Genomic DNA, 142,850 nt, shown 5'->3' with positions numbered 1-142,850 from the left:
CAAAATTCAGCCCCTCGTTCCCAAATATTTTCTTTTCAATCATCTGCTTCCCTTGTTTTGGGGGGGGGTCCTGCTGAAAACTTTGATCAAAACAGTGTAATTGAAAAATATCAAGGAAAAAGTGCATCTTTTGCTATTTTTTTTACCTCCACGACCAATGTGAAACGGGATTTATAGATCCCAAAAGATCCCCACCATAATTTCACGGGAACAAAAAGAACTTATTGTGATTTTTTTCCATGGAAAATGAATGCAAGCAGGGTCCAATAACATAAACTGTGCTTAATTTGGGAGGCACATAGACAAATCAAAGGATAAGCCGCAAGTAGTAACATGGCAATTCAAAAGTCAAGCAGCCCCTAGCTCCTTCGTTACCCACAAAAATAATTTCCTTGTAAATAAAAGTCTCTTCTAAGTCAAAGACGTGTGTAGCACATTCTCACGTTTTTTTGCCTCACAATAAATGGAAATAACTATGGTGTCGGGAAGTAATTTTTCTCTGTTTCCATGTGATTTTTAACCTTCATTCAATTGAAACCAAAAGTCCAAATTTGATTTTCAATTAAATGACATTCCTTTGTTTTTTACACGTGAACTAAAGGCACATATCTACATTCAACTCCCCCTTTCCCTGCTTAACGACTAGCAGGAGTCAAGGAATTTTTTCCTCTGATTTTTGTCTGTTGACAGTGGTTTCCATATGATTCACAGGGATATGGCTTTTGGCCATTCAAATGTGCATCATAGATGCACATGCACTAATAGGGACTTGAATCAATTGCATTCAAAGTCCTGAGTTGAATTTAAACGTGGTGACATCCCTATCTCTTCGTGTTTTAAGGGTTTCGATCCCACCTCACACTATCACTCTATCAAGCATTATTATAAGGCGAAAAGGGTTTGGTTATGACAAAGACCTAAAGAATGCATCTTATAATAATTTATTAAAACACAGGATAGAGTGGTAGTCTTGTTTTTGTTTTACAGGGGAAGAAAAAGAATACCCACAGCTTCTGTTATTTTGCAAGTCAAAACACCTGTTAAATAGTAATTACTAATATACTAACCTTTATAATCACGATCCTCAAAAGTGTTTATCCAGCCAAAATAAATTAAATAATGGCAAGCACACAAACATTATTTTATACTCAAATTTGTACTCGGTTAAATTTTCTTTGCTTCTTTCCATTAAGAGAATATTTTTTATACATAATACACAACTCAGTACACTATATGCATATCCCCCGCTATATTACATTGAATTGACAAAACATTCAAAGAGAAGGAAATCAATATACTGCTAATTTTTCATTTTTCTGCTGAACCAATATTTCCTACTCTTTGTTGCAACATCTAATTTGATGACATTGCAAGATTACATGACTTCTCCCAAGGAAAAACACTTTCTTCTCCCTGCAGGACAATGCCAAGATGAATAAATCAGTAGCCTGGAAAAGCAAAGGGTGGATCCATCAGTCTCCATAAAATTTACGATCCTTTGGAGATGTTATCTTCCCTCCAATTCCGGCCTGACGCATCATCTCTGAAACATACTTTACTACTGTCATGTTTCTAAAAAATATTCATATTTTAAAATTCATATAACTAACAAAAATATATAGGGGCATATCTAGACCAAAACAAAAGCAATAAAGGGAATAAATTAAGAAAAGATTTAAATTCAGAAATAGTTTAAAATTAATTTTACCCAGCATAAAATTCAAGGTAAAACGTCATGTCATCAAACTTTAATGTACAAACATTTTCCTTGCATGTTGCGTTTCAAATAGAATATCTGGATTTGATTTTCTAGCAAATCTAAGGAAAGAAAATCAGCCCAGACGATTCTTTTCTAGCAATAAATAAGGTACCTACTTTAACCTTTAGACTTTTGGCAAATTACCTGCTAAAGTTTTAATTTTGGCAATTTACTTGCGTCAACTTTTATCATTTATTCATCGAAACTCTTTCCCAACTTTTGGCAAATTACCAAGACTCATACAAGGGAAGCATTTTTTTAGAAGAAAAACTAAAGATAATGACATGTTTTGCTAAGATTGATGAAAATAGTATACAGCTAAAGTGCTTAAAGTTCAGATGGGTAATTTACAAAAGTAAAACTTTATGAGTAATTTGCTAAAAGAGTAAAATTGAAGTGAATAATTTGTAACATGACATAAAAAGGATAAATGCTGAAAAACTGCTGTATTAGCAATTAGAGATCCATTCATGATGATAATAGTTACAGCTAAATGCTTAAGGTTCAGATGGGTAATTTAAAAACGTAAAACTTTAGGAGTAATTGCTAAAAGTGTAAAATTGAAGTGAATAATAGCTAGTAACTAGGCAAAAAAAGATAAATGCTGAACAAATGTTGTATTAATAATTAGAGATCCATTTAAGACCTATTTGAGTAAGTTAATCCATAAACACTTTTAGTAAAAGAAAATAAGAAGAAAAAAATGAAATGAACTTCTCCATAAACTCAAATTAGTTTATGCATAAGTTAATTTGTAAAAACTCTCTCATAACAAGTTGGAAGGCTCGGGCAAGTGACCACCTCCAATTGGTGTTATGCACATCTAGGAGAACTATATACCTAAAATGTAATCAGTTCCAAACTGCAACCTGCACTCCTGCAGATGGGTTGGTTACTAAGGAACATGAATATTTCTATTTATGTCCTCTAATATTTTCCATCAAGTTTAATTGTACAAAATTTTCTAAACTTTGTACTCTAGGCGTCTCTTGCTAATTTAAACTGAAACTGTGTTTGGACCAACCTTTAGGCTAGAAGATAAAGGTCCTTAAACTCTCAATGAGAGATCTATGGGGCCAAGTCCAAGTCCATCTTGTTATGGACGTTTCCAAGTTCTGTGGCAATGTCTGCCCGTTCTCTTTGCTAAGAGATAGAGTGCAGGGTTTACTAGCTCATCTTGCAGCTGACCAAATAGCAGGAAAGGAATCTATACTCTTTCAAAATGACTTTAGTATATCCATACCATAAACATTTTATAATCATGGGGACCTGGTATCTGTTAACCCCTAAGACTATATTCTAAAATGGAAAAATACACCAGTTCTCATCCTTCAAAAGAGAGAGAAAAAAAAAAGTAAACTGCATTTTATAATTGCCAGAGAAAAGAGAAAACTTGCCTCGCTTCCATTCAAGCTCTTCAACCAATTCTTCCTTCCATTTCCTTTGCCTCTCAGAGAAGCTTGAGCTGCAAATGAAAATATTTTTAGTCTTCAATTTCTGTACACCGGTAGAATAAATAAAATTGCAGCCATTATCAAGCACCAGATACATACCTTACACTAGATGATTCCAGCTCAGCATTATGAAGAGTCTCCTTTGATTGATTAAGATCAGATGGTTGAATTTCCTGCAAAGGTCGACAGTGAGCACCACTAAGCTTTGATCGGTATTTGGTATGACTCCCACCAGGGCTTGCAACATTAGCACTGCCAACCATTGAGAATCGTCTCCAAGCCTGACTAGCTGACCTGCCTATTGATGATGTTACATTTGAGACATCTGACATAACTTTACTCTTGGCAACTTTGATGGGAGCTGGAGCAATGGCTGCATTTGATATGCTACGGAATTCTTCATAAAGAGGTGTTTGGAGCTTCTTCAGTTCAAGGGCCTAACGTAATTCATTAAAAAAATGTTTCTAATTTTAACGGTGCTAGATTTAAACAAAAAGGTAAACAAAAATAAAAAGGTAACAGCCATTGAATAATGCTATATTGAAAGTCAACAGACATATGGTCTCATATTAAAATATAACCTTAGCATCCAGGAAGTCTCTAATTTTAGACTCAGTAACTTCATCATCATCTTCAGTTCCTAGAGCCTCACTTGAAAATGGCAAGTTTGGTCTGTTTTTCTCCAAATATTGGGTTTCATCAAAATTGCAAGGCCGGTCATCCAAAGGTTTGCACATAGGATTGAAACTCTATTCCAGCAAATATATCAGCTCAGTGTTAAAAAATTACTAATCATGAAATGAAACATCGGAAACAGTGGACAAACAGAAAACAAACTTGGCACCTTCATATCATCAGAAGCCAATAGAGATTTCGATTTTACTGATGAATCAATGAAAAAGTCATCTTCATCCATCTCACACATGTCATCATCATTGTTGCTTGCTCTCTGGTAGGAATCTGCTTTATGATACACAGTTGAGAATTGTATGCTATCTATCTGACAAACATCCTTTAAGCCCGTGCAAGTTGATCCCTGGACAGAATCCAAGCTGCACAACCAATATGGTATTCCTAGTTGATGCTCCATACCCATGAGAAGTTTCACAAACAACAGAAGATATACTTACAAGTTTCTAGAGTTCATTCCATATGTTGCCATCTTATTGCAAGAGTCCTGACTTAGGAAAAATAAATAGTTCATAAAAAGCAAGAGAAGTTATGCTTGCATCATATATACTCGCAATGTGGATACTAACCCTGATTGAACTGCGTAATATTGAATAAGATCCATGATAGTTGCAGGTGATGAATGGATGCTGCAGATAATAAATAAGGCAGAATCACTACAAAGGAAAAACTAAGTCAAACAAATTCAAATGTATGTTTCACAGTTAGTTGTTAGCTTAGTTGTAATTTATAACTGTTCTACCTTTCTGTTAACTTCAGTTGTTGGTGGTTTGATGTATATTTAAATCAAAACCAGTTCATTTTTACTGAAGTCTATTAACAAGAGCTTCACTTTCTCTCTAAGTTCATGAGTTTTCTCTTGATTGCAAACCTTGATATGGTATTTAGAGCATATGAAGGAGAAAATAGGTTATCGATGAATACTCAACACTAAGTTTAAGGCAGATGGAAGTATTGATAGGCATAAGGCCCATTTAGTAGCTAAAGGCTACACACAGCAAGCAGGTATTGGACTTTTTGGAAATCTTCTCACCAGTGAGTTAACCACTGCTAGAATTTCACTCTCCATTGCAGCTCAGAAAAATTGGTCCAAGTTGCAACTTGACATCATCAATGGGTTTCTAAATGGTGTTCTCTTTGAAGAGGTGCATATGGAACTCCCTCTTGGGTAGCATACTAAGGGGGAGAACCTAGCTTGCAAGCTCAACAAATTTGTTTATGGTCTCCAACAAGCATCAAAACAATGGTTCCAAAAGTTCTCCCATGCCATCGCCAGCTCAGGTTTCATTCAATCTAGTGCAGATCACTCATTCACTACAAGATCAAGTTAGAACATAGTAATTCTACTATATGTAGATGGAATCATCATTGCCAACCCCAATGCTTTACTAATCTCCCAAACCACCACCATGCTCCAAAACACTTTTAAGTGGAAGATGTTGGGTGATCTCAAATTCTTCCATGGTTTAGAAATTGCCAACAAAAATGCACCATTCAGCTACTAGAAGAAACTGATTTTACATCTGCTAGCCTGCAAGCCTACCCATGGATCCCAACCTTAAACTCAAGGGGGTGCACAGGTAGGCTACTTAATCAACTATTGTATCTCACAGTTGACAGTCCTAACGCCAGATATCATCTTTTTGCTGTGAACAAACTTAGCCAATTTATGTCAGCACCTCAAACACCACATTTGCAAGCACTGCTTCATATTTCACAGTATCTTACAGCCTCTCCTGGTCAATGCATTCTATTTCCTTCTCAGTCCGCCACCAAGCTCACTGCTTATGTACATGCTGATTGGGGTAGCTTCCAAGTGACAAGGAAGTTGACCACATGGTTCTGTGTGTCCCTGAGAGGTCCTTTTATTTCTTGGAAATCAAAGAAGCAGGCCACAGTAGCCAAATCTTCTGCAGTGGCTGAGTACAGGTCTCTTGCATGCTTACCAGTGAGCTACTTTGGATTAACAACCACCGTTCATTTGAGATTTCCATACCATCCATTATGGTGTTATGAGAGAATAAATCTGCAATACAGCTTGCCACTAATCCCACTGCCAACAAAAGAACCAAACATGTAGACATTGATTGTCATTTTATCAAGCACCATATCATTTCTGGATTTCTGAATCTTGTATACTTACCTTCTCAACAACAGCTAGCAGATGTCCTCACAAAAGCCCTCCCTAGTGCCTGATTTCATGAACTCATATCCAAGTTGGGTATTCTGAACCTTTACCTTCCAACTTGAGGGGGAGTTTCACAGTTAGTTAGTTGTTAGCTTAACTATTAGTTATAATTGTTCTTCCTTTCAGTTAACTTCAGTTATTGATGGCTTGATAGATATTTGAACTAAAACTATATGTAATCACTCATTCAGTTCAATTGTTACCGAAATCAGGAGAGCTTTACTTTCTCTCTGAGTTCACAAGTTCTCTCTCAGTTACAAATCTTGTTAGTATGGGATCATAATTGACTATCGTATAAGTTGGGAAAAGAGGGGGGGAATTTGCAAAATACCTGTAACAATTCTGATGCAGAAGGCCTTAAATTTGGTTCCCTGTCACCATAAATTGATGCATAGTGATTAAAACTCAAATTATCTCATTCATTAACACTCTCAAGTCTCAACCTAAAAGTACTGTACACTGGCCTTTTCAAAAACAAATGTAGTCAGAAATCAGAATAAAATAGTCATTGTAAAGAAATGATAAAAGCATTGTATGTATTTACTTGTGGAAGCATTTCAGCAAAAAGTCCTTTGCCTCAGCAGACAGATGTTCAGGTATGGGTGGATGAGATTTAGTTGTCCCGATATAGAAAAGAGCTGAAACCTAAGAAAAAGAGAAGTTTAAGTGAAACTGAAAACATGCCAAAGAACCAATTACATGATCATGCGCTCACACACACAGATATCAACTGATGAAAATCAACGGTAAAATTAGATTACTATGTTAGGTGAGGCTTTCATGTACCTCCTGGGGATACTGTTGACTCCATGGAGGCTTTCCTGTGGCCATCTCTATCACAGTGCATGCAACACTCCATATATCAGTGGAGCTAAAAAATCACGAGTTAGATTCTGTCCCAAGAATGGCTTATATCTCTAATCAAATCTAATGACTGAAATGAAGAAAATAGGCTCATGCTAAAGTTTATGACAAATCATCAAACATTATTCCCTTTGTTTCTTAGTTCAGATTTTTCCATAATTTAAACAAGCTTAATGAAACTCACATAATTTAAACAAGCTTAAATAGGCATACAAGTTGAATCTTATCTGTTTACCAGGTTTTCACTGGACCTTTTGAATGCCTTGGCAATGGCTGAAATTTACATGCTTCTTAAAGAAAGAAAGACATAATTGACTCTCTTAATTTAAAACTCCAATGATTTTTTCTCTCAAATTCATTTCCAACAAAATGAAAAAAAAAAAAAAACCCCTTCAAAACAATACTTCATGAGTCAAACAATTTAAAAAAACTCAAACCATTACATATAGAAGCTTAATCCAGAATGCAGATCCTTAAATAGGTTATGTGGTGATTAGGGGAGGGTAGTGGAGTCGGATGTTCGTAGTGAAGAGTGAATGGAACATTAAGAAGCAAGTTAAGGCCTGTATGGCTGTATCTACCTTCTGGAACAGGAAATATTCCATTGGACATCAGAGTATAGCAAATCTCAAAGGAAGAAGTAATGTGAAATATCAGTTAAGATAATTAGAAATTAATAAATGAATGTCTTATTAATATGAAAACAAAGATAGGTGTAACAATATGGCTACTTAATATAGTACACATCAAAGTTCTCAAAACATGCCTTCGTTGTTCATCCTAAGTTATGTTATTCTATTAATTTTAATATGTAAATAAAGGTCACTTAAATATCACTACTATATCTTTTATTTTATTGTTCAATTATTATGTATGATCTGTAAATTATTTTGATGTTTCTGGTAGGCCTATAAATGAAAATCTTTCATGTGTTATGTTAATAAGAAAAAGGAAGCCAGATGTGGTCCACACATTATTGATTGTACCAAACCAGGAAAATAAATCCATAATAGACTAACTTTTGAAAATATATTTGTGGCTTTACAAGGAGGACTATACAGGTTTCAGCAAATAATTCAATGAAGTAAAAAATGACAAGCTTATCTCTTAAAAAATGATAACCTTTCTAGTTTCCTGATAACTGAATTAAAGTTTGTAATTCCTGTGACAAAACAGTGCACCTCAATATGAATTGTACAATATGAGAATTTCCCTATAACTCCATGTCACAACAGATAAATCTTTCCTTTCTCTCCATATCATACAAAAATATTTTTATAGAAACATTTATTATGACAAATAAACCTTCAAAAATACTTGATTGTGCCATTATGATCAATTTTTATTACTGTTAGTCACATACTTACATTGTATGTCCTGTCTGTAAAATAACTTCAGGAGACATCCAATGTGGTGTGCCCTTCATTGACTTTGCACCGTTGATGGTAGCCTATATAAATCCATGGCCCAAAACAAGTTACACAAAAAGCTTGTAAGATCATAATGAACTAATAACATCAATCATACCAGTTCAACAACTTTCTTGGATGCCCCAAAGTCTGTGAGTTTAATGCACCCTTTGTTATCAACTAGAATGTTGGCACCCTATATCCAGCAAAGCATTGATCAACATGATATAGAGACGAACACCAAGGCAGAAAATCTTATAAAAGTAAATGCACAATACCTTTATATCCCTGTGAATAATCCCGTTATCGTGAAGATATTCAAGGCCCAGTAAAAGCTGTTTTGTATACATTTTTATAACCTGATAAAGAAAATGAACATTGAGCAACAAAAGAATCAGAACGTGTTAAAGTTTCTATGTGCTTCATAAAGAAATAAACGAAACAACCACTTACGGATTCAGGGAAGGATCCAAATTTCCCCAAGAGCGATGAGATAGATCCACCAGGTACAAATTCCAGCAGAATATTTAAGGAGTCCTCCTCTCTAGCGGTTCCCAAGTATCTCTATGAAAAATAAATAACAAAGCAAACATGGGGAAAATGACTTACTATATCATTAAACACCAAACAATTAAAATACTCTGACTCTCATACTCACAACAATATTTGGATGCTTAAGATTCTTGAGAAGCTTGATTTCTTCTTCGAGCTCCCGAATATTAGCCTAACTCAACGAGGCAGAAAGAGATTTTTTCCACATCGTCAATCATCACGTTGAAGTACATCAACCAGCTTACACAAAACAAGAGTAATATTGTTTTACACATAACACATAGGATGGAAAGTGATACACAAATAGCATTATCACTTACTCCACACAATGAACTGGACTCTAATATCACTTCCACGAAGCTAAACTATGCAAAGCTATAGCACAATAATAGTACTAAAATTAATCACGTAGAAGCGAAACCACGTTTTTACCTGTGTATTCTCCTTGAATACGCTACCAGGTGCAATTAAAACCTAACAGAAAGCAAGAAATCAAACAATTATAATGCAATCGAAGAGAATTAAAGGGATGAAATGGAAATAGAAATAGAAATGGACCTGTTTGATGGCAATAAGCTCCCCGGAGTCGAGGTTCATTCCCATGTAGACGTGACCGAAGCCGCCGGAACCGATCAACTCGCCCTTGCGCCACCGTATCGGAGGAGGAGGTTCGAGGGCGATTCGCGATTTGCGAATGGCGGAGCCGAGCTTGTTGGCGATTCCGGCAAAAGGTGAATCGTCACCGCCGGGGCGGAAAACCAAGGAGCGGCGAAGGGAGCCCAAAAAGTCTTGCATGATTGTGGTTAGGGTTTGGTGAGGAGGATGTTGTTAGTGTGTGTGGAATGCAGAATTTGAAGGAAGGAGATGATGAGTTTTTCAAATGATGTTCGCTCGCTGGACACTGTATCCCTAACGGTTATCTTCTTTTGACTTTTGTTTTGAATGGCCACATCACATAAAATAAATGATTTGTCCGTAATTTCAATGCTTTTTAGTGTAAAGTTTCATTTTATTTTATTTTAAGATAAATAGTTATTTTTATATTTGGACATACATCTAATTTATTGATAAATTAGTTTTAAAAGATTAAAATTTAAAATTTAATTTTTAAAAGTATAAAAAATATCAATCGTTAACTTTATTTTCGTTTGTTATCATTAATAAAATATCTTACGTGACACATAAAAACGTATTTTTTGTCACAAAATTGAGTGTCAACATGGTTATGATAAAAAAATTGAATAAAATGTCATTAAGTTATTAAAAAAAATTGAATAAAATGTCATTAAGTTATTATTATTGGACCTAAATGTAAGTAATTTTTTGTTGGATGAAAATGTAAATAATTTTTGAGGAAAATGTTAGTAATTTTTTTTTAATCAAAATGTCAGTACGTTGTCAGTAAGTTATCATTATTGGACCAAAATGTCAATAATTTTCATTGTATCAAAATGTCGATAATTTTATATTGAGTATAAATGTCAAAAAAATTTTGTTATATCTAAATATGAGTATGTTTTTATTGTACTAATTTGTTAGGTCCCAAATTCCATTTCATTTAAGAATAAAATATAATTTTAGAGTAAATTTTTGCTCTTTTTTTATTGTTATAACCACAACATTACAATAATCACTTAAATAATATTTTGGCAAACATAATTTAAAACAAACATAATAATAATAATCATAATATTAATTAGCATCCATCATTTTTCTATCACAATAGAAATTATTCAAAATAAATATTGTAACAATATATCAATCATTGTAATTTTATCCAAATTATAATAATTAGTCACAATATACTATAAATAAACAAATATAGATTGTAACTAATTATTATAATTTAGATAAATTTGTAATGATTGATACACTGTCATCATGTTTATTTTGGTAAATTAGTAAAATATTTATTTTAGATAATTTCTACCGTGACAGATAAATTATAGTTGTTAATTAATATTATGGTTATTATTATGTTTATTTTAAATTATGTTTGTCAAAATATTTTTTTAAGTAATTATTGTAATGTTATGTTTGTTACGATAAAAAGGAAAAAATTTATTCTAAAATTATATTTTAGCCTTAAATGAAATGAAATTTGAGGTCTAATAAATTAGTTCAATATAAACATAATGATATTTAAGTTTAACAAAAAATTAATGACATTTTGATACAAGAAAAAATTATTGAAATTTTGGTCCAATAATGATAACTTACTGATATTTGGGTTTAATGGAAACGTACTAAGATTTTATATTTTGGTAAAAAGACAATTACTGTCATTTTCCTCTAAAAAATTTACTGACATTTTCGTCTAACAAAAAAATTACTAACATTTAGGTCCAACAATGGTAACTTAGTGACATAAAGTATAACCAGGTTGACAATCAATTTTGTGACAAATTCGTCTCTCTCTACTAGGGGTGGGAATAGGTCAGGCCAGTCTACAGGGGCCTACGACCTGACCTACATAAAGTATGGTCTGAACTAACCTATTTAATTAAAATGTTAGACTCAGACTTCTTTAAAAGTCTATTAAATTAAATAGACCAGGCTTAGACTTATTAAAAAGTCTTATAAGCCTGATAGGCTGGCCTATATATATATATATATATATATATATATATTATTTTTTGGATACAATTAATTTTTTTTTGAAACTATCAGACTTTGATTACACATTACTGTTCTATAACTTCTATTCCTATAATCAAGTAAAACTTTAATTACAATTTAGGTATGAGTCATGTGCCCCTTTATATTTCTCATTATTTGTATTGACTTTCCTATTACGTTCTTACTCCACAACAAAGGGATATTAAATATTTAAAGTGAAAAAGACTTTTAAAAAATCTATCACTAGACTTTTAAAAAGACCAGGTCAAGCCAAAATAAAAGCCTTTGATAGGCTATAGGCCAGGCTCAAGCCTAAAAAATCCATTGTATACTAGGCTCAGGTCTTTCAAAGCCTGGCCTATTCCCACCATACTCTCTACCATGCAGACTATTTTATTAATGATATGGACGAAAATTAACGGTTGGATAAATTTGTCGCACTTTTTACACTTTTAAAGACTAAATTTTGAATTTTAATCTTTCAGGGATGAGTTTGTTAACGAAAATGACTATTTACCATTTATTTTTTTGTTTAAAAGTATGGTAGTATTTTTTTTCTTCCTTAAGGTGACTTTTAGTCCATTATATTTCATAATTATTTCATTTTAATACATTAAATTTTAAAAATTTTATTATAATCTTTTATGTTTTTAAAATATATCATTTTTATCTTTTTTCAATTTTTCATAAAAGATATTAGTGTTTTATTAATTTTTAAATTTTAAAAAAGGACCAACATAATATATTTTTAAAACATAAAGAAACATAATGAAACTTTTAAAACTCTCGGGAGTGAAATTACATCAAAAATATAATAGATCAAACGTAACATTAAGTCTTTTAAAATAATTAAATTTACACAATAGCTACTAAAAATTGCTAATATCTTTTTTATTTTTAAAAAACTAAACAACTAAAAAAATAATCATCTCCTCCAACCTCAAGAAAGATAAAAAATGTAACATCATATAGATCGAACGACATCAACACATAATATTCTTGTAACCATAAAAAATTCTTATATTATTCATCGAAAAACCCATATCTTTCATACATATATGCTATTGGAAACATAAACATGAAAGATCCGAGGAGGAGCTGTCTTCAACAAAAGAACAAAAATTATACATTTCAAAAACAAAAAGGATCAAAATGAAACTTTTAAAACATAATATATCAAAGCGAAACAATTGAGAAATGTAACAGAGTAAAAGTAACATTAAATCATTTTGAAAGTTAAAATTTAACAAAACACTAACATTTTTAATGAAAAATTGAAAAAGGGACCAAAATGATATATTGTGAAAACATTTAAGGCTTTTCTTAGGGCAGTGTTACAATAGGATTAAATAGATAAATATAATATTTTATTTGTTAAAAAGTATGGTATCAAATAGATAAAAATAATATCTGTAACAAATAGTATAAATATAATTGTTTTACCTTGAATTAAGAAAAAAATGACATAACATAAAAAAGGGACAAGACAAAATATCAATTTGTTTACTTCGCAAATTATAGGACAAATTTTTTTATTCAAAATATAAAATAGTCAAGAAAAAACTATTTATTTTTATTTATCTTGTAATAATTAATATATTTTTTCTCTTTGTTACTTTTTTATCATTGTTATTATTATCATTATTACTATTGTCATTTTTATTATTAGTTTATTATTGTAATCGTCATCATGGTTTTTACTATTATATTTTTAATCTTTTAAATTTGGGTAATTATTTTTGTTAATCATTAAATTTTTAAAAAAGTTACTTTTAGATTTATTTTTGTTTAATGTGCTCATGGTTTCATAATTTGTAATAATTTTTAATCGTCAAATTGAGTATAGTATTAAAAATTGAAAAAAAAAACTAAATTTTTTAAAAATTGAAAATACTACATATATTATTTATTCAAGAGTAAAGTATTAAAAAATTGAAGAAAGCTAAAAAAATTAAATAAAATAAGATTATTTTAGTAATTATATGTACCGGATACGAGGACATGATTTTTTAGGTATATATCCCTACCGTCTCCATTTTCATTTTGAAAAGTCCGATATTACCCATGTTCTTAGTTGATTAAAGTAGGAATTACCCGTCAAAAGTCAAGAAGGGAACAAAGCCATGTCCACAAGTACAGGTTTGTTTTGTTATGTCTTGACACCGCTACCATTGTTATCACATAAACACACTAAACTAATTTTAAATTCATAGAAAACTTTTAAAATAAATTTATTTTGAAACTAAACTTTAGAAGATGAAGAAAATTAAAACTAATTTTTTTAACCAATTAAAACTAATTTTTAAAAACTAAAAAATTATTATATTTTGTGAAACTTTTGAAGACTACAACTATAAAAATACCCGCAAACACATCCTTAAAAAAATTCAAATATAATTATGCTCAAACTAAAATAATGTTGGTAGTTACGAAATTGATTTAATACACACAATGAAAACTATATTATACAAAAATTTCAGTTAGGAGATATTAAATGATCAAGTCATTCACGGTATAATGAAGAGAAATAGAGGGAGTAAGAAATTTGGTCAAAAGAGATGGAGTTCAGGTTACAATAAAAGATTTAGGATATTTTTATCTATATAAAATTTTCTTTGGTAATTGGACAAGTTTTTCTATAAAATTAGTAATATATAAATTAAAATCAATTTTTGGTTGTGTTAAATGAGAAAGTTTCTATAAATTAATTTTAACTTACTAGAAAAAAATATTTTTTGTCTTATTTTTTTCTCTTATAAATATTTATAGAGAAATTTATTAAAAAAATCATACACTTCAAGTTTTATAAAAAATATTTTATTTATTTTCTTCAAAATTTAGTTTTAAGTCATAAATAAATTAATTTTAATTTATTACAGAAAGTTATATCATTTTTAATAAATAAGTTAAATTGATTTTATCTAAATAAATATCATGAAATATCATGTAAAGTGGGCAAGAACCTATTTTTCTTTGATAGTGCCTATCCCTTTTCCTGATTAGCGGTACTCTATAAAGTGACAGAAGCAAAACAACGAGAAGTCCCCAAACGTTTCAATTCCCAAGTCAAGTTGAAGGTTGAAGAATTGAAGCTCAACATTAGCACTCAATTCAGCCCAATCGTTACCCAATTTCTGTCCTTTAACTTATACCCTTCCTTATTCAATCCATGGGTGTCTTGGAAGCTCATAAAGAGTAAAGATAACGGCTTTTGTTTTATTTATATCCTTCAAATCTCAATACCCTTTTGTCCAACAAGCCTAAAGTTTGTGTCTTGTCACTCTATTCACCTTCTGTTCGTTCGTTCGTTTGGAATTGCCGAGAAAAGAAGATGCAACTTGATCTGGAATCATTATCCGAAGCTACTTCTGGTGCCATTGGATCACTTGTTAGTACCACCGTCTTGTACCCGCTTGATACTTGCAAGACCAAATATCAAGCTGAAGTTCAAGCTCAGCATCAGCGCAAATACAAGTTCCATTCTTCACCCATTTTAACTTTTTAGGGTCCAACTTAATTATGTTATCATACATGTACTTGTTGTAGTTCATGGGTTGGGTTGTCATGTGCAAGTGATAATTATAGTAGCATGACTTGATATTTTTGTCCATTTTCCGTATAAGCTAGCTTGTTATTTATTATTGTCAGACAGTAAGTGACATTATTTAGAAGTGCATTTGTTATCCTGATCATAACCCAAAATTAAAGAAATTAGGTTTATGCGTGTGTTTGGTTTATAGAGCCCTTATATCTGGTAAAAATGAAGCCAACAAAGCTGGAAATTGGGTATGCCATGTAAAGTTGGTCATTTCTTCACTAAACTAGAAGATCTGGTTCAATAGTGAAAGCCAAATGATAATAATAACTTTCCAATTGCCAAAATTGCTAGTGTTTGTTTGCTTTTATCTTGCTGTTTTCTATCGTGGCAAGATAAACTAGAAAGTAGGAAGTTTATAGTGAGTTGTGCCTATTTGATTTTGCTGCTCTGTCTTGTGTAGGAGAATTTCTGATGTATTATGGGAAGCAATTTCTACTCGTCAGGTGCTTTCATTGTACCAAGGCCTTGGGACTAAAAACGTTCAGTCCTTCATTTCATCGTTCATTTATTTCTATGGATACAGCTACTTTAGGAAGATGTATTTGAAAAAAACAGGAAACAAGTCCATTGGAACAACAGCTAATTTGATTGTTGCCACTGCTGCTGGGGTCTGTACAATAGTAATAACACAGGCAAGCATAATTGTAATTGTGTGTTGGAGAAAAAATATTGTTAGTTAATTAGATGTGATGTGCTTTTCTTTAATATTCCAACTGATTGAGCTTTCTTAATTTAGCATAAAATTGAGTGTTTTTTTTTTTGCCATTCTGTGCACTTAACAAGGATAGCTAAGGTCAATATTTGGCATTTCTAGTATGTGATCAACAAAGAGTCTCCTAAGCTTAGCAGTTGCATTGGTTGTGATGGGGATTTGGGTTGGTTTCTTGGTTCATGTCGAAGCAAGAACCTTATCCATCGAAAAAATAATATGATAAACTAATACAGTGTGTTCTCTCAAGTAAATTGCTATGTAATAATAATTGCAAAAAAAACAAACTGATCCCTAATTAATTCAATGTACTGTCCAAACTCAACCTTTCCTTGTTGTTAGGCATGCAATCTTCAGTAATTTGTTCTTATTCTTGTACATTACAGCCCTTAGATACAGCATCCTCAAGGATGCAGACAAGTGAATTTGGAAAATCCAAGGGACTCTGGAAGACCCTTTCTGAGGGTACATGGAGTGAAGCATATGACGGACTTGGCATTTCCATTCTTTTAACAACAAATCCATCTATTCAGGTATCACTTTTAGAATATATTTATACAAATGAAACCTAGAGAGGAACTGTTTTTCCAGATTAAGTTTCAGTAGAAGATTACCAAACTCAGACAAGGATTTTTCCCCCAACAGTATACTGCATATGATCAGCTGAAACAGAGAATATTAAAGGGCAAGATAAGCAACAGAACAGGTACAAAGTCATCCCCGGAAGCACTTTCTGCATTTTATGCTTTCATGCTTGGTGCAGTTTCAAAATGTGCAGCGACCATCTTGACATACCCAGCTATCAGGTGGATGATCAATTTAATTTTGTTTCCCCCATAATTTTTTACTTGCATTACTGATTCTGGTGAATATCATGCAAAAGAAGAAGAAAAAACAATTTTATTTTTGCAGGTCTATGGTTTCTTGAGATGTATCTGATAGATACCCATTAGTTAGTTAGCTAGTTATATCATTTAGTTAACTAGGGTAGCTGGTTGAAGAAATAAGGCATGTTGTCCATAAATAGAAGAGGGGTTGAGAGGAGTTACTTGATCGGTGAGTTAGTAATATTATTGTGGCTAGGGAGAATCTGAGATATCTAGAATATCTAAAGGAATTTGTGCATTCTTTCATCAATAACAGTACTTCATTGGTGTGCTTAATTTGAACCAGTTTCTATCTGTATCTTGAGAGAATTAACTAATGTGATACATTTGCATTTTCTTTGTTTATGCTATGTTGTGCACTTGCTGATCAAAGTTGTTTTGAATTGTGAATAGGTGTAAGGTCATGATTCAGGCTGCTGAATCTGAAGATGATAAGAGTACAGAAGCTGAGAGGAAGGCGCAGAGGACAATCTCTGGAGCACTCTATACTATTTGGAAAAGAGAAGGTATATTGGGATTTTTCAAAGGATTGCAGGCACAGATATTGAAAACTGTTCTCAGCTCTGCGTTACTTCTGATGGTGAAGGAGAAGATTGCAAAGTCCACATGGATTCTAATGCTTGTGATTGGAAGATACTTGTCTGTGAATTCCCCCAAATTGAAGGCAGTTTGAATGTGTGATGAGTATATATTCTTAAAAAATAAAGTTCACCAAAGAATGTGCTAAAGTTGGTTTTGTCTGCTATGGAGCAAAATAATGGCAGATGCAAGAAGTCAGTGTTGCTGGCAATTTAGATTTTGTTTCTGAAGAAGGAATTTAAAAAATGAAAATTCAGATCAATGGAGTCTGTCTCATCTAATATGCTTTTCTTTCATAAGACCTTAGCCTTGAAGTATAATTGTTAACCCATTTCTCTGCTTTCTGTTATCAGTTAGCACCACCATGTTATGCACCTCCAATTGTACTTGTGATTTGTATCATTTGGTAAATGCAAAGTTTCCAAGCTCAAAAATGATATTATTGATAATAATGACAACAATAAGATAACAATCCTTTAGGAATAATGCTTTCTTTCTTCCATTTGTCTCTTGCTTTCTATAGAATTACAATACCAAAACAACAGTTACAAAAGGACCTCCCAATTTCCTACTAGAAAAGCAGATGTCTTCGTTAAGCTCACCCTGAAACAAGCAATACATTTGATTGGTAACAAAATTGTAACCATGAAACATTCCAACAGCCAACCTCCTTGTTTCATAACAGCAAAATGTAACCAACTAAGAAGAGCACTGAGCAGTAAATCAATCCAGATTTAGAAATCAAATTGACACCATTAGAACTATAGGGAGCAAAGGTTCCTGAAGGAGTGTTAGTGGTCAAGACCACAACAATCCAGTTATCTTCTGAACCAATACCAATTCCTGTATACTTTGTGTCGTTGAGACTATCAGAGTAGAGAGATTTGGTGAAATTAGCAAGGACAAGACTTGGAACCAGGCCAGGAACACAGGCAGGCATTACATTTCCATCCCTTGTGTTGGAAATAGCCAAGTCACACTTGGATAAAAGGTCTGGATAGTTGGAAAACTGAGGTTCTGTGCCAGGTACAGTGTTAGCACCTGTGGTATTTGTGCAGGGTTGTTTCTTGAATTGGTTAGCTAGTTTTTCGGCAAGGCAATTTGCATTATCATTCCTTGTTAGAGCTTTCAAGTTTAACGATGCTCGATACTTGTTGATACCTTGATAGAGATTGTCTTCCTCATCTGCAGGAGACTGTTAAGGTGAGAGTGCAGTCTCAACATGTCAACTGCAATAAGTATGCATATGCTAGTGAATGTGCACATGTGCCAGAAAAAAAAAATGACACGAGAGATTTTAAAATTAATTCTACTCATCACGTCTCTTACTTTTACTTGGACATGCACGATATAATTGTTTGTGGTGCATGCAAAACAAATTGCATGTGTCATACTATTATATTCTGTTTTAACATATTTATCCAATACACGTGGAACGAGATAAAATCTAGTTCAGCACTCAAACAAATGATTAGCAAATGATAACATTGCGATCAGCTGCAAACAATCTTTAGTCTCCCATTTACACATGGAAATCCCAGATCAATCTGTCTCCTTATCAGATCTAGCTCGCATAGGCCATTGAGAAACACAAGAAAGACACCACTCAAAACACAAATGATCAAAACCAAGTGTACCCAGAAAATAAAAAACTTCCGAGTGGTAGAGTTACGTTAGGGTACTAAGGAAATCATTAAGAAAAGTATTCATACACAATAATTGCTGTATAATATATCAAGTGAAAATGAGCATTAGCTGATTCAAGAGAGAGCATGTACTCACCATCGTCACATTTAACTGGACAATTTATTAAGAGAATCACAAGTGAAGAAAGGAGAAGCCAGAAGCACAGAGAGAACTTGGGCAGCACCATCCTTTGCAGTTGAGTAGTAGCAGAAGGAACGGTATAGCTAGAACTGATGTAGATGAAGATTGAAGACTCCTCCTATAGCAAAAAGAGTTGCCACTTTTGGATCCTATATGAGGGGTGCAAAGTGCAGACGCAAGTTTCCTTTTGCAGGATTCTTTATTGTTTCTCCAAGCATAAGTTAATAGACAGCACACTAACAAACACTGAGGAAGACATCGCAACGGTAAAGGAAAACGGTTGCTCGTGTTTCAGTATCAGATTCAAATTTGTGTATGTCCTTTTTTTCGCATGCATGGCTACATGCCATGTTTGTCATATTGTATATCCTTTACTTGTAAGAAATTCTCCTATGGGACGTTAATCGCAGTAATTTTATATTTTCTTCAATTTATTGCTATTGTGGAATTAGTCTGCCTTATCTCACATGACATAGTGATGATTGTCTGCAAAGTAAAAAAAAAAAAGTGTATTTATACGTAAAAAGTAAAAAGTCCGTCTTAAACCAATTTGGTGCACCGAATAAATTGGACTGGATATTATGATGGCGGGTCATCTTCTATGCACTATTTTAATATACATACGGAATGTAGTAACCTCCCACAGATAATGAATCATTGTCATCTTCTATTTTTCCAATAACTTAATGTAACAACTTATAATAGCAATAGTTATGAGTAATAAATTCACACCCACTTTTTACATCCTTAATTCTCGCCTTTTTTACATCCTGCATTAATTCGCCCTGTATGTGTATATAATAATATTAACAAAAGAAAAATAAATAAATAAATCACCGATTATAAATGCACTTGTATTATAATATATTTTATTGGAAATTTTATCTTATAATTAGAGATTCAACCTAATGTTTTACAGAGAAAAAAACAATTATTTCAGCAAGAAAAAACTGAAAAAACAATATTATGATTTCCTGTCAAATATTTTAAAAAAGAACGGTGCTATTGCTATGCTACGAAAGAAAAGTGTTTCTTAATAGACTATAATTTTGAGATGCATTTTAATATACAGGCACCCAAAACATAAAAAGCGAAAAAAAAGTAATTGTGTATGATTTCACTTGCCATAATTTTTTTATATTCAACAAACGAAACCGATGTTTCGAAGAAGTGTGTATAAGTCATCTATTCTATGTATGTATCTCCAACTAGAAATTTTCAGTGAGGATCCATACAGGTTACAAAAGATCTCCTAGCCAACAAAAAAAACCTTGTCAACAAGGCACGATTTTTACACTATTATATCCAAGACTAGACAGATCAAATATAATTGATCCAAAATTACAATAGAAGTAAATGCTTTCAGAAATCTATAGCGGACTTACTAAGAAGTAAAGAACCTAGCTTAATATCTTTCGGGTTGCAACTACCAACTTTGTATACCTTCCGTCTCCTTTCAGCGACCAAAGTCTAAATCCACAAAAAACATAAATGGTAGGGTAAATCTCTTCTGCCGTAAAACTCAATTTCCATAAGGACCACCATACAATAGTTCAAGAAATATTGATTGTGCAGTAAGTGGAGGCTCTAGGAAGCATTTGTAATTTTTCAAGAACATCCCTTTCCCTTGCCAAACCGTCAGAAAATTTCTCATGATGACATATTATATCCATTTGTAGTAAAATTTCAGCATGTTTAAGCAAACTCTTCACTACTTGCAGTTCCCCATCTGTTCCACAGAATTGACTTATCCTAATCAACTTGAGATATCTTGAGAAACAAGAAGGTACGGGATCCAGTATCCAACTTCCTTCTTCATGATTCCCAGACAAACAGACGCCCTGCATTTCAGAAATCAGAATCAATTAGCTAATTGTATTTCATACTATACATAGATTTAAAATAAACCACAAACACTCAAGGTTACAGGAAAGTTACAGATTGGAAAACGAGTAATTCAAGACATGGTAATTTCTCAAGGAACTTTGCTAGTGCTCTACAACCAAAATTTATCGCCGTTCCGGGTGAAAGAAATCCAAGATATGTCACTTTGTATAATACAGGCATGCAGGCACATAAATATTCAGAATATGTGAGAACCTAACAAAATGGCAACATTCCATCAGAAAGAGACACAAGCAGAATTAATCAACATTTTAAACAAAAGTAGCCCCAATTTCCACCTAATAACAAGTTGCATACCTCAAACGCATAAGGAGTTAGCAATAGTTCTTTTGCACAAGAGATCCCTCTAAGAAGCCTACCAGCTCTTTGAGCAACTTCTCTTAGTCTGCTACTCTCTCCAATGTCATCAGTGCTGCACAAGCCCATTAATCCCCAATCGAGGGATACAGAGTTATAGATCCAATAGTCATTTCTGAGTGTACCAATGTAATAAAAGGAGTTGAGGTTCTCTGCAATAATAAAGAACTGACAATTATCCTGGTCTGCTAAATTTTCTTTTATATCCAATTTCTTAAGCATGGGAAGAGCTATGGTAACAATTTCAACATTCAACCAGCAGCAGCTATCCAAAGTTAGCTCCTCCAGGACAGGCAAGCCAGAAAATAGTCGTTGAGTGGACTCATAGCCAGGAAAAACAACATACTGAAGAGTCAACAACTTCAAATTCGAAAAGTGAATGGAAGATGGAAGGTTGAGCAAAATGTCTGCCACTATAAAGGCCTTCCTGAGTGTATCACATGTAAATAGGCAATGAGGCAATTCAAGAGGCTCCAGATGAATCTGATCTAGTACAAGAAGCAAGTGTTGAACATTGTGCTTTACTGCAGCACATACCCATGAATTGATGCGGGAAGCATCAGTAAATACTTCACAAACCAATGCAAAAAGATTGAGATCCAATGGTTTACGGAGTGCAATAACTCTATCCACAAAATCCATGAAGAGTTTCCTCTTCTGGTTCATATTCGGTGGAAATTCTGCGAAGTCAAGATTTCTGACAAACATCCATTGGGAATGCCACCTTCTAGACAATACACTTGTTTTAACAGCATCTTTTGTTGGAAGTAAACTTAAAATGTGTTGAATGATTTCGTTAGGTAAATTGCCTATCCAATCCTTGTGTCCATCCACATTCACTTTATTATTCAACTTCTGAAATTTGGCCTTGCAAGTTGACAAGCCTTCTTCTATCATTTTATGTTTTCCTAATGTACAAATGCATCATCATAAGTTACAAAATGCCACAAATTCCAATATTTTCTTCTTTTTCATTTTTTTTTTCTGTTTGACCAAAATAGGACAGGACTAAATCAGATGACCAAAATTGGAACCAAATTCTTTTCACTATTCCTTGAAATACCCATGATTCTTCATCTAATCAGATGTCTAAGTGTGTGTTCCGATGAGTGTTTGCAAAATTTATTTAAAGTGAAGTAACTTATATTTGAAAGCTAACAGCATATTAATAGTAAAACTCAGTATAAACTTTTTGATCCAACACAAAAGCTACCTAAGGTTACTTAAACTCAAAATCAATTATAAACACAATCAGTTCCTCCACGTAAAACCAAGCATGTAAACATTTACTTAAAATCACATTAACTAGTATCTCAACCTAATGATTCAACGTAAATGTCTCAACTTCAAATCCTAACCCCTATTCAACAAACTAACATTTCACATTAGCATTTCATCAAGCAAAACCCTTGTGGATGCAAAGCCCCAACATGAATATGAACAACATAAAACTTTTTAGTGGATATAAAACCCCCAAAATAAAAGAGGGTAAAGTTTATCTTACTACATGCCAATCTTTCCAAACTTAGTAAACTTTTTTAGTGCTATAACGCTGTCAAACGACGTTCACCTCCGCACAACTCAAAATTATCTTCACCAATTTAAAATATTATTAGACAGAAGATGAACATTGAACATTGAACATTGAAGAATAAAAAAAATGAAGCAATTTTTTTTTATATAAAAAATATGAAGCGAGACGATACCGTGGTTGAGTGCTTGTTACGCAAGTAGAAGAAGTTTGCTTCAGGTCTTCTCCCTCCGAAGTTCACTCCTTGCTTGGGATTTGGGACATAATATACTGTTATTATATTTATACCTCGCTTGAAAACAATGTCGTTTAAGTTCCACGAATGTAAATGACAAATGCACAAAGCATTATATTCACCCTACTATATCTATAATTATTATAATCTATAAATAATTTTATTTGGTGTTATGTTTTTTTTTTTTACATTTTTATCCTTAATTATTATAAATATTTTATTTTAACTTTTGACCACAATTACAAATTTCAAAACAAATTACATTAAATTACATGCATGGATAACTTTCAAATTCAAACCCGGAGTGTCTTTTTTGCACTAATAATAATAATATCACCGCATTGTTTATACTTGACATTAATATTTTTTTCAATATATTTCTATTATTAGTTAAAAGTTATCAAAGATTTAAAATGGACTAAAATACAATTTTGATCTCTTTTAAAAAATAAAGATATTTGATCTCCAGTTTTTCAAAATCAAATATTTTGATTCAACTTCAGTTTTCCAGGGTGTTGACTAATAAAAAATGTTGATTATTAATTTGATTAGTATAATATTTAATTTAATAAGAATTTAGTTAAAAACTATTAACTATTTAAAAATCTCTTTAAACATACTACAAGAATAAAAATTTAATTAAAAATTTCAATATTACAGTGTCATGTTAGCCATTTAACATCTCACTGTTAACGTTTTCTTATTAACCATCAATTTTCGTCAATGTCCTAAATATTGATGGTTAAACCAAAAAAATTGATTTTGAAAAATAGGAAAATCAAATGTTTTCACTATTTTAATTGTACGAAATTCTTGGAATGTGTGAAACTCCAAGAACAAAAAAGAAAAAAGAAAAAGTGAGTGCTAAGTTAATGAGAGTAACATTGAATTGTAGTGGAGAGGAAACACTTGAGGTCACACAAATTTCTCATTTTCCGATGACTCTTTTTCATGAAATTTAATTCCCAATTTTATATTTAATAGTAGCTTCAACGGAAGACTTGGTGCTTGACATTATTGTTTCCCAATAAATCTTGGTTAATTCGTTTGGGTTACCCTTCAGACCCACTGAATATACTTTTTCAAAAGGAGATAGTATGCGTATATTTTGCTTCAAAAGTAATTTTGCTATTAAGTATTCGTTCATCAAGCTTGAAACGGCGTTTCCAAAAGGATCTCCCTCCTTCCCTTTCTCTACCGCCGTTAGATCTGCTTCGTAATTCTTGCCACCGCAATCGAAACTGTAGCCTGTTTGGAGGGCTGAAACAGATTTGCACTCAAAAGCAATGAAATAAGGAATTTGTGCATGTTATCAGTGAAGGGTGTGAAAGTTTTGAAAAAAATTATGGGCCCATGCCCTTTTATTTTCGGTAGACCGGAAAAAAAGGGAAAAAATGAAATTGAAAATAAAATTTTAAATTAAAATAGTATATAAAAATGTGAGATTCTTGTCAAAATTTTAAAATCTTTCTCGTATTTTTGAGTTCTTTTTCTCAACAACCAAACATGACCTTCATCTCAAATTAGAAGAAATGGGATAAAAGAAACCGTTGCGGAAGCTTTTTTCATTTTATGAGCTTTCTAAAATTGTCCTCGAGAGACCCTGGTAAACCTCTTTGTTATCCTTGGAAGCAAGCGTTTGATTTCACTGTTTATTTTCTATTTTTATTTTTTGAAAATAAATTTTATTTTCAAAATTTATGAAAATCCTAAGATAGCATTGTGTTTTTACTTCTTTAAAAAACATAAAAAAATCAATTTTATTCTTGTTTTTTAAAATATATCGAGATAAAATGTTTTCTTGATTTTAAAGAAACATATTTTTACCTTATTTTTTGTTGTCTTTAAAAATGGCAACAAAAAAATACAAAAATCAAAGGTCATCTCATTTTTTATTCTTTTAACTTTCTTTCATCCGTTTTTATTTCTCTCACACTTTCCTCTCTTCTCATTTCTCTTTGTCAAAGACACTCTAATTCATTTTGGAAACCAGCAATTTCCAACTTTCTCAAAACAGAGAAAATAAAGCACTTGTGTAGCTTTTTTCTCTTAAAATTAGTTAAAAGGACACTTATTTTAGAACTTTTTTAAAACGTGGCACTTATCATAGGATAGAAGAAACCGACGAGTCTCTAAAAATCCGAAATCAGGTGCCGTTCTCCCAAAAACTCGCCTAGTAGAAGAAACCCAACAGTTTTCACCAACATTATTTGATTTATTTCTTCTCCCAACAGTGCCGGGTGCGGCAGCTGCACTATTCTTACGCGGAGGAGAAACAATGTTACTGACTTAACCCTTCAAGGAGACTCTTATAATTTAAAAAATAAAATTGTAAATTTGATCCCTTATTTATTTCAAATTTATAATTTTGATCATCTTATAATTTAATTTACAAGTTTAGTCCTTTGATTTTTTTAATCCCGTTATTTTAATCTTCAATTCCGAAATTTGATGTTGATTGTCTTTTCAACGTTAACTATCACATGTCGCATTTTTATTGGACGTTAATTGTCACTAGTCGCATGTTTATTATAAGTTAATTTCATACACCTAATTAACATTAACCTCCAATAAATCGTGACATTTAATTAACATTAACCTCCAATAAAATCGTGATACGTGAAGGTCAATGTTCAATAAAAAAACGTAATACGTGATCGTCATTGAATAACAATGAACGTCCGGTTTTGGGATTAGGTACTGAAATAACGGAATTGAAAAAAATAGGTAGACTAAATTCGTAAATTAAATTATAAGAGGATTAAAATTGAATTCTGAAATATATTGGGATATATAATTTTGTCAATTTTAAAAGTAAAATGACTTATTTGGTTTTTATTTATTTAGTTTTTTTACCTTTTAAAAAATAGAATTTAGTTATTTATCTTATTTTCTTAATTCAGGTTATTCTTTTTTTAAAATTATTTTGATAATTTATTTTATTTTTTTGTTTAATTTAATTTTTCGATCTAGTTAAAATTGACGTGGTTCATAACTTCAGAATGCATCTTTTTAATTAAAAATAAAGTGGAGGAAAAGGGAAGAAAACAAAACAAAAAAAAATAGAATTTTAAATAGATTAAACGATTAAAATAAATAATTAAATTAAACATAAACTTAAGATAAAAGATAAAAAAATAAAAAATAAACTACTAAATTGAAGAAAAAAATAAGATAAATAATCAAATTAATTTTTTTTTAAAAGATTAAACTATACCAAACACTAAATAAAGAACCGAATACATCTAGCCCTTAAAAAAACCATGTATTGTTTCGGGGTTGTGCCTTTTTTTCGTATTGCTATTTGCTTCACTAGGGTTTTAAATTTTGTTTTGAATTCAGAAACATCGGATTCGAACTTCTTCATTGAAAAAAAAAATAAATTATATGTTTGGGCCGTAGACTTTGGGCTATATCACAGGAGTTGTTATTTTCGCTCTGCTTTTATTAAGTTTTCCTCCATTTTTTTCTCTCTAAAAAATCGATAAAAATATCTTTTAAATAATTCAATTAGTCCTTTATGTGCTTAAAGTGACTAAAATGCATATTTACTCCTTCATGCTTTAGAATTTGTACAATCTAATTCTTCATTTTTTTCACATAAATTATCAACTTGAATCTTCTTAAAAATATTAAGGACAAAAGATACTTTTAAAAATATGTGTATTTGTTTCTGTTATGTCAAGTTGAGTAATTGAGGACAATAAATAATTTGAAGCTATTAAAAAATGTTAGGGAAAAAAATGAAGCTTCTAAAATATAAATAACCAAGTTGAACAAAATCTAAAATATAATTGCACAAATGGTCTTTTAAAAATAATGTCAGTTTTTAATTTTGGAACATCACTTTAAATTAATTTTTAACTAATTTGATATGTGAAGCTTGTATATTTAGATTAGTTCACATGATAAAAAATAATTAATGTCTGAAACATAAAAGTTATAAATATGATAAAAAAAATGCATGAAGAATGTCTGTCATGTGCAATTAAAAAAAATTATATCCTAAATTTCAAAAGTTTTACTTTGGTATTTTTAAATGTTTTTATTCAAAAGAAATATATTATATTAGGTTTAATTTACTCTTTTTCACTTTAAACTTTTATTTTAAGACAAGAGATAAAGAAATATATTATATAAGATAAATATTTAATAAAAATAAAAGATTTAAATTAAAAGATAATAAAGATAAAAAATGATAAGATAAAATAATAGAAATAAAAGATTAAGATAATAAAAGATAAGTGATAACATGCTAAAGATCTTCCTTTTTGATATTTTTTCTATCTTTTTCTCTCTTAATCTATCTTCTTTTTTATATTTGCAAGTCATAAATAATAAAAATATCAATTCTTATTATTTAAGCCAAAATTAATTGTTAAATAAATATTTTTAAAGATATTTCAATATATTTTTATTATAAAAAATAATTCACATCAGAGATGGAGAAGTTCAAATATGAAATCATTTGTTGTTGGAGATGTTTAAATTTTATATTTTAGATTTATTGCTTGAATTTTCTTTTGTTAAGACATTATTTATTTTATTGATGTAATGTATTAATTATTGAGATTTTATTTACATTTGTATTAAACTTAATTTCATTGTATTATATTTTTATTAAAATTGAAATTATTTTAAAATTAGGCCCGTGAATCGGCCCGTTTGACCCGTGAGGTCCGCGGGACGGAGACAGACCAATTTATCTGATCTATGTAAGAAACGGGACGAACTGATCCAGTCCGCTGTCAATGCGGACGGGCCTTACGCGGGACGGGCCGGCCTACTTGCCCACCCCTACTTTTTATTCACTTTCTCTACAAATGAAGACACACCAATTGCTTAATTTCACTGTTTTATTTTTCTTTTGTAAGTCAAAACTCAAAACTGTTCTATTTCACCTCTCCCCCACCCCCTCAAGATTGTTTTATTCCTCAAAATGGAAAAAAAATAAAATGCCATTGCATACCAAAAAAGAAAAAAAAAATTAAACGAAAGCGAAGAGGGACATCCCGATCCGTGGCACGCTTATGAGATGAGGAAAGTGCAATTTGGGGGCTTCAGAGATCAGTCCCATACTCCAATCCCATCCCACGCCCTCTCAGAAACAAAACAAGGCTTTCAACTTTCAATTCAAAACTCCCCAATCGCATAGTGTCGCCGTTTCTACACCGTCCGATTCAAACCCCATTCCCTTCCCCATCTCCAATTTCAATTCCCCTCTCTATGCCGCCGCATCCCCGAAACGGCGACGCATCCTCCTAAACCCTAACCCTAACCCTAACCTCCTCCTTCCTCTTCCTCTCTCCGAAACCAATATTTATGTTCTCTCAAAACGTGATTCTCCCTCCCGAAAACCCTAGACCCACGGCGTTCGCTTCCAAACCCATGAGCAATGAGATCGCGAAGCCTCTGCCGTCGATTCTCGTTGGCCGCTTCAAGGCTCTACTCAAGCAGCGCGACGACGAACTCCGAGTCGCCGCCGGCGACCCCGTACCGCCGGCGTCCACCGACGAAATCGTCCAGATTTACGAACTCCTCTTGTCGGAACTCACGTGCAATCTGAAACCTATCATCACCGATCTCACAATTATTGCCGAACAGCAGAGGGAGCACGCAAAAGGCATCGCTGACGCAATTTGCGCTCGGATTCTCGAGGTCCGTCTCCGTTGCCGCCGAAACTTCTTCTTCTTCTTCTTCTACCTCTCGAGATTTGTACAATGTCATGGAATCGTTTTATTTGTTGGGGTCAAAATTATCCCTCTCCTGTTGCTTCATTTTCTTTTTAATGTCACAATTCGTGTTCCAATGCTTCGTTTTTTTTTTTAGTTCTGCGTTTTTTTTATGCTTTTGGATTCTTTTTTTTTTCCTGGAAAATGAAGGTCACCCAATGACCGAGGGAACGATTGGATTATGCTCAAATTGACCGTTGTTTTGGACGTTATATTAAAGCGTAATGAAAAAAATAATGTGTTGGCACTGGTAATTGAAAGAATAGGAAATAGTACTATCTAAATGAGTAGATATGGGGAGTTTCTCACGCATTGTGAATATTTGGTGCAATGCGTTTGAGGGCTTTTTTCAATTTCAGGAAAGTCAAGGGGATACGAATTGAAAATTGAAATTTGGAATACTACTTGTTCTGGAAAGGCTCAGGACTGCGATTAAAGGAAAAGTTGTTCTTTTAGTTTTGCTGAAATAAAGTAATTTCTGCAAAAAAGAAAGGTTATTGAATGAACGAGTGTTTAAATCCGTAGGAAAACGTTTTGTAATTTTTTAACAGTATCGCAGCATGCATAAAATGAGATAATAGTATTCAAATAATACAGAATGTAAAGAAATTAACGACTTTTTAAATTATCAAGTCCATTGCGAGTTTTTGTTGATTCATAATAGAACATTAGTATTTCTACTTTCTGAATTTGAATCTCTACTTTATTTATATATCTGGCTATGCCACTGTTACATGGGAATTCAATTTTTTGGAGATATTCTTTTGCAGGTGCCAGTAGATCAAAAGCTTCCTTCACTCTATCTGTTGGACAGTATTGTGAAGAATTTTGGGCAGGAATACATTAGATACTTCTCTTTACGTCTTCCTGAAGTAGGTCAACTAGAGTTGCTGGATTGTTTTTAACTTTATCATTTTATTCCGCAACTGAAACGTTGGCTTCATTTTTCTCCTCAGGTTTTCTGTGAGGCGTACAGGCAGATTCAGCCTACTTTGCATTCTGCTATGCGCCATCTTTTTGGTACTTGGTCAAAAGTCTTTCCACCTTCAGTCCTGCGCAAGATTGAAACTGAGTTGCAATTTTCTCAAGCAGTTAATACTCAATCATCAACCCTGAATCCTGTCAGGGCTTCTGAATCATCTCGACCAAGCCACGCCATACATGTTAATCCAAAATACTTGCGGCAGTTGGAGCGCTCAACTGTGGATAGTGTAAGCTTTTTTTATGACATCTCTGTCTTCCACACAAACTATACAAGGACTAGGCTGAGGCTTTATTAGCTAGCTGGTACCATAGAGTTGTATATTTCAGTAACGGAATTGTTTATTGCTTTCATGTAACCATAACAAAAATGTAATTTTTGTGGTAAATATCTCATTTTATCTCATGGTGGGATCTCTCTGTATCCATCATTCCTTTCTTGCATGTCTGTCCATCTCTCTGTCTTCCCAATAACTTTTCCCCATTTTCTTTTGGGAAAGATTATGTTCTCTTTTATGCTAAGTTTAGTATTTGGGGGGGGGGGGGGGGGGCGGGGAATCTATTTAGACACAACCCGTATCTTGTGATGGATTGTAAACTGCTTTGGAAAAAAAAATTTATTACCTTTTTTGTTTGCTTACCTCTTTCCTCCAGAGCCTTTATGAATTATGACTAAGGGCCTGTATGTTTACCATCTAAAATCAATTTTACAGTGTGACACACATTCAAATGGAAAATCTGGTTAAGATGAATTTGTACAAGCATCCCAATAACATTTAACAGTTCAAAACCAAAACTTCCATAATCAATTACCAAACTTCAAAACAAATGATTGCTAAGAGCATGTTTGCTTCCTGGTTTAGGTTGAATGGATCCATGTCCATCAGAAGCTACTAGATGTAGCTTATGCATATTTAAGGTGCTAGACATGGAGAGAGGGTAGTTGATCCACGTTAAATAACCTGCTCCAAACATAGACTAAATTTTACACATGCAATATTTTATTTATTTATCGTGATTTAATGAATTTTCTAACTCTAATATAGGTCATTTTTTCCCTGATTCCTCTTTAAATTGATGATCCTGGTGTCCTTAGAACACAATGACAGATTAAATACTTCTGCCTTGTCTCCCTTTGAGAGCCTCCACTTTGCATATTGCTAATGGCAAAAAAGTCTGTTTATTGAATAGTTTGGCTGGCAACATATCAGACATACATAATTTATCTGTTTGTCTCTATTATTTTTAATTATTTTGACATCTGAGAGATTTGTCTTCCTGGCTCATATTTTATGTTTGGAAGTGAAGGAAGTAAGTACTGTATCCATTCATTCTAGGAAGAAATTGCTGCTGAATATTTAGCATTCAATAGAGAAAATTTTCAACCCTTATTTGGGAAAAAAAATCTTGCAAACAGATATAACAAGTGGCATTGTGACAGTGTTTGTTTTATCCACACAGGCTAGTAAGACACATCAATTTTTATCAAGCAGTAGCAGCCTTGGAATATCCTCGTCGTCCCCTTCAAGAATTGGAGTTGATAGGCCTTTGTCTGCATCTATGGATGAATATGCAGTGGACAATTCTGCTGTCAGGTTAATTGAGAGAAACTCGCCTCATCCTGCTGTTGATTATGGAGTAGCCAAAGCATTAGGTAGAGATGTGGATTTGACTGAATGGCAGCAAAAGCAGTATCCTGGTGATGGTCGTAATCGATTTCCAACTTCTGTTACATACAGCCTTAGTAATGGACATCAGCGGCAAAGTCCAAGAGCTTTAATTGATGCATACGGCAGTGACAAAAGCCAAGAAACTTCAAGCAGTAAGCCTTTGTTAGTTGAACGTCTGGATAGAAATGGTATAGACAAAGTGTTGTCAACATCTTGGCAGAATACTGAAGAGGAGGAGTTTGACTGGGAAAATATGAGTCCAACCTTAACAGACCATAGTAGGAATAACAGTTTATTGCCTTCAACTTTTGGTTTCTCTAGGGAAAGGCCTGGTGTTGCAGCTAATGCAACTTTGTCGGAGCAAGATACTAGGAAGGGGTGGTCTAGTGGATCTCAGCTTCCTCCAGTAGATGATTCTTCTGCCATAGCAGAAGATGCATTTGCCTCTTCGACTGTATGTTTCCTCACTTCTTTACTTTATTCCTTCTGATTTATATTGTTTTAATATGGTTTATGATATTGAATTTGAATTTCCCAATTAAAGTATATACCTCTAATCAGATGCCATTGATGCTTTGGGTTCTGATGATAATTTTCTGATGATGAGGGTCTGGATAGCTTTGTGTGGGTAGGCTTAATCAGATGCATGAAATTCGTTCACACTTGTCTGGCAATTGGTCTCTTCTCTAATTTAGTTCACAGATGTTCACTAATGCCACATTTTTTACAATAAAATACTGTTTTTTAGAAGAAAAAAAATTCTGTTCATATTCTGCATCACTATTTGGCATTGACTACCCTTATTTTTTATAATTAAAAGTAGAAATTAGTTCAAGGTAGGTTTTCCATATATTGTCATTGCTTCAATCCAAAAGAGCTTTTGCATGAAGATGTGTTAGAGATGTAATATAAAACCATTTATGTGTCTTCACCTAACAGTTTAAACTTTAGTAGGTATAATTTGTTGTTGAAAGTTTATTTTAGTTTATTTAATTTGAAAGGAAATAGGAGTTGCAAGTAGCTTGCTAATAGAATTGGAAATTTGTTTATTCTTGCTACAGTTTCGTCGCACACCCCCGGGTCAGGTACCTGGATCCCAAAATCAAATCAATCATAGCCTGGGCTCCTCTCAACCTCATGATGCTTGGAAGATTTCACATCATCCGTCTAACATTTTTAGTAATAGGGGGCGAGCAAGGAATCTTATGATCCCTCCTATGGACAACATTCGCAATACAGATAATAACCCGTATTGGGTTCGACCATCAATGTCGAGGATGGAAGCTCGGCCATCAGTTTTGCCAGCACCTTTTGAAATGAGGCCTTCTGTAAATGTGAATGTAACTAGACCGCCCATCATAAATCCAATAAATCCATTGCAAAAACATGTTAGGAGTCAGTTCAATGCAATAAATACTAGTAATCCTATTGCAAACCATGTAAATAAATCTTCATTTATGCCAAAACAGTCATTTGACAGTGTTGAGAACAAGGATGCAAGTATTTCAAAGATACATCAGTTGCCTAATCAGCTTCCTGGAGTAATTTCTTCAAACCAGCAAAATCATGGGCAGGCACCACAACTACAGTTTTTTCCATCTCAGGATCCATCAACCTCACAATTTTGTCATGGGAGTTCATTGCAGGGACATGGTGCTTCTATAAGTACAGCCATGTCAAATCCCTTACCAGTTATACCATTCCCTTTACCATTTCAAAGTATTGCAAATAACCCTTTACATTTACAGGGTGGAGCCCATCCATCTTTACCTCCAGGTCGCCCTCCTGCTCCATCTCAAATGATACCTCATCCAAATGTTGGTGCATATATGTCAAGCCAACAGCCAACTGTTGGATATACTAATTTAATTAGTTCTCTAATGTCGCAAGGTGTGATCTCATTGGCTAACCAGCTGCCTGCACAGGTATCTAATATTAACATCTATCAGAAGTTGATTTCTTTCAGTTTTTTCCCATTTTGATTTGATTGTGACACCCAAGAGTTAATTAAATATTTGTTTTTAGGATTCTGTTGGAACTGAGTTTAATCCAGATATTCTGAAGGTTCGTCATGAGTCTGCAGTCAATGCCTTATATGGTGATCTCCCTAGACAATGCACAACTTGTGGGCTGAGATTCAAATGCCAAGAGGAACACAGTAGTCATATGGATTGGCATGTGACTAAGAATCGGATGTCTAAAACCCGTAAGCAGAAACCCTCTCGGAAGTGGTTTGTTAGTGACAGGATGTGGCTCAGTGGTGCAGAGGCATTGGGAACAGAATCAGCTCCAGGTTTTTTGCCAACAGAAACCATAGAAGAAAGGAAAGATGATGAAGAGTTGGCAGTGCCTGCAGAAGAAGACCAGAATACATGTGCATTATGCGGAGAGCCTTTTGATGAGTTTTACAGTGATGAAATGGAGGAATGGATGTATCGAGGAGCAGTATACCTCAATGCACCTACGGGAACAACAGCAGGCATGGATAGGACTCAGTTAGGCCCCATAATTCATGCTAAATGCAGATCAGAATCTAATATGGCCACCTCTGAAGATCTTGGACCAGATGAAAAGGTATCTTTTTCTCTATCTATTATTATGCACTGCATTAGCCTCAGTTTTTTTTTGTCATAAGATTATCGTCAACCATTTGTTCCATTTTAATATTCCTTGGTCGCAATTTTTTTACCTGTATGGTGATTATGCATGCCTGCATATGCTTCAAGGAATCTTCAGTAAATACTCTCTTATTTATTTAATTTATTTATATGCAGGGTGCCGATGAAGAGGGTTCCCAAAGGAAACGAATGCGAAGTTGATCAATGTTGACCAGTTTTGTGCATTGTAACTTATGATTTTCCGTTGGTGTATCTCATAGAGTTGAATCTTGCAATACCATGGCCATTCTGCCAAAGTCATGTACATGTATAGTTGGACTAGTAACGTTCATATTTTCTTGCAGCCAACGGTTACATTTTAACTTAAAATTATTTCGTCCCTTGCATTTTTGTCCACAAATCAAGTATTGTTAGTACATTGTTATTTCTCGGATGGGGCACAGGGTTTTAAACTATGCAGCGAGGTACTATCAGGTTTTGGCAGAAAATATTATACTTGCTACTAATTAGCTGGTAATTGATATAGAATTAGTTGTTTGGACCTACTGTTTGTATTTTATCAAACTCATGCATAAATGAGAGCAAACTACAAAGATACTCTATTTCAATTTTTTCAAATAAATTTGTTGTGCTAGCCGTGTCTCTCCTTTCGCCCGTATTTGCTTTTTTGTTTTTTAATTCCTTATCATTATGGTTGCTAGCTGTCAGGGAATAAAAACACAGGCCGAAGGCGTCGCATGGAGTAACTTCATTTTCATCTAATCTAGGATGAGACATGACATTTTATTCACTTAAGATATGCAAACAATAGAGTCAAGACTATTGTATATTTATAATTTTTTTTTAATGAAAAGTGCTTGATAGTGGAACATTTGAGCTAGCTTAATCTTATAAAAAAAATAGTTAAATGTTCTTTTAATTTTTATGCAAACAAACTTGTTGACTTATGGTGCTGGGGACAAAATTCTTTAACACAAGTTATGAGGATTAACTCGCACAAACTCTTGGTTATATAGATCAGGATTTCATTGTAATAGGTACAAGCCATAATTTTCTTTGGGGTTAAGTTGTAATTTTGATCTTTCTTTGATTTTTTATATTCAATTTCATTTTTTTTCTCTGATTTTTTTTCAATTTTACTCATGTTTTTTATATTTTTTAATTAATTAAATTAATTTTTTTTATAATTCTCTAAGTGAATATATTAGGGTTTTCTAAAAATTGCATCTAGTTGTACGAGGAATGAGTAACTGTTTTAATAACACATTTCACAATAAAATAAGAATGTTAAACAAAGTTAACAATTATTATATTTATATTTCTTATAATTAAAAAATACACATTTTTTTATTTATTTAAAGACTAGAGAATATAACTTGTAAAGAGTGTAACATCCTATATATTTTTTTTCCTAATTTTCTTATTGCAGAAAGAAATTCTTAATAGATTTTTTGATGATATTATTCATCATAGCAATAATTCACACATATGATCAAAATTCCTCCCACGCAAATAATGGATGAGTATAGTGTGATATAATTGATGTATAATCTAGTTTCTTATGTAGTCATAGATTCAATCTATGACTCATGGGTATGAAAACATATTTGTTAGAAAATGTCAATCTTTTAAATGAATCTTAGTATCTTGAAGGATTATTTCTTAGCTTTTGCCAAGGATACCTTGTTGGTTCACACACAAAAATAAATGAATGATGTGATTAGGAACAATTTTATATTCACTATTACCACTTATTTGGCTTCCCTAAAGTGTAACTCAACTTAACTAATTTGATGCTAACCCAAACTAAATGGTCTAATCAAGTATTTTTATTAAATAATACTTTTAGTATATGAAACTTTTCACTCTTAAAAAGAATTCTGAAACTTTGGAATTTTGTTTTAATTCCCACGCAAGTTTGTTTTATGTAAATTCACAATATTTTCCTAAACTAGCAATATAATTTCTTTTAAATTATTTAACTTTGTTAAGTATAATTATTAGAACTACCAATTAAAATATTAGCAAACAACAATGAAATAAAATACTAATTTATAAATTTTTTAAAACAAAACAAAAAAGAAAATCCTGATTCGATTAACTTGACTCACGATCACTTCTCAATCCTTATGTCTGATCTTAGAGTTCTCCACTAAATCAAAGTATTACAAAATAACAAGTGAAAATAACATAACTTGGAGTAGAGGTGACAAAGTAGATCAGACTAGTTGGATTGATCCAAACTCGCACAATAAAATATAAGGTTTGAGCTTAAAAATTTGAGTTCGAATAAACATGCACCTTTTTAGTCCGATTCGATCATGACCTAATATGGGCTTAGCCAGCAAAATCTTGCTAAAAACATGAAATAACAAGACTTTTACGGGGTTTGAGTATCCGGATTGGGTTGGATAGCCCATTTTTTCACCTTGGAGCTATAAATAATATCTATTTTTAAACCAAGTATAACTCAATGATTCAATATAAGTTCTCTTGTTTTTTTCTCCTCTTGGTTTTTCTTGGACAAATTGTTTAAAAAAAGTATTAATTTTTGAAATCTTGAATAATTCAATTTGATTTTTTAAAAGATTAAATCAATATCTAAAAAGCATTATTTTTTTATATAGGTTTTACCATTTTCTTTGAATTGTATGTTTTTCCGTTTTAATAGATAAGAATATAAATTTCTGAATCTTAAATAATCCAATTTGATTTATTAAAAGATTAAATCAATATCTTTTAAGATCTTTTCATATTTCTATGATTATAAAATTCATAGATTTCAAAATTCAAAAGATTAGATACTCTAGAAAAAAATAAGATTAAGGATAAATAATCAATTTTGTCCCTAAATGTGTAATTCACTGACAAATGCGTCTCTGAAAGATGAAAATACAAAATTTAGTCCCCAAAAGTGTAAAAAGTGTGACAAATATATCTGACTGTTAACTTCTATTTTCGTCACTGTTAATAAAATAACCTACATGACACATAGGGACGAATTTGTCATTGAAATGATTGTTAACGTGACCATATTAAATTGCCAATATATGGACATATTTATCATATAATATTTTTTTGATTTTTCGTCTTCACACTCCGCTGACAAATGCATATCTGAAAAATGAAAATACAAAATTTAGTCTCCGAAAATATAAAAAGTGTGACAAATATAGTCGGACGTTAATAGTAGATTGTGACTAATTATTATAATTTGAAAAAATTTATACTGATTGTGACATTTTTTTAACAAACTCATAAATTAAAGATAGTCTAAAAGAAAAAAGAATACTAGTTTTATAAACTCGTAAATAATTTTTTTATACTCCCATGCTTGATGAAAGGTTTAAGTAAAAAAAAAATGCTTATTGTAAAACATTATAGTTAAATTAGATACATGAATAATTTTTAGAAAAAATTGCAATTGCAATGACACTTTTAATTTGTAAAAAAACACTCACCTCCTTGGAATGATTTTTTTAAGGTTATAATTTTTTAAATGATCAGTCAATACAAAATAATTGTGTATGATATAAAAAAAATTAATTTAAAAATCAACAAACTTTTATTATGGTTTGTAATTTGATGTCATTGCATATATTAATAAACATTCATATTTTATTATATAAAAAAATTAAATAAATAGTATTTTGATTAAATAGAAACAATGATTTTCTTATCGTTTTGTAATAATTTTTTTTCCTGTGTTGGTAGCATTTATTCAAGAGTTAACAACCAAATGATTGATTTTTTTTTTGTAGTTGAAAAAAAGTAAGAAAAATTTGTCAAAACAATAAAAATTCACTTTCATTGATAATATTTTGTTGCAATCATTATAAATTTTTCAAAATTATAATAATTAATCACAATCTACTATTAACGTCCAGACATATTTGTTACACTTTTTACACTTTTGGAGACTAAATTTTGTATTTTCATCATTCAGGAACGTATTTGTTAGCGAAGTGGGAGAGGAAAAGTAAAAAAAAATATTATATGACAAATATATCCCTATGTCGACAATTAGAGATAGCCACGTTGACAATCATTTGAGTGACAAATTCGTCTCTCTATGCCACATATGTTATTTTATTAACGGTGACGGACGAAAGTTAACTGTGGAATATATTTGTCTCACTTTTTACATTTTCGGAGACTAAATTTTATACTTTTATTTTTTAGGGATGTATTTTTTATCAAATTTGGACAAAAATAACTATTTAGCCTGAGATTAACTTTGAATTGAAAAACTTGCTCCTATTTATGAATCTCCTCGGCCAAGTCACGGCATACATGTTAATCCGTAGTGTAGGCTGTTTTGTGACACTGTCTTCAACACAATTACAAACGATTTATTAGCTGATACCCTAAGGTTGTATATTTCACTAATTTAATTGTTTATTGTTTACATGTAACCTTTACCAGATATCTTATTTTATGGTAGGATCTCTCTGTACCCATTTTGGTATAAATTATGTTCTCCAAACTATGTATTTGCCGAAGACTTGAATTTTGATGTTGAGTTTAGCTATGGTGGATGGAGGCATCAATGTAGACATGACATGTATATTTTGATGGGTTGTCAAGTTGTGAGATATTATTAGATTGTCTTAGACCACATGGTCCCCATTAAAGTGTTATTATTTTTTTTTCATAAATTGGAAAATTAGAGATTGGTTGCAAAATTCTGTTTATCGATTAGTATGGCTGGCAACATATCAGACAGACATAATTTATCTGTTTTTCTCCGTAATTTCTTAATTATTTTGACATCTTGGAAATTTGTCATCCTGGTTAGTGATATTTGTTTTTCCTATCCCTTCTATAGTCATGTAGTTTTTTCTCTTCTCATATTTTATGCGAAGGAAGTAAGTAATGTATAAGTAATGAATCCATTGATTCTAGGAAGTGATTGCTGCTGAGTATTTGGCATTCAATAGAGAAAATTTCCAACCCTTATTTTGGAGAAAAATTCTTGCAAACAGATATAATGAGTGGCATTGTGACACAGTATTTGTTTTATCCTCACTGATTGGTGGTGAATGCTAATAATACACTTTGGCTTTGTAGATGGTAAGACGCATCAATTTTTATCAAGCAGTAGCAGGAATTGATAGGCCTTTGTCTGCATCCATGGGGGAATATGCAGTTGCTACCAGGTTATTTGAGAGAGACTCTCTTCATCCTGCTGTTGATTATGGAGTAGCCAAAGCATTAGTTAGACAAGTGGAAGTTAGTGAATGGCGATGAAAACGAAAACGATTTCCAGCTTCTATCACACACGGCCTTAGCAATGGACACCAGCATCAAAGTCCAAGAGCTTTAATTGATGCATATGGCAGTGACAAAAGCCAACAAAGTTCAAGCAGCAAGCCTTTGTTAGTTGAACCGCTGGATATAAATGGTATAGACAACAAGGTGTTGTCAACATCATGGCAGAATACTGAAGAGGAGGAGTTTGATTGGGAAGATATGAGTCCAACCTTACGGTCTTCAACTACTGGTTTCTCCAGGGAAAGGCCTGTTGTTGCAGCTAATGCAACACTGTCAGGGCAAGATGCCAGGAAGGGATGGTGTATTAGAGATGTATGTAATATAAACCAGTTATGTGTTTTCACCTACCAGTTTAAACTTTAGTAGGCATATTTGTTCATGAAAATTTTGATGTAATTTGGAAGGAAATAAGACTTGCCAATTCCTTGCTAATAGAATTGAAATTTTATTTATTCTATTTGCAGTTTCATCGTGCACCACTGGGTCAGGTACCTAGATTCCAAAATCTAATCAATGATAGTCTAGGCTCTTCTCAACCTCATGATGCCTGGAAGATTATTCATCACGCGTCTAACTCACCACAACATATCTTTAGTAATAGGGGGCCAGCAAGGAGTCTCATGATCCCTCCTATTGACAACATTCGAAATACTGATATAAACCCATATCAGGTTCCACCTGCATCTTTTGAAATAAGGCCTTCTACAAATTTGAATGTCACTCGACCTCCTACCTTAAATCCAATAACTCCATTGCAAAAACGTTAGGAGTCAGTTTGAAGCTACACATACTAGTAACCCTATTGTAAATAAATCTTCGTTTTAGCCAGAACAGTCATTTGACAGTGTTGAGAACAAGGATGCAAGTATTTCTAAGTGTTGAAACTGTGCCTACAATAGCTGCATACGTGAATGTTTTAGTCAATTTTTAAAGTTTAAAATTGTTTGTTGCTTAGGATCTATTCTTTAGGAGTTCTGTTTTTATTTTTTTATCAGACTAGAAACTGTTTTAGTCATGTTTAAAAATAAGAGATTTTTATTTTGTATATTTGACTCTAACTCTATTTAAAGAACAAATGAATAACAATTATGTATCATTCATAAATATATCTGCTCTTCTCTGTTTTTTATCTAATCTTTAACAAATTAGTATCAAGAGCCATCATCTTGAGGGATCTGTGAGTTGAGAGAAACCATTATGGAAGCAGACATAACACACATAATACCACCACCAGTTTTTGATGGTGAGAAGTACGACCTATGGGCTGCAAGGATGACTACCCATCTTGAAGCACTAGATCTTTGGGAACTGATAGAAGAAGACTGTGCAGTTTGTCCACTGCCTGAAAATCCTACAATGGCTTAGCTAAAGAATCACAAAGAGAGGAAGACAAGAAAAGCCAAGGCCAAAGCTTGTCTTTTCTCTTCAGTTTCAAAAATCATATTTACGAGAATTATGAATTTGAATTTTGCGAAGGACATTTGAGACTACCTCAAATCAGAGTATCAAGGTAGTGAGCAAACGAAAGGTATGAAGGAACTTAACTTGGCTAGAGAATTTGAGATGCAGAGCACGAAGGAGACAAAAACTATCAAAAGTTATGCTGACAAACTGTTGAGTATTGCAAAGAAGGTATGTCTCCTTGGTAAGGATTTTCCTGATGAAAGGATAATGCAAAAAATACTTGTTATTGTACCTGGAAAGTATGAATCCAAAATATCAGCATTAGAGGAGTCAAAAGACTTGTCAAATATCACCCTTGGAGAATTGGTAAATGCTTTATAAGCACTGGAACATAGGAGAATGATGAGACATGAGGACGCAGTACAAGGTGTTTTTCATATAAAAGCACAAAACTCAGGAGGAGACAAAGATAAGAAGAACAACAAATGGAAGAACAAGAAACCAGCTGAAAGCTCCAACAAGCAACAAAATGATACTTTTCTGCCTTGTCCACACTACAAAAAAACAAACCACTCTAAAAACAATGTTGGTGGAGGCCTGACATCAAGTGCATAAAATGTGGTAAGTTGGGGCATGTAAAGCGGATTTGCAAGTCACCAGAGGAGGCAAAGGTGTCCATGGAGCAACAAGAAGAAGAGCAACTCTTTGTTACAACATGTTTTGTTACAAGCAATAGTTCCAATGATTCATGGTTAATAGACATCGGCTGTACAAATCATATGACAAATGACAAAACGCTTTTTAAAGAGCTTGACAAAACCATTGTTTCCAAAGTAAAAATTGGAAATGGTGATTTCATCTCAGTCAAAGGAAAAGGAATTGTTACTATAGAAAGTTTAACAAGTTTGAAACATATCTCTGATGTCTTATATGTGCTTGACATTGACTAGAATTTGCTTAGTGTGGCGCAACTAGTTGAAAAGGGCTTCAAAGTTATATTTGAAGGCAAATGGTGCTTGATTAAGGATGCAGAAGGCATAAATGTGTTTAAGGTGAAAATGAGGGCCAAAAGCTATGCTTTAAATCTCATGGAAGAGGAGCAAATAACTTTTTCAAGCACCTACAACAATAATGAATTATGTCACAAAAGGCTCGGACATTTCCACCTTGTGGAACTTCTATACATGCAGAAACATGCCTTGGTGAAAGGTGTGTCATTGCTTGAAGACAAACTGGCTGATTGTGTAGCTTGTCAATATGGCAAGCAAATTAGATTACCATTTTCCCAAACAATGTGGAGAACAACACAAAAATTGCAGTTAGTACATACAAATGTCGGAGGACCTCAGAGAACAACATCTTTGAATGGTAATAGATATTATATTACATTTATTGATGATTATTCCAGATTTTGTTGGATTTATTTCTTTAAATCCAAGACTGAGGTAGCTAACATATTTTGGAAACACAAAACATTGGTGGAGAATCAAAGTGGTTACAGGTTACGCATAATAAGATTAGATAATGGGAAGGAATATGCAAATGACACATTTCACAAATTTTGTGAAGAAGCTGGCATAAAGAACCAACTCACTATACCGTACACCCCACAATAGAATGGTGTAAGTGAGAGAAAAAATAGAAGTATCATGGAGATGACAAGGTGTATGTTGCATGAAAAGGAGTTGCCAAAGAAGCTGTGGGTAGAGGCTGCAAGCACTGCAGTATTTTTGCTTAATAGGTTACCATCCAAAGTGCTGAATAGAAAGACCCCATTTGAAGGCTGGTTTGGTTACAAACCAGATTTGTAGAATCTAAATTTTTTTTGTTGTCTTTGTTTTTCTTTTGTACCACAGGTTAAAAGAGACAAGTTGGACAAGAAGGCAGAACTAGAAGTTTTTATCAGATACAACAATACTTCCAAAGCTTATAGAATTTTTCAACCACAAAATGGAAAAATTCTTGTAAGTAGAGATGTCAAGTTCATGGAAGAAAAACAATGGAGTTGGGAGGAGTCAATAAAAAAGCAACTACCAGAAATTCCACAATTCATTGATGATGATATAAACGACTTTCCAGTTAGAGGTACAAGACTCTTATCTGAAATTTATGAAAAGAGTAATGTAGTTGTCTTGGAACCTGTTGATTTTAAAGAAGCTGAGATGGATGATAAGTGGATAGAAGCAATGAAGGAAGAGCTAAAGATGATCGAAAAGAATGACACTTGGGAGCTAGTGGATAGACCTCAACACAAGCAACCTATAGGAGTCAAATGGGTTTATAGAACTAAGCTAAATACAGATGGTTCTATAAATAAATACAAGGCTAGGTTGGTCGTGAAGGGCTATGCTCAAGTGTTCGGAGTGGATTTTTCATAAACGTTTGCTCCGGTTGCACGCCTCAATACAATTAAAATGCTGCTTTCTTTGACTGCTCAAAAGGGATGGAAAGTTTACCATTTAGATGTAAAGTTTGCCTTCCTAAATGGTTATTTGCAGGAGGAAATATGTGTGGAGCAACCAGAGGGATTTCAAGTCAAGGGACAGGAGGAGAAGGTCTACAAACTAAAAAATACCTTGTATGGTCTTAAACAGGCCCTTAAGGCCTGGTACAGTAGAATTGATGATTATCTTCAAAACCTTGGGTTTATTAAAAGTCCAAGTGAAGCTACATTGTATATGAAACCGATGGATACTAATTTAATCATAGTTTCTATCTATGTTGATGACTTGCTTGTAACAGGGAATGAAGAAAAGTTAATAATGGAGTTTAAAGTTGAAATGTCGCGAGTGTTTGATATGACAGACCTTGGCCTGATGTCTTTCTTTTTGGGTATGGAGGTAAAGCAAGACTATGGTGGAGTCTTCATATGCCAAAAAAAATACGCAAGGGAAATACTCAAAAAAATTCGCATGGAGGATTGCAAAAGCACTGCTACTCCAATGAACCAAAGGGAAAAATTCAATAAAGATGACGGGGCTTATAAGGTAGGGGAGCATCACTTCAGAAGCCTAATTGGTTGTTTAATGTATCTTACTGCAACCAGGCCCGACACCATGTTTGCAGTAAGTATGCTCTCAAGATTTATGCATTATGCTAGTGAAGTGCATCTTCAAGTTCTCAAACGGATTGTGAGATATGTCAAGGGGACTGTAGACTATGGTGTCAAGTACACTCAATCTCAGAATTTTCAATTTTATGGTTATTCTGACAGTGATTGGGGTGATTCAATTGATGATATGAAAAATAAATAGGTTATTGTTTCAGCTTTGGTTCAGGTATGTTTTCTTGGAATTCAAAAAAGCAAGACATAGTGGCTCGAAGCACAACTGAGACAGAATATGTGGCAGCCACTGTAGCTGTGAATCAAGCTATTTGGCTAAGGCGTATACTTGCTGATTTACATATGGAACAAAAGGAGCCTACACAAATCTTGTTGATAATCAAGCAACTATTTCCATTTCAAATAATCCTATTTTTCATGACAGGACTAAGCATTTCAAGATCAAGTTTTTTTTAAGGGAAACACAGAGAGAAGGTGAAGTCAAACTAATTTACCGCAGAATTGAAAATCAAGGTGCAAATGTCTTAACAAAAGCTCTTCTAAAAGCTAGATTTGAAGATTTAAGAAATAAACTAGGTGTCTGCAACTATTGAGGCAAGGAGGAGATTTTTAGAAACTGTGCCTGCAATAGCTGCATATGTGAATGTTTTAGTCAATTTTTTAAATTTAAAATTGTCTGTTGCTTAGGATCTATTTTTTAGGAGTTGTGTTTCTATTTTTTTTATCAGATTAAAAACTGTTTTAGTTATGCCTAAAAATAAGAGATTTTTTGTTTTATATATTTTACTCTAACTCTATTTAAAGAACAAATGAATAACAGTTATGTATCCTTCATAAATATCTTATGTGTTTTTTTTATCTAATCTTTAACACTAAGATACATCAGTTGCCGAATTAGCATCCCGGGCTAATTTCGTCCAACTAGCAAAATCACATGCAAGCACCACAGCTGCAGTTTTTTCCATCTCAGGGTCCAACACCCTCACAATTTAGTCAAGGGAGGTCTTTGCAACCACATGGTGCTTCTATAAGTACAGCCAGGTCAAATCCGTTACATGTTATACAATTCCCTTCACCAGTCCAAAGCATTGCAAATAACCCTTTCATTGGATTTGGATATACTATTTTAATTAGTTCTCTGTCTCAAGGCGTGATCTCATTGGCTAACAAGCTGCCTGCACAGGTGTTATGATTGATCAAGGATCAATCACTGGACTTCGAGGGCCAGACCTCCCAAGCACGAAAATAAAGAAGATAAGTGTTTGATTCGAATTGTTCATCTGCCTTCTTTCATTAAATGGGTATTTATAATGGAATTACAATAACAAAATTTGTATTCTTGTGTGGGTAGGTCCTAACAGAAAGGGAATATTCTTAGTAATGGCAGACAAAGATCAAGGGCTATTCCCCTGATATCCAGCTCAGCAATTCCAGCTCATCGTGGCTCCTCTCAACGGTTGTTAACGGCTAGTGAAGTCCTTCAGGTATGTAGGTGCTTTAATTTTCCTTTTGGGTCTCGTCTCTGAGTTGCTATCAACAGGTATCTAATGTTAATAGCAATCATAAGTTCATTTCTTTTTATCCTTGGTTGAGTTGATTGTGCCATTCAAGAGTTAATTAAGTATTTGTTTTTAGGATTCTGTTGGGACTGAGTTTAATCCAGATATTCTGAAGGTTTGTCATGAGTCTGCAGTGAATGCCTTGTATGGTGATCTCCCTAGACAATGCAAAACTTGTGGGCTCCGATTCAGAAGCCAAGAGGAACACAGTAGCCATATGGATTTGCATGTGACTAAGAATCGGATGTCTAAAAGCCATAAGCAGAAGCCCTCTCGTAAGTGATTTGTGAGTGTCAAGCTGTGGCTTAGTGGTGCAGAGGAATTGGGAACTGAAACAGTTCCACATTTTTTGGCAACAGAAACCATAGATTATGAAGAAAGGAAAGATCATGAAGAGGTTGCAGTGCCAGCTGAAGAGGACCCCTTAAAAACCGGTTCATAAGGGGGTGGTCTACCCAGCTATATAAGCACTTATCATGTTCACGAATTACCCGATGTGAGACTATTCTTAACACGCCCCCTCGAGCCAGGGCTGGCGGCACCCACCGGACAGAAGCAGAATATGGCTCTGATACCATATTAAATTTTATAGTGCAGCCAAGGCATCCGAAAGGTCCCCTTAAAAACCGGTTCATAAGGGGGTGGTCTACCCAGCTATATAATCACTTATCATGTTCATGAATTACCCGATGTGGGACTATTCTTAACAACAACAACAGCAGGCGTGGATAGGTCACAGTTAGGCCCCATAATTCATGCTAAATGCAGATCATGCTCTAATATGCAGTATGCTGATGAAGAGGGTGCCAATGCAGATCATACTAAAGTTGACCAGTTTTGTGCATTGTAACTTGTGATTTTTCATTAGTGTATCTTAGAGTAGAGTTGAATCTTGCAATACCATGGCCATTCTGCCAAAGTCAAGTAGATGCATAGTTGGTACATTGTTAGCCCCTTGCATTTTTGTCCCCAAATCAAAACTATTGTTAGTGCATTGCTATTTTTGGATGGGGTACAGGAGTTTAAACAATGCAGCGAGATGCTATCAGTTTGATCAGAAATGGTTATTCTTTCTACTAGTTAGCTGGTAATTGACATAGCACTTACTGTTTGTATTTTTATCAAATTATGCATAAATGAGAGCAGACTTCAAAGATACTTTATATCATTTTCTTCATATAAATTTGTTGCGCTAGCCATTTTTCTCCCTTCGCCCTTATTCGCTATTTTTAATTCCAATCATTTTGGTTTCTTACTGTCAGGGAATAAAAGAATAAATAAGGATTAGCATAATTATCCAATTTTTGAATTAACTTGTTAATTCTTATAAGTTTATGGGTTCATTAATCTTGTGTGACTTGATTAGTATGTAAATTTTTTTTAATAGATTCTATAAACTCTTGAGTTTATCACAAGTCAACAAGTTTAAAAAATTAGATCAAAATGTAAATCATTTTTTATTTTTTCTACTTGTTTAATATTCAACATATCTTTATTTAATGTGTTGTTTTCTGATAAAAAATTCTTACCTTTAATAATATCAATCTTTTGTTCTCTAATAATATCACACCCTTATTTAGAATGATCTTATACTATTGCAAATTATTATCCAGTAATAATGCATTATTAGACTTGATTATTTAAATATTGTGAAATTTATAATTTATTATTTTATTTTATTATATTATTGAAATGTTTAATTGATATGTTATTTATAAATATTTTATTATTATTTTTATATGAAGTGCACTCTTAAAAATTTACGAATTAAGTTCACGGGTCGAGATTATAAAACTTAACGGTTTACATAAATCCTCAGAGTTTGATAAACTTAAAAATAATATTTTTAATAAAAAAAGTTTCAATGTTCTCAATCATCATACCGTTGCACAATAAATTTTAACCGTGAATTCTTTTTTGCGTTTTGATTATTGCACACTAATTTGATTGTTTTGCTGTCAAAAAGCATAACCGTTACAATTTTAACATTAAAAGTTTTTTGCTATTGCATTTTTTACCATTGCATATCAACATAAACCTCTCAAATTTATCATTCTTATTCTCATAAAATTCTTAATTACCTTTTTTTTTATTTGTTTTCATCCAATCCAATGAAACCAAATCAAAATATTATATCATAGAAGGAAAGTTAAATTTAATCTTTTTAAACAAAATTTCAAGTTAAGTCTTATAAATAAAAAAAAAAATTCAGTATGAATGACTAGTTAGATTCATTCATATAAATTAATTATTGATAAAATTGATAAATATTTCACATCAATATTCGAGTGTCCAATAAGTGAGAATCGAAGATTATTCTTCATACACATAACAAATTTCTTTTACATCCAAAATATGGGTCTCTAATATGTGTCATTCTTGTTATTAGCATGACATCCTAACCAACTCAACTAATAGGTCTATTAAAAAATAATTAATGTTGATATATAATATTAAATTTTTAATATATATTTAATACACATATAAATTTATCTAATAAATTTTCTAACAATTTTGATATAATAATATATTATATTACGTATATAAATTTTTATGCGGACTTTTAAATACTGTACCTTTCATTATTAGATTCGATTACAGTAGAAGGAGAAGCTTCCTAATATTGTATCTAGGAAAAATCCAGGCGTTAAAGCATAGGAGTATATGATGAGAGAGTTAATTTGATTCCATCTATAATCTAAACCAGTGCCTTTTCGATCCCCGCAAAGAAAGTCTTAACTCAACAGTACATATTCAGAGATTTATTATTTACACTTTACATTTACAGCCCAAAATTTTCGGACCACCTGTCAAATATTGTCCTTCATGTACAGTACCTTCTCTTGCATTCTTTTACATCTGTCACTACTGCTTCATATCCTTTCGAAAATGTAAGAGTAATTATACATAAAATGAAAATATAATTATACATAAATAATTAAAATTGTTTTAATCATTTGTTTAAATTATATGACTGATGCGCGTGGACAGGCAACAGACAATGTAATCTAAGAAATTGTTTTTTGTATTATTATATATATATATATATATATATATATATATATATATATATATATATATATATATATATATATAATAAGTGATAGAATATGATAGAAGAAACAAATAAAGATAAAGAAAAATAATAAATGTTAATAAAATTTTAGAATAAAGGAGTGTTCATATAATTTATATACCTTATATTATAAATTGTTGAAATCTTTGTGTAGTTGTGTGTGCGTCTTTAACTTAAAAGTGGTCTAACTCTTTTTAATTTGCACCTTCGATTCTCATCAATGACCTTTAATACTATTTAACTCTTTAATTATAAAACTGGGAAAAACTAATGTTTTGGTGCAAGCAAATACTAAACTCTTTTTGTGCTCCTACCATCATCATTGCTGCATGGTGACAAACCTATACTATACATACCTAACTCTACACATTCTTATCTGGTGCATTAAAATTAACTTTTGCTAGAAGTATTTCTCTTTCTTCCTTGAATGAACATTGAAACACACGGCAACATGTCCTCTCTCAACACTATTACTGACCCAAGCTTTAGCAGGTTTTTGCTACTCATTCTCAATCACGTATCATATCTATTAAAATTAAATACTTAATCACCAAAGGCATGCAATGCTGATGAGCTGGCTCTTGTTACTCACCTTTGAAGACCTTTATCCTGTTATTCATGCATTTTGTGACCTTGTTCATTGATCAATAATCATATATATTACGAGTTTAGTGTGGATTTACTGTTCCCAATAAAATTATTTCATATTAATACTATGATCAGTAGAAAAATTAATTATTGTTTTTTGTAAAATGACTTCCTATCAATATCAATACCATAACCATGGTTTGTAAAAGAAATTATTGTGAGTTTAGTGCCTATATGAGAACTTTTGGCCGTGACATACCCATTGCCATTAATGAATTCTAAGAATTAGTTGAGTTTGGGATTTTCTTCAGGAGACAACTTCAACCCATCCTTTCTCACAAAGTACCTGTATTACTTATTGTTACTGACCAGTCGGCTGGCTCCCTTCCTCATCTCTAGCATGGAAACGGGTTGTTGTGTACCAATTATGCAAGAGGAGAAGTCACATCACACTGACTGTAACTTTATGAGTGGTTTTCGTTGAAAATTCAATGCTTTTTTTTATTTATTTCTCTAAAGCAAGTTATTTTCATGTTAGAAAGTCATGGGATTTTTTTTTTTTTTAAGGAAAAGAGCATTAAGGATAACTCCTCCCCGTATAAGTACTCTCCATTCATATAATAAGAAATCAAACCATATGTTATCATAATTCAATGCTCCTATTGGCTATTGCCACTATGGTCAATCCACCTTAGGGGCTGCAGATTTTCTTTAAAACTAAATTAAATTAAACTGAACCCGTTTTATAAATTAGTTTTTAATTAAAATTATTTTATGATTTGATAAAATACTTTAGTTTTTGGTGAACTATTTTAAACCACTCTTTACATTAATTTTGAAGAAAAAAGTTTTAAACTAATTTTTAAATTGCAAAAAGGTTTTTAAACAAATTTAGCTTAGTTTTCTAAATCTGTTTTTTTTTTTTACGCATTTGGACTTAAAAAAACTGCCCATCCTATGTGCTATTAACCTTTGTCTACATTTTTTTGGAAACATATTTAATATATGGTTTAGAAAATATAAATAATACTACAATGTAACTAATTTGGCGGTTGAGTACACTTCAAAAAACTCTCATTCAACGTAGTGTGCATGGTTTGATTTTAAAAAAAAAATGAAACCAAATTGAACTACTTCTTTGGATAAGTTTATTAACCAAAATCATATTATTTTGTTTAAACCAATTCAAATTTTCATGAATCAGTTATAAACCGGTTTAAGTATAGAAATATTTTTAAAACGGTTTTGATAGCTAAATTGGGTTTGAGCCAATTTCTGAATGCAGAATCGATTTTAAACCAAAAAAACAAGGAGTATCATGCTGCCGCGCCAAAAAATCATTGCATAATGACCATAGTGCCTCCTTCATTAATTATATTCTCAGGCACAGTTGAATATGATAACTCTATTCTATTCTCTCCTCCATTCTTCTAAACCCTAAAAAAATACGTGGAAAATTTAACATAATGTATACTCCTAATTTATTTAATATTTTCTGCTTTTAAACTTTGATAAATACTTCAATACTTAGTTAAATTTACAAATTACTACTGATCTTTACCTTCAACATATTAATAAACAATTATTTATCATGTTGGTAGGTAAGTGGAGCACGTTATAATATCTTCCATTCTTCCGGAAACCCCAAGAACGATACATATCATAATAATTTTCAGTGGACACTGGACAGCCTTCTCTCACTGCTAAATTTATTTTAATAGTATCCCATCAACCAACGGTTTCTCCATTCTGCAGCCATCAAATATATTCTGCACTCTGCACATTTGATTCAGTCCATCACAGCAGAAGAAAAAAAAAAGGAAGAAATCCCAGAAGATCGAAGCTGTAAGCCAGCAAGGCAGCAACCATATTAATTAATTTTTAACCTTGCTTGCTATTAATTCTTTCCATCATTGATCCTTGCAGCAGGTACGCACGATATATTAATGCATTCTTTTTCTTTTATTTCGATGCATGATGTTTATGGTGCCAAAAAATATTGCCAGCGAAATTTTCTTCTTCCACGACAACGAGTAATTAATACAGCTAACAACTAAGATTGGAGCTGGGGCTGACCTGCGTAAATATAACTTCTTTTGGTGGCTATGTGGTGTAATGAAAATCTGACATCATAGTAAATTGTGCAGATAAAAGGGATCGAATCGAACACCTAGCTAAAGCTTGTGGTGCACATATATAGCCCGTACCTTGTAATATATCCCTGATCATGAAAATCATTACTAGTATATATATATATATAGCAGAGGGGTTGTTCCCTAAAATTACGGACGAGCTCACCTCAGTATCCCCCATAAAAGGACAAGCTCACCAGCGTTATATATGAAGAACCGAACCCAAAGGTAATGCTATATATCTTTCATCTGCTTAGATATTCCGAGGTTTTGTTTGGATTGATGAGTTAATAATAAAACAAGCTAATTAAAATGAATATATGTTAGTTGTTCTTGTTTCTTAGAATAAGATCATAAGATGAAATGAAATGTATTGAAACTTACACAAAGTATTTTACATTTCATTTCATCCAATAAGCTTATATTTCTCTTACTATATATATATATTTGGGGCTATGGAATATAATTAATAACTAACTGTTCACTAATATAATATATATATTGTCGCTAATGTCATTATTCATTCTCATGTGTCCTTTTTATTATGAGCTAATCATATCAGAGACAGTGTGAGGGAGAATAATATTATACTAAATGTAAATATATCTTTCTATCGAAATTCAAATTTTAGTTTATTATACTGTAAGAATTAATTTCTTCCATTGTACCCAACCCTTGTACCCAACTCTTGTTGAGCTGTTCACTAATATTTAGTAATAACTTTTACTTTTTCATTTGTTTCCCAAATAATGAAATGAATATTTTAGCTCACTTTCTTATAAAATATTTAAATAAAACTATAATAACTTTATCCCATACATTGTATTTTGTTGTATCATATGTTACTCATCAATCCATATATATTCAACTGTAACTAGAATGTTGATGTTTGGTAAGAAGAGAAAGATAATTTTTTTCTAAATTAATGAATATACATGTTTTATTTGCAAAATTTTTAAAATGAAATGAAATAAAATAAACTTGATCACGCAACATTTTAACAGTTATTTATTTCGATAATTATTTCAATTATCATAATTCAGAAATGAAAACTATTCCGTATCCTGTCTTAGAAATTAAAATCTTCTTTGTATCAAAGCATACCCTTAGAATTATATATAATAATAATAATAATAATAATAATTATTATTATTATTATTATTATTATTATTATTATTATTATTATGCAAACAACGTAGACTTGTGATAAAAAAAAAGTTATTTTTTATAGTAATAATGTATAAACCTTTTAGTGTATCAAATACTCTATCATCATCAATGAATAGGTCATTAGTTCAAATGATATTATGTTTGATTCTCTTAAATCAAATTTTGAATTCAAATTATGAATAATAAAAAAATATAATTAAGAAAAAAATCTTCACTGAAAATGACAAATCGAATTTTCTAACACATTATATCACATTTTTTATTCTTTATATTTCTCTGTTTAATTGTCGAATAGAATTTAGTATATCCATCCAACTTTTCCCTTATTTCCCCTTCTTTCTTCTTGTCTCACTTTGTTTACTTGCATAGTTCCATGCATGCGCACTTCCTAATACTATATAGATATTGATTCTTCTGATTGAACAAGTTTCTACGAAAAAAAGTTTCTCCCAAAACCATGAATAGGATCAAAGATGCAATATGTTTCGGACCACAACCGTTTGTCCTCTTTCCAATTATTGCCTGAACTTTCTGTGCAATTAGCAGTGCATCTACTATAGTAATTCGGGGTCATCTCTTTCTATTCGCAGAAGAGCTACCGACACTACTATATGTCCTTAGTCCTTCTTCCCACAACTTGCCATTAAAGGAGGCAAAAGCCAACCCTGCAATATTATCAGTGTTCCCAAAAAACGCCAACTTAATCAAGAAGATAGACTAGCTATTAGTGGCACATTACCGAAATGTGTAATTCAATTTAGTAAAAGAAGTTAGTTTCTTACACATGATAATTCATTCTGTAAAGGGATTCATATCTAATATAATATTGGACTACTGTATTGAGTAAAATTTCTTTCTGTAAAGATATTTTCGAAATGCAAAATAAAATAAATAATAATAATTGACTATTTACCATGCCGTTTCCAACGCTTGGAGATTGAAAAAAAATATTTTTTTTAATTTTTATTTTATTTTTTAAGTTTAGATAAATTGAGTATCGGAGACATGTTAGAATTAGGACAAAACCTCATTAGATTATCTAGCATGAGGCTTAAAGAAACTATTATAACAGTATTTAATTACTAAAGCATATCATTCTTAACTGGACCAATTGGGCATTTCATTAGATTCTTAATTTACCGATAGCTTTTCCAATATCACGGTATAACATTTCATAAATATGTTAAGTTTGAAAAAAAAAATATTTGGACAGTAGCAGGAGCTACATTAATTTGTGTATCGATCATGGCATTGAATCTTTTCTTGCAGTGGTAGGCCACACCTCATGAATATAACTATAAACACCACGCAACTTCTTTTTTTTTTACTGCAACACCACCCAACTTAAGGATGCTTTCTTTGCCTATTACAGTTTTTTTTTCCATTACTGATTGGTGTCACTGCTCCAAAGATAATTGGTTACAAATATATATATATATAATTAAAGTATCACTTTCGTTTAAAATTATAGCTATGATAATAACACAAGGGAGTGTTTATATGGTACAATATGGTACAGTCTTATTTCATTTAATGATATTCTCAAAACGAAATTATACACTTTCATTTCGAAATAAATTATATTATCCATACAATATTTTCTTATATATCTTTTTAAACACTATTTTTTCTCTCTGTTTCTTCATTTCATCAAACATCTTATCCCTTCTTCTTTTTTTTTTGGTGGATCCCTTCTTTTCTTTCTATTTCTTTGTTTGTTGTAAAAAAACATGATAGAAAAATATTATACAAATATAATTTCCCTTTCAAGTTATGTCATTAATTATAATTAAGGTTCTGCATGATAATAATAAAAACTTTAAATACTCTTAATTAATCGAGAAAAACAATATATGTTCATTTAATTATGTTATATTCTTATTTTATTATATTGTTCTCTTAGTCGGCATTATTGAATTATTGGAATATAAGACAACATCACGAAGAACACAATTTGTCAAGATTGTGGAATCTATGACAAGCTTTGGCTTTATGGAACTTTGAAAAATGTTTATAGATGAAGTCGCAGCTAGGTGATCGACTTCAAGTTGAACATAGATCGACAAATCTTAACAAATTGTATTATGACAAGCACAAAAGTGGTTGTCTCAAACCTTCTCTTAACAAAAGAGTGGCCATTCCTAGCTTTCCAAACCCACCAAAGAGTGAACTAAAACTATTGAGCATAAAGACGAATTCCATATTTAACCTATATATAAGCAAGTTTAAAAGAGCTAGCTCATGCACGAAAAGTCGAAAACCATAACTCCCAAGCAACAATTACACCAGAAAGCAGTGCGGGCCTAAGTTCGCTCAAAACTCATAAAACGAAGCTATATGTGAAATTATGTTTAATTGTAACGATTTTCTCAAGCACATACGGAACATTAAAAGGAGAAGAAATTAATACAAGCCTAGAAGTCAACATTAGAAAACACTTGAAGAAAGTTTCTCCAAGTTTTCAGCACAATATATAGTTAAATGTCTACGCAAAAATTGAGATAGATAAAGAGAAATCCAGAGTTATTATTATGTTTATAGTCAAACAAGGTCAGATGGAACTACTTTCGCCTTCATTAGGGATAGTCAATGCCCGAACCTAACATCCTTCCTATATGGTGAAGTACTTTTCTAGCTACTTCGGCGCCTAAGAAATTCTAACATTACATATAGGACACTCTCTAAGGTGCGTTAATTGACTTGGTTCCCTTGTTCTGAACACTAAAGTTTGAACCACCTTCCATGCTCATCTTTCATCTTTCTCTTTGTTATTTCTGCATGTAGGACAAGAAAAAACAAAACAAAATTAGTGACTGAAATAATTTCTCTGTAATTTCTGTAAATTCATTACTAAAATTTTTGTGACTATATTATTAGTGAGGAAAAAACAATTTTCGTTATAAATTTGGTCGCTAATTGTTTTTAGGAAAACAGTACATGGCAACAGCACTTACTATTTTTCACCATTAAAAATCAAACGTATGTTAATTAAATTCAAGCAAATGAACATGAACATGTAAATTATAAAAGAAGGGTCATTACATCAATTTACTTACAATTATTGAGAGAGCTTAATTAGCACTTTAGTTGCCATCAAGCGACACTGCATCTCTGATCTTTTCAACTGTTCTCTTTATCAAACTGTTAACAGTTGTCACGGAACCAACAGAGATTTTCGAAGTCGGAGCTGAATCCACCAGTATCTGAAACGCAACTGTGAGAAGACAGCCTCCTCCGGATCCAGCCTCACATATGGGCCCGGGCCCTCCGTTCAGTCCAGGCCCATCAGGAAGAACAGCAAAGCCCGAAGGGAGCAGGGCCACATAATCTGGATTACCACCTCCCAACACAACATTTATGGCAGCTACATCAATAGGAGCATAAATCACAAATGAGCCTGTAGCATCAATGAAACTCTCTTGAAGTATCAGCATATTGTTCTGGCCCACATTCTGAGTCTACAAATTGCATTCACCAAACAGCATGTTAGACATATTTATAAGTAATGACATGTATAATTAAAGTGTATCTTTTTAATAGCATGCTAAAAAACAAGCAACTTACATTCACTCGAAGAAGAGAGACACAATTTCCATGGTCTCTCCCGTTAGCAATATGTGCAAGTTCGTTCACTTGAGCCCCGGTTGACAGAATGTCCCACTGTAATTAAATTCAACAAGATGTTTAAAAATTTGAAGAAAGAAAAATAGCTACCGATTCAGCTTCCCTCCAAGGCCAAGGAGGAATCAAAACTATATATAAATTAGATGAGAAATTAAATGCTAGCAATATGATACTTTCATCATCTATATTTCTAAGAAGTTTTAGTAAAGATACTAAATATTGTATTATGAATATAGGGTGATGTATGTAAGCATTGAAATCTGATACATTACTACCTGATTTCTTGTGTTTTCTGATCTAAGAAACTCAAAAACTCTCCTTGCAGGAACTGGGAGCCAGAGAGAAGTTGCAGCACTGAGCACTATACCAGGAGGTCTGCCTGGATCATCAACGCTCTTTCTGGTCATGACCCTAACATCTTCAAGACCACTTGGTAGTGGTGTCCAGGCATTTGCAGTTGAAGCACCAACGCCAGTACAAAAGCTCAATACCATTCTTTCAGCCAGCTTCATCATGCTTTTCCGACTCTCGTGACTTGTTATCACTGCATACATACATACATATAAGCATTCAAAGTCACACTGATTAATTAAGTCATTTTAATTAACACAATCTTAATTAAAAATGAAATGATAACAAAAAATAAAAATTGAAGCAAGATGATGAGATGTCACATATATACCACAAAGTGCCCCTTGGGGTATGTTGGTGGCCATTGCACTAGCAAGACGTTCGCATGTCCTATCAATTGCTGCAACCCAACGTTTAGCTCCAAACGCAAGGGTAGAATCAACCAAATTTTTGTAAAGATTATGCACCTCGCTGTCGTCCACCTCTACATGTTCAACCCATATGACCTGAAGAAAACAATTGATTAATTAATGGTTAAAATAAAGTTTTCTCAATCGGGAAGTAATTAATTATGTACCCATTGTAGAATGAAGTTGATAATTGAAATATGACCTTTGAGTAACCATTTGGCAATTCTTGAATTATGCAACCAGAGGGTCGTCTTCGAATTTTTGTGATTGCACCAGGTCGCAGATGATCCATTGAAAAATCAACCACCGCCCACGATTGTCCTTGGTGCTTCTTACAGAACCTGATGAAATAGTTGTCACGAGTAGGAACAAGGGGTGAAGGAACCTGAAACTCAGCTGACATCTGAAACACCAAATTCAATTCTAATTATTAGATGATATATTAATTTAATTTTCTTCAGTTTAATCAATTCTCACGAGAGGTGAGAAATTAACTGGGTCGATCGAGTAGAATTAGAAATTAAAACGAAATTAATAAATTAAACTTTGCGTACCACTTGGCAGGCACCATCGTATCTTATAGTTTCTCCAGTTGACAGCACTTCGTGTGTTACCGCCCTTGAAACGATGCCGCAAAACATGTTTGACCATTGATTCTGAAAATCATCATCAACAGCATCAAAGTCAGTCAACCAGGTTAATATATACTGTATGATTCTCAAAATTGTCGAAACCTAACATTTTTATTTTGACAATAATTATATTTTATTCAAATACATGTTATAACAAATTTAAAGGCTAACAATAATACAATAAATATTGATTACATTATAAATTAATTAAAGACATTAAAAAAATAAAATGTAAGAAATAATTAAATTTTATTTAATATACACTATCATATTCAAATCTTAATTTTTTTAAAAAATATTGTATATAAATTTTACATGTAAATCTATTGTACTTAATATTATTACAATAATGTCTTACCTTCCATAAAAATGAATATACAAAGAAGAAGAGTGAAAAACATACTAGCAATAAATAACATGATGGTAAAACAAAGTTGGGAACAGTAATACTCACGACATCCATAAGCATCTCAACGAGTTTCATATGATGCATGATAACTATGGCTGTTTGCCTAGAAGATTCGGTTCTTGCGCCCAAGAGTGTTGGACCTATGCCCCTAGGGAAAACCCTCAGGTATTCATCTTCATTTACAACTTCACTGCCGTAGTTGCCAGGGACCCACAAAGGATCTCCAGACAGAGACAACCGGTTGATTTCCTCTATTGCCACCAGACCAATCTCCCCAATTAAAGTTTTATCAAAACAAGAAAAAAGGGGGAGTTCCCTAAGAGGATCATTGCCACCATATATTTCCCCAACCATGGCTGCAGGTTGTGCTTGTGCTACAGCTACAAAGTTGTTGTTCTTGTTGTTGTTACCAACTCCCAGATCTAGCGAGCGCGAAGGCATCTGGTTTTGAGATGGCATGTTACAGTACGAATTGCTTCCAGATTTTCCAGCATGCTTGGCCGCAGGTCCTGACATACTAGCAATCTGAAATATAAAAAGTAAAAACAAAATATGAAAAAAAAAAGAGGTTATTTAGTTTGTTCAAGCAAAACGTAGTAAACCAAGATTTGAATCCTCGTTTAGAAGACCGTCTTCATTGAGGACAGTCTCCAAAATAGGATACCTTTGAAGAAAAAACAAACATGCTTTGTGTGGGTGGTGGTTTACCTCCTCTTTTAATCGTGCATTCTCGATCCTCAACTGCTGCTCGTCAAAGGACATCTCTCCAAGAGCAGTAGGGCCTCCACAGCTAGGGCATAAAGCATTAGCTAGTGCATTCCTGTACCTACGGTTTTCTGCTCGAAGCTTGTCATTTTCAACCCTCAGAAGATTGTTTTCATATCGTTCTTGTTGCGTCTGTATACATGATCAAAGAATATCATTACATAATGGCGCAACATGTAGTATTCGATTACGATATATTTAAGACAAGATAAAGTATACTTCAATCTTGTTTTTTTAAAGTGTGGAAAAAATGGTAGTGAGAATAATTAATACTGGTTAGAGTGCTAGTGACATATATATTTAGGATTTCGTACGAGTAGATAGAGATGGATTGAAATTATTTCTACAGTGATAAATGCTCACTTCAAAATGAGGATATTAGAATTGAAACAAGAGAGATACAAAGAAAAAAGAATTAAAGAGAAAAAGTGACATGTGTAATAGGTGACGTGATGAAAAAACACAAAAAAAAAAGATTAAAAAAAACAAAAGTAAAAATAAGATAAAAGACAAAGCAAGTGTATGTTTATAATTTCTTTGCTTTTCTTCTTTAAATTTTGTTTCTGTCCCGAAATGAATTTGGTCCCCAGTCATATCAGACAGTGATTAAATTGAACTCCTTGAATAAAAATTGAATGACTCATAGTCTAATGCATATTTTATGTATGAAACACAAAATCTGAGTTGTCTAAATCTTTTAAGGAACAGTTCTGATCTGTTAACCGGATGATATATTGCTTAAAAAAATTGACTGTAGAAAATCTAGATCCTTCTCATTTGTTAAGTATTTTCTAATTAAAAATTAATATTTTATTAAAAATAATATTTTTGTTTGTTGAAGTATTGTTTTTTTAATTGAATATATATATGTGTGAGTGTGTGTGATAAATGAATATGATGGGAAAAAAGAGATAAAAATAAATAAACTTTGCAGGGAAAAAAACCAAAGAAAAAATAAATATGCCATAAAAATAATTTTTTCTTAATTAGAAAAACAGGAAAGACAGATATAAGGTAATTATCCTTAAGCAAACAAACTTATGGTGCTATTTGTCTATCGTTACAGAGGCTTTTTCTCCTTAATTTACCTACCTTCACTTGGGTGCGCTTGTTTTGGAACCAAAACTTGATTTGCAAAGGCTCCAATCCGAGCTCGCGACCAAGCGCTTTCCTTTGCTTTTCATCAGGGTGAGGGCAACCCTTGAAGAAACTGACAAACAAGACAAGAGTTCATCAAAAACATAGCCAAGTAGTTATTTAATTATATGAAAACTAAGCAAGTGCAGTAATAAATATAGTATATTTTTTCCTTCTTATTTTATTAATTAGATAAAAAGGAATTAATGGTGAATTGGAATATTTCTAACAAAACTAATAATAAACTAATAAAAAAAATTATCGGAACATAGACCCTTACGATTCCATCTCCGAAATTTGGTGGTGTGTGTGGCGGGTGTGGCGCCTCCTTTTGAATCCTTCTTCGAGATCTTGGTCGTCGTCACCGGAAGCAGGAGCTTCCATGGTGGTTTCTTTGTTCGAAGGTTCCTGTTCCTCACGGTTCCTTCCCGAATTATTCTCCGAGGATGTTCTCTGTAATGACATCTCCATCAAGCACTGTGGTTGTTGCTGCTGTTGTTGTTGAGAATTGAACGCGTTTGTGTTCTGACTGTTATACACTGCCGCAATCCTTGTGTTCCAAAAGCCACGCTCTCATTCTTCAATCTGCATGCAAGATAAAAAAAAAAAAAAGTGAAAATTAAACACTAAACATGCGACACACAATTTACACAAAAGGATAGTACCAATAAAATGTTTTATTTTGATTTTTAACAATGAAAAACACACCATGCAGCCTTAGTCTTGCACGCAAAAGAGATATCGGGGATGGCCAAAAATAAAATAAATAAATAAATAAATAAAACAAGTGGTTTGGCAAAAGCCTTTCTCACAAAAAAGCCAAGAAGGGTCTCATTTGGAAGCTTTTATTTTTCAAAAATCCCTGTGATAACAAACCACACTGGTTGGGAGTAGCAACCTCTCTAATGTAAAAATTCGGATATGGAGGAAAAGAAAAAAAGTTCCATACACATAATGATGGAGTATATAAACAAGGAATAAATTAAAGAGCTTTACCAAAAATCTTTTATAAATAGTATGAGAATGTTAGTTTAATGTTCGTACAATAATGTACTACATGTGTTTAATTAAGAAAAAGCAAGCAAGAGATTAAAGAGAGAGGAAGAGCTCACCAGATTTTGATCAGACTTGGATGATGGGTGTAGGGAGATTTTTTTTTCCGACCACTACCACTTTTACAATCCCAAAGCTGATCAAAGCCTTTCTTCTCACTCTCCTTGTAGCAAAGTTCTGTGCTCTTATCCTCCTCTTTATAGCATCTCTTGAGATTTAGGTGCGTTTTTAATTTGGCCCTGAAATTCTGCTGAAACTACGCTGGAGAAGAGGGGGAGAGAGAGAGAGAGAGAGAGAGAAAGAGTTGGTACCAAAAACTCTCTGGATCTGTTCCAGAACTACGAACGGAGTTAATAAGGTTCTTTAAAGTGGGCCTTGATGTCTTTTGTTTGTGCTTAACCTTAATCTCTCTCTTACATGCAGAAAAAAATACAATATATTTATTATTTTTTAGACATTAGTAGTAAATGAGAATTCAGAGAGGACAAAATAGAAAAAGGGTTGACATAGTGTGAAGACTTGACAGTGGTTACAAGAAAAGGAGAAAAAAAAGGGATTGAAATTGAAACGCATACTGAGTAAGTGAAATCGAGGTGTGTGCATCTCTCTCTCTCTCTAAATCCAAAGTAACCGAAACATGACTTGTATATATTCAAGTCAAAAGCTGAGGTAATAATGTGCGTTAAAAAAAAAAATAGAAAAAAGCACAGAAAAAGGTTACTTGAGGGTTGATGAAGGAACTAGCTAGCTCATAAACCGTTTATGTGGTCACCCAAAGAAACTTGTGGGTGGGAACTAAGGAACCGAAGGAGTTGTTTTAGGACAATGGTGACTAAGACCAAAACCACATACTGGTATAAGGGTAGGGTTCAAGTGGAGGAACCAAGAAGTGGGGCAAAAAGAGACAAAAAAAGAAAAAGAAAAAAAAAAGTTTGGGGTGGTGATGACGAAAGAGAGAAGAGAAAAGAAGAGGGTGTGAAGAGTGAAGTTATTGCTGAGCGTATTGAGCGGGTGTAACTGCATTAATGGAGTGACGAATGACATAAATATAGAGAGAGAATATTACTATATATCTTCTTTGTTCAAATTTTATTTGTATGGTGTGGGGAACTGAATCTTTGTTTCTTAATTCATCCGTCTCAAACCTTCATCTTTGTTTCTTAATTCATCCGTCTCAAACCTTCATCTTTGTTTCTTAATTCATCCGTCTCAAACCTTCAACACTAGACAGCATTTGCATTGCAGGGTGTGGGTTCTGCTGTGCATTTACCATGTTTGTTTTGTGAAAACGTTTTTTTTTTCTTCTTATGGTCAGATTATTTGTAAAATTTGAAAAAGTCAATAACTGGTCAAATTAAATAATTAAGCATATGAATATTTTTATTTAGTAATACTAGTTTTTTTATTCAAAAAATTGTTCAGTATTAAAAGTTTGAAGATAAGAATCATTATTTAATATAAAATTTTAGTAATTTGAATTTAAACTTAAATTCTATGAATATCAATCAATTGAAAATTATGATAAGAAATTTGATTTTTTACATAGTTATTGTAAAAGACAACTAAACTGTTATATATGTTAATTTGTTATTGGATGACAAGATATTGTTAGTACATTACTATATATTTACTCTAATGATTTTAGATATGCTATATATTACAAAAAAAAAATCGGCAAACATAATATGAGATTTCTATTTTATATGTTATTGGTTGAATATTAAATAAAAAATAAAGATGGTTGAGAACATATATTAATTATGCGTTCTATATGATGTGAATGATAACTAAGCTGTTTCCCTACTCCTCTAAAAAAGAAGCTTTTTCCCTACTAATTTAAAATTTATATAAAATAGAAATATTTGTATCAAATTACAATTATAAAAAAACTTTAAAATCAATTTAAAAAACTTAAATAGGCATATTAAAAAATTAAAATATTTTAAAAAATTAAAAGTAGTTCTTTACAAGAAAAAGTAGCAGACAAATCTATATTCTATAAAACGAGAAAGTTACATGTGCAATAATTGTTTTAAAAACATTATATTAATAAAATAATTGCATTCAATTAATTAGTCTAAATATCATCCAAAGAAATATATTCGTATCTTTTTTAAAGTATTATCTAAAAAAATAATGGTTAAAACTATGATTATTTATTTTGAAACTCAAACTACGTACCGCATATATTCCTTTTGTTAAATTAACTTGTTTAACTTTTCTTTCATTAGGATGGTAGTGGGTCCCACCACAGTCCTGTATGTATTATGTTTATCAGAAATTATGAAAGACTTATTACTTATCCATATCAAATCTAGGCTAAGCTTTTTTTATTGTATAATAAGAATTATTATTATTATTATATTATTGCTGTATCAAATTTAAAATATAGTATTTTGAAATTATATACTTATTATATATTTAAAGATTTAAGCACATTAACTTACATGTAAGTATAGGTCTTTTTTTAGTAAGTATAGGTCCTAATCCATTTAAAACCTTTAAAAGGTTAAGAAATTCAGCTAATTAAGTAGGATATATGAATTATTATATATTCTTTGACATAATTTTTGTCTTTCATTCTTATCAATAAAAAAAAACTTTAAAAGATCATTGAGCAAACTTTTGATTAGATATAAGAACAAGTTAAAGTTTTGAAAAGGCCAAACTATACTTGAAAGATGTTCTATGCCAAATAAATATATTAGATATGGGTCTTAAATTTGGGAGACAAGTTAAACTCAAGCCTTATATAATATAGTTTAACACAATTCTTATGAGTTTTACTTATGTATATACATCATTAATTAATTTTTTTATTACTTAATTTTATTTTAAAACTCGGCATTGAATATGCACCACAAGCATTCACTTCAAACAAAGGGTTCTTAAGGGTCATGGCTAATACCAAAAGTTAGAGAGGTCATTTTCTAGTTTCATTGTTAGTACATCTTCCAATGTCAAAAACTTTAAGATGATATTCCATGCAGGAAAATCTTTTGATTTTTGGCTATGAATAAATCACCATTCGTCATGTATTTTCTAGATATACACTACTGTAGAAAATAAAATAAAATTAGTGACAAAATAATACATATGTAATTTTTTTAAGGAATTTGTCACTAAAATTTAGTTACCCAAAATTAGCAAGGAAAAAATAATTTATCATCACTAAATTTGGTCATTAATTAATTAATTTTTAGTAGTGATAAAAAGGCACCCAAAACTTATTGTTGCCTTCTAGAACCTCCCAAACAAACTGCCTCAATAAAACCACTTTGCGATACCTAACTATATGCATGCCCAATATCATTTCATCCTTTGTTGCCATTAATATCACGTTGACGATATTTTAATGCTGCCCTTTTGTAACTATTACCCAATATCCCCATACATATAATTATTGTTGTGGGTTACCTGACAATCATGTGTAGAATTAGGGTTTGCATGTTAACTCGCATCCTCTGCATGCAATGCGCACCTTCCTGTTGTCTCTATTTGAATTCTTCAGCGCCAAAATATATTCCTTTGCCTTCTTTAATTTAAGCAATATTTGATTGCATGTCCATAGAGTTTGCAACATTTACATAGTAGGTGAAGTCCTTCACATTCAACATTAAGCCAATGATTTCAAAACCAAAGTCTTCCCACCACCTACTAACTTAAGTTAATCCTCATGCGTGCACACCCTGATGAGGCTCCTTCTAGACTATTTTTTATTTATTTTTGTACAAAAAATCTATTATTACTATTTTATTTTTGTTCATTTTTCTTTGTCTTTATATAGAATTTGTTCTTGCTGAGTTCCGACGAGATCCAACTAAGCTACCTAGTCCTCTTCTTGTCAGTGAAATCTCTTTGATCTCCAATGCTGAAATAGGAGGAGATACTTGCAAAAAAAACTTCGCCAAACAAATCGGTAATACACATGTCATATCTATTTTGAGTCATATACGAGTCATATCTTTTATTGAGTCTTCTCTTATCTCATAATCAATATAAAACTAATCACTCACACTTGAATTTCCAACGCCTACTTTAACTTGAACACAGTTAGAAACATCTTTTGAAGGTAAAACAAATAAGCAAAATCAATTTTTTTCAATAAGAGAATCAAATTTCTTACACCTTAACTATAGAAAATTCTATGCTATATTAAAATGATTTTTATCACTAACACCCCTTTCAATAATCATCCTCTATTTACAACGCGTTCTTACACACGTTGATATTTTCTTTCACAATCACCACAATTATTACTATACCGGCCGGTCGAGGCATTCCTAGCTATTTTAGACATAAATGTTGCAATACAAATTGGGAAAATAGTATTCATGTAGTATAGTAAGATAAGAATCAGATAGATGTTAATTTGGTTCCTACTCGGCTACTGAGTTGCTGTATACTGTAGTAGTGGATGTAGAAATGACCTAATGATCATTTATTGCATGTCATGCTGCAGGCCCACTAAATAATTCTCTAAGCATTAGATGGATGAGGTATGAGGGAACTGATTAATGTTGTAGTGGAAAACCATCCAAAATAAATTATTTGGTTGAGCAATTTAATTAATGTTCTCCAATTGTGTGCTTCGTTTTAGGTATGCATGTCTCCCATTCATTGACATGATCGTGTAACCAACACATGCGAAAATAGTACTACAAAATAGAGAATTTTGGTGTGAAGTGAGCTACTAGTATATATCCGGTAAGACTATAGAATCTTGTTCATTTTGAAAAACACTCGTGATAATTACTAAAAATATTTGATTGAGATAGGTGAATCTAGACAATTATTCCATCTCTTCACTTATTTAGGACTTTAATTGTGTCTTTTTGTTGTTAAATTTGTGATATTGTAGTTTTTCTCTTTTATTATCATTTTGGTAGATTGCACATATTCATGGATGGAATATTTTGTAGGAAATTTGAAATGGATTGAAATGTAACTTGGAGCAAGAGTTGTGAAAACTTGAAGTGGCAAGTGTGCTCAAGCTAGGAAATGAGGGGTTAAGCTGTAGTGCTCTTTTTGGATAGATGCAATAAAGCTACAGAGGATAAATCAATTTAAGCTAATAAACTTTTGACTTAAGCTGAATTAGGATAGAAGTACAAAATTGTAGTTATAGAATTTGCTTGAATCCAAAAAATTTTGCTTAACCAGATCTTCCCTAAAGTCTAGATTTTTTGGGTTGTATAAATAGATTTCGTGTCCATTTGTGGTTATCACGTTTTAAGCTTGAAAAACAATCACTTTCTCTAAGTTTCTTTCTTCCATTTTCTTCCTTCCATTTTGCTTTTGGATGCTACTTATGGAGAAGAGTAGTTAAATCCTCCATTGTTGGGGTTAGACAATATATAAACCTTATACTCTCATGTATTTCTTTTTGGAATCTTGTTATATATTTATTTTGTTCTTCAATGTTAACTTTTCTACTTCCATGTTTTATGCTTGTTATGGATTGATCACCCATAATTTTATTTTTAGATGAAATTACTATTAATTAGAAAATATTTTCTTTATCTTGAACTGTGGTAAAATGTCAATTAAATCTTAGAGCTGGGAATAATAGAATGAGAATTAATAGTTATCTTTGGGTCATTGAACTTAAAACAAGTTCCTTTGTTAAATGTGCAAGGAATTACCATTTAATGGAGAAACTTAAGTCTTTTCACCTAATGAATTAGGAATTAGAATACTATTTTTGAACTATGACCGATATTAATATTAAACCTCAAGTTAGATATCATGTTTTAGTGTAAAGAGAGTTTGATCGAATGAAATTTAACCCTGATAACCTTTGTCATTTGAATTTCATATCATTTTATTATGTGTTTATAAAAAATATTGTAACTTGTAGTCTTATTTTAATTTATCTTTAATTTTTAATGTTATGTTCAAATCATCATTATTTATTTGTTAATTTAGATAGTAAAATTTTGTAATGTTAGTTAAGTATCGTGCAAGTCATCGTGAGAACCATAACTCTTATTGTATATTACTTGACCATTTGGTAGTTTGTCAATGAATCAACAACTCACCAAATGATGGTTATCTATCATTTGTCAATTCAATGAAGTTGGAGTATATTCTCTAAACCTTCCTTCAACTCATTCTTGCATCCAAATCCCTTTGAATTATTTATTTATGCAACTGCAACTGAATCAGTGAGGCTCACCATATATCAGAATGTTTAATGTGGTTAGCCCTGAATTCCAATAATGTAGCCTGATGCCGGCATTGGAACAACCATTAATGAGAACGCAAATTGTCGCATCCAAATTTGTTCACCAATTTCTTCTTAATACATGGCTGCTCCACATGGTAGCTTTAATATAGCTTTACAAATATTGTCTCCACAATTCTATGCATTAATCTACCCATGCTTCAATTAATTTTATGCACTTTTGAGAGGGAAATCCTTGGAAGAATCTCTAGGGATGGGATATATTTCTATTTTAGCTTCTGACTTCAATAGTGTAGTTATGCATTTATATTTCAACGAACCATATTCTGGTACTCAACTTCAATGCTTTGTAATTGCAGAACATAGCTCTTAAATATGTAAATCAAAGGGTCCACCTTGTAAATTGAGTAGGTGCTTCAACATCAATTTTAAACCTATCATTTTTTTATCATTAATTTGATGTGCAGATTCAGCAGAACGTAAACGTAACCAAAAAACGAGCTTCACAATTTTTTTTTTCAGTTACATCGTATAAATCAATCATATCATAAAGTCAGAAACTTCAGATGCAGAATAAATACTGGTCGCCCAAAACCAAAAGAAAATTTCATAATTTGGTTTTTGATTTGTAGATAGATACAAAAGAAATGTAAAATTGAATTGTTTCTTAACAATGGCACCCCAATAGAGCATTTGATTCACTGTAAAAGCTAAAACAGTTACCAGCATTTCTATATATTTTGGTGTCTGTTTCTTTGTCAAGGAAACAACTGATTGTTAATTTCCGTGCATCTTCAGGTTTATTACTTTATCTTCACCAATCAAAAAGTCCATTCCTAGAAAGAAATGCTTGCATGACAGTGGTTGATATTCTTGAATTGCAGTGCATCAAACAAAAAATCAATTTGCTTCCAATTGATCAGAGTGATTCTAGCTGGCCCCCCACCCACCTTAGTTCGAAGCAATATACTAGTTTATATCACGACAAAACTTAGATGCAGTTCTTTAAATAAAATTTTTAGTGTTGTCTTCAATCAAAATATTTAAATTTATAATTTATGGAATAAAGTTTACATCAAAGGACAACATACATAAATTATCGAGATAAAACTTCAATTTTGATTAGAGTACAAGACTAGAAGCAGCACCCATGATTATTACTGTTGTTCGTTTTACATCACAAAACCACAGGCGAGTAAAATAGGTTCCTTACAAGTATTAAAAAGTGACAATTCAACTAGTGTCCCTCTTCGTTAGATTGTGAAAGGTTCCATGCTCAAAAGCTGGTCCACAATCTAAGATTGTGTAGGCATTGGAAAATGGACTTGCCCCAAACTTGGTTTCTCTAATAATAGTTAATGAAAGTGAGAATGGTAGTGATGAAATTTGGAAAGTTGGGCATGGATTTGGCGGGTCTACTACTAACGGCCATTTAAATTTGTATACTTTTCCTGTTGCACCCTTCTGTAGGCCTCTATTTGCACGTACTTCTTTGTTTTTGAGTAAACAACACTAGTACAACAAGAGCGTACATTAAACTTTCCTAATTAATTGGATTGTCTACATGAATCAAATCATGTAATAATGTTTGATTATAAATCTTGTTTTATTGTTGACTACGTATTTTTTTTTCTCGTCTTTTTCACAATTGGTGTCGGCCTATATTTTTTTTCTCTCTCTAATGCAAAATTCTATCTTGTCTTATTTGTCTACTTATCTATTGTAATATTCTAATTTTTGCAGCGTTCAGTTTTTCTCTTGTTGGGTTTACCCGACAGATTCTCCTTCTTATTGGCGATGCAACATGATATTCTGCTTTTTTTATATTCCTTATGGCTGAGGCAGAGGTAGTGATCCTTATTTTTCCACAAAGTGAAAGGAGGGGGGGGAATCATTGTCTGGGAAATTTCAAGGTTCTGCACGGTTTCATGTTTATCGGTTTACCTTGTTTTCAAGGACAAAAAAAAGAAAGAAAGATAATTCACCCTACTTTCAATTTCTTTATTAAAAAAATTACAATAAACAATATTTCAAAATGAATTAATGAAGGAATGCATGAGAAGTTGATCATCTTTTTATTTTATTTTTTTATGATTCAGAAGTTGATCATATGGATATGTTCTTATCCTACTTGAAAAAAATAAAATCATATAATATCCACATTATAGATAAATCAGCAGGTGAATTCATCAGTATCTTTCCAAGATTTAAGAGGACAAATTAGTGGCTCCAATCATTTTGAGTCACAAACACGTCATAGTGAATAAATGAAATCTATCAACTCTTCCTCCTTTTATAATTTATTTATTTATTTATTCTAGACGCATCCCTTATAGGAAATAATCTTTACTCCAAACATGGCTACATATTAAATATAGGCACTTCTTGGTGGATATTCAAATCGTGATACTAGCCCAAATTTCTCAGACTCAACCCTGTTGAGTGTTGGATTATGATTTGTATGGAGCAAAAGGCACGGCATTTCTATATTTTGGTGACCTCTATGCATGCTCAAAGACTAATAGAAGTATTATAAAGAAAAAAACTTCATAGAAGTTGTATAAATGGACTACTAAAAAGTACAAACAAGGCAAAACATACAACACAATGCACCTTGAAGGACCAATTGAGTGATGAACATCATTCAGCAAAGAGGATACCAACAACTTGGAATCCCCTTCTCTGGCCACTAGCATTCCAATCTGCAGGTGTATATAAGTACGCTGATTACATTCTACTTCAAGAATAATCAATTACTAGCATAATAATCTTGTTAAATAGGCATCTATTGGTATATCCTTGTTCCATGTCCATTCATTTAAATCTGCAAAACTGACAATACAACTACCGAATATAAGGATGCATATGATTCAGAGAAGACCAAATTTTATCATCCAAGAAAAACCTCCTGTTGGGTTTTTCACTTGTATTCTCAGCCTTTAGACAAAAAGACAAGCAATTTGGTTTTTCTCTCTGCGGATTAGGATCTGTACTAAATAGCAGGAAAATTTTCAAATCCAACTTTATTTTCTTTCTTCCCCTAATGGATCACCAGATGAGAGCATAATCTTGCTATTCACAATGAAATTTTTTTTTCTCCCACCAATTCCATAGTCTTGAACCCGCTACTTTTAAGAGATTGGAGTAGCTTCTCTGTCACTATATGCAGCCTTTGACTTTGTTGCTCTTGAGTGTCTTGATGAAGCAGATAGCGACTCAGAAGAGGAAGGTGACTTGGTCTTTTTCTTTTTGGATTTCTTAGAAGCATGAGAAACCCCAGCAGATGGGATGCCTTTGTAAATGTTTGATGCTGGTTGGCTTCCTGTGGACTCTTCAAAATCTGTTCAAAGCCAAGTAAGGAATGATTATCATACAAAAAAAATAATAAATAACATCCAAACAGGAAATAAATCCATGGCACCAGGTAACCCGGCAAGATCTGATTTACATTAATATAGTTCCTACACCAGCAAACAATTTTGATTTTTGAAGAATATAAAAGATCTCATGATTCTCTCCTATAACTATCAGGAAATATAATCACAATTCACAAACAATGGAAATAAAATAAATTCTAGTATGTAACTGCATAATTGCAGAGGAATCAGTAATGTATAGTGACTAAAGTCAAAGGTAACATGGGTGGAAAACAAAAAACTTCCAGAAAAAGAAAATTACCCAGCAAATAGACAGGCTATTTTAAACATAAAATTGTGTGGTTAAACTAATTTCGTAGCATATGAAACTAGTACTTCCCAGTTCTGAGCATGGAGTGCAGCTTTCAAACAGAGAATATCACTACATTGTTTTCAGTGAAATTCTTAATTCTGAGGAACCAGATACTCCAAATGCACTAAATCCATCCTTGAACACATTGCTTATGCAATAACACAGTACATCATATTTACCCTTGGGAGTTCAGAGTCACAGTAACAGCTAATATGTCCAACAGAAGAGCAGAACTCCAAAAAGTGCACGGCTAAATTCTTCTTAGCAATATCAACAACCGCATTCAAACATACCATGATTCCCAAAATATACAGTTCCAAGAACAACCTATCATTTAAGTAATACAATTGTAAAGCTTTTTAAAGGGTAAGATCAGGTGTATATCTAGGCATAAAAAATACATTAGAGGTAAGATTGTTTAAGTTGGCTGCTGATACAGTCTAGGAAGCACAAATACAGGATATAGGCACCAACACAATCCAACAAAATACGAGTATATGGCAAATTTTAAAAATTATTGGACGCAACACTGCTATAATATAATATACATATAATTAATCTAAAGTTAATATGAAATGAAAAATTAAATCACACGAGAGGATTCATGTTTTAAAATTGAGCATAAGTCATTATAAATCTAATAAAATATAAAATTTTATCTAATTATTGTGTTATTCCAACCAGTATCGGTATAAAAGTTCAAAAAATAAAAGTATAAAAAATATATAAATGCAATTAAAAGTATTTGAAATATCCATGCAGTATCCAACATGGATACATATCTGACAAGGTTACAAAACAAGGACACTTACAAGTGTTTGTGCTTCTTAGGTTACAATTAGCTATCGATATATATATTTGATATGAATGATAGCAACAAATTTCCGGAGATCATATTAGAAGGTCATAGTAATTAGTAATGTTGTATATCGGTGGTTCCATCTTAATCACACACCAATAAGAACAAATCTTATGATCTTCACTAATAGAACTATTCATACAGTTTTGCAGTTTCACTCAATTAGGTTGTTCAGTTCTTTAAAGGGTTTAACTTGATCACATTGAGGAAACTTACCACATGGAAAAACTAAAGACCAACAAAACATATTCTTATCAAGCACAGTGATATATAATATTAAATACTAAATTCAACACAATCAAACCACTCCGTTTAAGAAATTCTGGTGTGGACCACTTGAAACAGTTTTAATTGTAAAGCCAAGAGCCATTAGATTCCCCACGTTGGAGCTGAGTTTGCTCGTGACATAACAGCCAAACTCTTCCTATGGAGGCAAAGAATCTAGATAGCTTTTGGAAGCCTCACAATTTTATCTAGAAGATAATCAAGAGACACAACAATAATCAAATCCATGTTCCCCTTTTTACTAGTTAACCCGTGAAGGGGCACCTATTTGTATTATTTAAATTAAGGACACTGCACCGTTCCACATGAATACAGTATCTCAATCTCAATATTTAATGGCACCACATTCGGTAGCAAAAATCAACACTTGACTCAGAAGAAATTTTGTTATGTGTGGAGTGAGAAGCAAAGCTTACCTTGGGAGGACCATGATGCGGTGACAGCCATACCATTGGGGTCATTTAGTTCACCCAAGTTACCTAGTGACGTTGAAAAATCAGGCGCTGTTTTAAAATCATTCATCTGAAACAAAAAACAAAATAATAATTTCTATGCACATGTCAGTATAAAAAAAAATGTATACCCTCAACCAATCAGAAATTATAATAGATAGATATAACTATGGTTGTTGGATGACATTGTAAAAATCATTTACACAGTTAATACAGAATTAATTTCTCTGATAAAAAAATAATAGAGAAAATGACAAAAAAAAAATTGGATCTTAAATAGTTGAAACATAAATGGCCAGGTAAAGTGCTCATCAGTTCCGTACCCAACTGGGTCCAGTTCCTGAGGGGCCATCCCATCCAATGTGAGCCACATGCTTAACATCTGTCGGGTACCCAATTTCCATCTCCCGCTCCTTCAAAACTGGAACAGTACCCATTTCCCAACTTAGCACCACCAACAACAAAAACCCAGAAAACCAAAATTGCATTCAAGGGTGCATATATAAAGGATTACCAAATATTTGTGTGATGTATTTGATACTCTTGTAGATTCCTTTTAATGTGGTTGCCATGGTGCAGATCACAACCCCAACAGTATGACAAAATGGGAAGTATAGACCGAAAATTCTTGACCTGGAAATGCTTTTGCCTGTCACAAAATGGAGTGTTGTTAATTATATACAAATGTCCAATTCCATAAACAGTGTAGAATATCAGCTAAGGTTTTATTGCATGTGATTTGGAACTTTTTTTTTTTTTTGTTTCCTAGGAATGAAGATTGGCATCTGAATATTGAACACAGAAAAGATGCTATTGCTCATTAATGTTAAAAATGAAAACTTCACTTTCAAATGGTTTTTAGTAGAAAATTTCTAAGGGAAGAGAAAAATAAAAAATGAAATACAGTACCCCAAGATGGTTTTGATGCCGGTGCTGATAGAAATCCAACTATGTTTTCTGTGCTCCATTCGTCATCATTCTGAAACTCATGTGGAGAGTGCTGACACGTGCAAAGATCAAATAGAAGGAAGAAAAGATCGAATGGGTGTAAAAAAGTTGAGATTTGAAAGATGGGGTATGGAATGCAGATTGAACTGAAACTAGGAAGGAGGAAGGAGAAGAATGGGAAAGAGAGATGCCTCTAGGAGAAGAGGAATAGTAGGTGGGCATTCATGAATGAAAATTTGAAAACTAGAATGGAGAGAGAGAGTTGGTTTAAGATGAAAAAAAAAATTAGGACAGAGATTCGAAAGTGGAAGGCAATTTAATAATATGGTTTGATGGGATTGTTTATTTAGGAGTGTCCATTATGGTATGGCTGTTTATAGTTGCCATGCTTGGTTGATGGTTGGTGAGCCTCGATACACTAAAGAATGAACTTGGAAGATTAATTCATGAGTTATGGTTCTAACCACAGTAAACTGCTTTTCTTTGTTATTTTGCTTAGCTGTAAATATTTAATATTTGGAGATTCTATCCTCTCTTTTTTATTTTGGGGAATTCTATCCTAACTCGGGAAAAATAATGTTATGATAAATAATTAATTCTTTCATAAAGTAATTAGTTGGTTCAGTATCGAAAGTGATTATTTAATTGGATAAACTGTTAATTAAATTTAATATTAAATGTGTCTTTCATCTTTATTGTGAATATTTAATTGGATAAACTGTTAATTAAATTTAATATTAAATGTGTTTTTCATCTTATTGTGAATCAAATATTTCTTGATATTAAAGTTAATCATTAAATTTTTGAGATATTAAGATTTATTTAAGAGATTAATTTTTTCTAATAAATACTTTTTTACACACAAGTCACTTATTAAACTCATGATCGTATATTTAAGAGATAAAATTATTTATCAATCTTATCATATCAAGTTAATAATATGTTTTTGTCTTTTAAAATATTATGAATTTCAATTTTAGTTTTATTCATTTTTAGTCTTTTCCTCTCTATACTTAAATATAAACAAAATTAATTTATACTAATTAAAAGTTAATTAATATTGTTTAATTTTATTAATCTTATTTTTAAAACATTTTTTTCTTAAATTCTCTTTCATTAGATTATTAGAACTTCGTATCAAAACTAAAAATAAATTATTAAAAATAGAATCTCAACTAAATATAGAATATTTTTAAAATGGTATTCTTAAGAAATTAGTTAACATATATTTATATTTTGATCTATTATTTTTTTTTCTTATATTTGAGTACAAATTTATTTTAATAAAATACATATGTTTAGTACCTATAACTAATGAGAGACTTCCTAAAAAAACTCAAAGAGAGACTAAAACTACCTGACTTTTAATAAATGTAAGGATTAAAGGTAATAATTTTTTAATAATTCATTATATTTTGAGAAATAAAAAAACATGTTTAATCCATTAATTTATTACTTTGATAATACATTACTATTTTTTATTTATAACAATCAAAGACAATTATTAAAAATTTATAATAATTCATACATTTTATTTAACCAATTGAAGTACACTTTTTTATAAGTACATTAGTGTTATGTATGAACTATAAATATAATTAATATTTATTTGAAAATTTATTAAAATTTAAATAAAAATGAAGGTATTAAATTATTGATTCCTAAAAGGAAAAGTTTTTTACTTCTTTTTCCCAATTGAACAAAGGAAAAGTTTATTCACCTACCCATCATCAATGCATCAGTGACTTTAAATGTAAACTGTAACATCGGAGAAATTTTATTTATGAGAAATATTAATCACAAATATTTTGTTTTATATTTTTTGTGTGAAAATAGAACATATTGTCAGAAATTTATAATAACTTACACACCTTTATTCAACCAATTAAGTTCTTAAATTTTTTCACATATTTAGTTTTTTATAAGTGGCTAAGATTAATTTTTTCACTGAATACATTAATTAAGATGGTTTTGGTTCAAATAATAGAGTGGGAAAGGATAGTTAATAAGTTGATTATGATGCTACGTTCTTGAAAATTATATTTCTGACAATATTATAATTAAGAATTTTTTTAATGTATTTAAAAATATGATTGGTTAACTTTTAATATTTTTAGGAATATTTTTTTAAAACTTTAAACTAAAAAATTTAAAGATCAGCTATAATGGGATTAGAAAATAACTTCCAACATTCTCATGTGAATGTAACTTTCCCAATTCCTTTACATGGAAATAAAAATTATATAGACATGAGAATGCAAATACTTTCTATAGTATTTTAAAGAAAACTTTTACAATAATTATTTTAAAGTTAAAGTATATTTTTATCTCTCTTATGAAAAATCTGAAACTGGTCTCTCCAAAAAATTACTTCTTATTTGAGTTCCCCAAAACTTTTAACATGTCATTATTCATCCAGAATCTGCTTTGCAAAAAGAAAAACTCTATTAATGAATCCGCTCATATGACACACAAAATGTTAAAGGGAGATTTTGAGACATTTGTACAACAATTTAAAAAAATGATGTTTGGCATGTTAAGATACTAACTAAAATATTGGATTTACATATCGAATTAACACTAAACAAATAATAACATATTAAAATTTTAAAGAAATTGAAATGAAATAAAAAAATCGAAGAGATCAATTCCAAATTTTATATATTTTAGAAAGATAAAAAAACATTCTTAAACCTTATCTTAAAATCTTTGCTTTCAATAATACATATATTAATGAATTAGAATTAAAACTTTTATGTAGTTTATTTTTTAATAAACTCATTTTTTTTTTGGAAGATCTTAAATTATGTTTTCTTTTTTTATTGAAAGGATTTTTTGATAGGTAATGACTATCATGTAATCTTAAGGCATTAATTATATTTATTTAAAGATTGTAATAGCCTTATTTATAGTAAAAATGATAAATTATATTGTTTCTTTTTTGGAAAAATTATAGAATTAGCCGGCGAAACTTATCGCGTAATCTTTCTAGGCATCATATATTCATTTTTTTTTATCAATTTACACTCTTTAAAGATTAGTGCGAGAAATTTAATGACACTTATTTATAATTAATAATTTAAAATTAAAATTTTTGGTGCAATTAAATTTTTTAATAAATTATTATTTTTAATTAATCATAAAGTATGTTCTTACTGTTGTAAAGAAAAGTATGTCCTTCCTTTTCTCGGAGAAATTTCTTTTAAAAAGGCAATATTTATAGCGTAATCTTTTAGTCACCATATTTTATCAATTAACGTATAAAATGCACTCTTTATCATAAAGAAGCTTACACTTTTTTTCTTAAAATGCATTAAAATCAAACTTTTTGCCATCCATATTAGTCATCCTTGAAAAAAAAACATTAAGTATATTCTTGATATTAATCATCGATTAAATTAATAGAAATATCACATTAACAATGTGGTGACCCAAGAATGTATAAATGGATGTTAGTAATATATATTTTATCACTTTAATATGCTTTTTTTGTTGAATTATTTTTTAATATGATTTCTTTTGGTATTTGAGATTTTGTAAGTTTCATTAATTTAAATCAATCTCATTTTTCCTTTAATAAATTTTAGATTAATTTCATATGGTTTTTATTTGTCTTTGAGATTTATTTAAAATTTATTAAATGAAAAATGAGTCTCATTTAATTTGATGGAACTTCAAAAAATTAACTGATAAAAATTATTATGTAGTGATTTGACATAAGTAATTAATGTATTAATATTAATGTTGAATCGTATTGATAGTACTTAAGTTTAATCTTTTATAGAAATAATTTGTTGTTAGGTTTTATTTACCTCTTAACTGAATTTTTAAATTAGTTCGTGTCTCTTTCTCTTGATCAACTAGAGGGCTAATACCAAAATAAATAAATATTTTAATTAAAATTAAAGAGTAGTTTGAGTAGTTTATGTTAATATTTAATGTTAAACTTTAATACATAAGTTTTAAATGAAAATTCAAAATACTATAAAACACACTTATAAATCATAACATTAAGTTTTATCATCTTTTAAAAACTAATTAAGTTTTATCATAAAAAAGTATATTGAAAAACATGTTTTTAATTATCATACGGATAGCATTAATTCCTCCTAATATTTTTTAATAATGAATAGTTTATGTGAGTTGGTCTTAGAGGCTGGTACAAGTCATAAGGTATTTACAAATTATCTATCAACAAAAAGTCCTTACATTAGCAGCAATCCATGCCTTTCTAGGATTTGAGTTTGTTCCTTGCACCAACCTTTATTGGTAATTCCTTCTAATATTGAATAGAGTGTCCATGACTAAATTGAATCATTTGAAATAATTTAGAAACCAAACTGATTTCTTTTAAAAATTTTGGAAACTAAATTGAATTTTTTTTAAAATTTATGGGCCAAATTAAAACAGTTAACATAATTTAGAGACTAAATTGATAATTAAACTTAAAACATATTGGTATAATTTAGTCAATCAAACTTGACATTGTTAAAGTTTAAAGCAATTGAATCATTTTACACTGGAATACTGATATTAACTTAGTGCACTAAATTCAGTTAGATTATTAATCAGCAAACTATTATCAAGTTATAAATTTTTAAAAAAATAATAATATGGATCTTCCTTACATTTACTTGAAATGTGTTTGGATAATTTTTTTCATGAACACTTATTGAAGAAGAAAATAGGAAAATAAATATTTTTTATGTTACAAAATATAATGGTGTAGCATTACCATGGCAGCAACAAGTGCAGAAAAGCATTCCATGCCAGAATTGAAAAAATAAGAAGGAAAAAGGTGTCAAAGAAAAGATAATACTTCCCAAATTGCTTATGCCTTTTTCGGAAGGTCACACTAATTATGCTGTTGAATGTTGACATTTCTGGTCCATATGTCACTGTTAGTATAGTTTTCATTTAAAATCAGGGGAAAAAATAACAAAATAGCTCTCAATGCGTCTACGTAGCCGCCACTAGCCACCTCTTGTACTTCAACTCCGTTGCTTAGTTGGCATATCTCAGAATTGTTGGAGGCACGTTGAAACGCCAGTTATTTCTTGTTAGGAGGCAAGCTCTTGTATCTTTCTTGATACCGATATAAAATATTCATGTGGACCTCATGCTCCAAGCTACAACTCTCAAAATGACTCACTCCATCTCATTTATCTCAACTTATTTTATAAATTAATCAATTTTTTTTGGCTTAGATTAAACGGATTATTTCACTAATTTGCCTAAAATTATAAAAAAATATATATTTTAGAAAAATAATTTTAAATGAATTATAAAATATTAGTTAAATTAAATTTTTTATTGTCCACATATCACACCTATAACAAAACATATTATTACAAGTTAAAATTATAATAACAAAAATTTAGAAAAATGACAAACTTAATAAAAAATAAAATAGTCTTAGAAAAACACAATAAAAAATTAAAGTCTAGAACTTTAAAACCTTAAAATAATATTAGAAACTAAAAGTCTAGAACTTTAAAATCTTTAAATAATATTATAAAATATTAAAACAATAAAAATATACTTGTGTAATGTGTATGTCTTTTTTAGGTAGGTTGATGGGTAAGTCTAATCCTTCAACCCGAGTGAACTAGTATGATTTCCAAGCTAATTGTGCTTTGAATTTCTTTTATTGACTTGAGCCGACCCAAATCTGTGGTGAGGTGAATTGGCGTACAGAATTGGACCCGTTTTGACAGTTTTGGTGCATGGTATTTTCTTATTTTTGGTAAGAGACGATAGTTGGTTTTTTTAACAAGTTATTTTGTTTAGATATTTTCCCTCTAATTAGATATATATCCATTGGACTTGCTAACATTATAGTAGAAAATTAAAGGAAGGAGATTTTATAATGCAATTAATATTAATTAGGTTAAATTAGTATTTTGATTATTTAAGTTGAATTTGATTTTTTAATTTTTTAAATCAATTCAATTTGGTGATTTTGTTTAAATTGTAAAATAATATACTTAGTGAAGATTTTAACCCGTCACTAAGTGATTTTAAAATGACATAAAATACATATTTTTTTTTTATAAAAAATCAATTTTAAAAATTAAAAAATTAAATTAAATCTAAATAATAAATTAAAGATCTAAAATATTAATTTAACCTTGATATTATTCTTGCAGGTAGGCAATAAAGATCTGTACAAGGTTTTCTTTTCATTGATGACTTAATTAGAGTTTGTTGATAATGAACTGTATTAATTAATTTTCTTATACTCATTGCACTTTGTTGCCATTGGGTATGGGTACACTGATTTTTAGGCAGAGGAGCCCAGGTTCATTCGAGAGGCGCACGGCAGCACATATTCCACTATTTTTTTTTTTTTCAATGAAGATGCATTGAAAAAAATATTGTTTCACCATATATATATCGAGGAAAAAGTAGTATTTATTAGCGTTGACGAAAAGCTTTTAGTCCAGTATTGAAAAATAATATAGTATATATAATTTTTTATCCTACTGACTATAGTTAAATGTTGCTGATCTTTTATATATGTTCATATGAATTATATCACAATTTTTTTTTTATAATTATTAATATTATTCATAACATCTAAGACCTGGCTCCGTCACCGTTTATGAGTGAACTTAAATCCTCATATAATAAATCTGTAACAAAATGCATTAATAATTCATGAGAATTATCCGTTCAAAAGTTTAGAATTATGATATTATTTTGATATTTATATATTCTCTAAAATCCCCGAGTTAGAAAAAAAAAAAAAAAACACGCACATTTGGATGAGTTCTGCAACTGTAAAGTGTAAACTTGTATCGTGTACGTTGTGATAAATGGCCTCTTGTTGGTAGAAGGTCCATTTTTCTTGGACCCTGTTTTAAATGCAAGTCCCAAAGGCCCCACATAGAACCCATTTTTCTTGGACCATCGGTTGGTGCTTCACTGGGCCTCTTGTCTTGAAACCACTTGGGCTATAAAAAGAATCCGAAATCACAGTAACCGACAATTTTGGGATTTTTTTTATTTTACGTCTATATAAAAATTGTCTTTAATTAATAATTATCTTGAACTTTTTGTTTATATAAGTAGGCTAAATTATAATTGTAGTCATTTATGATATTTTTTAAATTTAATTTTGTCTTTTATTTTTTAAAAGATTGAATTTAATCTTTTTAGATTTGCAATGTGAGCCAAAATGGTTTTTTTCCATCATATCTGATAAAATATTACCAAAACAGAAAGGATTAGATTAAATATTGTCAGAAATAACCTACGTTGGCTAGAATCTCCATCTTTTTTTAATTTGAGGGAGCAGCAAGGGAGGGAGCTAGGCAGGAGAACAAGGGTCAGGACGATATGTTTGGGAATGTTAACTCAACTCTTAGTTTGGTCTTTTAAATATTAGTGTGTGCCAAGAGAATTGTTGAAGGAGAAGTCAAAAGATGATAGTGGTGGCATGAAATTCTGAAAGAGAAATTTTTCAAGAAAGATAAGTTTATACTTTATATTTTAACATGAGAGGAGACAACAATGTAATGTTGACATGAGAAGAGTGTAATTATTTGTTTATTTCATAATAAAATAACAAGAGTTTTTTTTTTAAGGCAAATAAAAAAAAAAAAAAACAGGAATTGGATGCGCTTGCAAGTCCATGAGCGAAGGAACAAAGGCCAACCCAGCAATAAGCGACCTCTCGAAGAAAATATGTACGCAGCAGGTAAATTCATAAGTCAGACTAAGAAACACTCCTGGGAAAGTTCAAGCAACATTAAGTAATTAGAGTTACACTAGTGCCAAGTTTAATTTTGAGACAAAGTTCTATTATACCATTTAAAGAGACTAATATTTTTTTTTTTGTATTTCAGTAAATTTATTAAATAGGATTATAATAATAAGGTAATAATATAATTTTTATGCGTGCGCGCAATAGATAACTTCTCAATCTTTTTTAAAAAAATAACTTCACAACAATGTAGTGTGAAATTAATTTATAAGTAAATAATATATATACTGTAATTAAAGAGATTTTATATTTGCATCTTATTATAAATTATTATGTATAATAAATTTATTAACTTTAATGTTATACTAACAATAGCTTTTTATTCACTAAGTTATTCAAAATTTAAATTTTGAATATGGAATATTACTAATACCATATGGTAAGAAAAAAATGAGAGAATGATTATTTTGGGTCATTTTTACAAATTCTTTATTAAAATGAGTTTTTTCTAGAATAAATTATTGGCATGAATCTCATTTGACCAAATTTCATATCAATGTCAATCCATCAATAAAAAGGATAAAAACAACAATTTTACATAATTGTTTTACCCTTAAGGCTTTAAAGGAATTATTAATTTCGAATTGCTATTTTGTCACATCAAAGAAATTGTTAGTTTATCAGTTAGTGTTTAACAATTTGAAAGTTTGAATCGTGTGTTTTGATATTAAGCATAATATTAATTTTTACATATACTTAATCATTGTCAATTCATATAATTTATAATTTTTTAACCGTGGATTCGAGCTATAAGCGTACAAACTTACATGTAGTTATATCAACGAATTAATAATTTCATATTTATTAAAAGGTGACGTGATAAACCAACAATTTCAAATTATTATTTTATTTTGACGTGATAAAATATAATTCAAAATTATTCATTTGTTTAAAATTAATGATTCATCCAATTTATCGGTTATACTGTAAAATTCTTAAATTATCAATTTGACTTGAACTTTGGTGAATCACTCAAAAAAAAAATTGTAAAAATAACCTAAAATGGTCAATCACAAAAAAAAAAAAAAAAACACAAGAGTGTTCGATCAAGTTAACAACAACACATGAAAACGATCAAATTAACAATAATTAAGATATTTATGAGTCAACTAGAAACAGTGTTAAAAGTGGCCTTTGATGAAGCAGCTGGGGCAGACTGATGAACTTGCTTCGTAATCATGAACCATGGATTTTTGATTTGGAAACATATCAATCACATTACATGAAAAATATCGGAAATGAAATCCTCCTGAGCCGTTCATATTCTATCTCCACCCCAAAAAAGCATACAGTTTTCTAGATTTTTCAGTCAGATATTTCATTCTTCACTCCCCCGTCTCAGTTTATAAAACCCCACTCCGCTCCCCTATCAATAACATCTTAAAGTCCCAACTTTTTCTACTTACCTTTTCTCTTAATCCAAATACGATGGCAGCCATGGCAACCACAACCCTCTCTTCAAACCCCAAACTCTCATTCTTCAACGGAAAGCCCGTCACATATTCTTCCCGCGTCGCGCCCACCACCAAATTATCCTCATCCAAACAAGGCACAATTTCCATGTCCCTAACCCCACCCCCCTACGACCTCCAGTCCTTCAAATTCCAGCCCATCAAAGAATCCATCGTGTCACGGGAAATGACGCGCCGCTACATGACCGACATGATAACCTACGCCGACACCGACGTCGTAATCGTCGGAGCCGGTTCGGCCGGGCTCTCCTGCGCGTACGAGCTCAGCAAGAACCCCGCCGTGAGCGTGGCCATAGTCGAGCAGTCAGTGAGCCCCGGCGGCGGCGCGTGGCTCGGCGGGCAGCTCTTCTCCGCGATGGTGGTCCGCAAGCCGGCGCACCTCTTCCTCGACGAGCTCGGCGTGGCGTACGACGAGCAAGAGGACTACGTTGTCATAAAGCACGCGGCTTTGTTCACGTCCACCATCATGAGCAGGCTCCTCGCGAGGCCCAACGTGAAGCTCTTCAACGCGGTGGCGGCGGAGGACTTGATCGTGAAGGAAGGGAGGGTTGCCGGGGTTGTGACCAATTGGGCTCTGGTTTCGATGAACCATGACACGCAGTCATGCATGGACCCCAACGTGATGGAGGCGAAGGTTGTGGTGAGCTCTTGTGGGCACGATGGACCCTTTGGCGCCACTGGGGTTAAGAGGTTGAAGAGTATTGGGATGATTGATAGCGTTCCTGGAATGAAGGCTTTGGATATGAATGCTGCTGAGGACGCTATTGTCAGGCTCACTAGGGAGATTGTGCCTGGCATGATTGTCACTGGCATGGAGGTTGCAGAAATTGATGGCTCCCCGAGAATGGTATGCACTTTCTATTTTAATTTTCGTCCTAATTACTCTAGTATATTGTTATTATTATTATGTTAATCACAAGACAAAAACACTGGGGTGTGAAAAAGTATAGTCAAACTTTGAAAAAAAAAATATTATTTTAGAGAGAAAATTGAATCAAACTATTTTATAATACGAACGAATTACATCTAAAAATTTAATTTGTTTAAAGAAACAAATCAATTTACTTTATTAAAGCGGTTCGATTAATTTGGATTTTTAAAAAAATACAATTTTACACGGTCCTAAGACAAGACAGACACTGTTTGTCTTTAATTTTTCTAGTTTGAAATAAGACATAACATAGTAAAAGACAGAAAGAAAGGTGAACAATGTATAGACTTTATCGTTGAAGTACTTAAAAAGACTCGGAATTAATTGAGTCAAAATTTGAAATTGAAATCACAGAATTAAAGCTGGTGAACATCTTAAATGAATTTAATTTAGTGAGTGAACATAATAAAGTGATGAGGAAAATGAAGGAATTAGGGATGTGACGATATTTGTTGGGGATATTTGCAGGGTCCGACGTTTGGGGCGATGATGATATCAGGGCAGAAGGCGGCTCATTTGGCGTTGAAGGCTTTGGGTAGGAACAATGCAATTGATGGAACGTGTGGAGTTGGAAGGGAAGAACCCCAGCTTATTTTGGCTTCTGCGGACACTGAGGAAATTGTTGATGCTTAAATTAAGTTTCAAATTATATACCTTTTCTTTTCTGTTTTGTCTCTGCTTATGATTTGAATTTTAGAATAAATTTTTAAAAATGTGAATGATGAAGGAGACAATACCTGTTGTTACTTCTTTGAATTTGGACTCACCTATAGCAGATGAAACCAAATTATCAAGGATGGGAGAGATAGACGCCACTTAATACATTTTTAATACTTACTGTATGAATTAAATTCAAGCGCTAGATGATAATGCCAAGTGACTACTTAACACAAAATAGCCACATCAAAAGTAGAATAATTTCTAAAGTATAAATATTAATATGTTATTATAAGTGTTCTATTTAAAAGAAATTTTTGAAAATGGTTAAAAAACAAAATTACTCACAGAAAAATAATGTTAAAAAAGTAAAATAAATAAATCTTGTTGTCATAATCAGGATCAACGAAATAGTTTTTCAGAGTTGGTTCCTCTTTGATTCGCAAAATAAGTCTTTGCATCTTTCTCAATCGATGAAAAGTGACCAGTATATTTTCTTGTATAAGGTATCTGTTTGTCTACGGGATGCTAAAGTTTATTTTGCCTCATAATGGACGATAAGATCTCATTCATTGTTAATGTCTATATGTGGAAAAATAAATATAGATATCCAAATGATGAAGTATTGTTAACGTCATTAAAATAGATATAAGCCAATTTCTGTGTCTTTATTGTTAAGTTGTGAATTTTATTTATATAACAATAAAAAGATGTAAGAAATGTCAAAAGTAAGGAAATTAATTGGGGTGAATTATGTCAATTTAACGAATAATCTCAAAATTGAGTAGTCATAAACCAAAAAAAAAAAAAAACTAAACTACAAAGCATTTTACATATATCGCCCAAGTGTATTTTAATTTTATATTCATATTCAATATTATAGGTTAAAAATAATTTGAAAAACCTCTAGTATTATAAAAAATGCAGCAAAATGAGTTGGGATAAAATAAAAAATATATCAGAATAAATAATTTAAATTTAAAAATATATGACACTTTTGAAATAGTATATTTCAGTTTATTATAAACGAGTTAAATAAAAGGGTTTGGAAAGAAAATAAAGAAAAAGTTCTTTAATATAAAAAATAGTTTAGAAATTTGGGTATATAAGATTTGTTGTTGAAACTACGTGTATTGTTTTTAAAGTAAGTGATTATGTTTGAGTCGAATAAAAATTATTATATAGACATTTATTATTATTTTAGGTTAAGCAATCGCGTGCAAGATGATTTATGTGGTTGGTAGTGTATTTAAGATTTAATAAAATAATATAAAAAATTGAAAGTAATACTTTTCAAATTAATTCATATCGGGAAGGGAAAGATTAGATCAAGAAACTACTAAAAATAATTAGTACTTAAGATTTTTTTTTAGAAAATACGTTAAATTATGAATTTTTTTTTTAAAAAAGTATAAGTTAATACGAAAATCTACCATTTAATGATGTACTTTAAATAATAAAATTTAAAATTAATAAAAGAAAAAAACTAATAGATTAAATTACAATAAAATGTAAATACACAAAATTTTTAAAAATTAAGTTCTTTAATAATATATTTATGTCAAATTATTTCAAAAATATGTTTAAATTTAATTAATATGAGTCATGTCAGGTAAACTCATTTAAAGGAGTCAGTCTCTCTTAATATTTTTTTTATTTATAAAATTCAGATTCAAAACATTTCTAAATAGAAACCAAAATCTTTACAATTTCAACTAACAAGTATATATAAATGCTGATTACATTTCTTTCAGATAAATTACTTCCAAATTATTTTTCTCCAAAAGACAAGACTCAATTTTATTAGTTTGATTTCTCTAGAGCAAATAATTCACATTATAATTTAAAATAAAATTATTTCATCAATGAATAAAACAGTGAAAGTAAATTTAACTTTTAATAAATTTATAATTTGCCATGTTTTTTCTTCTGATAATCAGAAACAACTAAAGTAAATTTAAATTTTAAGAAAATTATAATTTATCATGTACATAAATAAAATGTCAATCATTATGCGTTGGTTGAGTGAAAATGAGGTCAAATTTTATAAATAAATATAATTAGAAGAAAAGATGATCCTAAAAATTATCAAGTAAAAAAATAGTTTACATCAATAAAAGTAAAAAAAAATATAATTTCAATGATTTTTCTTTCTTTTTTAGGAAATGTCAATGGTTTATTTATTTTATTCAATGATCCGATTTTTTTTATATTTTTATTGAATTCCTCATTTATATATACATTTTTGAAACATACTTACTTATTTATGTTAATGGTAAATAACTAAATTCTTCCGTGTGAGACATTAATAAATTAAGAAAAAAAATTAAATCAAATCTTTAAATGTAAAAATTCACAATAAATTAATCTTATAAATAATTTAATAATAAATTATTTTCTAAATAATATAACTGAATGTAAAATTAGTTATTAAAAAATATAATAATTTCATAAATATAATTAAAAAACTAATTTATAGCACTTTTTTATCATCAATTTATTACTACATTGTACCTTTAGGGGACGAATTTGGTATTTATCCTAAAATATAAGGAAACATTTCTCCGTGTGGAAATTGGGGATTATTGGAGGAGTGACAGTGTGGAAGGTCTTCTCTTGTCTTGCTCGCGATCGGAGACTTTGAAACCCTCCCTTCCTTCTCCTTTCACCTATTCATCCCAAGCATTCGACAATGTCTCCGTTCTCGAAGCTCTTGTTTCTGATACTGATGGTGTTCGTCTCATCCGCGATCGCCTCCGACGACGAAAGAGTGAGCGAATTGGTGTCCCTGCAATCGAGATCCAAATCGGGCCTAATCCGGCTGAACGACCAATCCCTGGCCCGCTTCCTCACCGCCGTGAAAACCCCTCGCCCTTACTCCATCCTCCTCTTCTTCGACGCGGCGCAGCTCCACGACAAGCCGGAGCTCCGCCTCACGGAGCTCCGCAACGAATTCTCCATCGTCTCCTCCTCCTTCCTGGCCAACAACAACCCTCCCAACACCAACAAGCTCTTCTTCTGCGACATCGAGTTCAAGGAGTCCCAGCTCTCCTTCTCCCAGTTCGGCGTCAACGCCCTCCCCCACATCCGCCTCATTGGGCCCAACATGGGCCTCAAGGACTCCGAGTCCATGGACCAGGGCGACTTCTCCCGCCTCGCCGACTCCATGGCCGAGTTCGTCGAGTCCAAGACTAACCTCTCCGTGGGCCCCATCCACCGCCCCCCCCTCTTCTCCCGCAACCAGCTCGTCCTCTTAACCGTCTTCATCCTCCTCTGGATCCCCTTTCTCCTCAAGAAGCTTCTCGCCGGACAGACCATACTCCACGACCCTAAGGTCTGGTTGGCAGGTTCAGTTTTCGTTTACTTCTTCAGCGTTTCTGGTGCAATGCACAACATCATTCGGAAGATGCCCATGTTCCTCGTCGACCGCAACGACCCTTCCAAGCTCGTGTTTTTTTACCAGGGCTCAGGGATGCAGCTTGGTGCAGAGGGCTTCGCTGTGGGCTTCTTGTACACCGTCGTGGGCCTGCTCTTGGCGTTTATGACCCACGGGCTCGTTAGGGTTAGCAACGTCAGCGTGCAGAGGGTGGTTATGATTTTCGCGCTCTTGGTTTCGTTTTTGGCTGTCAAGCAGGTTGTTTACTTGGATAATTGGAAGACAGGGTATGGGATTCACGGCTTTTGGCCCTCTAGCTGGAATTAAGAGGTATTCTGGGCCTGCTTTCCCATTTTATTAAAATCTATAAAGCTTAGCGAAAATGTCTTGTGTTAGAACTTTGCCGGATTTTATATAGAACTTGAATTTGAGTATGAGGACTACATTTTGGTTGAACATGTTATGATTATTAGTGGTGGTTGCATAATGCTGAATAGCGTTTTTCTTTATTGGTGCTGCTAGATTGATTGTTATATTAGTCTCAAGTTGTGCTTTTTTTAATGATGGTCTTTGGAGTGAATATGTAGACTTGTTCTGTTATGCAAGTAAGTGAGTATGTAGATTTGTTCTGTTATGCAAGTGCTTGAGTAATGTAGAGATTAGTCTCTAGAATTTGGCTGCCCTGAAGTGCAGGATATATATATATCCATGGATGAGAGGATCAAATGTGTGGTTTTAGTGAATCTGTAGATTCCTAAGTACCAAGTTGTTTAACTTTACCAAAAATTTATCCACTTAGCACTTCACTTGATCACTTCACAATCTATAACTTACACTTTAGAGATCCTATTTCTATTTTCTCTGATACAGATTTGACAGAACCAGAAGTTTAAGCAAAAGTATGGGCATGCCTTGGCTTACAACATTTTGTCTTTGTCAGTATCATCATGCATTATAAATTTATAATCGGTCAAATAGTTACTTGACTAGGCCTTCTATTTATTATCAAATCAAAGCCCCTATGCTTAATCGTGAGATTTGTAGTTTATATCTATTGACATACTCCTAAAGCATGAGTTAAATAAGGTCACGATCCAAAAACCTTTGTAATATTTTCACGGTTTTGCTTGCATCCTTTATGATAACACATTGTATTGAACAAGGAGCAATTTTTTTTTACCTTTCTTCTAATCTCAATATTCAATTACTATTAAGTTTGTTCATTTCATAGCATGATCTCGTGAAGATTCTTAAAAGTCTGGTTCTGTTTGGTGTCAGATGGAATTTTGTCACCATTCCTCTACTACACTGCGTTTTATAGTCTAATGTTTGGTACTCAGACTTTAGCCAATGGGTTTAATACTCTAATTTCTCCTATTTTCAATTGAAGTAAAATAGTTAGATTTTCATATTTTTGTTATACCAAGCAAGTGTAAAATGATTTTTATTCCAAGTTTTTCACTTCCCCTCTTTTAACCTCTCAACCAAGCAAACCCTTAATAACAAGGTAGATGGATACATTTTTTTGCTCAATTTCAACAACTGCAGGGTATCTCTGCCCATGCAACAACTTGACTGCAAGGGAAGAGTGGCCAACATCATTTTGGTAGTTAAATTAGATCTAATGGGATATTCAGTTTATTCACGTGCTGTACTTTTGATTTCTCAATCAAGATTTAAAAGCCATAGGGATAGATACTAGATATTAACTGCATTCAGCAAAACTGAGTTGTTAGATGAAAGATAAGATCGAACAGATCATATTTTAATTGTGTTAAATCTGATTTGCTGGAATTTGAATCCAAGTCATTTTATCTTAATCCAACAGCTTTGATTTGGTGACTACGATGACTACATGAATTTGTGATTGCAACAAATCTGAATTCGTTGGATATATATTTAGACATACTCCATTCTTGGGTTTGAAAATACTCTGTTTTGGATCTTCTGATTATCTTATATAAACCTATCCAAGCTTGTGTTCAATGGTCAACCTTATGACTGATGCTTTCTGTTTTGAATCTTTGGATTATCTTGTATCAACCTATCCAAGCTTGTGTTGAATGGTCAACCTTATGACTGATGCTTTCTGTTATGAATCTTCTGATTATCTTGTATCAACCTATCCAAGCTTGTGCTGAATGGTCAACCTTATGACTGATGTTAATGTAAGGTGCAATGTTCTACAACAATGGAATGTTTTAATTTTGGACTTGTCATATAAATTAAAGTTTGAGCATATCGCTATGATGTCTTAATTAGTGTAGGAACATAAGTTAAATCTGAAAATAGAAAATTGAAGATAAAATTCAAGTCAGCCAGTTTATAGAAAGTGATTTGATACTTTGATTTTCCTTATGTTATGAAAAGGTAAGTTACCAACTTGCTTACAGCGATTGATTCTATTTCAGATTTTACTAGTTTCAGTTGTTTGTAAAAGATTATCATGGTAATCTATGTAACAAATTATACAACATAACATAGGTTAGGCACTTTTTTTCTTCATAATCTCTCTTCCTATTTACACCTTGAAAAAGAGAGAAGTCAAGAAGAAAACTAATAAGCAAAGTAATGAGAAAAAAGATCAATTAAGATGTAAAATAAATATAAAAATTAATGTATTTTGAGTTCCAGGAGCACACAACCCGTTTGGCAAAGCAGGAAACCATTAATGATGGACCATTAATTTGTTATCCTCCATTTTGTCCTCGACTGTAACTGTGACTTGGCTGAGCTTAGCTTCAAATTGAAGTCATGTTTAAATTTTAATAGATAATATAATAATAAGCTCAGTTTAGATTTTCTTTTTATTAAAGCTATATTTAAATGTAATTTAAATATTTTTAATAGTTTTCTTTTATCACGTAAGAGTTTACATCACCAGTTTCACCACAAAATTTATTAAAATAAAGGGTAAAGTATGCTTTTGTTGCGCATATTTTAAAATATATAATTAAAAGAAAGTGATTAATAAGTTTATCTTAATTTATAATTTATTAACTTACTTGATTAAAATATATAAATGGATCCTCCTCTATAGATATCCACGCTTTTGGTGATAGATTGAATTGAATGATTTAGATTTTATATATTTATAAGTTGGTTTAATTGTATTTTAATTTCCTCGGCTATTGCAATTATGGAATATCGGTGCTCGAGTTTCAATTTTGTAATCTGAGTCTTCTAGGTACTGCAATTATGCAACCTTAGTCCCTATGTTACTCTTTCGTCATGTATTCAACAAATTTTGCTCATATAACATTGAAGACATGATAACTGAGGTTGCTTAACATATATATTGAAATAGTTTAATTACACTTATAGTTTTTTGAGTTTCACAGTCATAAGGGACTAAAAGAATAATTCAACTTAGTATATTTGTAAAACAACACGTGAATACATTTAATGTTATCTCGGCAAAATTTGTTAAAAATTAAAAAAAAAAAACTAGTATAAGGATTAAATCACATAATTATAATATCTAAGAAATTAAAAGTGTGATTAAGTCTTATAAATTTAATTAGAAATGATAGAAAAATCTTATTTTATTTTTCTCCGAAACCTTTTTAATTGAAACTTATTTTTCATGAATTTAATTATAATACGTCATTGAGTTACAATTATATATTGAAGTAGCAAGTGAGAAGGATGACGTTGTTACATGCAATGCATGGAGCCCACTGCGATTTTCATTCTTGTACAGCTAGCTTGCCTAGACAGCCACTGCAATTGGCAAATGCAGCCTGGCTAGGGTCCCACTCCCACATTAGTTTTGTAAATTCCATTGATTCACTATTTTGATATTTCTTTCTTCACCAATATGCCCTTGGCTTGCCTTCATCTACCCATCTCCTGTTTCTTGTCATTTTTAGCATCCCAAATTGTTTTTCAGAGTTTAATTTTATTATGAAATTTTATATATAAATGAATAAACAATTTATCTGATAAAAATTTAAAATAATTTTATACTTTTATCCAATAAATTAATTTTATAATAATTTTTTTAAAAAAATATATTTAAATTTACAGTGTACATTAATTAAATTTTATAAATTCCTCTAACATCTTAGTTTTATTTTATGATGCTGGGAGGGGCCAAAGGCCCACATCTGAGTGATAGATACATCGACAATATTTTCTTTTAGCTTACCCTCTCTATCAATAGATGATGTAACAGAGGAACAGGTAAAATAAGTTAAAAACTACAATTCTTGTTTTGCTTTCACACTCTTATTCATATGTTCTCTATATGTGTTTTTAACCATTTTATTAGTATGAAAAGTACTTTTCAAAGAATAAGACATTTATTGAAAGAATAAGGTGATATTTTCTTAGAATATATTTTTAATAACTTTTAAAACATTTATATAAAAATAAATGAAAACGTAACTACATTTAATTTGTTAAAGTTATGAAAAAATATTTGATATTTTTATTTAATAAATAAGAGAATTTAAAATTACTCTTAAATACTAATCAATATTAAGAAGTCAAATAATAAAAATTGAAAAACTATAATGAAATATACTATTAATATATGACGAAAGAAATATTATTAATACATTTTGACTGTATCTCTAACATAATCTATTTATAAATTCTTTTAACCCTTACGTGTAAGATAAATGGTAAGGACATTTTGTTATTCATGAAGGGCACATTTGTACAATTAGACATTGGCACATGCAGTATAATTAAATAAACAAAGCAGAACAATGGCCTATGATGTTACAACTGGATGTTGCTAAAATCATATTCAAAGTCATGGTCATTTAATGAAGTGCCCCTTCTCGGTTTCTGAGATCTAGCTGAGAAACCCTCCACTCTCGAGTCCAAACTCTCCTCCTACCCAAAATGGATGCAAGGGCATCATCTTCTTCAGCTTCCTCGATTCTTTTCCTTGCAGCAATTGTAGCTGCTTATTTCTATTCATCAGAAGCAGCTGTGTCCAAAGGATCTTTTGAGGACAATTTCAGCATAATGTGGTCTGAGGACCATTTTACTACCTCTAAAGATGGACAGATCTGGTATCTCTCACTAGACAAAGACACAGGTACCAAATGCAAGACATTAAAATTTACAACTTTGTTGAGCATGCAATGTGTATTTTGATTTGATTGGAGAATTTGAACTGTTAGCATCAAATTTGAGATTTGAGGCTGTTTCTGAAGCAATATTCACTGTTTGATAGGATGTGGATTTCAAACAAAACAACGCTACAGATTTGGGTGGTTCAGTATGAAGCTGAAGTTGGTAGCAGGTGACTCTGCTGGTGTTGTGACAGCTTATTATGTAAGTGTAAAAAACATTGAAGTCCAGTAATCAGAATTAGACAAAACAAAACTTAGATGCAATTTCTTACATGTTTTTAGTGTTATTCTTTAATCAGAATTAGAGTATCATTTCGGCAACCTATATTGTTTTTTAAACCCAACATTTATTATAAAAATTATTGAAGTAATACTTTAATTCTAATCGGAGAACAACATCAAATAAACTGCTTCTATGTTTTATCCACTTTAGACATTGTTTATTTTTTCGTGAGTTTCCCTCTATGTTTCTATGATTCCATTGTGATGAGTGGGAAATTGTTGCAGATGTGCTCAGAAAATGGTGCGGGACCAGAAAGAGATGAGCTTGATTTTGAGTTTTTGGGGAACAGAACAGGAGAGCCTTATTTGATTCAGACTAATGTATACAAGAATGGGACTGGTGGGCGTGAAATGAGGCACATGCTTTGGTTTGACCCCACAGAGGACTACCACACCTATTCCATTCTCTGGAACAACCACCAGATAGTGTAAGTTCCATCTTATCCTACTACCAGTTGCTGCTATAACTTGTGTTCTTATCACCCAAATCTCAGAAGAAAAAAAGTGTTGATGTTCTTCAAAACGTGTTTTTGCAAATATCCTTAATGCTGTTGTTGGTTTAAAACTTCTCTTCTCAATTGTCAAAAGTAGAACAGGACATGTTTGTGAGGTTGAGAAAACGAACATGGTCCAGTAGGACCCGTACCAGGGTGGGCCTAGTTTTTTAATTGCTGCTAGCTTATAATGCATATATGATAAATCGTGTGGACAATAACAAGGATTAAAGGAAAGAGGGCTTTTCTTAAAAGGATCATAAAATGAGATTTTAAGCTTTATTCCTTTAACCACTTTGGGCAATTGATAGGTTATTCTTAATGTTGCTATTTCTTTTTAATTGTATTTAATCTTAGAACTTAATTAGCCTACATTAATAGTATATATTCAAATATCACCATGAGTGATACATTTTATTTTTATTTTTGTATTAATCATTTTAAAAAACCATTCTAATTATGATTTTTTACTAGTTGACTGTAAATTTTCTTACATTGACAGCATGACAACTAATCTCATAATTTTAATGTAAAATGACACCCAGATAACAAACTTCAAAATATTCGTCTAGTGACTAGTCTAAGTACTTCTTTGGGGTTTGGATTCTCTCCATTTCTTCCATTATTAAACTTTTGAGATAATAAATGTCACTTCTTTTTCTTTCTGAGATGAGGTGAATGGAACTTTGCTGACTGAATGAAGCAATTAAATTGTGAACAGGTTTTTTGTGGATAGAGTTCCTGTGAGGGTGTTCAAGAACAATGGGGAGCCAAACAATTTCTTCCCCAATGAGAAGCCCATGTACTTGTTCTCCAGCATATGGAATGCAGATGACTGGGCCACAAGAGGTGGGCTTGAGAAGACAAACTGGAAATTAGCCCCATTTGTGTCATCCTACAAGGACTTCAGTGTGGATGGTTGCCAATGGGAAGACCCATACCCTGCTTGTGTCTCAACCACAACCAAAAATTGGTGGGATCAGTATGATGCTTGGCACCTCTCTGATGATCAGAAAAAGGATTATGCTTGGGTTCAGAGGAACCTTGTGATCTATGACTACTGCCAGGATTCTGAACGTTATCCAACTACCCCAGAGGAGTGTTCATTGAGTCCATGGGATTAATATGCCTAGGGGGAGAAATCCTTATTCTTTTAAATCTCTCTTTTCTGCCTTATCATTTTTTAGTTACTATGAGAATGAGAATAATGTGCAGTTTTGTATGTTGTAAGCTTTTTAAAGTTTGGCAATTATATATTGAAACATTTATTGGATTCGTTACCCATTCCAAGTCTCCATTGTCCCCCACCACCGGCTTATCCCTCCTTTTGAACACTACTTGCAAAATTATAAAAACATGATTGGAGAAATGCATCAACTAGTACTATAACCTAACAAAATCTCATGAACAAACGGTGATAAATGTTATCCACAGTCCACAGATGAGTTTTTTTCTTTTACACTATCAAGATGTTTCTTCACTTTTAGGATAATGATTTAAGGCTTCTTTTAAAGTTCGTTAACTAATAGTTAGTTCCTCCATTCTAGAGTAACTATTTTGAGTTTTCACAACTTGACTAGATATCTCATATAGTTTAAAACATTTATCAGTTTTTTAAAATAATTATATATTAATAATAGAATTTCTTAATTCAATCAATAATATTTTTGTATTCATAATCAATAACATTTTGTATAACATAATAGTGTATTTATACCAATATTATTTGTTTAAAAATATATGCTCTAAGATATACTTTAATTTTAATTTCATACTTTTTCAATTTTATTATTTAATTATAATTATTATTAAATTTATGTATTGCATCAATAAATAATGTTTTTAATACTTGAATTTCATTAATAACTTAATAAAAAGTTGACCTTTTAAGAAAAAACATAAAGATTTCACTAGCTAGTGTCTATATTAGGTATAAATTGGTAAATAAAAATGGCTTAAATATATCTTTGGCATTTTTCCAATTATGATTCTATAAGTTTTTTGTCATTTTTAATTATTGTAAGTTTGTAACTTTTTAATTTTAGTCACTTTAAGATTTTAATTTTTTTATTTATAAACCTCATAAGTTCGTATTTACAATGATAAAAATTAAAAAAAAAAGTTACTTGTAGGTCCTAAAAATAAGCAAAATAACTTATTGGGACCAAACGTCAAACAAAAATATAAACTTACAAGAATCAAAAATGAATTTTTTTACTGGGATCAAAATGAAAAAAATTCAAAGTTATTTGAAAAAAAGAAGATATTTAAGCTAAAAAGGTATATGAGAAGAGGATAATTTTGTCAATTGGGTTAAAAAGGTTCAAATCTTTCAATTATATGACTCGGAGCCTGTCGTTTCGAAAGGGTAAATAAACAAAAGACTGATAGATAAACGGTGAATTGCGAGATTAAACGACACCACTGAAGCGAAGAAAGGGGCGTACGGTTCTGTTGTGGTTGGAGATCCGAATTTTGATTATCGAATCGCAAAATTCTGAATCAATCAATCAATCAATCAGTAATCAGAGCCATCAACGACTGCAATGGTCTGCGAGAAGTGTGAGTTTCTTGTCCTGCTCTTCAATTCATACTTCTCGTTCTGTATCTCTCTTTCGGTGATTTAATCGTTTTTTGGTTTCATTTGAATTTGGGTTGCAGGTGAGAAGAAATTATCGAAGGTGATAGTACCAGACAAGTGGAAAGAAGGGGCCAGCAATACTACCGAGGGTGGTGGCCGCAAGATCAACGAGAACAAGCTTCTCTCCAAGAAAAACAGGTCCTTTTAACCTAACCTTTAGCTTTACATACTTTGATCATTTCTTTTTTCTTAATTTTAAAATTGGGTATGAGAATTAAGAAGCAAAACTTGGCTTTGTCACCTGTATATTTTATAATTAGCGGATAACATGTTAAAGTGATCATTTCTAGTTTCGTAGCAGAGACTTTGGAATGTAAATTACTTGACACTTGCTTGATATAAGCGACGGAGATTTTTGAAAAATAATGTCTCTTTGCACTGTGGAAAGTTATTTTCGTGTTGTCCTTTATTTTCACCTTTGAATCTCAATAGTATTATTTATTTCAACATATATTTCATTTACGATGAAGTAGCACTCCTCCCTTGAGAGGGGGAGTGATCTTCTAAGGAATTGGCCTGGGTTGAGCTTGTTAGGATGAGACTCACCCTTGGACCAATATGCTTTTGAGTTTTTTATGTTTGTATATATGACTTTGTGAGGTGCTATGCATATGTGGAATGTGCTTACTCTGATTTGGAGATATTGGTCTCAAGATTCCCTGCACAATTATGTCACTGCATACTCGGTTTGATGGTTACAATTTAATATCTTTTTCATTTGCTTTTGTGGCAATGCATTGTTACATATAGGTTTGTACTAATGGCTGCATGGTATGAGACTGTGTGTTGAGAAATAAGCCTAATGTTATTAGGCAGTAGTTAGTGAAACGGAGCTAGTTGGGTATTTTGATTAAGTATTTAATTGAATTTTTACCATCAGGAGGATCTGATTCTGTAAGTTAATTTGCTTTATGCTGATTCATGTTTGAATTTTAAACACAATTACCCTGGTCACTTTCCCTCTTCACAGTTACCCTCTACAATTTAGTTTTGTTTCAAACTTCATGTTTTAGTCATTTTCTATTTATACATTTAAAACAGGATATCTGTATTTTGATTGACATGGCTCTTGGAAAATATTTCTAATATAGCTAAGCGGTGCAAACTTCAAAACTGTTCCAACATGTGGGCTGGTCTATCATAGGTTCTTGTATTCTATATCTGGTTATAGTGTGTGTGAGCTTACTCAGCTTAGTATTGGACTTATAAATGATGCTCAATACTATAATCATTGTTTTCTAGGCTTGCACTTTACATCAATTGATAATGATTATAAGTACAGTTGTTTTTTCATGGCTTAATATCTGTCCCAAAGCTTTCATGGTTGTTTATAATGAGTGACATTCTGGAATAAAGCCATTTCCATCCAATGTATATGAACAAGTACCCTCAAATGAGGGACATGTTCTGTTATGCAACAGAAAACAGAAGCAAAAAATAAAGGAGAAAGATCAAGTCTCTGGCATTGACTAACACCAAAACACCTCTGCCATAGCAGGATTACAATTCCAAGACCTCAAAGAGAGTGACCCCTTAACATGTCAGTGTCACAAATCCTAACTAACTTCCCCCATAGTCATATTTCGTCGTCACAACATTAGAAGGCTCATCTTGTTTATGCCCGACATGTTCCTTTTTGTAAATCTGTGTGCATTTAGAGTTGCACTTATAGATGATTCTTGATATCATCAGCAATTTTTTATCCAATATTCTATTATGCCTTTGCTGCTTGTGTCACATGTTCCGTTTCCTCTTTTATTAACTTTGCCATTTGTTCCACCATGCATGTTTCAGTCATTAATAGTTTGTGAGAGTATTTTTAAATTGATTGCTTACAGATGGACCCCTTACGGAAACACTAAGTGCACCATTTGCAAGCAGCAAGTGCACCAGAATGCTAAGTACTGCCACACCTGTGCTTACTCTAAAGGTGCTATTTCCATGTTGATTTGTTTTTGCATTTGCTACCATACGTATTATTTATGGTACACTAATTAAATGTGTTCTATCATGAAAGTACATGACTCGATTTCTGATGTGTTCTGTATGGCAGGAGTTTGTGCAATGTGTGGCAAGCAAGTTCTTGATACCAAGTTTTACAAGCAAAGCAATGTGTAATGGATACTCGTGTTGTATTGGGTGCCGTGTCTTCTTTTAGATGCATGGTAGCATTGCCTTTCTTTCCATTTGTCTAGTTGATCCTATTGCTAACTATGTGAAGCTGTAAAGAACAAATACAGCGAGGGATTTTCAGTTATCTGTCTTTTGTAATATACTTACATGTTTATTCTAGATCCAAAACATATACTATGGCGTGAAAATTCCGGTTCCATTGAGTTGTTATGATGCTGTTTGGTTGAGTAACGTGCAGTTACGTGCTAAAATTCTCATTCCAACATGCACTATGGTCCAATTTGAACAAGCTTTTCAACAAATGGAAGAAGAAAATAAGGTTGATTAAATGAATAAAACTGCAGTCATAAGTTAAAATTAACTTGTTCAATTTTTTATAAAAAAATCTTTTTTACAAGTTTTTCCGTCTAAAAATTTAAAGTGTCTATAAGTTGGATTGATCTTATAGATGTCTGATTTATTTCACCTCTACTTATTTACCTACAAGTACTTGAAAAATTTATTCATACTAGGTTTATACCTAATGCCTTCCTTAAAACTTGGATGATCGGGGGCTTGTTTTGTGCTACTGATTGTCCCCTCAAAGAGGTTGTTTATTGGAATTCATGTCAAGTATTAAGCATTCGTTTTCTTGTATTAAGAATAGAGTTAAAAAAGATGGATTTAATAAAATATTATGTATCAAGTTTCGCCGCAAGGATAGTTAGATAAGCCCAAGATTGACTTGAGCACGAGCGGGTATGCACGTTGGACAAAAGCGTCTGTGAAATCTTACCCCAGGTATATAATGTAATAAGTGCTTTTAAAAAAAGATCGTAGCCTCGCGGATTTTTTTTTCTTAAAGAAAAATTGTTACCGACTGAATGCTGTTATACACGTTAAAAGATTATGTCGTTCCAGTGCCATCATAATTTGTTTTGTTGTTAGTATAACTTTTAAAATGATTGGTTAATCATCGTAAAATTCAATATATATGTAGAATTATAATGGAAAGATGGTGTAAATTTTTTTATATGATCAATATACAAGCAATGTTATATATTATTATATTTCTAAAAGTTTAGACAAATTTTGAGAAAATATTTGCCGTATTTCATGCGAGTGTGGCACTCATAAATAATACTTTTAAATATATACTAAACAAATTATGTATGCTTTTTATTTATTTATTTATGGGAATGTAAAGGGATTTATTTATTTATTGGAGTGATTTACCAAAATAAAAGTAAGTAGTAAATCGATGCTTTATGAAGAAATCATTTAATATTTCCTAGTTTTTTTTTTCTCACAACATTGCACAACTCCTTTAATTCAAAAATGAAAAAAAAAACTTTTATTGTAAAATTCTTCATCCAGACATACCAATAAGAAGCGTGATCGCGTGGATGTTAGTAAGATTTTAATTTTTCAAAGGCAAATGTATCTATATTCTTAGACGAGTGTAGAGACTTTCTCTATAAAAGAAAAGAAAAGAGTGGGTTGTATCAAAATTTTACATTTACAGAAAATGTTTCCTCTGCTAATATCAAGGGTGAGTAATTTTTTTTTATCAACAAATTCATTGTCCTTGAATAGAGTAATTGATTCAAGGAGTGTAACTTTTAAAAACTTTATTTGATTGCATAAAAATGACCTGATTTGTATAAGCTGTTCTTAGCTTACTTTCTGAATTCCTTAGTGAAGTTTGTTAAAATAAATTCTTTATAATCTATTACAACAAATTTTATGGTGAAACTTATGATACACTAGACTCTTATGCGATAAAATTTTTTTAAAACACATTTACTTAAATTGCTTATACTAATATAGATTCAATAAAAAGAAAATCTAAACCCAGCTTACTATTATAATATTTATTAAAATTTAAACATGGCTCATCGCGTACGAGGTGATTCAGTGTAATAAGTAAGACTTCAATTTGAAGCTAAGCTCAGCCAAGTCACGGTCTGCAGTCGAAGACAAAATGGAGGACAACAAATTGATGTGGTTCATCTTTAATGGTGCAATTGGTACTTCATGCAGACCATAAGTGTTAAACATTGAACCCCGCTGAGTGGGTCCAAACAAACTTAATATATATGCTATGAATAAAAAATTATTCATTGGTTATTCCAGGTAATTTTTGTAGATATTCAGTAAGTGTTTATTTCTTTTAAAGTTAGATATAATCATTAAACGTAAACAAGATGTGTGTTTAAATTAATTCCAATTATAAATTTTATATTGAAACTTATTGATAGTATGGGAAATTGATTTTAAGTATGAAACAAAAAACCCTTATGCCTTGAGCTAGTTGTCTCCTACCCATCAATACTCCACAGTTGATGAAGAACCTTCCCATTTCAATTGATCACCACAATGATCTCAGTTTGTTCAAATTTCATTGTTGCCTTTACATAACATCTATCAATGACCGACTTCAACCTATAATACCATCGAATTCGAAGGATGATCACCATCCTTCACACAACTCATCCCTGTTTTTCCTTCATGACAAGCATGGAAGACCACACAAATCGAATAAAAAATCCATATTAAGTCCCCTCTAGCCAATTCAGAACAAATTAAAACAACACGATATGACAATTAATCATTTCATATTTCACACATTCATAACAAACGTAGGTGGGATATTAGAGTACTATTATTAATGGGACACAATTGAGTTCAACACAAACCGAACTTATTTTCAAGGGACATTATTACAGACCCATTAAACATCAAAGTTCTTCAAATGTTTTGGGAACACATCCAACATTACACAACGAGCTTAAAACCCCCCACGGAGACGGAGGACAAGGTGAAGGGTTGATTCCTTCTGGATGTTGTAGTCAGCGAGGGTCCTTCCATCCTCGAGCTGCTTGCCAGCAAAAATCAGCCTCTGCTGGTCCGGTGGGATGCCTTCCTTGTCCTGAATCTTGGCCTTCACATTGTCAATGGTGTCAGAGCTCTCCACCTCGAGGGTAATAGTCTTACCCGTAAGAGTCTTCACGAAAATCTGCATACCACCACGAAGACGCAACACCAAGTGGAGAGTTGACTCCTTCTGGATGTTGTAGTCAGCAAGGGTGCGTCCGTCCTCGAGCTGCTTCCCGGCGAAGATCAGCCTCTGCTGGTCTGGGGGGATTCCCTCCTTGTCCTGAATCTTAGCCTTGACGTTGTCGATGGTGTCGGAGCTTTCGACTTCTAGGGTAATAGTCTTGCCGGTGAGGGTCTTAACGAAGATCTGCATGCCACCACGGAGACGGAGGACGAGGTGAAGGGTTGATTCCTTCTGGATGTTGTAGTCGGCGAGGGTGCGGCCGTCCTCGAGCTGCTTTCCGGCGAAGATGAGACGTTGCTGGTCCGGGGGGATACCCTCCTTGTCCTGGATCTTGGCCTTGACGTTATCGATGGTGTCGGAGCTTTCAACCTCTAGGGTTATGGTCTTGCCGGTGAGTGTCTTAACGAAGATCTGCATGCCACCACGGAGACGGAGGACGAGGTGAAGAGTACTCTCCTTCTGAATGTTGTAGTCAGCAAGGGTACGGCCGTCCTCAAGTTGCTTTCCGGCGAAAATGAGACGTTGCTGGTCCGGGGGGATTCCTTCCTTGTCCTGGATCTTGGCCTTGACGTTGTCGATGGTGTCAGAGCTTTCCACCTCAAGGGTGATGGTCTTGCCGGTGAGGGTCTTGACGAAGATCTGCATCTGTCGAGTCAACAATCACAGATAAATCAGAATCAAAATCCATTACGTAATCTTAAGTACGGATCTGAAGCAATCTCGTGAAAAAAAACCCTAATCCACGGCAATAGAATCAACAAACAAGGCAGTTGCTAACAGATCTGAGCAATATCTCTCGAAAAACGATATAGAATCAACGAATAAGGCTTTTTGTCAACGGATCTGAACAATTTCTTGAAAAACCACAGAAGTATAAAAAATAAGGCTGTTGTTTAACGGATCTGAAGTAATTCATGAAAAAGCCCTGATCTATGGTTACGTTTAACGGATCTGAAGTAATCAATGAAAAAAGCCCTAATCTACGATTAATGAATCAACAATTAAGGCTTGTTGTAAAGGGATCTGACATGAAAAAGCTCTAATTAGAGCAAATCTACGATTAAAGAATCATCAAATTAAGGACGTTGTTGTAAAGATAATAAAAGCTGAATCTGATTATGAAAATTGAAGATCGATGAAACCAAACAAAACACAATCAAATCAACATCGTATTGATCAAAGAACATACACAATTCATGGAAAGAACGAAGAAGAAAAACAGAAGAAATCGACTAACCTTGAAGGGAGAGGTAGGGAAATACACAGAGAGAATGGAATATATTGGAATTGAACTGCGAAGGAAGGAGGAGGGGTGTGGGGCGTTTTATAGCATAAGGTGTGGAACCCTTCTCCAGTCATATTGTGACGCGTGTTCATGTATGGTGTCACTTGGTGCCTATGACACGGGTAATATTTGGTATTGGATGCATTTTCGGAGAGTCCTTCTAGGAAATTGAGAATTGCAATTTGCGTGGTAGTTGGCGGTTTCGTAATCTTGACGGAGTCACATGCACCTTCAAGCTTCGCTTTATCTGTTACGACGTCGTTGTTATATTGGGCCCACCCCGTTGCAAGTGGAGCGTCCGAAGTTGATACGGGCCCCACTATCCATTGCCTGAAGTCGGCTGCTTTTACATTATTAAAAATCTATGGAAAAGCTGTCATGCTAGATTTTTTTTATTATGGACCAGAAAAGAATAATTGAAAAGTTTTCTTATTATGGAGCAAAAAAATCTTTAATAATTATTTTTTAAATAAAATCATAATTATTCCACTAAATTCTTTCTTATTTAATTTCACTTTGTAAGATATATTTTCAGTAGATTTTTCAAGTATTTTGTTAACATACATTACTTGTATACTTTTAGTTACAGTTTATATAAAATTATTCATTTAAAAAATATTTAGATATTTTTTTAAAAATAATCCAAAAGATTTTTTTAATGAACTTTTCTTTTTCCTAATTTTTCTTTCTTATTTCTTATTAGATGTTTTTACTATCGTTTAGGGAAGAATTTTTTTCTCTAATGAGGAGATGTGTTAAATGCTGCAACTTAAGGACAGATTCACCAATAACATAAGACTAAAAGATAGCTCATTGACAAAAACAATAATGATGTTAAAGAAAACGAATCCAATTTCCATTCGCATAAGCCACACCATTTACGAACAAGTTGCCTACTAATAATATATGGTGTCAGTTTTTTTTTTTTTTTGGCTGAATTGGAGGGGAAATTATCCCCAAAGTTTGATTAAAAATCACGCGGAAAAGTAACAAAACTTATATATATATATATATATATATATATATATAAGTTTTTCGCTAAAAAAATTATTTGATCACATAAAAAAATTAGTCAAAGTCAATTAAATCTGGTATTAGAATTACTTTTCCGCTAATGATATATCCACAATAACAATGTATTAATATTGAAAAAAATAAAGTTTATAGAGTGTGACTTTTTCTTTCATTTTTGCGTAAATTGAAAAAAAAAAATCAAGCCTAATGTATAAATTTTCATTGAATCTCACCTAAATACCTAAAGTTCTTGAGCCCAATTAAAAAGCTTACTGGAGAATAAAGGCCCAAACTTCTTTTTTTTAGGAACAGAGCATGTAATGGGTAATGAGGCAGCCTAAGCCCATAACCATGTTAGCCCGTATTCATTTTTGTTAATTAAGGGGGGTGTATTGGATTGGGATTTTGAGAGAATATTTTGACAAAAACAATCTTGAAGATTTTAAAAGATTATGTGGGATTGTATTGATTTTGTGGGATTTTAAAAGATTTTTTTTAAAAGACTTTTTACAATCAGGATTCTTAACCCAAGATTTTAATGGATTTCTAACACAGATTTTTAAGATTTCAAAGTACTTTATGGATTTTTAAGATTTTGAAAGATTAATACATTTTAAACAAAAAAATAACGGAAGTTACAAAAGTGAATGAAAAAGATGATAAATAAATTATAATGTTTGAATAAAGAAAATAAAAACGATAGAAATTTTAAACCTTTTAATAACAAAGTCATTATTGCCTAAAAAAATAATAACAAAGTGATTCTCACTTCATGTTCGCCTAATTATTAGCATTTCTCCACATATCTGAACCTATATTAGTCCTCCATATATTAGCATCTTCTCGTTCCTGCTCTTGTGTTTGAACAATGGGTTCATGATCATTGTCTTCGTAATTTGGTAACACTGAAGATGAAGATGAAGACTCGTCAGTAGGTTCCACTGGAAATTCATCAGAACGACATTCTTTGCGAAGAAAATTATGAAGTGCTGCACATGCCATCACAATTATAATTATAATTTTGTTATAATTAGATAATGATCACATACCTTAAAATAAGGATAAAACCTTGTGCTTTCCCTTATTTTTGCAGGCACAGTTGAGCCTGGTCTAACCATTAAATCAGGTGCTAATGAGTTCAGAGCTTTCAAAATCTTGTGAAAATTTTCACTTGTAGCAAATTGTGATCGGCCAAATGTATTGCGGATTACACAATATCGAGTGTTCTGGCCGACAATCTGTAGGAATGATGCAAGCATTTCTTCAACACAAATAAATCTTGTATCCTCCAAAGGTGTTTTTTCTCTTATAATCGTGCACAACTTTCGAAATACATCAGGATACATCCTATATACTTGTCGAAAGATTGCAGGATCATCGTTTAATGCTTTGTGTATATAGTCATATCCCCGACTAGTAATTTGTCGTCGAGTTAATGGACGTTCAATATGTTCACCACGCATCATATTCAAAAACTGATTTAATATATCTATTAAAGCATAAATTGCCATCACATATGTGTATGTGGCTTCATAAAATTCTTCATTTGTTTCCTCGTCATCTATATCTTCATCATTTGTATCTTCATTATATATATCTCCATCCATTTCTTCGTTCTTTATGTCATGGTCATGGTTATAAGTCAATATCAAAGTTAATATCAAAGTTAATACAAATTCATATATAAAATAAATATAACTAAAGTTTAACCACAACAATTTCACAAAATATATAACCTAAATACTTCAACCATAATAGTTCGACCAAAAAACAAACCAAATATTTCAACCAAAATACAACCATAATAGTTCGACCAAAAAACAAACCAAATACTTCAACCAAAATAGAGACCCAAAAGATATAGTTCAACAAACTCACGATGTTTAAAATAATATGTTAATAATAGATGATCAAAATATTAATTATTCCCTAACTTAAAGTTTATCCAAGATGAGCGTTCTTCCGGTGACATCTTCAAGAAAAAATCCTTTTTTGCTTTAGTATTTAACAATTCAGCTGTCTTGAAACGCGTTATGTCATCCAAATTTGGAATTTCTTTTATAACATCCCAAATATTATAATTTACTAAATTTATAACTATTAATATATTTAAAAGATTATGAACTTAGCTCACCTTTAAGTAATCTTTCCATACATCCTCATGAGCAGTGAAAGTTTTTCCAATTGGGTCCCATCCAAAGCTAGAGTTGTTGCGCATAAGGGTTGACATCATGTTATACTGGTTTCGAAACCACTTCATCCGACTCAAATAATGACTATAAGTTTTAGGGAATTTAGTTTTTGCATTGAGTTGAGGAAGTATTATTCGTTCTACATTTTGTTTGCTAAGTGACCCATTGGCATCACGCAATCCCCTATTCATAGCATCCACCAAGAGGTGCAACAACTCATTGGTATCCTCCATAGTCCAAGATACATAATTATCTTTGTCTCTACTCTTTCCTTTGTTATTTTCTTGTGAATCCCCCATTTGATCGCTAATATATATATAAGAAACTAGTTATTTGACAAAAATAGTTATTGTTTCCTAATTGTCAAAAGTATAGTGACTATATCCCGAATAATATACAATTCAATAGAAAAACCAATAAAAAACTACCTAATAATAAAATAAGGGTCATGCTAACATGCGCACTTAGGGCACATGTTAAGGATACTTCCAATAGTAACTATGTCTTAAAAACAACAATTTTTGACTTTTAAAAAAGTAAATTGCACAACTTTCAATACAAAATTTCTATACATAATACACTAACAAGTGTCTTAAGGGCACATGTTAGCATTTTTCATAAAAATAATACTCATATATCATAAAATCATTTAAAAAAAAAACTATTAACAAAATAACAATAATAATAACACAATAACAATTAAAAAATTATTAACACAATAATAATAATAATAACACGCTGTCAAAAAAATAATAATAACACATTAATAATTAACATTTTAATAATAACACAAGAAAATAATAATAATAATAATGGACGTTGTAAAAAAACAAGTTGAAGAAACAGAAAAAAAAGAGTTTTTTATTTTGATTTGCATATACAGTACTAAAAAAAAACAATATGAAATCTTGATGCATATCAATTGCCATTTTTTTGATGCATATTCATTGCCTGGACGTTGAAAACAATATGAATACGAAATCTTGAAGCATATACAGCACCCTTTTCTTTTGATTTGCGTAATATATATATAGTATGAACAATATTGACTATCGATTGCCATTAAAAAAATAGGTAAAATTGATTGAAAAGTTGTAAGAGAATGAACCTGGTAGTGGTTTGTGTCTTGTTCGACAGGAGAAGAAAAAGTCTTTGGAAGATTATGAAAAGTCTCAAGGGTTTGGGTGAGATTGTTGGAGGAGTATTTTATGTGTATTTCTAACTAAAAAGTCTCTCAAAATCCATTCCACAAAAGAATCCATCAAAATCTATTTACTTTTGAATACCAAAAGACATTTTAAAAGTGATAAGAAATCTCAATTGAATACCAACAGATTTTGTTGCCCTGAAAAAAAAATCTTTATTGTCTTAATTGAATATCACAAGATTTGTTTATATTTTATAAAAGTCTTGATTGAATACCACAAGACTTTTTAATCATAAAAAAGTCTTTTAAAATCCTTTGAAATCTTAATCCAATACACCCCCTAAGTTTTCAGTTTCTTAGTTTTTTTGAGATTTCAATTTTTGTTTCTCAAAAAAATAAAATAACTTTTAGTGCTGCATTAACTTTCTGTAAATAATTTTAGTCTCAATAAAGATTAATTCTGAATAATAAAAATAAACGAGGACAGTTTTTTTTCACAACTTTTAATTCTTTATTTATTTTTGACACTTAATTTTGAGAAACATGGACCTAGTGTCAAAGAACTCAAACTCAACATTACAAAAACTTACTACATATTCAAGGATCATGGTCTGAACTAATCTCCACATAACATATAATTACATTTTTCAATTAAAAAGAAGAATTAATAATGTATTAAATGATGATTGACAAGATCACATGATTTGAGATTTTTTTTTATGATGGGAAAAATATGATTTGAGATTAGGTAACAATCTTTCCATTTTAGATAGACTTATGTAAAACAACTAATGTCATTATAGAAGGTAAAAATTGCATTACTCTTATTTCTAAGCTGATTGAATGTGACAGGAAAGGTGGCTGTGTATATTACTCATGAGTCATGACTCATACAGTTCTAAATTCTTATTTTTTAATATACAACAGACAACAACTAAATTTCCCCCCAAATATGCAACAGATTAACTAACCAATGGTGTCAACGTCGTTGTCATCATCTTCTTTAGCGACGTCGTTATGATCTGTCGCCCAGTATGTGCCAATGGAGTCACCGTTGCGAACATTGTGGCATCGAAACGAGATGCTTTCATCCATCAGACTCAGCTTGTGAACGAAAAAATAACGACCGCGAGTAGGAAGACGAAACCTAACCGTCCGGTGAACCAGCTCCAGCTTCTCCCTCAACACCGCCACCTTGTCCTCAGCCTTCACCTCCATCTCTATCTTCTCCTTCGAGTTCAATGGCAACACCGTCACCTTCAACACCACTGGCCGCGGCGGCCGCTGCGGAGGCTTTAAGTACACGTCGATCTCATTGCTGGGAAAATCGAAAACCGGGCAATCATTCAGTAACTGTTGGTCGAGCAATTCGACATGCGTTTTGTGCGTTTGCAACACAACCCTCTCCACTGGTACGGGGTACATTTCTTTTTGTTCAAGAACCTTCTCCTTCAGCTTCAGAACGGTGTCGTTCACGTCCATTTCTATAGGGATGCGTTCTTTGCACGCAGGAACTTTCACTTCCAGCACGATTGTCGTCCACTCCGGCGGCGACCACTCATTCGTTGGTTGCGTCTTCTCCGGTGCCGCCACCAAGTCACTCATCCCTTTCTTCTTCTTCTCTAACGCTTGTCTTCTCCATCTCAACCTCGGCGGCAACTCCGACACCTCATCCATGCATGACAGTCACCACTATTCACTAGTGAGAGAATAAGTGCAAATTGAGAAACGGTTAATATTTGTAACTGTACCTAACTAATGTTATCCAAAAGGTGCATGAAGATTACATTTCCCATAAATTTTAATTTCATTTGGGGACCAACGTTCTTGCGGCTTTTGTTTCTCAAAATTTCCTAATGGACGAAGTCGAACATTAATTTCATTTACATAGTAATATATATCACAATTTTATTTTCCTTCACAAACTCACTCTCTGTTTCGTAATTCTACGTTGTGTAAAGAAGAGAGAAATAAAAAAGACAAATCAAGATCTAACATAAATATCAAACATGTACATTAGCTTCTTGAGGATATGCAGACTTCATGTCCAAGCTTGGTCCACACCCAGGTACGGATTTTAGATGCACACATAATTGATTGAAGAGGATATTAATTTATATCCAAATACTGGTTGCTCACCATTGGCGTTTGGTCAATCACAACAATGGCGTATATTATCCTTTTTATGATTATTTCATTTTTCTATTGCTTATTCATCTTATATAATAAAATATTATATAAATTATTTAAGGCCATATGGATGCATATTTTTTTATTATATAATTTGAGTATTGTTTTAAAGAATATTGTTAATATAAAAACTTATATAAGAAAATATATCTAATTTTTATATTTAATAAAAATGACAAAGAAATATTATATTTTCAAACGAACAATATTTAATTATGATGTAAATCAAATATCTAATTATTTGAACAAATTAGTTTATAGACTATTCAAATGAGTTTATAAGCTCTTCGAATGTCCGACCAAACCCATTTAATTATAGTAGTAACTTTAATAATTTTAATATGAATTCACTGTTTAGTATACAAAGCAATAAATTTAAATGATTTAATCCTTAAAAATTGTAGAAAAACATGTTTTCATACCTTTCCAATTGTATATATTTTGAGAGGGAAAAAATAGGAAAAGAAAAACAATAATAAATGTCAAAATTTATATGTAAAAATTGCGAGACAACTTAAGTTGTATATATAAAATAGCTTATTATATCACTCACGCAGTTACACTAAATGTTTGAATTCGTTTTAGTTGTAGTTAATTATATAAAACAAAAAAAAAGGTATCGACCACCAGATATCAAACCCAGTTAACATGAAAAGAAGGGTGACAAAGTAAAGATATAAAAGTTTCATGCAAAACACTGATGAATGATTATACATTTTTGTTGTGTACATTGAAAGATGGATTTGAATACAATGAAAGTAACTGTGCGTGCATTTTCAACCTTCTATTGACAGCTATTTATACAGCAACTAACAGATAGGTAGGGTTGTTTGCCATGAAGTGATTTGATTAGTAACAGACAAATACTCCACTGGCTTACTTTGCTTGGGCTGCTTCAATTCACTATGCAACTAGCTAGCTAGCGTATGTTGGGACGAAATATTGGGGTTATTGAATCATTAACGCATCCAACAAAAGTTGCAATCTTGGTACAGTCCCTAATACCGTGCCACTCAAAGGACTCTTGTTCATTCATCCACTCACCCTTGTAAACCATGAAAAAAACCTCATTTGGGGGAAGACGAAGCGGGTGATTCTGTAGCAACAGCCCCAGCTGTTGCCCTAACGCCGACACATTATCCACGGCATTCACCTGTAATGGATAACACTTTGGGAGACCGTTCGGCTTCAGATACACCGTCATCTTCCCAGACGACGCACTACTACTGCCACCACCGGCCACCGGAACAGATGATTTCAAGTACACGTAGAAAATAGGATTCAACACGCTTTGAGGAATCGGTGAACACGGATACAACAGGATCCTTTCCACCGGCACACCTTGCATCCCTTCAAGCGCAACAATCTTCTCTTTCAGCTTCCGAAAGGTGTCGTCCACCTCCACTTCTATACGGATACGATTTTGCGACATAGGCAGTTTCACGTTCACCATCCGCTTCTCAGAACACGTTTTAGAGAATGCGTCGATCTCGTTATTCTCTAAAACCGAACAACAATCCTGCAGAACCTGATGGTCAAGCAATTCCACACCCGCTGAATGCGACTGCAACGCGATCCTCTCCACTGGCACACCTCGCATTTCTTCGCGCGCAACTATCTTCTCTTTCACTTTCAGAACGGTGTCTTCAAACTCCATTTCTATAGGGATGCGATCTTGGATCTCAGGCACTTTCACGTTCAACGTCACTCTCACCGCCGTCTCTGACGGCGGTGACGCCTCCGTCAAGTCAGGCAGCGGTTCTTCAAACTCATTGCTATTTGACGGCACCGGCATCTCCTCCGTTGATGATGACGGAAGCTGTTGCGGCATCTGTGGCATCGGCCTCAACTCCGTTAACGATGAAAACTCCGGTATATTTGGCATTCCATATCCAAACGGATCGTAAACGTGTGGTAGTATATTGAGATGCAACGACGGTGGAAACTCCGGCATCCCGAACGGACGTGTGTGCCATGGCGGTGTCAGCGTCGGTTGTGGCGGCGCAAGGTTTGCATCATCAGGTGGGGCGACTAGGAGGCCAATGCGGGAGCCGCGATCGATTCCAGATGTCGAAACTTGGAGATCGTCTTGGAGGATTTCGCCATTGAAGAGAAAGGTTTGGTAGGAAATGGGTATGTTGTGAAGGTTTTGCACCTTCTCTTTGACATCGAGGACTGTGTCTAAGGGACCAACTTCAATAAAGAACCAGGGACCGACATCAATAAAGAACGAGTTCCCTCCCAGAATCTCAAGAATTACTTCCATCTTTTTTGGGGATTACACTCAGAAAAACAACAGTTGTGTAAAAGAAGGAAGAGAAATCTGGTAGAATGTTTATTGATTCATTCTATTTATTTCGTATAATCACGCTATATTATATAGAGCTGTGTCACAAAGTTAGTTAATAACTAACTAACGACACTTTGTAACTAACAAAACTAATCGGTTTTAATTAATTAACTAACTAACACATCTCAATCACATTCACATACACAGTGAGCGAGTGACTGATTGAGTGAATATTCATTTGTATAACTTGTGGAATGTTCTAGGTAGCCTCCAATGCCCAAAGTTCAAACGGGATAAACTCTCTGCTATTGCTTATATCTTCCTCAAGTTTTTCTTCGTTGCGTACTCCCATGTAAATTAAGGTGGAGAGAAATTTAGTTGATCATTTCTTACTAAGTAATTCATTTATTTTATTTTATTTTATTTTAGTAAATGTAGTTACCGATATATATATATTATACTGAATTACATTTTTTTATTTCGTGTGATTCAATTATGATTACTTTGTTCTCTTCAATTATGTTAAAAGATATACTTTATTCACAGCATTTTTTAATTTTCTATTAAGTTTTGTTAATAGAGATCAAATTATTATATTATATTGTTATTATAGTAAAATACACACTCTTCTTAAAATATGAATTTATTACACGTTATTGTCATCTTAATTAAATAAAATAAATCTAAAAAGCACAACCTGCGGCCCTTATATATATATATATATATATATATATATATATTTAGGATATATTTAGGCGCTCTTTTTATTTTCTAGGCATTTAAACACTCTTTAACAAATACTTATGTGATATTTTCTTCTTCTTTTTTTATCTCTATCCGGATCACTTTATACTTTTTTCTATAAACCTATCACTTTTCTCTTTCATTTAACCATGTTTTTAAATGCTAATGGGTATTTAAGTATTTACCAAACATTATCCATATATTTATTTACTTGTTTATTATTTAGGCCACCTTGAGCTAGATCGGGAAAAATTTGACCTGGAAATGCAATTTCCTAGTCCCGCCACATGGACTGAAATCATCTGTCCCACCATCCTGCTCCTTTCCTATCCTACCAACAATATTATGTCAGTTTTGTTATGTTTTAACGTTGTTATGTTCATCTTTAATTTAATACCGTTCTTGCACCCAGTTTTGACTTAACTAACTTTTATCATGCCTTTATCTGGAATATGAACGAATGCCTTTACTGGGCTCTCTGTTTACAATTGTGTTACCAACAACGACTGACAAGCTTTTCTGGAAAAAATATTAATATTTTTACATAACCAATATTCATTTTGAAGCAAAGCAAATACATCTCATTAAATTCTTAGGTTCTGTTTTTAATCATTTAAAAGTGTGCTTTAAAATTTTTGTGAGAATTTTAAATGTTTTATTTTAAATTTCTTTATTTAGATACAATCTCTCTCTTCAACAATGAGAGTAATACCACCGACCATAACGGTACTACCGGCGGCGACCACTAACGCCGTCGACGTCGACGTGCAGATCGCCTTCTTCTGCATTCCGTGCTTCCCCTCCGAAACAACGTCGTTGTTGTCGTGGTGGTGGCAGAGTCTGCGGTCACCGACGAGCAGCAAGGACCGGTATTGGTGGCGCTGGCGGTGGAACGCCGTTCGCCGCTTCAAAAGCAACAACAACTACAAGAAGCACTACTCCTTCCGCTACGATCCGCTCAGTTACGCGCTCAACTTTGACGACGGAATCGCCGAAGAGGACGGTTGCGGATACAAAGGCTTCTCCGCACGCTTCGTCTCTGTTCCGCCACCGGAGAAGGCCGTCGACGGCGAGGAGTCATGTGGGGAGCACGTGCCGCCGGTTTCGAAAATCCAGATATGATGCAGCGCTAATCAGCGGAGTGCGCTGCGTTGTTCATAGTTAAATTGCCGCCGAGGTGAAGGTGGCGGATGTTGAAATATAAACTTGATTTGGGTCTAAATTAATTATTTGGTTCCTTGGACTTAGTTATTTTGGGCTTAAGTAATTATGGGTCATGTTTCTAGAGAATTCTTGTAGTGTTTGGAGTGTCTGGATATTTCTTATAGTTGTAATATTCTCTAGAATACTCTTTGGATCTCTAGAGTTGAGAACTCTCTAGAATTAGTGTGTCTAGAGTTCTCCTTAGAGTAGTATAAATAGAGATGTAATCCTACACATTTGTATCAAGCAAAAATACAAAGTTCTCTCCTCCATAAAGAATTCTCCTTCCTATCAAGTTTCTATTCAAAGTCTCCAATATTCCTAAACACTTTTCCTAAACATAAAAAGCCTTAAAGTTTTCAAACACTTCTGATTTCTCCTTCAAGAAATAAACCCAGGTTTTTCTGGAATAATCATCAATAAAGAGGAGAAAGTACTTATTCTTACCAAATGAGTTGGGTTTGATTGGTCCACAGACATCGGTGTGTATGAGCTCTAGCGGCTTTGTTGCTCTTGTTGTTGATTCCTTTGGAAAACTTTTACGAAATTGCTTCCCAATTAGACATTCTTCGCAAAGTTGGTCTGGGTGGTTGATGCTAGGCAAGCCTCTCACCATCTCCTTCTTCGCTAAACGTTCTAGACCATCGAAGTTGAGGTGCCCGAACCGTAGATGCCATAGCCACGAAGAATCGGTATAGCAAGCCTTGAGACATTTTGCCACATCATTTTGAATGTTCAAGAGGATAAGTATGATTTTCTTCCTTATTTTGAAGAAGATGATGAAATTGAACAACCAATCATAGAGGAACATATTACACCACCTGCCTCACCGACACCAAGGCTGGATGAAACAAGTTCAAGTGAGAGGACACCGCGACTAAGGAGCATTGAAGAGATTTATGAGGTAACCAAAAACCTAAACGACATTAACCTCTTTTGTCTTTTTGGTGATTGTGAGCCTCTAAGCTATCAAGAAGCGGCGGAAAACATAAAGTGGAAAGACGCCATGGACGAAGAAATCAAGTCAATCACAAAGAATGATACGTGGGAACTTACTACACTTCCACGAGGACACAAAGCAATTGGAGTAAGATGGGTGTACAAGGCAAAGAAGAATGCTAAAGGAGAAGTGGAGAGATACAAAGCAAGATTGGTGGCTAAAGGCTATAGTCAAAGACAAGGAATTGACTATGATGAGGTATTTGCTCCTGTTGCTCGTCTTGAAACTATTAGACTGATCATTTCTTTGGCAGCCCAAAATAAATGGAAGATCTATCAAATGGATGTGAAGTCAGCCTTCTTGAATGGTTTTCTCGAAGAAGAAGTCTATATTGAGCAACCACTGGGCTATGAAGTAAAAGGGCAAGAAGAAAAAGTCTTGAAGTTGAAGAAGGCGTTGTACGGTCTCAAGCAAGCACCGAGAGCTTGGAATGTTCGAATCGACAAATACTTTCAAGACAAGAACTTCATCAAGTGTCCATATGAGCATGCACTCTATATCAAAGTGCAAAGTGGAGATATTTTGATTGTGTGTTTGTATGTAGATGACTTGATCATTACAGGGAACAATCCAAGCATGTTCGAAGAGTTCAAGAAAGATATGTCAAATGAATTTGAGATGACGGATATGGGGCTCATGGCATATTATCTCGGCATCGAAGTAAAACAAGAAGACAAAGGAATTTTCATCACCCAAGAAGGCTATGCCAAAGAAGTCCTTAAGAAGTTCAAGATGGATGACGCCAATCCAGTTGGCACCCCGATGGAATGTGGCAGCAAGTTGAGCAAGCATGAAAAAGGAGAGAATGTGGATCCAACTCTTTACAAAAGTTTGATTGGAAGTTTACGTTACTTGATATGTACAAGGCCGGATATTCTCTATGTTGTAGGAGTAGTAAGTCGCTACATGGAAGCTCCAACCACAACTCACTTCAAGGCGGCAAAGAGAATCCTTCGATACATCAAAGGTACAACAAACTTTGGCTTGCACTATTACTCTTCTGACAATTATAACATTGTTGGCTATAGTGATAGCGATTGGAGTGGAGACTTGGATGATAGAAAGAGCACTACTGGTTTTGTGTTCTTTATGGGAGATACTGCTTTCACTTGGATATCAAAGAAGCAACCAATAGTCACACTATCAACTTGTGAAGCCGAGTATGTCGCGGCCACATCATGCGTTTGTCATGCAATTTGGCTAAGGAACTTGTTGAAAGAGTTAAAAATGCCACAAGAAGAACCTATGGAAATATGTGTTGATAATAAATCAGCACTCGCTTTGGCAAAGAATCCAGTCTTTCATGAAAGAAGTAAGCACATCGACACCCGTTACCACTTCATAAGAGAATGCATTGAGAAGAAGGAGGTAAAGTTGAAGTATGTGATGTCTCAAGATCAAGCTGCCGACATTTTCACAAAGCCACTCAAGTTGGAAACTTTCGTGAAGCTAAGGAGTATGCTTGGAGTCACAAATCAAGTTTAAGGGGGGATGTTGAAATATAAACTTGATTTGGGCCTAAATTAATTATTTGGTTCCTTGGACTTAGTTATTTTGGGCTTAAGTAATTATGGGTCATGTTTCTAGAGAATTCTTGTAGTGTTTGGAGTGTCTAGATATTTCTTATAGTTGTAATATTCTCTAGAATACTCTTTGGATCTCTAGAGTCGAGAACTCTCTAGAATTAGTGTGTCTAGAGTTCTCCTTAGAGTAGTATAAATAGAGATCTAATCCTATACATTTGTATCAAGCAAAAATACAAAGTTCTCTCCTCCATAAAGAATTCTCCTTCCTATCAAGTTTCTATTCAAAGTCTCCAATATTCCTAAACACTTTTCCTAAACATAAAAACCTTATTTCCAACAGCGGAGGAGGGGTATGGCGGCGACGGAGAGAGGAATTTCCAAACTCACTCTAAGCTTTATTTACAAAATGGATTATACATTTTCTTTGTAGATGAAAGATGGATATACGAATACAATGAAAGCAATCCTGCTTCTATATACAGAGTTTTATTTACAGGTAGTTAAGTTCTGGTAGTTATACAACGAACTAACAGCTAGTTTGTTGTTATTATACTTATGAATAGAAACTAGCTGGCTTGTGGCGCGTAACTATGCAACTAGGGTTGGGCACGGCGTGACGAGGATGATGATGATGCGGCTGCTGCTGCTGATTCCGCAGTAGAATAAATGAATCCATCAAAGGTTTCTACCGGGAACCGGCAGAGAAGGTCTCAAGAACACGTCGATGTCAGCACTCCCAGTAAAAAGAATGTTTTGCAGAACCTGATCGTCATGCCATTCCGAGCGCATTAAAGGCGACTGCAGCACGATCCTCTCCACTGGAACACCTCCCATTTCTTGGAGCGCAGCAATCTTCATCTTCAGATGCAGAATGGTTTCGACCTTGTCCATTTCAAAAGGAATGCGATCTTGCAACCTCGGCACTTTCACGTTCAGGGTCACCGTCGAGGAAGGAGGTGGCAACGGATTTGGAACCATATTCGACGGTGAAGGCTGAGGCCGAAAGGTTGGCAGCCACGGTAGTGTCTGTGACGCCGGAGGTGGCAACGGATTTGGAACCATATGCGACGGTGAAGGATGAGGCCGAAAGGTTGGCAGCCACGGTAGTGTCTGTGACGCCGGAGGTGGCAACGGATTTGGAACCATATGCGACGGTGAAGGATGAGGCCGAAAGGTTGGCAGCCGCGGTAGTGTCTGTGACGCCGGTTGTGGCATGGGGATCACCTCCGATGACGAGGGATACCCTGGTATCGCAAGAGGATAGTTAAAGCCTTGCGGCGGAATCAGCTGCAAGGAGGGATCCCACGGCGGAAACACCGGCGACGGAGGATTTTCGGGGCTGACTTGGAGGAGAACGAACGCGCCATCGTAGAGATAGCATTGCGAAACGGTCCATTCGTCTTGGAGAAGTTTGTCATCGTAAAGGAAAATTTGGCGGAAAATGGGAATGCGCTGAGAGTTTTGCACCTTCTCTTTGACATCGCGAATTTTTTCAGAGCGTAATACTTTCAGAGAGAAAACTTTCGCTCCCGGCCTGACATGAAACTTAATCTTCATAATGATTGTGTGAGTGAGTATTGGTTTGGGAAACCAGCGTTCATGCATACTTGCTTTATATAGTTTCTTGAAAGTGGGCCCCCAATGGTCCATAGTAAGGCCTGCACTCCAGTGCTTGGCCGTTAATTAGGTAGTTGCTTGGCCGTTAGTTAGGTAGGGGATATCTCACCCTCTGGCCTCTGCTATTGCTTAATGGTTATCTTCCAGTGCTGCACTTCTAGTTTCTTCCTTGTGTACTTCCATGTATTGTAGTTTGATTGAATTTTTCATCAAAATTTTCTCATATACATGAAGGAGGAAGAGAAACATATTTTTTGAAAAAATACAAATTAAATGAGTTGCACATGAAAAAAGGTAGAGAGGTATATGAATCTTGTATCAGATTACTTGCTATTAGTATACTATAGGTTTTTGAAATTCAATAATTTATGTAAATACTTTTAGAATGTACTAATAATATAATTATTATTATTTTACTTAATTACAGTTTTTTTATTTCGTGTGATGCAAATATTACACCCTTCACTTCAGTTATGTTAGAAGATATACCTTCCTCTCCAAAATATTTCACTATACGATACTTCATAACATTTTTTTTTGTAAAGTTCTGTTAAAAAATGTTATTACTATAATATCTTTTATCCTACTATATTTGAGAGATACAAATATTATATTATTTTTTATTATAATAAAACACACACTCTTATTTCTTTAAAACATAAATATAAATATATTACACTTAATTTACCGTCATCTTAAATAAAATAAAATGATATTTGGATACTCTTTTAACAAACACCTCTGTGATACGTTTTTTTTTTCTTGTCACATCATAATTTTTATATAAACTTATTACTCCTCTTTTATTTTTATTTTCCATCTTTTTAAGTGTTGATAGACATTTTGGTGTCCACCAAAAATGATATATGTTGCTTTATTTGATTGAAATTATTTAATAAAAAGGTACTTTTTCTAAACAATTAAAATAAACAATATTAAACAGTTTAAATATACTATTTCATTGTATATAAATATTTTGAAATCTAAAATATACTGTATACATGTCAAACTGTTGACATACAAGAGTTTTGACTCACCTCAATTGTGGGTTCAATAACCTTTGTTCGTGCACCCAGTTTTGACTTGGGGGATAACGAACTTTTACCAGTTTATTGAGTGAGAGTAGCTTCACACTTAAAAATTACAAAAATAAAATGTTCTCTAATATTTAACATAGAAACGCCCGTAATTAGCAAGAAAACACTTTGCAACGCTTTATTTACAAGATGGATGATTATACATTTTTCTTTTGTACATGAATCCAATGAAAGTAACCCTGCTTCCATTTACACAGTCATATTTGAAGGCAGTTCAGCCCTGGTAGTATAAAACGAACTAAACCTAACAGCTAGTTTGTAATTACAGTTATGAACAGAAACTAGCTATGCAACTAGTAGTTATACAAAAACTAAACCAACGAACATGAATCAAAAGCTAGTTTTTATTTATTTATTATTATTAAGCAGAAACGAATCCATCTAGGGTTCCTTGAGGGAGAGGTCGATCTCATGATTATCTGAAACCGCACAATCTCGAAGAAGCTGATGGTCAAGCAGTTCCACACCCGTTGAATGCGAGTGCAGCACCATCCTCTCTACTGGCACATTGTCCATCTCAAAGCCTGCAAGAATTCTCAGATCTGCAAGAATGTACTTCTTCAGCTTCAGAACGGTCTCGTCCAAGTTCGCTTCCATAGGAAAACGATGAGTCCAGTATTTATGCGCCTTCAAGCTCAGCGTCACAATCCGTGAGCGTGAATCTTCCAATTTCTCCTCAACCTTTTTATTTGACGCGGATGAAATATCTAGAGTCATCGGCCGCTTACCTAACGGATCGTATGGATTCGGAATCAGCTTGGACATCTGCATGTCCGGCGTTGGCTGCGATTGCGGGAGAAAGTCTGAGTCTGAGTCAGACATGGGCGACGGTGCTGCAGGATCGTGGCTGATTTGGAGGACAAGGCAGCCGCCATGCTGGAGATCGCATTGCGAAACGATCAAATCGTCTGGGAGAAGTTCGTAATGGTAGAGGATGATTTGGCGGGCAATGGGAATGTTCTGGGAGTTAAGCACCTTCTCTTTGACATCGCGGATTGTTTCGGAGGGATCAATTTCAAGATTGAACGAGTGCCCTCTCTGGATCTGAAACTTAATCTCCATCTCAATCACTGTGACTGTGTGAGTCACTAGCCAGCCTTCACGCCTACTTATATAGTTTCTTGAAAGCTCTTCTGCCACTGGGCCCCCAATGGCCCAGAGTAAGGCCCACACCAACGGAGATTCCTCATTCTCTGCTTTATCTTTCACCACCTTTGCCGTGGATGGCAGGGGTCAAATTCTTTTTGCTTTTCGAGTCAATATTCATAAAAATTGATGTGCTATGCGACACGTGAGAGAAAAATAATAATAAATGTGTCTATCATATAAATACTATTACTTTATATATTATATATATAATGGCTGCATTGATTTTTGAAGTTAAGATCTAGTATACATTGTCTAAATTTTTTACTATTAGGTTAATCCTAATGGTTCATATATTAATAAGCTAATATATACTAAAATTTTCAATGCAAAGTACAACAAAAAAATTAATATATATTTATCTTTAAAAAAACTTAGTCATAATTAAAAAATTTCGCTGTTCCTCAAAAATATGTTTTGCCAAAAATTTCTAATTCAATAATAGCCAATTATCCTAACGAATAATTATAAATCATATGAAATCATTGTTAGAATGTAACAACTAAATTAGCTACCATAGTCTATTGTAACTAATTACATTCCTGCTTGTTCAAATGCACAAGTTGAGTGTTTAATTATCTATGATTGTTTCTATTTGTTTAACAATTAGTATAGTTATAATTTCAATACTATTATAATAATATAATTTTTTCTACTATAAATCATGTTATTTGATAACTATTCGTCCTCATCCCTTCTAATTTGTTCCATATTATTCAATATCAATTTTTTTTACTGATATTCAATATCAATAGTATGTAATTTGTCATATTATTTTGTCTAATATGTAATTTTTGTCTTTCTAATTTAAAAAATTTGTAATGTTGGATCAAATTCTCAGCTTTAATTTGCCTACATTTATTTGTTATATTTTAATCAACTAAATCATTAATTTATAAATATATTAGGTTTATGCTTCATTTAGATTAAAATAAAAAAATATAAACAACATCCTCTCTTCTTAATTAATGAAGACACCTATTAAAAATATAACCGTGAATGATTAGATCAACATCAAAGCGAACAATACCTTAAATGCGATGATCCTAATACTACGGTAGGATACCAAAGTTTTATTCATCATTGCATATTAATCAAAACTACTTTTTTTTTTAAAAAAATTAAAAAAAAAAGTTGATCAAAACTCCTGATTATTTTTATATGAAATAAATGACAGTATTTTTTTAATATTATCATTTATTTCTCATAAGAAGATTGAAGATTGATATGAGTAAAATATTAAGTTAAATTCTTTAAATAAAGTTGAGTTTCAAATCTTGTAGATATATAAAAATTAAAAAAATGATTAGAATAAGAAACTATTAATTTTAGTTAATTAGATTTCTAATAAAAATTAGTCTTGGATAATGTATATATATTTCAAACTTATAAGACTGTAAATTATAACACTTCACTCTCATTAGAATGGCCTAAACCTCAGCATTTAATCAAAAGTATTCCTTAATGACATACCCACAACTCACTAAATATAAAGAGTATAGAAAGCCAATCACAAATATAACTATCCGATGGACATTCTAACACAACTAACGCAAGTCGTGAAAGAGAATCTGTTAAGGCTTAAAACTATACACTTTGACCACAAGATACTCAAGTAAATTCTAGGCTGATCCAAAGATTGCACATTTTTACCAACGACATACACTCAAAAGATGATTGAATCTATTCTTCATAGTTTGTATGTTATTTTAAGATTCAGAAAATAGGCTTCTATATAAATGTCTTTATCTTCAACGTTTCTTATGATGAATTTGTAAACCATTTTGATTATACATATAAGAAATGCCTTAAGGGCATAGGACGAGTTGGTTTCAAATATAGCACTGCTAAAAAACAATTTAAATGGTTGCACTCAAAGATAAAATGGATTATATTCTACTCCGTGACAACTCACATCCAATACTGTTTTCTTAGGATAGGAATAAGCCCCCGTGAAGTTTTCTTATCTTAAAAATCCCTATTGGAATTTGAGGCAACTTGTAAACTGTTTGCTATGTTTATTCTTAAAAAACATTAGACCATTCATGTTAAGGTTGAAAAAGGTTTATACCTATTTTTCTCAAATATACAGCTGAGTTTTGTTACCCTTATTTTGGTATATGACCTGAACTTGGATTTGATTTTGGTATATGCTAGTGTTGTAGTTAGTGCTTGGAGCGTTTCACTCGTTCTCCCCCATTCAATTTTTTCTTCTTCTCCTCTCGGTTTAAGACATATAACCTACAAGTACACAAAGGAAACCTGTATGGTATGGGTACTTCTTTGTTTTGTCTAAATGTTGCTAAATGTTTCAATTCACTCCAAGTATTTTACTCTCCCTAAACTAGAACAATTTTGAGCAAATAACACAGCTCTGTTTAGTAATTAAATATGACACAGTATGATAATCATAAAGGTTGATTATTAGGACTAGGGGGTTAATAGCTAGTATTCCATTATTCGGACACAGCTCTGTCAAACTATTATTTTCTTTCATTCCTTACTCTGCATAAATCTGGTTTGGGCTGTGTTGACATCTGAACCTTATTTTGTATTACAGTGTGAAGTGTAAGACTGTTCAGTTTGTAGTTATCAATTCGATTCGAGAAACCTTATTTTGTTCTCTCAATCTAGTCTTCACTTTTATATTCTGCAACTTCAGAAAGTCAGAAAGAACCACCCTGATTTCTTGAGGGCACACTATGTACCATCAAGTGTTGGTTGATACTAGTTAAAATTCATCATCAAGGTATTTCCCCCCTTAAGTAAAATTTCTTGAGGAGAAATTAAACTGACACTGTCTTGATTTGAACTAGTTTACCCAGATTAAAAAAATCCTATTAGTTGTATCCAATTGCTGGTTATTGGGATAAATGATATTTTGGGAGCTCTATAAATGATTCGCTAGCAACTTCTTGCAAGCAACTTCTTATCTTAAATCTTAATTTGGGCAAGAAAGAAACGAAGTTGAATACAAATAGGTCGATTTCTTTTTTTAGATTTTTTATATTAGCAAAATTGTCGTGGTAAGTCTAAGATGAAAATAAGCTACATTATTAGACCTTTAAAAGTCTACTCTATAGTGTATACTATGGATTATTAAATAGGTATTAGCTATCAGTGCTAAACTTACTTATTGAGTGATTAAATATGACGTTAAGTCAGAGATTTAAGTTCCATGCGTTGCCCTGATTTTCTGTCTTTCTCAAAACCTAGTTCTTAAGTTGGAACCAATATTAAGTGGATAACGTGTTATGCTGAGCAGATCATCTTGTTCTTTTTTCGTAGCATTGATCTCACATAAAATTACTTGCTGTCAAATGATTCTGCAGGTCACATTAGGCCATGTATCATAAAATTTGGAACTGTGATACACGAATCACTGCACAGTAACGTCCATGCATGAGTCACCTGCCTACGTAACATTTTTTAATTAATCAATTCGTTTTTAAAAATAAAAAAAAACATTATTTGTTATTTTTAAAAAACATTAGAAATATCCTTTTTTATGGATTAAAACATTAAAACAACATTATTTCTCTCTCATGTTTCTCCAAAGCCATCATCGATGTTCTCTGAAGCCACCATAGTCTATCTCGAAGACTGCCATCATTGTCGAAGGAGGATTTTGTTCGACATCATCGCATGTTCTTGATGGCATAGCTAGTAAGTAACTTCCTCTCTCGCGTGGACGTTTGTATTGAAGTTCGTTTTAGTCTCATAAGCACATTGATACGTTTTTCTATAACACAAAGGTTGTGATTCCCACACTTTGTGTCTATCGTTGGTTGAGGTCCATCTCTCTTAGGTTAGGTTTGTCTATCTCTCATATGTGCATTCCTTCTTTATTTTGATATAGGGTTTGTCATATGAATTTGTGTTCTGATTATATATAAGAACCTTAACTATCTCTTATATGTGTATTCCTTCTCTATTTTGATATAGGACTTGTTATATGAATTTGTGTTCTAATTTTATATAAGAACCTTAATCAATGTGGGTTGTTTCTTTTGATTCTCATAGGATTTGTTCTTTCAAATGATATTAGGTCGCATATCAAATAAACTTATTAACCAATTAGTCAAAAAAGTTAACTATTTTTATCAACAGTGTTAACCAGCTAACAATAATATTGTATTGAGAGGGAATCTAAAAGTTTAGCCATATGCTTGAGTACGGTGATTCTCAATCATGTTTTTTTCATGCTTGAGTTTGGATTCAATAATTATTATTTTGTAGAATCCAAAAATAGTTTAAGTTCATTCAATGCATGTTGAAATTGTAAATTTTACTTCGCATGTGTGTTATTTCTTTTTTGGTATGACAAACAAGTGCCTAAATATAATTGTATTGCTTTTAAAGTCATACATGTACCCTATATCGTTAATAAAGTTGTTAACTGTACTAATCTCAGTGGTTTAATTCTCTTCTTACGAATGGTTACTAATGTTATGATATTATTTTCTATACCAGTACCGTCACTGAGTTAACTATATATGTTAACCCAGATGATTAAGATTGTTTTGTACATGATTAATTATTTGTATACGATATGTGATTATTATAACGCATAATTTTTTCTTCATTGCCTTAAATGTCACATGATGCACCCTATATGTTGATTTGAAGGTTATGAGCATAATGTTTAATGTTTCACAATATTTGAAAGTTGTTGACTTTATTAATCCTAGTGATTAACTAGACTATCTATAATTAATACATTTAAAGTGTGTATGATGGTTAATTCTCTTATTGAGAATGGTTATTGATGTCATGATATTAATTTGTAGATTAGTACTATCAATTGGTTAATTGTGTTAAGCAGGATAATTAAGATTATTTTGTACATAATTAAGAATTTGTACACAAACTTTTATTAATATAGTGTATAATTTTATATTCATTATCTTAATCATATCACATGATGTTCCCAGCATTGTTAACTTAAAGGTTTTGAACATAATGCTTAATGTTTCACAATATTTATAGACTAGTTTTGTCATTAGACTAATACATTTGAAAAAATACAACTTGATTTTCATACTAATAATTTTTCTCAAAAAATGTATAAAGCACAAATAACTATTTATAATTACTTCGCAACTTATTACTTATTTTTGACAAAATGTTAACAATAAAAAAAAAAAAACTAATAGGAATGCAAACTAGAACTCAACCTCACACTATCACCACATCACAATCTTGATCTGAGACTCTTTAAGCGGCTTGCATATATCCTATGTATATCTTCAAACAAAAAATAAAGGATGTAAATTTGTACACTTGTACAATTCCTAACTAGAAGAAGGAACGAAAAACTGATGGAACAATATACAAAATGAATGATGCATAAAATATCAGTAATGGTGCTTACAAGGAAAATCAAATGCAGGAAACAAATCCCACAGAGAGAGGGATGTCCAATTCAAGCAAAAGCACTACAACCAAAACCAGAATTAAAATTCCTTCAAAATCAAGCACCTATAACTTTCTAAACTCAACATACATAAATATGATAACTAAATGTAGCAGAAAAATCCACCGTTAAAAGCTATATGTAAATGACATTTTTCAATTCCCAGCATCAATAACATAATCTAAGAGAGCCAATTACATCACAAAGCAAAGTTAAAAAGTCATGATACATGCCACGGGAAGTTAACATATATAAATTCTACCACATAGACAAATCCAAATTATCCCCTACTAGATTTCACATAATTACCACTAAAAACTGAAAATTTATGAAAACCCTTCACCTAAATGGAAAACATTCAAACTCTAGACCACAAAACAGAGGAATGGATCAAAGTAACTTAAAATTAGATCAAAAACAAGAAAAACAAAGCAAAACAAGACAAAACCCAAATTGTATCTTAGTTTAAGGATCTATCTTTGGCCATAAACCAAAAAAAATGATTTGCTTTGAGGGGGAAAAGGGAAAAGGGAAAAGAATACTGAGAAGCAATTAAATATAAACAAGAGAAAGTAAGCAACTTTCTTGAGAAAGTTGCAACTAAATCATTTGTAATTTTAACCTTTGATTAATTAAGGGTCACTCAGTGTTGACTGCTAAACCACCTTCGATGGGTGAGAAGGACAAATAGAGCAACACAAACTCCTTTCAACGTCGATGACTAGAACACGTCTGACGAGTGTGAAGGAGAATCGGTGTGATCAAGCCCCCTCCCTTGCGTGGTCTAGTGGGTGCAATCAATTTGTAGAAGAAGCATCTCCCTCATCTTCAATTGTTGCATACAAAAATAACTTTCCTTTCCCTCTTTTCATTCCTTTTTTAATCTTCAAATTTATTTCCTATTTTTATTTTTTTTATTATCAATTAATAGTTGAGATAATAAAGTAATATATTGAAAGCCAACTAAGCGGGTGTCTAATGAGGGTATTGCACTACTTGGGTGTTTGCGTATCCTTTTCCTAAAATTTGAGTTTCTTAATGTGCTTGCTCTTAACACATACCATAATGAAGCACACTTCAAAATTTCCTTTCCTTTGTAGTTAGGTGGTAGCGATTTGATTATTGTAAACCTTGCATCTTAAAAATTAATCTCCTTTCTTTATGCATCCTGACTTGCCAAAAAAATCCTACTGGATATCACTTAATGCAATAGTTACACACTTTTTAATACTACTTTTATTGGATGTTGGTGCTCTTTGACATCATAATTCTATATGCTGATCTTAGTTACTAGTTGCTCATTGGGTAACCAGGGGCATCTTATATGGTGTTTTTACTGAGTTTTTTTTGTTTTTTGTTTTAATTCTCTTCATGTATTGTTTGTATGCTTGAGCTTTGAATTCATGTAGCTATTTGGTTTGACAAATGAATGGACACCTTGTGTTTCACCTCCTTGATTCTTGCCTCTTTTATTAATGAATTTCACTTTTGCTTTAAAAAAATACTTTCTCTAAAGATTATTTTGTTTGAACTGTAAAATTGTGACAAATATTTGTATAAATGAGTAAAAATAATTCATAAATTAAAATTGCTAAAAATATATATTAATCTTTTATTTAACTATGAATTAGCTAGGAAATAACTAGGAGCTAATTTCAAAATTACTATAAATATCGGACAATTTTGGCTATAAATTAGCTATAAAATTACTATGAAAATAAACTTGTTACATAGCTAGAAACAAAGAAAATTGAACAGTATATTATCATCAATTAACAAGAGAATAGTTACAAATTAACTGGGATTGTTTTTCTAAAGTTAATAAACTACTCATTTCATGCTTACACCCATATTGAAGTAATTTTGTAGCTAATTTATAGTTAGCTCTATCTTTTTGCCGAAGATTAGCTACAAATTAACTACTAATTTTTAAAAAAATTCTTGTAGTGTATTTCAAACCTATAAGACTGTAAAAAAAAATAAAAAATCATGATTGCGTACATCCCGAACCATAATCCTTTACTCCAAAATCGACATTGGATAACAATCTCACCATATTATTCAAACGAATGGATCTTATAATAATCAATAAGAATGAAAGGTTAATACCCAACGTATAAATTTGAATTCTTATTTTCTTTTTAATTCCGCCTGCCTGCAATTAAGTCCGCGTATGTGTGGTGCACCACCAGGGAGAAGGAACCAACACAGCCTTCAAATAGAATGTTTCTATACAATTTTTCTTATATGTATTGTTGTTGTTGTTATGTTTAAATTCCTTATAGTTTTCGTATACATTGATGAATGATAAACCCACCTGAATTGAATCAAACCATTGATGAAAACAAAAGAATGCAAAACACTGTTCCACGCTTTATTTCTGAGATGAATGGAATAAAAAAATAAAAATAAAAAAACTAACGAACAAACACAGCTAGTTTATGATTCAGCATAAACGAATCCATCTAGGGTTTCAAGGGCTGACCTATTCCCTGACGGAGAGGTCGATCTCATGATTCTCTGAAACATTACAATCTCGAATAAGCTGATGATCAAGCAGTTCCACACGCGTTGAATGCGAGTGTAGCACCATCCTATCTACTGTCACATGTTCCATCTCAAAGCCTGCAAGAACTTTCATTGATGCAAGAATGAACTTCTTCAGCTTCAGAACGGTGTCGTCCAAGTCCGCTTCCATAGGGAAACGATCTTTCCAGTATTTATGCGCCTTCAAGCTCAGCGTCACAATCCGTGACGAATCGTATGGCTTCGGAATCACCTGCGACGTCTGCATGTCCGACGGTGCCGGCGACTCTTCCAAATTCTTCATATTTGACTGCATCGGCAACACCAGAGTTCTCAGCAATAGTCCAAGATTGCAATTGTTCTAGTCTAGGGTTCCTAAATGGTTCAGCGTGCGTTATATAAGCATTTTCAAGCCCTAATCTTATCATATGCCTATGCATTCAAGCCTGATGGGTTATGTACCCGGGTTTCATTTGGGCCGGCCGGCCCGGTCTTTTGGTTGCCGACTGATCCAATATCCAATTTACTTGGCACATGAGCAATATTTTCTTGTTATATCTTAATTGCATATCATCGCATTCAGTTATATCTTAATCATATTTTATACTTATTTTTGTCATATCTGTCTTTCAAAAAAACATTATCACATCTTAATATAATTTCATCATATCTTTTATTTGGTAATCGTCTCATCATATTTTAACATTTTGATTTCTGCTATATATATTATCATATATTAAGAATCCAATTTGGAGACAGTTAATACTTGTCGAATCCAAGACAATATTTTTTAGGCATCCAAGTAAGTTTCAAGGTTCTTTGCTCCTGCAATGAACCGTGGCTACAATTGGTTTATTAAACAATATATAAAATTTGTTGGTTAGAAAAACAAAAATTTGCAATATAAGTTAAGGAATATACTCAATTAACTTATGTTTTGTTTTTTTTCTTTTATATAAGTCGGGTAATGGAGATGCTTCACATAACAAAAAATTATAACTAAAAATTCCTCATAAGTATGCCTTTTTATAATTAAAATTTTAAAAACTTATGATGAAAATCATAATCTCTTACTATTAAAAAATAAAATTAAGGACTTACTTTTCTATATAACCATATGACTCTGATTAAACAAAACATGATAACTTTAAATTCTAAAAAGATGTGATTATATATATATATATATATATATATATATATATATATATATATATATATATATATATATATATATATATATATATATATAATTTTCTTTATATTAATAAAAGTAAAGAAGTTTTAGAGAAAATTCTTATTGATTTGACCGAAACATTTTTAGATAATTTATTATCTATTATTAATTAAAAAAAATATAACAATTAAGCTAATTGTGATATCTTTAAATATTTCAATTTTGTGTGTGTTTAATTTTTTATTATTAATATTTTACTTCTTAATTTTTGTTGATAGGAGAAATTAGACATACTATCTCTTGGTCTTTTAACCACAAAGTTAACTTTATACTACTATTTGCATATGTGTCCCACTCTCCAAGGTGCCTCTCTTTAGTTCGTAGTTGTTTTTACCTTTTCCATTCATAATAATAATAATAAATACATAATGAAACTATTTATCTTTAAGCACTTTCTTTATTTACATTTGAATCACAAAACCTCTATAATATTGGTAAGTTGAAGAAGTTACTCGAAATAAATAAATAAACATTTGTGAAATATAAAGCAGGTTAATTTTGATATGTGTACGGATTAGAATTTTATGACGAGTCAAATAAATCATGAAGCAATTAAGTGATTAACTATATAATGATTAGAAATTAAACCCATTTCAAATATAATTTTTATAAAAAAAAAAATCATGAAAGACGTTTGCAAACTCTTCAATGTGCCTTTATTTTAAATATCAACGAATGACAATGGAACATACAAATTCTTTTTATTTGAATGATTTGCCAAGCTCTGTGATATTCCCTTCATCAATACAATTCTATCATCAAAACTAACTAATTTCCTCGTCTAACTAGTTTAACTCACTAACAGACACCATATAACTAGTTTAACTTGAAGCTAGTATACGAACTGATTCTCATGCATGCATGGCTTCTTCACCATTTACAACTGTGGGAAAGAAAAGGAAAGAACTATTCTTTAGGGTTCCGTTCATCAGAAACAGATCCTCCCGGTGTAATTTCTGTTTCATGCAGCGGTGGTGGCGGAGACGGTGTAAACTCTGGATTCCGCGGCGGCAACGCGTTCTCTGTGACCGTCATCGGTGTCACGCTCCCGTCTGGATTCCACCGCATCAACTCTTCTAACTCCTCTCCGCTTGGTATGTGCATGTCCGTAATCTCGTCATGGTGGTTGCCGAAATCCGCATCAAGAAGGAAATGAACGCGAGAGGCTTCACTGATGTCGGTGTTGAAGATGATGGCCTCGTTTCGAAGAACTTGGCCGTTGAAGAGTAGCGTTTGCCTGTAAGTGGGAATGCCCGTGAACTTCTCTATCTTTTCTTTGATTTCTTGAAAAGAGTCAAAGAACCCCACTTCCATACACAGTGTTTTATCATTCTCCATCACAAGACTCAGATCCATGTCTCAAATTCTCACAAGAATTTTTTTATTATGTGAAACTCTGCACTTATGCGTTAATTAAAATGCTTTCCTAGTTATGTAGTGAATGAGTAGTACTGAATCAAGATATTCGTTCACCCCATTTTACTTGAATCTTACTCATTCAACACATTCTTACAATCTTTCTTTATTTTTACACAACTCTCTAGCTCTTGTCTTATATCCCTCTCAAATGTATATAATATTCATCATCAAAAAATTGCCATTACTTATATAAATAGCATTACTCGTGTTCCAGAGAAATAAGCTGCTGTTTTAAGTGATTCCCAGTTTTATTGATATTTTGGTGTACGTAGGAATATTTTTAGCGCTTGATAGGACCAGTCTAATGAGATCTTTTTAAATTAATTAAAACCATTTATTAAAAATATCATAATTTCATCTGAAGGTTATTTTTATGCTTCCTAAGATGTAAAATTTTTAACTTATCATAACTAATTTCATTTACTATTTCATTTTTGATTGAGAATAAATTAATCTATTTAGATTTTAGAAATTTTTTTCTAAAAATGTTTTTGGGAGCCTCGAGCAAACGCCTTACTTCCCTCATGCTTGGGTGGATATGAACCAGAGGAACCAAAAATTACTGTGTCATATCTAGTCTTAAAGTAAAAAATAAAAAAATATTGTTATACTACTTTACTGATCATTTGTTCTATAAAATTATGAAAACAGAACAAATAAATATTATCGTCTCAAGCTACAAATCTTATCCATTTTGATATAAAAGTTTTAGATTCTTTCAATTTGAACAAGAAAAAATAATGATACACAAATCACTTTTTATTTTAAACACTTCAATAAACACCCAAGATAAAGAGAAATGAAAAATATTATATTTGTAGGATGTTTGAAATAAAAAAATAATTTGTATATCATTACTCTTGAAAGAATTTCAAACATCAAAACAAAGAAAAGAAAACTTACCATCTAGGTCTGTTTGATTTTGTTAAAATATTTTGTAAAAAAGGTTTAAAGAATAATATAAACAAAGGAATTTTTTTTTTGGTAATACTAATTTCAAAACAGTTTTAAAAATGAGAAAAGAGTCTGAATCTAACAAATCATCCACCACCCCCACCTACTAATTCAGCAAACCCATGGACCTCGTCTCTTCCAGTAAGCAACACTCAGAACCTTAAGACTAAAGAAAGAAGCGAAAACGAGACACTACACGAAAAGTCGAAGGATATATATTTCAAGTACATCTGCATTCAAGTCATCACTTATCATACCTATATTTCTCTTCTATCTCTCTCAAGGTGTCAAATAACATTAGGGTATCCATACATCTTTATCCTTAAAATTATTGAACTAGAGAGGCACTCAAAATTACTACCAAACATGCGATTGTAGCAAGATTGAGGCTCAGGTACCCGATTCATTGAAAGAATAAAAGCAATATCTAAAGCAGTATTCTTTGGTGTTCATTGTTTACAGGCTGTTAGAGAGCAACAATAGCATGTGTAAACTAAATAAACTTTGTATATGATTCTACGATTTTGTGGTTGACACGAATGATTCTGCTTCTATCACGGCCACCCCGAAAATCAATTTGCAACAAAATTTAGTACTTTAAAAGCAGCAGAGGCGACTAATGCAACTATCTTCTGCGCTTCGATTCTTTCCGCATCTCTGCTACATAGCTCTCCAGATTCGATTTCTCCCACAAGCGTCTGAGCACAAGATCTTCCTTTGTTGCTTCATCTATTAATAACAGGCACCATTAAGAGACATGCTAGTAGGTCAGGCTATGCTTGTAGAACCCAGAACATAAAAAGCAGGATTATTCTACTTATGCGACATGGATAATTCCCCTATGTTCATAGTGTCTAAAAGAAGAAAGTTCATCATAGATAAATTGTAATCACCTATATTTCTCCACCTATCGAGAGGAATACTGAGGGATCTTTGTGTCAGATAAGAAGCATCTTCCCAAGAATAAGGGTACTTTTTCACTTTGTATCTCCAAAACCAACAGGCAGTCCACAACAGCAGCTGAATGGAAAACAGAAATGATCAGTAATTGTAAATAAAAAAAATTAATTTTCAAGGTTCAGCACCATTTGTGGGGACGAACTCTGTACCTTGAATTAAAATAGAGCAATGAAAGATTCATTGTGAGTAATTGCAGTTTCCAGATAAAAGATTTGAACTCTAACCTTGCCTAAGGTATATGGTAATAGAACAAAGCGGACGCCAAGAAGTTTCCATACAGAGGCCATTTCAGCTCCGGTTATCTGCAGATCGAGTTCTTTACTAAGGTCTTCCTCTGTTTTCCTGCATGTACGGATTCCTCACATTGTGTCTTTGTGTGTCAAAAGTAAAGAAATTGCAGTCAACAAAGCCCAATCTTACAGATGAAAGACAGACTGATTTAACAAAGGAAAGAGAACCAATTTGAACAGGTCACTGGATACTAGATATAGGAAATTTCTTTTCAGGAGGTGCAACTGAATAACTACTGATATAGGAAATTACATACAAGAACTGTAGGTGGTATTTGTTTCAAGGTATGTAATTAAATTCCCAGAACAACTTTCCTAGGAATACTATATTCCTGGGAAAACTAAATGGCATTTCTGGTTAAGATTTAATATTTCCATGAATGTTTTCAAAATTCAAAATATGAAAGAAAAAATAGAAGTGGGAATGATAGTAATTAGTTGGAATATATGGTAATTTACAACAATCCCAGGATAATGTTATATTCCCACCCATCACCATGGGAATGGAAGATAATCAAACTATGAAGACAGTTCATCCTAGGAATCAACTATGTCTGGGATTTATTTTTTAAAAAAAATTATAACATGGGAATATTATATTTCCAAGTTCATATTCTGGGGAATAATTTTGCAAAACCTGAAACAAATACACACTCATACAGATTGAGGAAGATAACATACTTGTCCATATTCTTCTGACTCTTCTTCTTGTTTGTAACCCCTCCACTGCGTTCAAGTTCCAATGCCCTTAGTTTATTTTTATATGCAGGTGTCTTCTTGACCATAGCTACAGCCTAAACACAGAAAAGTCAGTGCAACGAACATGGATGTCTTAATCTTTCAAAACCATTTTATACAAATAACAAATTAAGCAATTTTCACACACAAAAAAAAATTTGCACAGCCCTGACCTATTTCAAATCCTATGCATGCATTTATGACCGTAAATCATTGTAAACCATTTTACTGGTAATGACGCTTGGATTCATTGGACATGCATGGAACAGAAAATTTTCACCACAAAACTTGGGCAGTGGCTGCCCTTGACTTCAAGACCTACTCTCCTTGGAAAGAGATGTTCCAAAAACAAACAAGTTAGTTCTACACCCATGAATCAAATGACATGGTCCATACAAATCCAAAACTCTTAACAACATTGAGCTCAACTGCTGGGCATAAGTCAGCTAAATACAATCTTTAACACCACAGGTACAGCTTTTCAACCTTTAGCTAGCCAACTAGAGAAGAGAAGTATAAATGTGCATTTCACGAGACAAAGTTCTACTTTTTTTGAGTTTTGACAATACACACATCTATCAACAGTTAACATATATCCATGGCACATTTTCACATCAGGGATGTTGTATACTTTTTGTTTTTTTGATCAGCAAAGAAAATTCATAGATAAAAGAGGATAAAGGGTACAAGGGATGTTTTATACTAAATCAACTGAAATTAAATATATCACAATACCTGATTATACCTTGTTGATTGATTTAGATATTGAAAACCTGAAAGAATAAGAAGAAGGCCAACCAACACAGCACGGGGATCCTGGCAGGTAAAAAAGTACAGAAGTACTACAAAATGAGTGTCACTTGCAAAATTCAATCATTACAAATCAATTTCGAATCCAAAATTCATCACTGCTTCCAATTGCAAAAGCAAAAAATCTCACCGTCTTGTGACCATAGTAAGCCCGATAGTAGCGTGCAGTATTATAAAACACCTGAAATCAAGAAATGAAAACACAGTTCTACTTCAACAAAAAGTAAAAGGACAGGGATGAAACAATTCAGGGGCTATTGACCCCAATTTTAAAAGGAAAGTAAACTTGCTATAAAAGTATAAACACCTCCTCCGGATGTGCAATTGCATAATCATATTGTTCTCGCGTGGCCTCATCCTTCAAAATCTGTAAAGAAGTCATATTACCATCATTAGCATCAGAACCAATTTCTCACCAAAAACAGAACAATGTGGTCAGTTTTCAATTTACTTCACATTGCAAAACGTTCAATTCTATCAAAATGCAAACTCCTACATCAGAATCATTGAAAAACAAACAAAGCTATAAAAAACCAAAGTACCTCATAAGCATTGGCGACTTTTACAAACAGCTTTCGCGATTCCGGATCAGGGTTTTTATCTGGGTGACTGAATTGAACAAGAAAACCAAAAAAGAAAATAAAAACAAAGAGAGAGTAAAAGAGAGCGAATCAAGGGGAAGCTGTAGTAAGAGAAACACATACTACTTCAAGGAGAGCTTGTAGTAAGCTTTTTTAATTTCGGAAGCATTGGCACTTTGAGAAACCCTGCAAATAAGAAGAGAAGGGAGGGTTACGATAACAAATAATGCAGAAACGAAAGAGAATTGGGGGAAGAAAGGGAATGTTAGCTGACCCAAGTAGATCGTAGCAATCATCTTCGTCGCAGTAGATTGCGCGCGAAGGGGAGATGGTGGATACAAAGAGAACCGCCACAAAGAATGGGATTGCGGTTGCGCGCCACCGGATCGGTGCCGGCGGCAGATCCATTTCGCCGAAGTCGGTGAGGCTTTTTTTTTTCTCTCCTACTTTCTCTCTGTTGACCACAACTCAATGCGCTCTCGTGCCAGAATTCTTCTAGTTACAAAACAATAGACATGATTCTTTTTAGTTTAATTAATTTAAAATAATCATACTCTGCTTTCTATTTTTTTTATAACTATACTAGTATTAATAGTTCTTCATCAAGGTAAATAACCAATTAATTATAAAATTATAATTCTAACTAGAACACTGGTTTGTGCTTTGCATGCTAAGAAAAAAAATATTTAACTTTTTTAAAAACAAAAATAAAATGGATTAAAAAATAAAATAAAAAGGTATAAATTGTTCGACCTAAAATAGTTGAAAGATTTTATTGGATGTTGTGAAAAAAATTCTATAAACTTCAAGAAATTGAAAATTTCGTATTTTGGTGATGTTGGATATTACAAAAACTAATTAAAAGAATAATAGTTAAAATTATTAGGATTTATTATAATGTTTATGTATTATATTAATTAAATAAGTGGATTAGTATTGGATTGGTTAAGGTTGGAGCATTATTTTTCTTGGGCCTCCAAATCGAAGCCCACGCACCTGAACCCAAATTATTGATCCTCTTAGACCTACACCTTGATCCAAATTATGCAACCTTACACAGCCCTTTTTAATCCAACCCGTTGAGTTAGGAGCTACTTGTGCATGACGCTGGTTACTAGTCATAGGCAGCTGGCCCAAATCAATTATGCACTTTAAACGAGATTAAACACTGAGTCACTCATACTCGATCCAACGACTAGCTAGAAAGAAATCTAGAGTAATAACCATTTATTAGGCCTGATAATATGTTAATGGAAAAGATAAATTGTTAAACTTACTGAGATTCTCGTCTACCTGTTGTTGATTCGCTGTGAAAAGAAAAAAAGTCTTGTTGGTGCGAAGAGTGAAAACATAACTTTTTTGAAATTTTATGGTAATGTATCCATAAATCAAAACATCATAACTTTTATTTTTGGTGAGAATCAAGCTATCTCTCAATCTCAACCAAAAGTTAAGAATTAATATCTTGAAATATTGAGATCTATTTTAGGGATTGATCTCTTCAACAAATGTTTATCTATCACATGTTCATATACTTAAGGGATAAGATTATCTATTCATTATATTATTGGAAGATATCAAGAATAAATTTTTCTCACCATGTCATTAAGATGGATAATAAAAAAAATTAAGACAGTAAGAGAAAAAGAATAACATCAAAAAAAATTTAATGTGAAAAACCTAAGAGACCAAGTTCAGCAAAAGTATCTCTATTGTGAAGTAGGATTACAATGATCTCAATCTCACCCAATAAGATGATTTATAATATTTTTCAAAAACTTACCAAGTATGATGGAAATATAATTCTTGAAGAGAATTACAAAAAAAAAACTCTCACTCTATCATGCTTAAAGGATCTCACTTGCTTGTTTGTCACAACTCCTCACAAGCTTCCATTTATATAATAGAGGGATATGGTTTCTCCCAAGAATAATTACAATTTCTTTATTTTACTTTTTTTAATGAAATAATGAAGAAATTAATATCATTGTAATTTTTTATCAGCAAAAATCAAAAGAAGCAAATTTAAAGTGATTTGGAGGAAAATTAATGTAAAAACCTGAAGAAAAAATTGAGGAAGGGACATCTCACTTTAGCGCACACCATCTCTTTGCTGACAAGCTTAGACTTAGGGCGAGGAAGACTCACAAAAAAGCCTAAAGGTGCGCTTAGCGTGAAATCCAGCGCTAAGCGCATGATCACCCGTTAAGCCCAGAAGGGGTGTGTTTAACGCGAAGTTAGCGTGAAAATTAAACTACATTAGACTTTTAAAGAGGGAGGAAGTAGAAGGAAAAAATATAATGAGTCTCAGAACTCTCGCTCTCTATTGAAGAACTCTCGCTTTCTATTGAAGATATCCAAAGTCAGAGCAGCTTATTATCTTTTTCTTTTTTCTTTTTTTTTTTGAAAAGGTAAAGGGTTATATGTATATATTAATATGATAAAGGTAATTACAAAAGAGAGTTAAATGCAAGTACAGTGAATCATTATGTTTTATCACTTGTTCCACCTATGAATTTTCCTTCCTTCTCAACAAAAAATGTATCCCCTCTAAAAAAACATTAAAAGGATTTTTGCCTTCTTTGTAACATATCAACGGGTTCATGAACCATGAAGAAAACCCTGGCTTGGTGCCATTTCTAAACCCTAATATTATTACCTATTTAGTATTTAGCTTTTAATTTTAATTCCCTAAACTAAGATGGTGACACTTGTATGTTCATTAGTAGCAATTAAGTTATAAATTGTATTGTCTCTATCTTTTTACTAGTTGGAGTTATTATTTTATCTTCTTTCTCTAGTTTTTAATGATGTTTTTGTTAGGAGTAGTGATAGTCTAGCTTTCAGCACTCTATCAATATCCACAAAAATCTAGCATTTAATGGAATCACTACTTACTTAAGTATCAAAGTATTTGTTGGTACCTACGATTAGTCATTCCGCCATCGTTTACGAAGTAGCTTGAGACGGTTGAAGCTCCACCCGATGCAATCTTGTGGGTTTGCCGTTCCTTGTTCACTATAACACATGATTATTAAGGTATCGCATAATTTAATGCAGTAGTAGCATTAACAAAAGTTTTTATTTTTCATTGAAAAACTAAACTCTCTTTATAAATAGTTCTGAAGAAAAAAATTGACGGAGAATAAAAGTGAGGAAAAGGGCATGATTGAGACAGAGGAGTGGTGAAAGGAAGAGTGTTAAAGGAGACAACGGTGTTACGAAAAACATGACGGAGTTCAGCATCTTTAGATCACTTAACCGACACTTAACCCTTGATTAGAAGCAGTTTTTGTTTTTTGATTCAATGATTAGAAGCAATTTAAGCTGTCGCTATATTTACGATTTTGCTGTAGTGCATCCATCAATTAAAATACTATACTAGTAAATTTAATTTTCCTAATTGATCGGATTTAAAATGTAATCTAATAATCGGATTACATTATCCCACCAAAATCTAACATTTAATCACTACTCACTTAAGAGTAATTGTTGGCACTTACTACCATTATTAGTCTAACCACAATCATTTATGAAGTAGTTGGAGATTAACTGTTGAGGGTCGATCCAACTTAAGCTTGTGGATACGGATTTGGCGATCTTTCTTCCACTACATGATTATGAAGGTATCACATAATTTAATAGTCGAATCAATAAAAAATTATTTATTTTTAACACTATTATGTTTTTAATCCCTGAAATTTAAGATAAATTCATTTTTGAACTTCTAAATTGAAAAAAAAAATCATTTAAGTTTCTCAAATTTTAAAAAATACATTTTTAATTTCTAGAATCAGACAACGTTAATGAAGCAATGACATGAGTTTAGAAGTTCAGACGTATTAAATGTTGACAGTGTTATGTCACAATATTTTTTACCATAAATTTATCTCAAATTTTAGAAATTAAAAACTTAATCAAGTCTTTATTTTTTATATGAAAAAACTAACACTTATATATAGTTTTGAAAAAAAAAATTGAAGGGATATCATCAGAGTAAGGAGAAGGGCAAAGATTGAGATAGAAGAGTGGTGAAAGGAAGAGGGGAAACGATGGTGGAGACGTGGAGTTTAGCATCAGCATCGGTTTTTTATGGAGGAGATAGGGCAAGTGAGCAAATTAAGATAAGACGATATCTAGATTGATGATGTGAATGTGAGTGGGAGCCACAGGTAGGACACTCCTATTTGTTCCTTTCACTGAATCCGAAGTACGAAGAAGTTGGTATAATTAATAGGATGTTGGATAGCTCTAGATCGATGCCACACAACCTCGTCTGTTTCCCTTAGCTGTCATGCTATTCAGTATTTGCAATGTGGTGAAGATGATGGTTCACCCAACACAGAATCTGACCGGTCACAATTTGTTACAGACCGCATTTTATGTAGTTTTTACAATAGAAAATTGATTTTTTTTTTCAGAAGAGAAGGTAAATATAAGTTTGGTGAAATTGCTGAAATGGTAAAAAGGAGAGTTTACTATGCAACCTATATTAGACTTAGGATAGATTAAATAAACTAACTGCATATCAAGTTTCTATGTCAACTTCTATGTAAACAGGTTTTCATACTCATTACACTCGTCTTTCAGAATTAATAAATATATTACAAATAAATGTGTATTAAAGAGTTTCAGAATATTTTGAAATGTAATACTACCACGTTGAATATAGCATATAGAGCAGACATGTACTGCATTTACTTAATTAATTGGGCATATGCATCAAATAACTTCAATTTTTTGTAATCTCAGAAACAAACTTTGAAATTTGAATATCTAATTTGGCGGGGCCAAACTGGGGATAGAAGTACGTGTGTACGTAGAGCCTCCGAATAAACCCTTTTATGGTTTGATTAGCCAATGTGTTTTTGATAAGGGGAAGGGAATGGGGATGGCCACCTACACTACCTATGGCACCATATCATTACCGAATATCACACAGAACACACAATCCTATGGGCTATAGCACATCCAAGTTTCCAATCAAATAAGAATTTTGATTATCTTTTCTCCATTGTTGCTATTATTTTTCAATCATTTCAATTCTCAACCACCCATGATGGTTATAATTATACAGGGTCTATTTTATGTGACTTTGGGATCAGCATGTCAAACATATATAGATTCCCCCCTCCGATCCGTTTCCTTGATTAGAAAGATGAGCAACATAATCATGCAGTATTGTTTTCCTGTAGCTACAAATTATTTAACCATTATCAAAGGTACATGTACACCCTCACTATTTTTGGCTCAAATTTTTAAATTTATTTTTAATTTAAATTGTAAAAAAAAATAAGAACTTTAAAATCAAAATTAAAATTATGTAACAATTTTTTTCATCAATATCTATTATTAATTTATTTTTATCTTTCTCTTTTTATTACATTCTATCATCTTATATTTACTCCTCTCATTCTTTCTCTCTAAATATTAAAAAATATTTAATATCCGTGAATGATTTTCCTTAATTTGTTTTTGAGGATGTGCATACGAAAGAAAGACAAGCTATTAACAGCTTGAAAAGTAAATTAAATATGCCCAGTCACCCTCGATAGAAAGATGCATAAGAATTAGTTGTATTATACGGGAAAAAAACACATCTAAAATGGGAAACCCTTTTTTTATTTTCTTTGATTTTCAGAAATATTTTAAATGTATGTATAATAAATAAAAAAACAATTATATAAAATATCACATACAATATTAATCATTTATTGATATAAAAATGAAACTGGAACATAAAATTAAAAAAACATAAACATATATTTATTTTCTCTATTATCTCATTATCATCCTCATTTTCTTTCTTTCTTTTTTCCATAGCATCACTCATCAATCTATTAATTTTATCTCTATCTTTTTTCATTTCCTTAAAACATTGATTTTTGGACACCTCATTTTTTTTACACTTATTAACACTTATAGTTTTTCTTTCTCTCTCTATCATATTATTATATATATATAAATATAATAGAAAGAAAAAAAATTATAGGTGTATTTTTTTCTTTTATATATATCTCTCTCTCACTGTGTCAGCAGGTTTTTTGGTGTGTAAAAACCAATTTTCTTTTTCTTATCTCTATCTTCTTTTCCATCCAATGTGATGAACGTTAATGCTCATTCTAAAATTTAAAGCTGGTCATGAATTCTACCAAAGATGTTGTTATGCACCGGAGCAAATGATTCACGCTGCCGATTTTCAGTGTGCTCACTTATGTTAGTAATGTACATGGATGCGTGCACTGAGCTCAATTTCTTAGCCTTGGCCAATTAGAAATTTGAGAATAATTTCTTTTTTGAAGTTGATGCGACCCTCCCTCCGCGGAGCCATGTTCGGTAGCCGACATGGATCGATTCTGACGTTACAGTTAGGCCCTGCTGTGTTTTGCCCTGACATCTGCCATTCTGTTCATGTTAGCTTAATTTGCATTCCACCAATGTGTAAAGAATAAATATCTACCATATGGTTGGTGGAGTATACGTGCCCAATGCTTGGCCTCTTTTTTTTTTCTCCCTTAATTTCTTTTATCAGACTTGATTTTATCTGTGTTTTTTACTTTTCAATTTGTTTTAGAATCGGTTACACTCAATCCTAAGAATGTATAGGAATATTTTTTTAATCACTCCAGCTGTGTGCAAAAATTTTAAGAGTTTGAATTAGAACTTTTTAAGTTATTTTTTGTCTCTGTAATACTTGTTGTGATTAATTTCTGTGGTTATAAGAAATTTATATATAATTTTATTTGAATGATAAAAAAATTTAAAAAATTTATTTTTATATATTTTTTATTTTCACTTAATTATAATATTATTATGTGTCAAATAAATATTAATTTTTATTATTAAGAAATAGATAGTTAGTTTATATTTTTTTTTGTATTTTTATTTTTATTTTACATTATTATATCACTTTTCTCTCCTTATTTGGACCAGTCTTGCACGCGTAACACACAGGAAGTGACTAACAGTAACACTATCCAGATATGTGTAGCTAAAATATTGCTAGAATGATATATAATATATGCGTACCAACGTTGTGGCCAAGGTGCTTCAGTTCAATGTACCGAAAGCCTTTGGGATAACTCAGCTTTCAGCCAGAATGTCTAATTAAGATGCCACCTAACAATCCCTTCCACGTGAACATATATTTTAAGGTTAAAATATAAGATAGACTACTGTAACATCACCCTAGCTATATTCTACCACATCATGTATCTTGGGGGAAAAAAATCAAAATTAATAATCTTAAAGACCAAACTTACAAGCATCTAAGGTTTTCCACCTTTCATGTCAAGATTGGATGGCTAGTAGATAACCCACTCATGTAGGTTGACAATTTCTCTTACCATTTAGACTAGCTATAAACCTCACCTATAAATATTAGAGTTCCTCCCACACACAGTCAAGTGTTTTTTTTTTGTTTTTTATATTCATCCTAATATTTTGTTATTCTACCAAAATTTTCACTGATTTAACCATTAAAATTTCTCCCTGTTACCACCTTTGTTCATCTTGCTCAACCATTATCAAAATATAAATTCATCAGAAAAAATATTCTCATTCAAGGATGGACTTGTCATAATTTGGGCTACCTGGGTGTCAAATATTAATTATGGGATATACTTTCAACTTAATTTTGAGGATTAGTTAAAATATTTTGTAAGATTTCAAATAAGTTTATTTTCCTAAAAAAATAATTTTATTAATATTTTTTTGAAAAATCTATATATATAAAAATAAGTAATTTTTCTCCCATCTAAACTAATTCACTTTTTCCAGTGCAATATGCAAATATTACTGTGTGCCTATCGTAGAATATTCTTATGCCATTATATTGCTGTAATCCCTTAACTTCAAATTCACAGAGAGAGATGCATTTAAAATCACGTCACTTGAGTTTTTAAGATTGGACAATTTAAAGTTTTTTCCCCGGTTTTAGTTTTTCTACGTGATTCTCTTCAACTTTATCTTTCAACATCAACGTCCTCGGTATTATCAGTAGTGATAATGATTGAGGGACTTGTAGACTATAAATTATCATCACCTATGGTCCGCAAATGTGTAGCTGGCTAAAACACATTATTTTCCAAAGGCTGAAAGCTAATTTGATTGCTCGTACTCGGTGGCTAGTCTCCTTCTATGCGTGAGTGCTACATTTTCTCTGCTATTAATATATCTGTATAGGTGTAATTCCTCTAGCTGCAATAAGTTGATCCTCTCCTTGTGTTTTTAAAGTTTTCTATCTATAAATTTCTTAATATTCTTTTTGTTCGTAATCATAATATTAACAACTAGTTTCTATCATATGTTAT

General features: G+C 32.3%; 16 protein-coding genes and 1 long non-coding RNA gene across 21 annotated transcripts in view; 8 read left to right on the top strand and 9 right to left on the bottom strand.

The window, feature by feature from the left end:
- Positions 1–1,138: 1,138 nt before the first annotated feature.
- On the bottom strand, positions 1,139–9,815 carry LOC100795863 (mitogen-activated protein kinase kinase kinase NPK1). Its single transcript, XM_006605977.4, has 17 exons — positions 9,475–9,815; positions 9,349–9,390; positions 9,023–9,088; positions 8,818–8,928; positions 8,643–8,723; positions 8,483–8,560; positions 8,323–8,405; positions 6,878–6,962; positions 6,636–6,736; positions 6,423–6,462; positions 4,473–4,532; positions 4,344–4,390; positions 4,058–4,265; positions 3,795–3,962; positions 3,313–3,650; positions 3,157–3,224; positions 1,139–1,543 (listed from the first exon to the last, which is right to left on the bottom strand). Exons 1-17 carry the CDS (start codon positions 9,709–9,711, stop codon positions 1,473–1,475), a joined length of 1,884 nt encoding a protein of 627 aa, XP_006606040.1. The 5' UTR covers positions 9,712–9,815; the 3' UTR covers positions 1,139–1,472.
- Positions 9,816–14,488: 4,673 nt separating this feature from the next.
- On the top strand, positions 14,489–17,742 carry LOC100795330 (peroxisomal adenine nucleotide carrier 1-like). The gene is made up of 5 exons (XM_003555284.5): positions 14,489–15,009; positions 15,534–15,765; positions 16,229–16,375; positions 16,488–16,648; positions 17,123–17,742. The coding sequence occupies exons 1-5, from the start codon at positions 14,867–14,869 to the stop codon at positions 17,400–17,402; spliced, it is 963 nt and encodes a 320-aa protein (XP_003555332.1). The 5' UTR covers positions 14,489–14,866; the 3' UTR covers positions 17,403–17,742.
- Positions 17,743–17,880: 138 nt separating this feature from the next.
- LOC100499681 (uncharacterized) lies at positions 17,881–19,258 on the bottom strand. Its single transcript, NM_001251343.2, has 2 exons — positions 19,091–19,258; positions 17,881–18,493 (listed from the first exon to the last, which is right to left on the bottom strand). Exons 1-2 carry the CDS (start codon positions 19,179–19,181, stop codon positions 17,985–17,987), a joined length of 600 nt encoding a protein of 199 aa, NP_001238272.1. The 5' UTR covers positions 19,182–19,258; the 3' UTR covers positions 17,881–17,984.
- A 656-nt stretch (positions 19,259–19,914) lies between these two features.
- Positions 19,915–23,222, bottom strand: LOC102660972 (putative F-box protein At3g58860). Of its 3 annotated transcripts, none has more exons than XM_006605975.4 (4): positions 23,104–23,222; positions 21,338–22,305; positions 21,074–21,235; positions 19,915–20,976 (listed from the first exon to the last, which is right to left on the bottom strand). In XM_006605975.4, the coding sequence occupies exons 2-4, from the start codon at positions 22,292–22,294 to the stop codon at positions 20,689–20,691; spliced, it is 1,407 nt and encodes a 468-aa protein (XP_006606038.1). In that variant the 5' UTR covers positions 22,295–22,305; positions 23,104–23,222; the 3' UTR covers positions 19,915–20,688. The 3 variants fall into 3 exon arrangements, with proteins under 3 accessions (XP_006606038.1, XP_040869240.1, XP_040869241.1); XM_041013306.1 differs by lacking the exon at positions 23,104–23,222 and adding an exon at positions 22,902–23,023; XM_041013307.1 differs by lacking the exon at positions 19,915–20,976 and having other exon boundaries at positions 20,983–21,235.
- Positions 23,223–28,080: 4,858 nt separating this feature from the next.
- On the top strand, positions 28,081–34,533 carry LOC100794796 (polyadenylation and cleavage factor homolog 4). The gene is made up of 7 exons (XM_006605974.4): positions 28,081–28,821; positions 29,666–29,767; positions 29,852–30,106; positions 31,338–32,000; positions 32,608–33,471; positions 33,572–34,120; positions 34,321–34,533. The coding sequence occupies exons 1-7, from the start codon at positions 28,486–28,488 to the stop codon at positions 34,363–34,365; spliced, it is 2,814 nt and encodes a 937-aa protein (XP_006606037.1). The 5' UTR covers positions 28,081–28,485; the 3' UTR covers positions 34,366–34,533.
- A 4,188-nt stretch (positions 34,534–38,721) lies between these two features.
- LOC102660542 (uncharacterized) lies at positions 38,722–39,870 on the top strand. Its single transcript, XR_001386826.3, has 2 exons — positions 38,722–38,957; positions 39,235–39,870. It is a non-coding gene; the product is annotated as an uncharacterized lncRNA (long non-coding RNA).
- Positions 39,871–55,487: 15,617 nt separating this feature from the next.
- On the bottom strand, positions 55,488–61,225 carry LOC100793758 (homeobox-leucine zipper protein MERISTEM L1). 2 transcript variants are annotated; one of them, XM_014773032.3, is made up of 11 exons: positions 60,872–61,225; positions 60,040–60,344; positions 59,715–59,832; positions 58,566–58,754; positions 57,903–58,382; positions 57,371–57,472; positions 57,019–57,219; positions 56,738–56,912; positions 56,328–56,599; positions 55,996–56,091; positions 55,488–55,889 (listed from the first exon to the last, which is right to left on the bottom strand). In XM_014773032.3, the coding sequence occupies exons 2-11, from the start codon at positions 60,228–60,230 to the stop codon at positions 55,515–55,517; spliced, it is 2,199 nt and encodes a 732-aa protein (XP_014628518.1). In that variant the 5' UTR covers positions 60,231–60,344; positions 60,872–61,225; the 3' UTR covers positions 55,488–55,514. The 2 variants fall into 2 exon arrangements, with proteins under 2 accessions (XP_014628518.1, XP_003555330.2); XM_003555282.5 differs by having other exon boundaries at positions 56,331–56,599; positions 60,872–61,149.
- Positions 61,226–69,532: 8,307 nt separating this feature from the next.
- LOC102660305 (CRIB domain-containing protein RIC10) lies at positions 69,533–73,689 on the bottom strand. The gene is made up of 5 exons (XM_006605970.4): positions 73,234–73,689; positions 72,839–72,973; positions 72,648–72,745; positions 72,289–72,394; positions 69,533–70,339 (listed from the first exon to the last, which is right to left on the bottom strand). The coding sequence occupies exons 2-5, from the start codon at positions 72,894–72,896 to the stop codon at positions 70,131–70,133; spliced, it is 471 nt and encodes a 156-aa protein (XP_006606033.1). The 5' UTR covers positions 72,897–72,973; positions 73,234–73,689; the 3' UTR covers positions 69,533–70,130.
- An 8,452-nt stretch (positions 73,690–82,141) lies between these two features.
- LOC100794288 (thiamine thiazole synthase 2, chloroplastic) lies at positions 82,142–84,177 on the top strand. The gene is made up of 2 exons (XM_003555980.4): positions 82,142–83,359; positions 83,912–84,177. The coding sequence occupies exons 1-2, from the start codon at positions 82,469–82,471 to the stop codon at positions 84,074–84,076; spliced, it is 1,056 nt and encodes a 351-aa protein (XP_003556028.1). The 5' UTR covers positions 82,142–82,468; the 3' UTR covers positions 84,077–84,177.
- Positions 84,178–86,668: 2,491 nt separating this feature from the next.
- On the top strand, positions 86,669–88,110 carry LOC100793228 (oligosaccharide transmembrane transporter). The gene has a single exon (NM_001317571.2). It carries the CDS (start codon positions 86,793–86,795, stop codon positions 87,801–87,803), a length of 1,011 nt encoding a protein of 336 aa, NP_001304500.2. The 5' UTR covers positions 86,669–86,792; the 3' UTR covers positions 87,804–88,110.
- A 4,087-nt stretch (positions 88,111–92,197) lies between these two features.
- Positions 92,198–94,617, top strand: LOC100793766 (probable xyloglucan endotransglucosylase/hydrolase protein 8). The gene is made up of 4 exons (XM_003555979.5): positions 92,198–92,529; positions 92,668–92,768; positions 93,074–93,276; positions 94,064–94,617. The coding sequence occupies exons 1-4, from the start codon at positions 92,331–92,333 to the stop codon at positions 94,464–94,466; spliced, it is 906 nt and encodes a 301-aa protein (XP_003556027.1). The 5' UTR covers positions 92,198–92,330; the 3' UTR covers positions 94,467–94,617.
- Positions 94,618–95,716: 1,099 nt separating this feature from the next.
- LOC100306433 (cysteine-rich PDZ-binding protein-like) lies at positions 95,717–98,361 on the top strand. The gene is made up of 4 exons (NM_001248036.2): positions 95,717–95,904; positions 96,004–96,121; positions 97,822–97,913; positions 98,037–98,361. The coding sequence occupies exons 1-4, from the start codon at positions 95,889–95,891 to the stop codon at positions 98,099–98,101; spliced, it is 291 nt and encodes a 96-aa protein (NP_001234965.1). The 5' UTR covers positions 95,717–95,888; the 3' UTR covers positions 98,102–98,361.
- A 2,335-nt stretch (positions 98,362–100,696) lies between these two features.
- LOC100799042 (polyubiquitin) lies at positions 100,697–102,456 on the bottom strand. Its single transcript, NM_001248971.2, has 2 exons — positions 102,397–102,456; positions 100,697–101,804 (listed from the first exon to the last, which is right to left on the bottom strand). Exon 2 carries the CDS (start codon positions 101,802–101,804, stop codon positions 100,887–100,889), a length of 918 nt encoding a protein of 305 aa, NP_001235900.2. The 5' UTR covers positions 102,397–102,456; the 3' UTR covers positions 100,697–100,886.
- A 16,389-nt stretch (positions 102,457–118,845) lies between these two features.
- On the bottom strand, positions 118,846–119,526 carry LOC102667153 (uncharacterized). The gene has a single exon (XM_006606839.1). It carries the CDS (start codon positions 119,524–119,526, stop codon positions 118,846–118,848), a length of 681 nt encoding a protein of 226 aa, XP_006606902.1.
- Positions 119,527–129,692: 10,166 nt separating this feature from the next.
- LOC102667035 (uncharacterized) lies at positions 129,693–130,142 on the bottom strand. Its single transcript, XM_006606838.1, has one exon. The coding sequence runs from the start codon at positions 130,140–130,142 to the stop codon at positions 129,693–129,695; it is 450 nt and encodes a 149-aa protein (XP_006606901.1).
- Positions 130,143–131,358: 1,216 nt separating this feature from the next.
- Positions 131,359–135,015, bottom strand: LOC100792705 (chaperone protein dnaJ 50-like). Its single transcript, NM_001255458.3, has 10 exons — positions 134,813–135,015; positions 134,662–134,724; positions 134,500–134,566; positions 134,265–134,324; positions 134,088–134,138; positions 133,883–133,963; positions 133,091–133,203; positions 132,344–132,461; positions 132,053–132,179; positions 131,359–131,888 (listed from the first exon to the last, which is right to left on the bottom strand). The coding sequence occupies exons 1-10, from the start codon at positions 134,944–134,946 to the stop codon at positions 131,785–131,787; spliced, it is 918 nt and encodes a 305-aa protein (NP_001242387.2). The 5' UTR covers positions 134,947–135,015; the 3' UTR covers positions 131,359–131,784.
- Positions 135,016–142,478: 7,463 nt separating this feature from the next.
- Positions 142,479–142,850, top strand: part of LOC100792172 (gibberellin 2-beta-dioxygenase 8) — a 6,603-nt gene continuing 6,231 nt past the window's right edge. The window contains exon 1 of one of the 2 annotated variants that reach the window (XM_014772283.3): positions 142,479–142,681. In XM_014772283.3, coding sequence (XP_014627769.1) covers positions 142,678–142,681 — 4 coding nt within the window. In that variant the 5' untranslated portion in view covers positions 142,479–142,677. The remainder of the gene's footprint in view (positions 142,682–142,850) is intronic. The other variant, XM_003555976.5, reaches the window with a different exon arrangement.

The sequence above is a fragment of the Glycine max genome, chromosome 20 (assembly GCF_000004515.6).
Source record: "Glycine max cultivar Williams 82 chromosome 20, Glycine_max_v4.0, whole genome shotgun sequence".
Lineage (NCBI taxonomy): Eukaryota > Viridiplantae > Streptophyta > Magnoliopsida > Fabales > Fabaceae > Glycine > Glycine max.
The sequence above is the reverse complement of the archived record's forward strand: the minus strand, read 5'-3'. Positions and strand labels throughout refer to the sequence as shown.

Coding starts and splice junctions, on each gene's coding strand:
- LOC100795863 (XM_006605977.4), bottom strand. CDS start 9,711: ATGCAAGACTTTTTGGGCTCCCTTCGCCGCTCCTTGGTTTTCCGCCCC. Junction 8,561..8,642: donor TTATTCACAGGGATATAAAG/GTATTGTGCATT, acceptor TGCTGGATATAG/GGTGCCAACATTCTAGTTGA. Junction 6,963..8,322: donor TTACAGACAGGACATACAAT/GTAAGTATGTGA, acceptor GTGATTTTTTAG/CTCCACTGATATATGGAGTG.
- LOC100795330 (XM_003555284.5), top strand. CDS start 14,867: ATGCAACTTGATCTGGAATCATTATCCGAAGCTACTTCTGGTGCCATT. Junction 15,010..15,533: donor CAGCATCAGCGCAAATACAA/GTTCCATTCTTC, acceptor TGTCTTGTGTAG/GAGAATTTCTGATGTATTAT. Junction 15,766..16,228: donor GTACAATAGTAATAACACAG/GCAAGCATAATT, acceptor TGTACATTACAG/CCCTTAGATACAGCATCCTC.
- LOC100499681 (NM_001251343.2), bottom strand. CDS start 19,181: ATGGTGCTGCCCAAGTTCTCTCTGTGCTTCTGGCTTCTCCTTTCTTCA. Junction 18,494..19,090: donor TCCAGTTAAATGTGACGATG/GTGAGTACATGC, acceptor AGTCTCCTGCAG/ATGAGGAAGACAATCTCTAT.
- LOC102660972 (XM_006605975.4), bottom strand. CDS start 22,294: ATGATAGAAGAAGGCTTGTCAACTTGCAAGGCCAAATTTCAGAAGTTG. Junction 21,236..21,337: donor TAACTCCTTATGCGTTTGAG/GTATGCAACTTG, acceptor CCATTTTGTTAG/GTTCTCACATATTCTGAATA. Junction 20,977..21,073: donor AATTACTCGTTTTCCAATCT/GTAACTTTCCTG, acceptor TCTGAAATGCAG/GGCGTCTGTTTGTCTGGGAA.
- LOC100794796 (XM_006605974.4), top strand. CDS start 28,486: ATGTTCTCTCAAAACGTGATTCTCCCTCCCGAAAACCCTAGACCCACG. Junction 28,822..29,665: donor TTTGCGCTCGGATTCTCGAG/GTCCGTCTCCGT, acceptor ATTCTTTTGCAG/GTGCCAGTAGATCAAAAGCT. Junction 30,107..31,337: donor AGCGCTCAACTGTGGATAGT/GTAAGCTTTTTT, acceptor TTATCCACACAG/GCTAGTAAGACACATCAATT.
- LOC100793758 (XM_014773032.3), bottom strand. CDS start 60,230: ATGGAGATGTCATTACAGAGAACATCCTCGGAGAATAATTCGGGAAGG. Junction 58,755..59,714: donor ACAAGCGCACCCAAGTGAAG/GTAGGTAAATTA, acceptor TCATGTATACAG/ACGCAACAAGAACGATATGA. Junction 56,913..57,018: donor TGCCAAATGGTTACTCAAAG/GTCATATTTCAA, acceptor TGTTTTCTTCAG/GTCATATGGGTTGAACATGT.
- LOC102660305 (XM_006605970.4), bottom strand. CDS start 72,896: ATGGCAACCACATTAAAAGGAATCTACAAGAGTATCAAATACATCACA. Junction 72,395..72,647: donor CAGGAACTGGACCCAGTTGG/GTACGGAACTGA, acceptor TTTTTGTTTCAG/ATGAATGATTTTAAAACAGC. Junction 70,340..72,288: donor CGCATCATGGTCCTCCCAAG/GTAAGCTTTGCT, acceptor GGCTTTGAACAG/ATTTTGAAGAGTCCACAGGA.
- LOC100794288 (XM_003555980.4), top strand. CDS start 82,469: ATGGCAGCCATGGCAACCACAACCCTCTCTTCAAACCCCAAACTCTCA. Junction 83,360..83,911: donor TTGATGGCTCCCCGAGAATG/GTATGCACTTTC, acceptor GGATATTTGCAG/GGTCCGACGTTTGGGGCGAT.
- LOC100793228 (NM_001317571.2), top strand. CDS start 86,793: ATGTCTCCGTTCTCGAAGCTCTTGTTTCTGATACTGATGGTGTTCGTC.
- LOC100793766 (XM_003555979.5), top strand. CDS start 92,331: ATGGATGCAAGGGCATCATCTTCTTCAGCTTCCTCGATTCTTTTCCTT. Junction 92,530..92,667: donor CTCACTAGACAAAGACACAG/GTACCAAATGCA, acceptor ACTGTTTGATAG/GATGTGGATTTCAAACAAAA. Junction 93,277..94,063: donor TGGAACAACCACCAGATAGT/GTAAGTTCCATC, acceptor AATTGTGAACAG/GTTTTTTGTGGATAGAGTTC.
- LOC100306433 (NM_001248036.2), top strand. Junction 96,122..97,821: donor CTTCTCTCCAAGAAAAACAG/GTCCTTTTAACC, acceptor GATTGCTTACAG/ATGGACCCCTTACGGAAACA. Junction 97,914..98,036: donor CACCTGTGCTTACTCTAAAG/GTGCTATTTCCA, acceptor TCTGTATGGCAG/GAGTTTGTGCAATGTGTGGC.
- LOC100799042 (NM_001248971.2), bottom strand. CDS start 101,804: ATGCAGATCTTCGTCAAGACCCTCACCGGCAAGACCATCACCCTTGAG.
- LOC102667153 (XM_006606839.1), bottom strand. CDS start 119,526: ATGGAGATTAAGTTTCAGATCCAGAGAGGGCACTCGTTCAATCTTGAA.
- LOC102667035 (XM_006606838.1), bottom strand. CDS start 130,142: ATGGATCTGAGTCTTGTGATGGAGAATGATAAAACACTGTGTATGGAA.
- LOC100792705 (NM_001255458.3), bottom strand. CDS start 134,946: ATGGATCTGCCGCCGGCACCGATCCGGTGGCGCGCAACCGCAATCCCA. Junction 134,139..134,264: donor CAATTGCACATCCGGAGGAG/GTGTTTATACTT, acceptor TCTTGATTTCAG/GTGTTTTATAATACTGCACG. Junction 132,462..133,090: donor AGTCAGAAGAATATGGACAA/GTATGTTATCTT, acceptor CCGTACATGCAG/GAAAACAGAGGAAGACCTTA.